At 42.2% G+C, this 120,739-nt stretch overlaps 2 protein-coding genes across 3 annotated transcripts; both read right to left on the reverse strand.

Annotated features, from left to right (window-relative positions):
- Window positions 1-4,248: 4,248 nt before the first annotated feature.
- PFDN1 (prefoldin subunit 1) lies at window positions 4,249-76,103 on the reverse strand. 2 transcript variants are annotated; one of them, XM_068980823.1, is made up of 5 exons: window positions 76,041-76,103; window positions 73,317-73,483; window positions 37,150-37,234; window positions 4,683-4,810; window positions 4,249-4,411 (listed from the first exon to the last, which is right to left on the reverse strand). In XM_068980823.1, the coding sequence occupies exons 1-4, from the start codon at window positions 76,071-76,073 to the stop codon at window positions 4,727-4,729; spliced, it is 369 nt and encodes a 122-aa protein (XP_068836924.1). In that variant the 5' UTR covers window positions 76,074-76,103; the 3' UTR covers window positions 4,249-4,411; window positions 4,683-4,726. The 2 variants fall into 2 exon arrangements, with proteins under 2 accessions (XP_068836924.1, XP_068836923.1); XM_068980822.1 differs by lacking the exon at window positions 4,249-4,411 and having other exon boundaries at window positions 4,434-4,810.
- A 23,524-nt stretch (window positions 76,104-99,627) lies between these two features.
- HBEGF (heparin binding EGF like growth factor) lies at window positions 99,628-111,900 on the reverse strand. The gene is made up of 6 exons (XM_068980521.1): window positions 111,607-111,900; window positions 111,233-111,406; window positions 108,210-108,387; window positions 102,765-102,920; window positions 101,406-101,496; window positions 99,628-101,000 (listed from the first exon to the last, which is right to left on the reverse strand). The coding sequence occupies exons 1-5, from the start codon at window positions 111,650-111,652 to the stop codon at window positions 101,424-101,426; spliced, it is 627 nt and encodes a 208-aa protein (XP_068836622.1). The 5' UTR covers window positions 111,653-111,900; the 3' UTR covers window positions 99,628-101,000; window positions 101,406-101,423.
- Window positions 111,901-120,739: the final 8,839 nt, after the last annotated feature.

Consider the following 120,739-nt stretch of genomic DNA (forward strand, 5'->3'; position numbering starts at 1 on the left):
GGGAGGCTGTCCCGGCCCAGGACTCGGGCAGCACGGCTGCATCCTGACTGCTGAGCTAGGGCAATGTGGGAGCTCTCAAGGGGAAGCGGGATTCACCACTGCAGGGCAGGGATGGGGACAGGTGGCAGAGTAGAGGATGTGAGGAGCAGAAGCCTCGAGGTGGGGTGGGCAGACCAGACCGGCAGCTCAGTGCAGCAGGCCCCTCTGGAGGTGCAGCACCTCAGACTGCGCAGGTAGGAAGGGCACCTAGGAAGACGCAGTTATAAAATACGGAGTTCCTGGGCCCCACAGTGAGCGCTGTGAGGCGTCCCTCAGAGCCTTCTCCTGTGCCCATCACCCCTGCTTTGGCGATGGGAAGAAAAGCAAGGAAATCACTTCACTCCTACCTCCAGACCTACTTTACCACACGGACTCCACCACCACCCCCCCATCTTCTCTACAGTCTGTGGGGTAGGTTCTGTCCTCAGCTAATGCGAAGGAAAAAGTCATAATAAGGGCTTTGGAAGACTCAGTGCTCCAGGAAATAACTGACCGGGTTTCTAAGGTGGGTACAGCACTAACTACCCCCATCAAGGCTGACACGGCCCTCAGGCTTGAAGTTCTGTTTTTTGTTTTTTTTTTTTTAGCCAGACTGACTATTTCTAACCCCTGTAACCACTGTCTGGGGGTAATCAGCTCCGAGTCTCCACTGCGCCAGGCTGTGGAGGACGTCATGTGAAATAAGCCCTGTCTAGGACGGGCGTGGACTAGAGGAGGAAGGTGGCAGAGGAGGCAAGACGGAGACATCTTTGTCTTCCTGATGGAGCTACCTGTGGGCCAGTGGTTCTGACAGGAGGGAGGGCTGGGAGTGGGGAAGCTGGGAGCAGACAGGTGTCCGGTGGGGCTGTGAAGGCCCTCAGCACGGGCTGAGTAGTGAGCACCTCCGTAAAGGCAGCTTGAGAGAGACTGCAGGGCCCAGCACACAGGAGCCCAGCCGTGGGCTAGGTCTCTGGCCTGGGTCCAGCAGGCTGCCTTTGCAGGGGAGGGAGCCTTTCTGTCCTCGGGGCAGCAGAGCCAGTCCACTGACAAGGAGAATGCAACCAGAGATTAGGCAAGGGAAGCAACAGCCAACTGCGTTTTGGGTTTCCCTGTCCAGCGCTACCCATGCAGGATCAGGGGAGGCTGGGAACCTGGGTCGGTCATCGGGGCAGAAATGGCAGGTCGCGCTGCCTGGGGCTTTCCTGCTCTGGTGACCCCAGAGTTGGGTGGGCGCTGCCTGGTGAGAGAGGACTGTCCTGGAGCCCACTCACTCCTGTGCTCCTCCTGGTCCCTTTGCTATCTTAGCTGGGGCCTGGGCTCACATTCCTGCTCTGGCTGTTTCTGTGCTTGCACAAGAGACCTGACCTTCGTGCCCCTCGAGTTCCTTACCTGTGAGATGGGAACATCCAGCACACAGTTACTGTTAAGACTAAACCAGGTCATGGCCTTATCAGATGGTCTTCTTTTTGACTAGGCTCCCCTGGCGGTGGGTCTTGACTCCCAGACCCTAAACAGCTTTTCCTATGTCGCTGAGTGGGGCCAAATGAGATTAGACCTGTGCCGTGAGAGAGGGGAAAGGGCTATCTCTGTGGAGGGCAGCTGATACAACAGAACTTGAACAAGCTCACACTACCCAGCGTGTTTTAGCTACTATACCAGGCTCGAGAGAGAGGAGCTGCCAAGCGAGGAGGTATAAAAACAGATATGCAAAAACAGAACTGAAGGACGACTGCCCAAGGATTGATTTAACTTAGAAGATTCATGTATTCATGAACTTGCAAAAAAATATAAGATCCTTACTGCTTTATAACCTGAGTTTGATGAGGGTAGCTGTTTTGAGATTTTCTTAAAAGTGTCTGCAGATCCTCTGAGGCCACAGTCAACCATCAGATATTCTAACAGGAAGTGAGGCTGATGTCAGCCACCAGTCAGTTGATGAGTAAAGGGCGGCTGGGGGTCCTTCTTGATCTAGGGATTGTTTAGCACTCATCTCTCCTAATAGAGCACTTAGCCCTGACAGGGCTCCAAGTTCCTACTCCATTCAGAGGAAACACAAGAGTACCAAGCTCCAGCCATACCCTCCCACTTACCCAGGTTTTCATCCTACCTTCCATTGCTGTGTGCAAAAGTTTAGAGGCTGGAGCACATTCTGCATTGGTCAGGTATGAAAAAAAAATAAGATTCTTGATTAATCTTTTAAAGCCTAAAGCCCCTTTAGATTATAGTTACCCTCTTGCTCTTGGGAGATGGCTTAGGTATATCTGAGGAAGCCCCCCCAACCCCCTGCCCCCAGTTCCCCTGTAAGATTTGGAATAGGGTGCTCCCTGGTTTATAAACCAGTAGTGTTGGCCAGCTCTGGCCAGAGCACAACAGACACTCCTTACTTAACTCAGGCTGGCCTGGTGTGAGGCCACTGTGGAGGTTCCCCTGGGCTCGCCCTCCTGCAGGGATGACTCTCCTTAGCAGGAGGGGGGACAGTCCTAAGCAACCGTTCCTGCGTTCATCACCGAGACTGCCTCAGCGGCTCTGGCTGCTGCGCGGAGCTCTCCCTTGGTCTGGGTGGTGCTGGCCCTGTAGGGCCTGGGGTTTACTATTGAGTTACTGTTAGAGTTCATTCTCACCCTGTCCCCTTCCCCATGCAGTGTACGTGGTGGAAGACCAAAGAAGGGATGACCTGGGCACATCTACCTGCCTCACAGCCTGCTGGACGGCCCTCTGTTGCTGCTGTCTCTGGGACATGCTCACCTGACCAGCCCAGCTCTCCTGTCCTGCCAGCTCTGCCGCCACCGCACACGGCTGTGCCTGCCCCGCCTCTTCTGATTGCTGAAATCAACGACTAGCTCTGCACAGACATTTCTACCTTCAACACAGTGGGATTCTAGATTAGCAGGGGTTGCTGCTGTTTAATTCAGTGACTTGATCTTTTTAATGTTCAAATCCATTCTTATTGGCCTTTCACAAATGTGCTAAATGACTTTTCTCTTTATTTTTTTGGCCAAAGGCTTAGTTATAAAATATATATTTATAATTTTAGAATTATATTCAGGTTTGATGTAATTTACCACTGAATTATTTCTCTGCTCACATCCTGTATGTTTCAATAAATTTGTCTAAGCCTCAACTGTCTCAGTTATTCCAGATAGAATCTAAGCCCTGGATTTCTCAGCCACTGACCAGTATACAAGGAAGCTGATTTACCTGTTCATCCTGGCAGCTCCTAGGAAGGCAGGGTCCAAGGCCAGGTGTCCTTCAGACAGGTCATGGGGCCCTCGCCAAGCGAGCATTCTCTCCCCAGGCCCACTGAGAGACACAGCCTCACCAAGGAGCCACACTGGCTTTTTCCCTGAGCCTAGAGCAGGGTGTCCTGGTAACCATGGCTGCCCCCAGGGCCGGACAGACCTGAGTCTTTCTTTTCCTGCTATGCCCTCCCAGAACCTACCCCCTCTGCTGCCACACAAGGAGAGAGGAGAGCTGTCACAATATTAAATACAAACTAGCCGGTCAGGCCATCCATCTCAGCTTTGGCCGCAGGGTGGCGCTGGGCCGCCATAGCAGCGAGTTTCATTTTCCTTCAGCGGCCAGTCCTGAGGCACAGCTGACAGCTCTCCCTGCCTAACTGCGGCTGCCCACTTTTCCTCTACAGTTGCTGACGAATATTTAACCATTAGCTCTCTTGCTTTAAAAATGAAAATATTTAACTACCATCTCTCTCTTTAAAAGCAAAAAGCCATGATTTTGTATCATCACCTGATTTCTGTGGAGTAAACGGTAGGTACCCCCATGGCTGATTTCAAGCTACCAATGTGGTATCTTGAACATGGAGTCGGGAAGAGAAGGGCAGGCTCACACTACTAAGTTGTATTTCCACCATCCAGACACAACAGACTGTCAACCTCAAAAACATAGATAATGGTCAAATTCAGTAAAGTAATTCAGAAAGGATAAGTTCTTAATAATTAACCTTACTTTTAATATAATAGTAAATTTACAAATGTAATTTTTAATAATGGCTATTGTTTAACTGACTCAATGGACCTGCATTTGAGCAAACTCCAGGAGACAGTGGAGAACGGAGGTGCCTGGCGTGCTGCAGTCCATGGGGGCTGCAGAGAGTCAGACACTAGGACTCCAGGCAGACTGCCACTGAGGTACCACTGTTGTGATCATGTGTTCAGCCATGCCTGCTCTCCTTTTCCCTCATCTGCATACTACTGATAATGGAGGCTCAGAAGTTGAGGGGTTTACCTAGAGGAACAGAAACGAAGAGGGCAAGGCTTCGATGTAGAAGGAGCAGGGCCACAGCCCTGGAGAGGCAACAAGGAGGAGTGAGGTGGAGACACCCTTCGCCTCTCTGGTCCTCTGTTCTCATCCATCAGCTCAAGAAAAGCAGGCTCTGTAGAGTGGGACAGATGTCTTTTATTGGTCTGACCGGCGTGACCAGCAGTAGGCCCCGGAAGAACTCCCCTGTCTGTCCTGGCTCCCATCTTCCCTTCCCTGGAGTTCATGATTTAACCACAGGGAGAAGGGTAGCAGGCAGAGCCAGGATAAAACATACAAGGATGAGATTGAAAGGGGCTCCAGGCCATGCATAAAACATAAGGTTACTAGACCATCCAGATAAAATGTCCCTCAGGCAGAGCAGTTTCCCTACACAGGCCCCTCACCAGGAATGGCAGGGCTCAGGAGGCAGAGGTTCCTGAGAGGCTGCCTACTGTGCCCTTCGCGCCATCAGCATCTCCCGGATATTGTCCTCGGCTTCCTTCACACTCCGCTCCAGATAGGATTTTTTCTGCTGCAATATGAGAAGGAAACAAGGGTTAGGATCAGGGTGAATGTGCCAAGCTGACAGATGCTGCTTTTATGCCCAAGGGTTATGGCTCCTCTGTGACTAGTGACTTCCAGGAGCCTCCTGTCTACTGAGAGCCAGGTGTACACGCCTGCCCCAGAGCATTCCCCAACCCCGACGCCTGGGCACCAGGGAGGGTGTCGCTTGGTTCCGGAAGCAGAAGTGCTCTGTGGAAAGCAACAGCACTCTTCCCCCAGAAGGAAGCAGACTCTAAAAACAGGCGGCATAGTACATGAAGTTACACCAGACAGACAAAGGCCAGGAAATTCCAGGACAAAGCTCTGGCCCCACAACAGACTGTCTCTCAAGGTTTTCCAAAGCCCAGGCCAGGCGCCTGTAGCTTTCGCTGCTGCGACCGGACAGCGTGCCCTCCGCTCTGTCCAGCGCGACGGGAGACAGGCTGCCTCGCGGACTGAGAAGCTGTATCACACGGCTCACCGAGGCAGATGAGTCAGGATGAAATCTGCTTTTCTAATGAAACCACTGCCTGCCAGGAATCCAGGACAATGACACACTGAGTAAAACAGACCTTCTGGAAGTGCACCTCCTACCCCATCTGGGTCCTAAATTCAAAATCTCGACTTAGACAAAGAACTTCACTTTCAGGAGCCACATCTGGACCAGGATTACGAAAGATTGGTCAAAGGAAATTATGCCTGTGTGTTATTTGCCCTGTGGTCACCCCAGAAGTGTGGCTTTACCACTGGCCCCTGCCCTGAGGACACACTGTGGCTCCGCCCACCGAACAGACATGACACGAAGCCTCCCTTTTCGGGGATGCCAGGGCGCATGGGATGGAGCCACACTAGAGTCAGAGGTGCAGAGCCCTGGCCCAGAGGCAGCCAGTGCCCCTCCCTCACCCCAGCAGCTGAGGGTTTTGACTGCTAAAGTGCCCAGATGACCCGGGAAAGCCAGGGGAGGGCAGCAGCAGAGGGCAGGTAAGCAGCCTGGTCTCAGGCCTTGCTTGGGACCTGATCCCCAACCTCTGAAGCAGAAAAACAGAAATGAGGGCTTCTACTGCCCAGGGCCTTCACCATGAAACCTCTCTGGCACCCCTTCTCCATAGCCCTGCCTCTAACTTCTCCCACTCTCTGTCCAGACATTTATTAAATGATACACTGGAAAGTACAGTTTCCTTTAGGTGCCGTGTGCTGAGGTAGCCACAATTTTAAGTATAGTTGATTCACAGTGCTGTGCCAATTTCCACTGCATGGCAAAGTAACTCAGTACACACATGCACGTTCTCTTTCATATCCCTCCACCGTGCCCCTCACAGGACATGGAGCACAGTTCCCGGCTCTACACGGCAGGCCCCACCATTCATCCACCCTGTGCAACGCTCTGCATCTGCTAATCCCACAAATCTTTATCACAGTTCTTATGTGAACTTCTGGTTCCTGTTTGTTTCCGAACTTCAAATTTCTTGAAGGCCAGGAAGAGCCCTGTCTCTTTACCCATCTCCCATCCCTTCAACTTGCACTCAATTCCTTACAAAAGAACAAGAGCGCCACAAAAACTCCTAGTGACCATGGTGAGTCTATGGCCCCAGGTGTGTTACTGCCAATAAAATTGTGTGCACCGCTAAACCTGGTACAGTCCTATCTACCACTGTGATATCAGAGTGGGAACTTAAACTTCCTCTGATAAACAATCGTTAGATTTACTTGTGAGTAAAAAAGGCAAATACTAGTAACTCCTGACACACTGCTGAAGAATGTACATGTACCAGCTGTTGCACGGCAGCTAGAGAGTGAGTGTCATGCGCCATCCGGGCACCTTTTTGGTCCCAGCCCAGTAAGGAATCCAAGGAAGAGGAGAGGGGAGCAAGTGGGGTTCTAGCCCTGCAGTTCAGCCAGAGTTCAGGACCCACGTCTATTGCATTTCATGTCCACCCACTTGCTGCCCCAACGAGCAAAACCATCAAACTGAACACCAGCAAGAGCCTTTCTCCCTACAGCCCCGGCCTCTGGCCAGTTGAATCCAAGTTGTAACTCTCAACTTTAAAATTCTTTATTCTGTCACATCTCTTCCTTCCATCTTCCACTTCCAATTTCATTACTTTTTCATGATTTTTACTACTGCATATCCTAAAGTCTTCAAGTTTCAAAATAATGTAAAATGAACTTGTCTATCTTTAAATCTTCAGTTTAAACAGACTTACTGTACAGTAAAGAATTTTTTTTTCATCCCAACAGATGGGGCAACTCTAGCATAGTCCTGCCTTCCAACTGTATTTCAGTTGTCTCATCCTCAAGCATACGTAAGCCCAGCAGACCCGCACAGTCAAACCTGTACCAAAGCACATGACATGGGTTGAATCGTGTCTCACCAAGAGACATGAGGCAGTCCTGACCCCTGGTATGTGTCAATGTGACCTTATTCGGAAACAGGGTCTTTGCAGATGTAACCAGGTTAAGATGTGGGCACACTACGTTAGGGCAGGCTCTATATCCAATGACTCCTGTCCTTGTAAGAAGGGCACACAAAGACTAAGGGACACATGGGGGCGACGCCGTGCAGAGTGGGGGATGCATCTCCAAGAGGAAGAAGGCTGAGGGTGGCCCAAAGCCACCGTCAGCCAGACAGCAGGAAGGAAGGAGTCTTCCCCAAAGCCTTCACACGGAGCACTGCCCACAATACCTTGATTCTGGACTTTTACCTTCTAGAATTGCAAAAAAAAAAAAAAAATTTCTGTTGTTTTAAACCACCCAGTTTCTGGTAACTTGTTATGCGGCCCTAGGATACCAACATAGCACCTGAAATGAAGGGCGCTCCCAGAGACAGAGTGTACCCCAAGGCTCTTTTGGGCCATACCTTTCACCACACTGCATCACAGAGGCTTAGTTAAGAAGCCCTGAAAGTGAGAATGCTGGGGTTGTATTTATCTCAGAAATAACTGTTGTAGAATTGACCCAAATACAAATGAGACCATCAGAGAGAATGGAGAAAATTAAGGAACCAATGATTAAGTTAAACCTTCTCTTCCTTGAATCTCCACAGTTTAAAACCATTAGTCAAACCAGAAACTGTGTGGACCTGGCTCTTCCTCATTCCTGTAAATAACTCCATTCTCGCAACTCAAGGCAAAAACTTCAGTGTCATCCTTGAATTTTCTTTCTTTCACACCTGACATCCAATCAAACAACAAATCCTGCTAGCACTGTCTCAAAATATCTCCAGACTCTGACCTTAATCTAGAGCTTCCTAAGTGGTCTCCTTTCTTCTATCCTTGACCACCCCCTTCAGTTTCTTCACAGTGGCCAGAGTCACCTTTCATTTTTAAAACCTCCCAATGGCTTCCCGTCTCTCTCAAGAGGCAAAAGCCTTTCAAAAAGCCACGTATAGTCCTGCTCTGATTCTCTGGCCTCCGCTCCCACGTCTCCCTCTCTCACTTCGGCTCCAGCCCACTGGCCTCCAAGCTGTGCCACAGATCCACCAGCCAGGCCCCTGCCTGTCCTTTGCCTTTGGTTCTCTGTGTAGGGTCCTTCTTCCCCAGATATCCGCATTACTTGTTCCTTCAGGTCCTTCAGGTCTTTCTCACATGTCACCTATGGGAAAGGCTTTCGTGACCACGTGTAGCTCCATACTCTATTCTCCTCACTCTGTGATTTTTCTCCTTAGCACCTGTGCACCTGAAGGCGTGTATGTGTCTGTCTGTCTTCCCTATGAGAAGAAATGGTCCTTGATGGCAAGACTCTGCTCATGACAGAGTCCCAGTGTCTAGAAGAATGGCTGGTTTGTAACAGCAACTCAGTAGTTGAATAAGGACATTTATCACGGGAAACGAGGCCTTTCTGATTTCCTTGTGTGCACGCTCTGTTTTAGTTTCCCTCCCAATCTGAATGAATGAGGAGTACCCACCAGAGGAAGCAAAGGCAGAAAATGGCCATTCTCCTTCAAGGTGGTTTTCCGTTTCTGGCATTGCCCTCTAACCTCTGCCTCAAGAAATGCACAGGTTTAAAACTCAGACCTCACTGATACTGACACGGACATCAAAACCTTGCTCCCATGAACAGGCCCTATGTACAGGTCAAAGCCCTTATGCTTTAACTGGTTAACTTGTGAAACCATAAAACAAACCATCCCCATTTCCCGCATCCTGGAGTCAGGAATCCTTGAGAAAGGGCTCCATGTGATGTCTGTCAGGGCTGCTGTGCACGACAAGGGCGTAATGACTGCTGTGGAAACTCTAGGAGGCATTCTGAACCCCCACCTTCCATCCCGAGTCCTGGGAAGGCATTTGCTGGCCTCAGTGCAGCACCCTTCTGCCTCCCTGAGCACTCCGAGAACCCTTTCCGTAGGAAATGCTCTAGTGGCATCAAACCACAGGGCTCTGGGCGCAGCAACATTCTTGTGGGCCTTGTCCTGACGCAAAATTCTGAGCTTTCCTGTGGGGCTCAGCACAGCCAGGGAAATGACATTGTTGGCCTTCTTGCTCATCAGCGTGAAGTTCTTTCCGGAGTCAGACTGAGGGCCTGGAGTTCATTCTCATCCTCTCACAGAGGAAAGAGGCTCAAGTCCCCTAGAACTTTTCTGACATGACACAATCTCTCAAATAGACTCCTGAGGTAATGCATCTTGTGACACTATCTCTATAGACTTTTCTTAGGAACGTTGTTTTCCTCTCTTTCTCGAAATTAATGTTTTTCCTCTCTGTCCTACCTTGAGGTATAGAAAAGTTTTTTCCTCTCTCCCTTCTTATTTTCCAACTTATCAAATGAGGATTTAGACAATACCAAATTGAAAACTCAAGAGCCTCAATGATTCTCCTGTTCTCTCAGGTTCGTGGAACTATAAAATGGTCAGAGGGGGCCGGTTGCCCATAATGGGGAAATTTAGCAAGAGGCCAGCATCTGAGGCTGAGAAGGCATGTTTTGGCAGATGGGGTAAAATGTGAGGAGGGCAGGGAAACAAGAGGAAGAAGAGAAAAACAAAGGCAATGCAAGAGCACAATGAGAGAAGTCAGAAAGGGAAATGAGACAAGGATGGGCAGAGCTCTGAAAGTGCAAGTGCGACGAGAGTCTGCGTGGGTGAGGAGCACCAGAGGCAGAGAGGGCAGGCCAAACCTGACCAGGCTCTGAAGATAAGAGACAAGTGATCCAAGGACACACAGCCACCTGTGAACTCACCTGGGTTTATCTATTTCACCATTAGGAAACAATGAGGCTGCAAGGTAACTGCTGAGCTACATATGGCCGGGAGATGAGCTCAAAGAACAAGAGAGCAATTTTAGGCATGGAGCAAGAGAATAAAAAGAAGCCTAAGAAGGGGTTACTGTCTCCTTATCTTTTAGAAACTGCTTTCAAGACACCTTTCAGAAGTTCCTCTGCTGACAGACAGGGACAAAAGACTTGGATTAGTTGAGCAATGACTTTTTTTTTCTCCCAGATGTTCTTTTACTTGCTAAATAGACTCTAACACAAATACCGTATGAGGCCAGACTCCCATATCCCACCTATGATCACACAGCTCAATCTACCCAAGGCAGAGCAAAACTCTGCTCTACTCAAGTTCCTTAGAGCAGAGATATTCCAGGGTGGAGGCAGGGGGAGGAAAGGGGTCATATTTCCTCCAAATAATAACGTTTATTAGCATTTTAGTCCACCTCAAGTTTGTGATCTCTACCTACTATTACCCTCCCTACCACATCAGTTTCATTTAAGTTTCAGAGAAAGACCCATACATTAGACAATGTGAGAAACAAAGAAAACAAGCTCACAGGTTAAGTGAAGAGCAAGGTCGGGCACCTGTTCCAATGCATGTGGCAAAGATCAGGCCTTAGCCAAAGAATCATTATGTTCACAGGCACCAAGCTTAAAGGGGGTAAGATAAGACAATGATCATGTTAAAGAGATATATAGCTAATGGAGGTAGGGAACTTGGCTCAAAGAATATTAAGCGGAGAAGGAATCCAATCACTAACTTAAATATCTAAAACAACAGCTCTTGAAGTGTGGTCCCCTGACCAGCAGCACCATCAACACCTGGGAACTTATCAGAAATCCACGTTCTTAGGTCCCAACCCAGACCTACTGAATCAGCACCTCTAGAGAGGGAGCCTGGCAATCTGTTTTCACAAGCCCTCCAGGGGATGCTGATGCACACTGAAGTTTGAGAACCTTCTTCAAAAATGGACTCCAGCAAACTCCTTCAATAAAGGGCCAGACAGTAAATATTTTAGGCTTTGTGGAACTGCCTCTGTCACAGCTACTCAACTCTGCCACTGTAGTGCAAACGCAACATAAAAAATATGTAAACAGGACTTCCCAGTGGCCCAGTGGTTAAGAATCCCTGGGCTGGGAAGATCCCACATGCTGATGGGCAACCAAGCCTGTGTGCCACAACTACGGAAGCCCACACTCTAGAGCCAGTGCCCTGCAAGGAGAGCAGCCACCACAATGAGAAGCCCACACACCGCAGCTAGAGAGCAGCTGCCACTCACCACAACTACAGAAAGTCTGAGCACAGCAACAAAGACCCAGCACAGCCCAAAATAAAAATTTTTAATGTGTAAACAGATGGGCTAGCTGTGTTCTAAAAACACAAAAACAAGAAGCAAGCCAGATTTAGCCAGCAAGGTTTGCCAACTTCTCTTCTTCAAAAAGAGGGAGCCTTACAAGGTAGAACTGAATCCAGCAAGCAGAGATTTTAACTTTCAATGAAAGCTGCCTAATAAAAGCTTAAATCTCCATCCATCCATCCTTCCATTCATTCATCAAGCCTGCTGTCAAACCATTTTCTATTTGCTCCAAAATCCCTGGTCCTTGAAGTTTGTGGCATCACAGTGTGCCATCCTCTTCTCCCCTCCTTGCTGCTGCAATCTACCAGTAGTCTGGGTGCGGCCCCTCATTCATCGATAGCTCACCGTCTCCCTCTCCACCACAGCTGCACTGCTCAAGGTGACTTCAACAAGAGTGGAGATGACCCATTCAATACGATGACCTTCTCTCCCCTCTCACAATTTTTACTTTACCCCACCTGAGTCACCCAGGCCATAGTCATACCCCAGAGATACTGACACCAGTAACTGTACCTCCTCCAGAATTTCAATTTCACCACCACCACTTCATATTTTTCCAGGTCATTTTGATCTGATAACTCTCCTTCCAGCACTTCTTCAACCTCATCACTCAACAATTTTTCATTATCCACTCTGCTTCCAGGACTTTCTCCCCTCCCACTCAGCTCAGCTTCCACAGTCAATCATTTATATTTATTCCCCTTCTGAACTCCCTTTTGTCCCCTCTCCCTCTCTGTTGCACTTCCCTGGCAAAATACTAACAACCCAAGCTAATCCAAACACCCATCTATTCCACGTTTGTAACCCACTCCAGTATTCTTGCCTGGAGAATCCCAGGGACGGGGGAGCCTGGTGGGCTGCCGTCTATGGGGTCGCACAGAGTCGGACACGACTGAAGCGACTTAGCAGCAGCAGCAGCAGCAGCAGCTGAACGCAGCTGGAGAAAAACACGAAACTGCGCTACACGTTTCACTTAAATTCAAGACCATGAATTTCAGCACTCACCAGTGTCCAGAAGCTCTATTAAATTTCCTTAACATATTAACTTCTCTACTCTCCCAAATAACTATTTCATGCTTTCCTGTCTCCTCAAATTTCCTATACTTTTTCTTCCTCTCTCATTCCCAGCTCAGAGAAAACAGAAGCAATCTGAGGAGAGTTCTCTCTTTTCACTACCAAATCCATCACCTGACTTACACCTGTACATATACTCTCTTCTTTCTCCATATTGGAGACACTCCAAAATGGACAGAGTGTCTCTGTTTTTATAAAAACACAGCAATTCCACTTGGGGGTTGAATCCATCCCTTTTTCAGAATTTTCACTCCCACAGTTATCCTTTTTCTTTCTTCTTAATCTTCAACTTCTCTTTCTCTGCAAGGTAACTATTGGTGAGGCAAGTCACACACCCAACACACATCCACACTTTTCTTGACCTCACATTCCCCTGTACGTACTGTCTCCTTTCTCTCCTCTCCGTCTTACAAAACCTCCTGAACTAACTGTTCAGCAGCTGCCTTCACTTCCTCACCTCGCATTATCTCTTCAAACCTCTCCAGTCACGCTTCCCTATTGAACTGACTGAAGTCCAGGTCGCCAATGATCTCTGTTACCCAAAGCAGTGGCTACTCTCTGTTCTCTTCTTACTCAACCTGGTCATTCTTACTCATCAACAGCATTCAACACAATTCTTGAAATAACTTCCTCTCAGCTTTCATGATACCACACTCCTATCTTTCTCCTACATTACTGGCTACTCCTTCTAAGCTATCTTTTGCTGACTACTTCTCTGCTCAACTTCAAAATGTTGGTATTTTCTGGGAAGCTGTCCTTAACTTCTCTTCTCTTCATCACTCTCTCTTAGAAACCCTCATCTACTCTCAGCTTTAAACATCATGATTCCCAAATCTGTATCTCCAACCCAGACTCCCCTTAATTCCAGATTTACACATCAAATTGCTTATAAAACGTATCTTCCTTGTTGTCAAACCCAAAATTAACATGTCTAAAATAAGCACAATTGATTTATACATTCAACTGCTCAATTTAAAAACCAGAGAAACAAAAAAATACAGAAGCCACTCTTTTCTTCTCTTTTCCTTGAACCCAATATCCCCCCTTCCATCTATCCATCAGTCTTAACTTACTTCCAAAGATATCCCCAAACCATCCTCTTCTTTCTATCCAGCACCACTGCTACCATCCTAGCTCAAGCCTCTATCATCCTCGTCTGGATGTTTGTCATGGATATATTAACAAGTAAATCAGGGTTACTTTCTGCTCAAAACCCTTGAATGTCTTCCCATTACATTTCAAATAAAATCTGAACTCTTCAACCCAGGAAATAAGGCCCTGCATCATCAGGTCCATGCTAACCACTCCAACTACTCTTTCCTTTTCTCACTTGCTTAAACAATTCGAAATGTTTTCTAACAAAACATTTGTATCATCTGTGCCCTCCACCTGGAATATTCTTCCTTTGGATACTTTTAAGTGGCTGGCTGTTTCCTCTCATGCAGACCTCAGCTGAAATTTCATCTTTTCTGAGAGGCCTGCCCAACAGCTCTAAAACATCACTTTACTATGTATTTTCTTGCTTATATTGTCATTGTCTATATCTGAATATGAGTTTCATAAAAGTAGGAATCTTCTCTGATGTAATTAATCCTTCATCCTCAGTACCAAGTGACACATAATTTAACCAATATTTGTTGGGCACTCAATACATGTTACACCCGAAGAGCACTGGGCTTACAGCAGTGAACAAGTCACACACTTATTCACAGAGATCACCCTGTTGCAGGACACACAGACATTTAATCACCATTGCAACAAGGGCTCTGAGGGGAAAGCACAGTGTCTAAGAGAGGAAGGGGCTTCCCTGATGGCTCAGCAGTGAAGAATCTGCCTGCAATGCAGGAGATGTGAGTTCTATTCCTGGGTTGGGAAGATCCCCTGAAGGAGGAAATTAGTAACCCACTCCAGTATTCTTGTCTGGGAAACCCCATGGACAGAGGAGCTTGGTGGACTAGAGTCCAAAGAGTCGCAAAGAGTCGGACACGACTGAGTGTCTGAGCATGTTAATACAGGAAACACCTGGTATAATCAAGGAAATCACAGAAGCACTTTTGAATAAGCTATGAAGGATGAATGGAAATTAAGTGGAGAGGTTAGCAGGGGGAGAGAGCAATTCCAGGCAAATGGAGCAGCATGTGCAAAGGTCAAATGAAGCAAGACACGTCTGGGAACTAAACGACAGCAAGTGAGGATGAAGTACTAAATGGGGAAGAGGAGAACAGGTAATACAGAAGGAAAGGCTGGTGAGGTTGAGTCAGATCACAGAGGGTCAAAAGCCATATTAAAGATCTTAAAGATGATGAAAAGCCACTGGGTCGTAAGACAGAGTAACAAAAATCAAATTTCCACTGGAAACAAAAACTACTCTGGCTGCAACACAGAGCATGAGCTAGAGCAAGGCTTCCTGCAGAAAGCCCGACGAGTAATGAAAGGGTAATAGATGTATCCATGATATTGATCCCTTTAGTCCCCGGAGTAGCCAAAGGGACCCCCACCTCTCCTGGGCAGTTCCTGCCACCCTGAGCACCCTCTGTCCACTTATCCCAGTGAACTATGCAAATACTATTCTCTAGGTGCTGTGATGTGAAAAGGGCTGGGAAGCACTCGGTTAGAGAATACAAGTGTGAATGCTGAGAAACCTATTAGGAAGCCATTGTAATAATCTCGGAAAGAGATGACAGTATCTTAGTGGTGGCAATGGAGCTAGAGAAGAACATATTTAAGAAATATTTAAGAGAAAAAGCTATCAGAGGACTTCACCATAACTTTCATTATTAATCAGAAGTGGGGGGAGGTGTCAAGAACACCTCCCAAGGGGATCAGGTTTGGAAGGAAAGATTTTAAGTTTAGTTTTAGACAAGCTGAGTTTAAGGTACTTGTGAAACATCTAAGTGAGATGTGAAAAGAAAACTAGATCGCATCCTTGAAGTTCACAGAAGTCTGGGCTAGAGATACAAGTTTACACATAGGTACTTGAAGCCATGAGAATGATTGGAATTCTTTGAGAAAGAACTCAAGAATACAAGGACTTAGCCTTACAGGAAGTCAACATTTAGGAAGAATGAAAGGAAGAAGAGGAACCAGCAAGTAGTATCTAAAAAGGAGGGGCACTGATTCATAAAAACCAAGAGAAAAGTGGTTCAGGAAAAAAGGATGAGATGACTAGAAATCACTGGATGTGTTCAAGTAGGAACCACGACAACACATCAGAAATGTTGAGGGCAGTAGGCAGAGTGTTCCATCAAGTGGCCTCTGGAATATCTTCCAACTTTAAAACGTCTAGGAAATTTCCTGGCAGTCCAGTGGTTAGGACTCCTTGCTCTCACTGCTGAGGGCCCGGATTCAATCCCTGGCCAAGGAACTAAGATCCCACAACCCAAGCAGCACAGCCAAAAAAACTGAAAATATAAATTAAAAGTCTATAGCTCTTTGAGACCTGATCCTAAAACTTCATGAAGGGAAACCACCTGATATTTTAATTGTCACAGATGAGCCCTAAGAATACGTTAAGTGTCAGGACAAAATAATTTTACCTCTTAACTTCAAAGGAGACACTGCGCTTCACACAGGTCTAACACAAGAGTTGTAGAGTATCAGTATACTTTACACCCAAGGAAATTATTAGAAAGGCCGAATTGCTATATTCAGGAAATAAACACACAAAGAAAATATCCTTCAGAGATCATGCAGTGCCACAACTGAGAACTGTGTGCTGTACAAATCTCCTAACAATATACTAAACATGGTAAGTGTTTGATTCAGGGCCTGCAGGAAAGAGATAACTTTCCTGCAAAGACAACTACCAATATCACAATCCTGGAGTCTCTGATTCCTTTCTAAAATAAACAAACCAAAAAACCCTAAAAATTAGATTATTCTAAGTTTCATCGTATTTGAGAAATAAATGTACACAGTACATAATAAATAAGTCTCATGAAAACAAGTTTTACAAAAGGAAATTTTCTAATATGCATTAGTTTCTTCTGCTTCTCCAGGGTCAGAAAGCCTGACCTATCAACAGGACTATCGAAACTCTACAAGTCTTCTAAATGAGCAAATAAAACAAGTTTTACTATTTCAGTTTGTCTTTAGTTTGCCCTCTTATAAGAAGAGCAAGAGGATCAAATCAACAGTGTTTACGATGGAGTTTGGCCTGTAGGCATGGTAAAGGGTTAGGTGAACAAAGGCGTGCCTTCTGAGAGCGGAAGTAAGGGCAACACCTTGCATTCTTAGAAGTGGAGGTGTAACTGACTCACCTGTGGTGGCAAGACTAACATGCAAGTGTGTGTGCCAAAAGCCAGAAGTCAGTCTGATTCTGCTCTTTGCTCCAAGCAAGTTAAGAATTTCTATTTTCTTACAACTCATATATTAGCGGGCGATTAGCACATGAAAAGATGTTCAACATCGTTATTCACTGGGGAAATGCAAACAAAACCATGATGTGATACTATTTTATACCCACTAACATGGTTACAATCAAAAATGGAAAATAAGTGTTAATGAAGACAGAGAAATCAGAACCCTCATATATGATGGTGGGAAATGTAAAATGATGCAGCTGCTATGGAAAACCATTTAGTAGCTACTCAAGAAATTGAAAAGACAAAATAACCATAAGACCCAGCAATTCCACTCCTAGGTATATATCCAAGTAAGAAAAATGAAGACAGGTGTAGTACCAGAAACTTGTGATTGTTAGCTCAAAAGTAGGAACCACCCAAATGTCTATCAGTTGATGAGCAGATAAACTAAATGTGGTATATCCATATAACTGAATATTATTCAGCCATAAAAGGAAAGAAGTACTGATACATGTTACAACACAGATGAACTTTGAAAACACTAAGCTAAGTGAAAGAAGCCAAACTCAGAAAGCCACATACTGTGTGATCCATTTATACGAACATCCGAAACAGGCAAATCTACAAAGACAGAAAATAGATGAATGATTACCAGGTGCTGGGGGAAGGGGAAATGGGAAGCAAATGCTTAATGATTAATGGGTTTCTTCTGGGGGGTGATGAACATGTTCTAGAATTAGACAGTAATAAGGCTGTAAAAACAGGCATAGCAATCCAAGTTCCGAATGAATTATTTTCAGAGCAAATTAGTCTTTACTCCACCCAGAGGCTGACAGTAACACATACACAAACCAGGCAGGATAAACTGACATATTAATTTCTGAAAATTAATGTTATCAGCAGAAGCATTAACATTTCATGAGTTTATAAGGTACTCTGGGAGAGACTATGGACAAACAAAGGCAAGGAAACTTCTATGTGATCACAATATTACTTTCCAATCAAGTAACATATTTATACAACTAAAAAAATAGAGATATGGCAACCGGAAACCCATAAAAGGACCAGGAGACAGTGAAAACAAGTAAGAGCTCAAAGCCACTACAAGCACAGAAGCATGACTCATGGGCACCTCCTCTGCTGATTTGTACAGGTCATCAGAGGGCAGAACCAGAGAACTACAAACTCAGTCTAACACCAAAGGGTTATTTTATAAAGCTTTCAAAAAACCTCAGCTTTCTTTTTACTCAGAAAGAGAAAAGGGAAACTGATAGTTACACCTGTTCATGTCACCAAGAAATCACTGCTCTCTAACTCTGAGCTAAACCTCTAGGTCGGACAAGCAGCCCAAGGCCTTGGCTCATTGCTCTGAGGGCACTGGAAAGTCAGGTCACATTGCCCAGTGACACTTCTCCATCCAGGCTGATAAAGGGGCTCGTATCATGATGAAATCACTCCATAGACCAGACGTCGCAGCTGCCACTTGTCCCAACTCCACACCCACCCAAGTTACCATGGAACTGGTACAAACAGAATGGAGTTGAGCATGCTATTAGCTCTGATCTAAGTAGCTGACATAAGACCAATTAAATTTATAATGACACTGGAGTAATAAAAGAGCACTTGGCACACTTCTCTTTGCAAACATGATTCAAGGGGTGGTTTTTCTTTTGCCCTTCCTTCAATTTCCAGACACAAGGCCACTTAGAAGCCACTTTATCTCTTTACTCAAAAAGTTGGTCTTTAGGGGTTTATAAGAAAAGGATCACTAATATTAGAGGACCCAGCTACTGGAAGTATCCAACCATGGCAGAGGAATCCTCATTTCTTTCAGAGCAAAGGTGGCTGGAAATTAGAATCTGGAATCCTGGGTTCCCACTACAGCCTGCCCTCTCTTTCTCATCAATTCTGGTTCCGGCTCTGTGAAGGACATGTGATCTCCATTTCTAAAACACTGACAGAGGCCAGCTAGTTTCAGTCAGTTCAGTCACTCAGTCGTGTCTGACTTTTGCAACCCCCAAAGACTGCAGCACGCCAGGCTTCCCTGTCAACACCAACTACCGGAAGCTACTCAAACTCACGTCCATTGCATCAGTGATGCCATCCAACCATCTCATCCTTTGTCATCGCCTTCTCCTCCCGCCTTCAATCCCACCCAGCTAGTTTAGGAGATGGCTTCACCACAGAATCCACGGCCATTAGGAAGTGAGAGCAGGAGATCTCACCAACCTGTTGGCACTTGCATCCTTGAGCCCACTGACTAGCCTTAACAATGTCTGTATTTATGCTACATGTGAAAGGAGTTATCAGGTCCCTTGCCCACATTTACATGTATACACTAAAGCTATCAACAATGGATCCTTTGAATAAAATACAGAAAGTTACATGTTCTTATAGAATACCCTGCAGTAAACTGAATAAATTACATATATTTATTAGTGTGAACAGAACTCAAAAAAAGGCAAGTTACTTAAACACATGAACAATATAATGTCATTTGTTGATTATAGGATGTTATGAAACATGGCTTGGAAAGTTATACCTAATAGCTCATTGCAGTTTCTCCTAGTTAGTGGGAATGAAACGAATGTATAGCCAGGAGGCAAGTTACAAAGCAGATTTCAATTTCATTAGTATGGTTTTATTTTTGTAAAAAAAATAAACATTACACTATGCTAACATTTGTTAGCTCTGGGTGATGAGTACACAGGTGTTTGTTGTATTAGTTTTGTACATTTGTGTATCTTTTTTTTTTTTCCCAGTTAAAAGGAAACTTTTATCTTATAAGCATGTGGTGGCAAAATGCCCCATCAGTAAATAGTTACTGAGCATCCATCATATCCAAGTAACAAACCCTGCATTTACCGAGTAGTTAATGTGTGCCAGCCACCAAGTGATTTGTATGTATCATGTTATGAGGTAGGTACTTCCTGTAAGAAGGAAGAAATACTGATTCTCTTCACCTCCAGTTTTCACCAGTTTTCACCAGCTATCCACCCTGGTCTCCCCAATCTACTCTCAGGAAGACTACTGGCTTTTCTGACTGGTGTGTTTAGAAAAAAGAACTATGGCTTGGCCCCTGCCACTCTGCCAGGATCTGCCTGCTTGCCGAAGGTACACATTTTCCTCATAAATTTGACAGATATGCTCTCCCTGCCTCTGCAGAGAGAGACCTGTGGTTGTCCCAAACTTCCAGAGATTTGCTGGGTAACTTAATTCTGGACCAGTATTAGAAATCATTATTACTGCTGCACACCTAAGACACATCCTTCAACCTAACCTTCACCAGTAATAACAGTAAAATATATCTTAAATTTTCATATCAATATGCCCAACTTTCAGTTGATTCCATACTTAAACAGGAAATAAGAGGGTTATTTACTGTCCTTATCCATCAACCCTGCTGCTGTTGCTATTTTACAGAAAAGTATATTCAGGCTTAGAAACTAAGTAATTTACCCAAGATGATAGTACGTGGCAGAGTCAGAGTTCAAATTCATATTCACTGATTCCAGAGTTCATCTTCTTAATAATTATGTCAAGGCATTATGCTGTGCTTATCAGAGCCCAGAAAAGCAGTGCCAGTTACTTGCTAAGAATTTGTAAGAGGAACTCAAAAAATATTTTAAAGGTTGAAGTATTTCTTAACATACACTGTTGCATCCTTGTATACATATGTGTTGAGTGTATGTAAACAACAGTAAACGCACTGTATTATAAAACCCTTTTAGGGAACTTTTACCCTTCAGCAGGCACGCTTGCTCCCACCCGTGCAAGCACACTCCTCCCTCAGGTCTCACCCAAGAAACCAGACATGCACAGGCAGTGTTATAATCTCCTGCGCTTTAAAGGAGCTATGGCTGCACCACTCCCTGCAGTGTAGCCCCCAGAGCCCGGTCAGCTCTGAGGTTAACTAGATGTCGGTCTCTACATTCTGCAGTCTCTCCCCAGAGAAAGCAAACTGTCCCTCAACAGACCAGGCCTGTCCAGCTCTAGGTCAGTGCTAATCAGAGAAGGCCACAAAGCCCTAGAAACTCAGGGCTAATTGGGCTGACAGTGTCTGCTGCAGCACAAAACCAGGGGCCCGCACAGCCCCCTAACCATGGAGGAAGCCGGTCTCATCCCTGCGGCTTGGCCCCTTCACAGCAGAGAGTGTTCACTCAGTTCTCTGAATTCACACTGCACACTGTCCACACCTCTGTACAGAGCTTTTACATCCTGCCCTTGGTTCAGTACATGAACCTTTTTTATACCTCCTGTAAGCAGCTACCTTTTCTCCTGAGTTGATCTAATCCAGTTCTATGACTTTAAATGCCACCTATAAACTGACAATTTATAGACAATTCTCAATTTTATTTCACTAGCCTGGAGTTCCAGATTCCTATTTCAAACTGTCTCTTCAACATTTCTACTTGGGTGTCTAACAGTATCTCAAAGGTTAACAAGGCCCAAAACAAACTTTCCATTTGCTTTTAAAATTACTTTTGAAACTTGAAAAACTGACTAAGAAATACTGATCTATGAATTATCAACAGCATATATGTTCCCATAAACACACGGAATCTCTGTGGAGCCCATCACACATGGAGTGCTGTGTGGAAACCACAGTGAATGAAGAGCATTGCACTGGGAATAACTACTCGTCCAGAACAAGGAGTACTTAACGTGAGTATACACCATACTGATTTCATTCATTTTAGCCTTCACTTCTTTCCCGTAGGCCTTTCCAGCTTCGTTTCTCACTTTAACTCTCCATTCTACCACTCTATTCTCAGACTTCTGGTCATAGCAATTTTTTTGCTTTGAAATGCTGACTCCCCTGAACCAATCCTATGTATTAATAATAAAGTTCTAATTGATCTTCAGGGCCCAGCTAAAATGCCTCCTTCTTTCATGAACCCAATCTAGATCTCTACAACAGGTGATGAGTGATATATGTGGGAGAAAGGAGGTATGATTCTTTTGTAACAGGTTCAAAACTTTCAGTCTTTCTTTCATCCCTACACTCAGTTGTTTTGGCTCTACCTTAGAATATATCCAGATTCTGATCATCTCCACTGCCACCACCATGGGCCAAGCCACCATCAATCTTAATACAACAGCCTCTTGACAAGTCTCCTTGCTCCCACACTTACTTACTCTCCATAATCCATTCTCACCAAAGCATCCAGAATGGTGAGATTTTAAATGTAAATCAGATAATATCATTCCTCTGGTTGAAAACCCTCCAAAACTCCCAACTTCAGACCATAATACAAAATTCTTAATATGGCCTACAAAGCCCTATATAATCTATTCCCTGATACCTCTCAGCTGACATGGCCTCCTTGCTGTTCCCACAACTCATCAAATATGCTGTCACCTCCAGGGCTTTTATACTCGCTGTTCCCTCTGCTTGGAACCCTCTCCTCCGAGATGTACACACAGCTTGCTCTCTTACTCTCTTCAGGTCTCTCTGCTCAAATATCACCTTAACAGAGAAACCCTCCCTGTCAGCACTACAGAAGACAGCTTATATATATCTCACCATTCTCTCTTTATTCTGTGTTGTTTTTCTAACATTTATCAATTATTTATTATCTGTCCCCTCACTCCCATTCTCCATAATATAAGTTCCATGCCATCAGGGTCTTTGCTAATTATGTCTTCTTTGCCTATAATAGGGCATGGCACACAGTATTACAATAGACTGTAGGTTCCTTGATGTAGCAAAATAAGAACAAAAAACCTCCATAGTTAGTCAAAACACCAAAGTACACTGCACAATCAAGACACCCAGCGAACATTTAATGATGCTTTTTTTTTTACATGCATACACTTCTTCTGGCCTACTTATTGGTCAGAGTCTTATCTCATGAATCTTAGTACTGTTTACCCAGGTGGCACTAGTGGTAAAGAATCTGTCTGCCAATGCAGGAGACAGAAGAGATGCAGGTTTGCTCCCTGGGTCTGGACGATCCCCTGGAAGAAGAAATGACAATCCACTCCAGCATTTTGCCTAGAAAATCTCATAGACAGAGGAACCTGGCAGGCTACAATCCATGGGGTCACAAAGAGGTAGATGGGACTGAGTGCACACACAGCCCAAAGGAAGGAAAAATCCACTGTAGGTGGGAAATTCAAACCCTGATACTGAAAGCATCAACACTTAAAAATTAAGGCAGCTGACATTTTACAATTAATTTCAAAACTTGATCCATTTTAAGGATCAACTCTAGTACCAGAAGCTCCTCTTCTTTTGTTTTCCATCATCATCTACCTTTTATTTCTCTCTCATGCCGTCTCTAAAGAGATAAAGACACTAAGCCTGCCTTAATGAAGGATCTAAATTTGAACCTCAAAAATCCAGAAGTGCAAAGTGATTTTATACAAATTTCTAGAGATGATTAAACTTGGCCATAAATGCTATCAATCTTGAGCTACTTGTAAAGGTTTTAAGTGCTGCCATACATGTCATTCCACATGAGTCACAAGACTTCATCATCAACTATATAGCACAGATAGTGCTGAAGACTGTGCTCTAAACTATGTCTCTAAGACCCTTTAGTTCAGTTTAAACGATTGTGTTTCATTAAATTAGGCAGTAAGGCAGGTTGGTGACTTAAGAAATGCCCAAAAGGAATAAGCATTCCCAAAGCTTGCAGTGTCCAACTGCTCAGATTTCAAAGCTCTAGGTAAATATCAGGATCTTCATTAAAAACAGGCTTTCCCAAGATACTCCTTAGCAAGAATCTCTAATAAAAGCAATTCATTCTTTCTTTGGCAGTAAAGTGGCCAGATTTAAACCAAAACACACACTGAAAAAACAGAAGAATTACACAAAGGATAGGACTTCAGACGCAAAAATCAATAAGCAACTTCAGAATATAAAAATCAATAAATGCTCAGGTCAGTCGACAAAGAATGTGGAACACCAGAAATATAACTGCAAATTTGCTTCCAGTTTTCACACACTCTCCTGCTGGTAAATGCATAACAGGGGACAGGAAAGACACTTAACTCATTCCTTCAGTTATCGTCAATTCCTGGGTAGGCGGACCCCCTGCAAAAGGGATAGGCTGCCCAACTCCAGTATTCTTGGGCTTCCCTTGTGACTCAGCTGGTAAAGAATCTGCCTGCAATGCGGGACACCCGAGTTTGATCCCTGGGTTGGGAAGATCCCCTGGACGAGAGGAAGGCTACCCACTCCAGTATTCTGGCCTGAAAAATTCCATGGACTGTATAGTCCACGGGGTTGCAAAGAGTCGAACACAAATGAGTGACTTTCACTTCAGTGATCTTCAATAGCTTTACTAACAAGTACTAAATTGCTTTCACTACAATCCCAAAGAAAGGCAATGCCAAAGAATGCTCAAACTACCACACAATTACACTCATCTCACACACTACTAAAGTAATGCTTCAAATTTCTTCAAGCCAGGCTTCAGCAATATGTGAACCGTGAACTTCCTGATGTTCAAGCTGGTTAGAAAAGGCAGAGGAACCAGAGATCAAATTGCCAATAAATGCTGGGTCATAGAAAAAGCAAGAGTTCCAGAAAAACATCTATTTCTGCTTTATTGATTATGCCAAAGCCTTTGACTGTATGGATCACAATAAACTGTAGAAAATTCTGAAGGAGATAGGAATACCAGACCACCTGACCTGCCTCTTGAGAAACCTGTATGCAGGTCAGGAAGCAACAGTTAGAACTGGACATGGAACAATAGGAAAAGGAGTATGTCAAGGCTGTATATTGTCACCCTGCTTATTTAACTTATACGCAGAGTACATCATGAGAAACACTGAGCTGGAGGAAACACAAGCTGAAATCAAGATTGCAGGGAGAAATATCAATAACCTCAGATATGCAGATGACACCACCCTTATGGCAGAAAGTGAAGAAAAACTAAAGAGCCTCTTGATGAAAGTGAAAGAGGAGAGTGAAAAACTTGGCTTAAAGCTCAACATTCAGAAAACTAAGATCATGGCATCCAGCCCCATCACTTCATGGCAAATAGATGGGGAAACAGTGGAAACAGTGACAGATTTTTTCTTGGGTTGCAAAATCACTGCAGATGGTGACTGCAGCCATGAAATTCAAAGACGCTTATTCCTTGGAAGGAAAGTTATGACCAACCTAGACAGCATATTGAAAAGCAGAGACATTACTTTGTCAACAAAGGTCCATCTAGTCGAGGCTATGGTTTTTCCAGTGGTCATGTATGGATGTGAGAGTTGGACTCTAAAGAAAGCTGAGTGCCGAAGAATGGATGCTTTTGAACTGTGGTGTTGGAGAAGACTCTTGAGAGTCCCTTGGACTGCAAGGAGATCCAACAAGTCCATCCTAAAGGAGATCAGTCCTTGGTGTTCATTGGTAGGACTGATGCTGAAGCTGAAACTCCAATACTTTGGCCACCTGATGCGAAGAGCTGACTCATTTGAAAAGACCCTGATGCTGGGAAAGATTGAGGGCAGGAAGAAAAGGAAACAACAGAGGATGAGATGGTTGGATGGCATCACCGACTAAGTGGACATGGGTTTGGGTGAACTCCGGGAGTTGGTGATGGACAGGGAGGCCTGGCGTCCTGCGGTTCATGGGGTTGCAAAGAGTCGGACACGACTGAGCGACTGAACTGGACTGACTAGATTGCTATCTCCACTTTATAGAAAGTTATTTCTATTACTAGAAAGAAGTTAAGGTGAAGAAAGATCAAGAGCCAAATCCACAGAAAGAGCCAAATCCAAGTCACTGGCAATGTGAGTTAAAATTATCAATACATGCAGATGTACTGAAGTCACATATGTGATTAATTTTAAACAACCTGATTCTCTGGGAACACTGAATTAGTGTAGTAGAGAGTGCTATATAGATTTCTATTCTTATAATATCCATTTCTAATCACCATCTTCTCCACCTCACCCTCTCTCACAGGCTAACTGCACATTTCTACTGTCAAAAACCACATTAAAATTATGCACAAGACCACAATCACTTGGTTAATCTCAAGCATAACCACTGATTAGAACATGCTCTTTGAGTCCCCCAGCTCTGGCTCTCCACTGTAAGTGGATGTACATATGTGAGCCCTATGGGGTTTGGGAAAAGAGAGAGCTCAAACAATGTACTTGTCAGCACTTCAAACAAAAAACCCATTCAATGAGAATGGCACCATGTTACTTTTGCCCTTTCTCCTCAGGAACTAAATTAAACAGATTACAGACAGTGGCAAGAGCTGGTCTTATAACAGCCTCCCCCTTATTTGTTATTTTTAGCAATTTAGTCCGACAACGCCCGACAACTAAACATGCCTAGAATAGCTAAAGGGAGGGGGATTATCAGATACTACCAGCAAAACACTAGTCATCACTTCCTCCAACCCTAAGAAAGAATCATTTTCCATGTCTTTATAGCATCACACAGCATTTGAGCTTTTAGAGTCTCATATAAAAACAGAGCATGTATAAAACATCAGTGGAAACTGATAATGCTTCCTGACATGAAGTATTGTTCCACCCTCATGTGTTTTCTTAAAAACAAAAGCAGAATAAAATGAACTAAACTGTTCTACACAAAAGTTAGGAGTTTAATGCATGTGTGTCCATTTTGGAAAAATTCCCTCACAAGATAATTACCTACCCAAAAAACAGCCTCATGAATAGTGATGGAATTCAAATATTTTTATTATCCTGGTGGCAAGTGAGAGATTTGTTTGAAACAAGATAAAGTGAGGGATAGGAGAAAATCCTTTAATTAATCATAATTAGCAAGACAGCATCAACCATAGACACTACTTTTAAATGAAATAATGGAGTAAAAATGCTTTGAAAAATGAATAAAATGGTAAAAATAAAAATAATAAAGTCCTAAGCGGTGTAACTATCTATATCAGCAGATTAACTAAAATTCATTAAAACATATAAAATTTGCCACTTATAAAAACCACATACACCAAGGTAATTTTTCAACATTTTCTTAATATTTTTGTCACTATTCTAAGTATCATGTATTTTACATGATCACTAAAAGATAAAGCACTACAAATGATAACATTCCTTGAGAATGCTACTTTATGAATGTAGAGCTAATAAGCTGTTACACAGCTCTATCCAAAAGTATCTCTAGAACAGGTGATACCTAATGTAAACTACCTTTAAGCCATCACACACACAATCTCTGTGACTTCAGTAACTTAAACATCTACTGCAAAGATCAAAGGAGATGCTGTCACCTTGTATTACATTTTAGCTGGCAAAGCTGCAGACAGACAACTAATTTTATTTACCTGCAAAAATATGATTACAATTCACTTTTTAAAATTAAGATAATGATCTGAATAGAAAGGAAACTGGGTTTTTTTTGTTCTGGTCTGCTTACCTCCATCTTTTCATTTTAAGGGGGCATTTTTGCTTCTCAAGTGGCAATTCAAAAAAAGAACAAGGTTCTTACAATAAATGTAATAGAAGTGACCCTAGATATCTTCTAGTCCAACCTTCTTCTTTTACAGATGAGGACACCGAGGGTTAGAATACAGCAAGGGCTAGAATCCAGAACTCATAACTCAACAGAAGGTATTTATATGAGAATTTAGTATTTAAATTAGGAATTTAGAGTAATGAATGCTCTACTACAAGTCTAGTTGACTTTGAGATCTCCATTTATGGTTCAAGTATCAGTTTGGATCTTGTGTTTTTGAGTTAACATACACAGTGTGCTCACTAATACAGGTGTGGCCTGTCCACATTAAGTACTGAACAACTCATTTCTTCTGGCCAGCATCTATTACTTCAGATTAAAGACCTATCATATAAAGACTGATCAGAGTAAGAATCTAGTATGTGCTGTGTGCGAAAAGTCACTTTAGTCACATCTGACTCTTTGCAACCCTATGGACTGCAGCATTCCACACTCCTTTGTCTGTGGGATTTTCCAGGCAAGAATACTGGAGTGGGTTGCCAAGGCCTCCTCTAAGGGATCTTCTCAACCCAGGGATCAAACCTGCATCTCATGTCTCCTGTATTGCAAGGTGGGTTCTTTACCACTGCCACCTGGGAAGTCTCAAAAATCTAGTACAAAGAAAAGTATACTGACAACCTTACCTTACCATCAAGTTACAAGAGCAAGGAGGCATACAAATAACAGAAAACAAAATTCAAATTCTAACTCATCAAAAGAAATAATTCACTAGGCAGCCTGAAAATGAATGGATGAACTCTCAGGCATGGGAGGGAGGAGGCTAAGGACAAATATTTATGGTTAGACAAAGAAAAGTACAGACCAAATAAAGCATACAGCAGCAAAGGCTGAGGTCAACAACCCTCTAAAGCATTCAAAGGAAGAGTCTGGTGTGGTCATGGACAAGTGTTCCACCCTGGGAATGTATCCTGGAAGAAAAGAATAACTGAATCAAGATGCAAAAAGCTGAATTCTGTACTAACTGGAATGCAAAACCTTTTAAAAATCTTAATCACAAAATGAAGACAAAGAAATGAACAGATCAAATCAAAGGAGTATGTGGTAAAATATCTGTAATATGCACTTCACAAACAAGAAATGGTCAATAAAGGGCAAATCTATCTGGACTGGTTACATCTAAGTTCTTACCAGAACTGAAATACTTCTACTGAGGAAATAAAATATACCACAGACAGTTTACATTTGGGCAAATATTAGCACTTGAATCATATCACATATATATTGACCAAGATACTGATAATATTGATAATAACCAATAAATATTCAACCAGAAAAAGGACCATACATGGGCTTTTTCAGATTCACTGTTCTCTGAAAGCCACAGAGGAGAATCACATAGCTAGCTACATTAAGCTACATGTCCTAAAACACCAGGACATGGAGAATGTGTGTGTGTGTATGTATAATATATATATAATATATATATATATATAATATATATATATAGTTCACTATAACTCTAGCCTTCCAACCATCAAGCCCTTTTAGACTTAAGTCTTAAGTAACTAAAATTATTTTAAAACATTCATTTTATGTATGCTGAGAATGCAAATGAACTCTACAAAGAGATAAGTATTCATCAGATACACAGATGACACTACCCTTATGGCAGAAAGCGAAGAAGAACTAAAGAGCCTCTTGATGAAAGTGAAAGAGGAGAGTGAAAAACTTGGCTTAAAACTCAACGTTCAAAAAATGAAGATAATGGCATCCAGTCCCATCATTTCATGGCAAATAGATGGAGAAACAATGGAAACCGTGACAGACTTTTCTTGGGTTCCAAAATCACTGCAGATGGTGACTGCAGCCATGAAATTCAAAGATGCTTGCTCCTTGGAAGAAAAGCTATGACCAATCTAGACAGCATATTAAGAAGCAGAGACATTACTTTGCCAACAAAGGTCCATCTGGTCAAAGCTATGGTTTTTCCAGTAGTCATGTATGGATGTGAGAGTTGGACGATAAAGAAAGCGGAGTGTCAAAGAATGGATGCTTTTGAACTGTGGTATTGGAGAAGAGTCTTGAGAGTCCCTTGGACTGCAAGGATATCCAACAGTCCATCCTAAAGGAAATCAGTCCTGAATATTCATTAGAAGGACTGATGTTGAAGCTGAAACTTCCAATCCTTTGGCCACCTGATGCAAAGGACTGATTCATGTGAAAAAACCCTGATGCTGGGCAAGACTGAAGGCAGGAAGAGAAGGGGACGACAGAGGATGAGATGGCTGGATGGCATCACTGACTTGAACATGAGTTTGAGCAAGCTCCGGGAGTTGGTGATGGACAGGGAAGCCTAGCATGCTGCAGTCCATGGAGTCGCAGAGTCAGACACAGGACTGAGTGACTGAACTGACTCATATCTGAAATCCCAACATATGGAATAATAAGAGAAGTTTCACCCAACACTCCCAAATTCAAATCAACATAGAAAGGAGATTATTTACTAAACTTGCAATTATTTCTTTTTTTAATTTTAAAGACACCAGACATGCCTAGCTATCTAGTTACTACTGAAGGTGGGTAATCACCATTTCACTTCTCTCCAGACACTCAAACTTTCCTGGGATAGAGTAGGAGATGTCTCTGGAAAACAGATCTCCTCAGCAAGAGGCTAACAGATAAACTATGCAAATATTTTATGAAAACATCTTGCCTTCTTAAGGGTAAAAATGAGCTGTCTGTATGTACACCAATGTTCACTGCAGCACTACTTGAAACAGCCAGGACGTGGAAGCAACTTCAGATGTCCATTGACAAATGAATGATGGAGGTACATATATTCAAAGGGATATAAGCCATAAAAAAGAACAAATCTGAGGATGAACCTAGAGCCTGTTATGCAGAGTGAACTAAGTCAAAAAGAAAAAGACAAATATATTAATGCATATATATATGGAATCTAGAAAAATGGTACTGATCAATCAATTTGGGGGGTCGCAACAGAGATGCAGACATACAAAATAGACTTGTGGACATAGTGGGGGAAGGAGAGGGTCGGATGAATTGACAAAGTTAGCACTGAATCAAATACATTACCATATGTAAAACAACCAGGGGGGATTTGCTGTATGACACAGGGAGCTCAGCCAAGTCCTCTGTAACAACCAAGACCAGTGGGATAGAATACAGGTGGGAAGGAGGTAAGAGGCAGGGGACATATGTATACCAATGGCTGATTCATGTTGATATATGGTAGAAACCAACACAACACTGTAAAGTTATCATCTTCCAATTAAACGTTTTAAACATGAGCTGTCTGGAAAGATAAACTGTGGCACAACTATATAATGGACTACATATAGCAATGAAAATGAACAAATCACAATCTCAACATGAACATATCGAATAGTTTACAGACACAATGTTGAGGGAAAGAAGAAAAGCAAAAAATATGGAGATTGATTTTGTTCATATAAAGTTCAAAAATTTTTGAGGGGTACCTACAGAGGTAGTAAAACTTTTTATAAAAGAAAATAAATATCCAAAAGTTAGAGTTACCTGGGGGAGTGGGAGAACAGGCAAATGGAAGCGGGTGGCACTCTGGTGTCCTGTCAATGTTTGCTTTCTTGACTTGGATGATTGTTACAGGTGACTGCTTTATCGTTACTGATTAAACTACATGAATTTTAATACATATTTCTGTAAATGCTGTATTTCACTACAAGATAAATAAATGACAAATTTTTTAATGGATTCTAAACTTTGAGGTATGCAAGCAGATGAACCATTGGGTATAATTCTTGTTTAATATATGTAAAACATTCTGCCACTGGCTTTGCTCTCACCTGCCCTTCTCTCTTCACTGAAAACACAGATAAGAATCAGTACTTAACATACAGTAGTGTCCACCTGACATCACCTCCAAAGAGGGTGTCCCATTATACACAAAAAGATACCAGCCCAAAAGTATTTAGGGCAAAAACTAGGCATCCATCCAAGTGCCTACCAGTCACCACCCATGCTGTGGAAAAAATGATCCTCCTTAGGCAGAGTGAAATATCCTTAATCATGGGAACTATTCCAAAACATTTTCTCATCAGAGTCTCAGAACTCAGCCAACTGCAGAGTGTCACAGGCACCTCCTATCTTGCCACTAGTCTTCCTAGTGGCAAGTATCTCTCCTAATTTTCTTGCCACTAGTCTTCCTACTTGTTTCAGGAACTATCATCTGACCATAATAGCCATTTTTATGGAAGAGTCAGGACTTTCACAGTTTCTCAGATTTTACTTATAGCATGGGCTGGAGAGCTATTTCACAACTCTGGGATTGAAACATTCTGCGTCAGAGTGGTATTATGCAGGACAGAATGTCTTAATTTCCTTATTCTTATTTTTATTGTGTCATTGCTGAGCTAACCCGGGTGGTGGAAGGGTGGGAACCACGTCAGAGAAAGAGGAAGGAAAGTGGTCAGCCAGTATTTGCATGTGCCTAAAATATAAGGTGAATTTTAGACTTTACGCAGATGAGCCTGAAGCAGTAATACAATGAGAGAGAACACAGGAGAATGACGGTCAAAATGTATTCAAACACATCACTGAAAGCTTACAGTTATCTCAACTATTTCAAATACTTGAGAGTCAAAAGGCAAAAGGGGTCAAAAATTCAGCTCTAGCTCATCTAAATGCTGAAACTAAGTTTTTGCAACTGTAAAAGTCCACAAGTAATTGGTTTTTTTTCACCCCCCCAAAGTAAGCAAAAATATAGGATGCATTTTTCACTCTTTAGAAGATACATATCTCTTCAATCCATCAATAAGGTTTTAGGTCAACTTTAACTAAAACTGAAATTAAAGGAAAAAAAACAACAACTCAGGTCTTCCCTGGTGGTCCAGTGGTTAGGAATGCACCTGCCAGTGCAGGGGACACAGGTTCAATCCCTGGTTCAGGAAGATGCCATATGCTGTGGACCACAACTACTGACCCCACACCCCCAGCAAGCCACCACAATGAGAAGGCCCCGCACTGCAACTACACAGTAGCCCCTACACACTGCAGCTAGAAAAAGCCTGCAAGCAGCAACAAAGACCCAGAGCAGCCATTAAAAAAATAAGATTTTTAAAAACTTTTACTTTCCCAGAGAAGGGAATGGCAATTCACTCCAGGATTCTTGCCTGGAAAATCCCACAGACAGAGGAGCCTAGCGGGCTACAGTCCATCGGGTCACAAAGAGTCGGACATAGCTGAGCAAACAACAATACACTACTACTATATTTTGTGTCTGATACCTCAAAAATGTCTGTGAGTTTAATGACAGGGTGTCTAATTAAACTCTTCAATCTCAAAAAAATAAAAACTTGTACTTTATGTAGCAATGCTGTATAGTTCAAAAATTATTTTTATACAGACAGATGAGACACATGAAGTCCTAATCAGAAATCCCAATTATATGCATGTCATTTTTAAGAAGTACAACTTTATATTTTCTAATAACATATACTGTATTATGTGTTATATTCTCAGCCAGCTTCCTTAAAGTTATTTGTTATCAGTATTTTTTTAAAAAAATAATGAATTCCCTCAATGACATAAACAACATGGTTACTCTACCATACTAAAGGCATCATTTTATTTTTTCTCTTCAATTGGAGTAGCATCATTGGTCTGCTAATCACCACGAGGATGAAACTGTGACATTTGCTCCCAGAACCTGATCAATCATCTTTATAAAGAAAAGGTAAAAATCTATATAACACTATCACATTGTGAGTCTGTTATGAAGTCACTTCCTAATCTAACCCAAGAAACTGATTATAGCCTGAAAAACCAACATAGGGGTATTAAAATGTAAAATACTGAATTTTAAAAAGAAAAAGACAGCCTATCTTCCCAAGGTTAACATGGTACTTGTTTCTACCCTTCTAGTAGGTAATGTAACTCCCTATCAAGAGGACATGAGAGCAGAGACTCCCCTGGAGGTCCAGTGGGTAAGACTCTGGGCTTCCACTGCAGGGGCCATGGGTCTAATCCCTGGCTAGGGAACTAAGGACGTGAGTGCAACATTACAGTATTCCCACTTTTGCTCCAGAAGAGGAAAGGGGCCAGAAAGTGAGATACCAGGCTAGTTGACAATGTCGGCACAGCATACTAGCATTATTAAAAGCTAAACAAATTCCAGGTAATCCTTGCACTCATAAGTTAAGGACTAGGGAAAAAAATATGGAGAGGGCAAAAAGAAACTAAGAATGGAGGTGGAGAAAGAGCAGTCTAGAAAATACTAACGAAGGTGGGCTCTCAGATCAGACCAGCACCTATGCTATGTCATGGTTGATCCATAGTGTCATTTATATAGACTACTGGTAGGGGATGCAGAGGCATACCCAGGGTAACCAGGTCAGAAACTGAACTCTTGACCCAAACCAAAAACCTTACTTCTTAAGAGATGACAGCTGCTCAACGAAGCAGCCTGGCCTTAGGCTGCAGAGTTATTGTATAAATTATGCCTCCTCAACTTAACAGTAAGGGATCTGAGGGTACAAATTAATAACAATAATGATCATTATGTTGGACTAGCAAGAAATACAAACGCTCAGAAGAAGAGACTATATTTGAAAGGCAGAGTAATAACTGGAAGACCTTGGGAAAAACTATTTAGAGCTCTGAATCTGTATTAGGCTGCCCAAGTAATAAGAAGTAATATCTGTAATGACTTCAACTGATAATAGTTTATATGCTCAAATCCTCACATTGTGCTATGAAACTAGAAAAATTAGAACAAGGGGAAAGCACTTAATTTAATACTGAGGAATCAGAAAATGCTTCTCAGAAGTAGCCCTAAACTAAAATCTTAAGGATTAACAGAGTTGGTAGGAAGAAGAGGAAATTCCCAGACAGAGAGAATTACTCTTTCTATAGTTGTTAACAAGCATTTCAAATACCAACAAGCGAGCTAATCTATTCTATCATCTGAGAGATATCAGAATACTCTTACCAGTATTTAAGAGACTCCATGAAAGGAAACTTTTGGAAAATGAATTTCCTGATATTCACCAGAGCTAAATAGAATGCTAAAATCATCATCTGTGGCAATTTTACCTTGATGTTTCTTTTTAAATATGAAAGTTAATATATACTTGTTACAATTTATCCAACACAGAGGTTATAAGAAAAAAAACAATTACAGCCACACCCCATCTAATTTCCTTAGGGAAACTAGTGTTAATTTAATATACATACTTACAACAAATCATATTCAATGTTCATATACAGATCTTGGCTTTTGTTTGTTTTCATAAAAAGAGAATTACTTATATATTACTTTGCCACTTATTCATCAGGACAATGTTCAGATATATCTATCAACAATTGCAAAAACACATTTTCTTTTTTTTTTTGGTACTCTACATGAAATAGTTTTGTTCAGTTTTTTTTTTTTTCTTTAAGGTATTTTTGTTTGGAAAACTCAACCTAGAAGAGTTGAGCTGACAAAAATTATAAAGTAGGAAATAATAAAAACCTGGTTACTACAAGGTAAGTTTTCTTTTTTCTGTCGTTTGCTTATTTGCTTTGTTTCACAATACATTTTCTAAGCTACAAAGCCATTTTCAAGTCTGCTTAAATTTTCATCAGTAGTCAAACAAAAATAAGCCTAATTAACTTAAAACACCACATGCTTGCCCAGGCCATGCCAAGTTGGTGTCCCTGAGAAATCCCCAAAAGGCTATAAGGGATGTCTCATCAATTCAGTAAAAGGCTGAGTCAGATTCTGAACCACTGCCTCAAATAGTATTCAAAGAAATTAGATAAAGTGACCTATGAAGTCACTGTATCCACCCCCATCTCAGGAAATCCTGGTCCCCAAAAATAATGACCAATTTTTTGTCCTATCCAACTTTTACTACATAGAGGATAGATCATTCACCAAAGTCCAAGAAAACTATTTCATTAAAGGTTTTAAGGACTTCCCAGGTGCCTTCCCTGGTAGCTCAGCTGGTAAAGAATCCACCTGCAATGCAGGAGACCCAAGTTCAATCCCTGTGTTGGGAAGACCTCCTGGAGAAGGAAATAGCAACCCACTCCAGTGTTCCTGGACAGAGGAGCTGGGCAGGCTACAGTTCATGGGCCCAGTCACAAACAGTCAGACACAAGTCAGACAACTAAACAGCAACAGCAAAGGTTTTAATGTGTAAGAAAATGATAATAATAAACTCCCAATTTTCCAAACACTTATAAAGTTATTATTCTTACCTATCACCTTTTTCCTTAAGATAAAAAAGATTGTTTTCTTGACTGGAGCACTATCCTTCAGATAGATAATTAGTTTTAGCTTGGTTGCCATGCCCTCCTTCAGGGAATCTTCCCAATCCAGGGACTGAACCCAGGTCTCCTGCACTGCAGGCAGATTCTTTACTGTCTGAGCCACCAGGGAAGCCCAATTACAGCTTACTACTCACTGTTCCAGAAAAACATCTATTTCTGCTTTGACTATGCCAAAGCCTTTGACTGTGTGGATCACAATAAACTGTGGAAAATTCTGAAAGAGATGGGAATACCAGACCACCTAACCTGCCTCTTGAGAAATCTGTATGCAGGTCAGGAAGCAACAGTTAGAACTGGACATGGAACAACACACTGGTTCCAGATAGGAAAAGGAGTACGTCAAGGCTGTATATTGTCACCCTGCTCATTTAACTTATATGCAGAGTACATCAAGAGAAACGCTGGGCTGGAACAAACACAAGCTGGAATCAAGATTGCCGGGAAAAATATCAATAATCTCAGATATGCAGATGACAACACCCTTATGGTAGAAAGTGAAGAGGAGCTAAAAAGCCTCCTGATGAAAGTGAAAGAGGAGAGCGAAAAAGTTGGCTTAAAGCTCAACATTCAGAAAACGAAGATCATGGCATTTGGTCCCATCACTTCATGGGAAATAGATGGGGAAACAGTAGAAACAGTGTCAGACTTTATTTTTGGGGGCTCCAAAATCACTGCAGATGGTGATTGCAGCCATGAAATTAAAAGATGCATGCTCCTTGGAAGAAAAGTTATGACCAACCTAGATAGTATATTCAAAAGCAGAGACATTACTTTGCCGACTAAGGTCCATTTAGTCAAGGCTATGGTTTTTCCTGTTGTCATGTATGGATGTGAGAGTTGGACTGTGAAGAAGGCTGAACACCGAAGAATTGATGCTTTTGAACTGTGGTGTTGGAGAAGACTCTTGAGAGTCCCTTGGACTGCAAGGAGATCCAACCATTCCATTCTGAAGGAGATCAGCCCTGGGATTTCTTTGTAAGGAATGATGCTAAAGCTGAAACTCCAGTACTTTGGCCACCTCATGCGAAGAGTTGAGTCATTGGAAAAGGCTCTGATGCTGGGAGGGATTGGGGACAGGAGGAGAAGGGGACAACCGAGGATGAGATGGCTGGATGGCATCACGGACTTGATGGACGTGAGTCTGAGTGAACTCCGGGAGTTGGTGATGGACAGGGAGGCCTGGCGTGCTGCGATTTATGGGGTTGCAGAGTCGGACACAACTGAGCAACTGAACTGAACTGAACTGAACTCACTCTGTCCTTATCTAGAATTACAACATGTAAGAGTCATATATCTAGATTCTTTAACTACTATTATCATTACCCACTCTCATGCCCATCTACCACAATATGTGGTATTTATATACACACTGTGCTTTTATTTTTTAAGAATAAACATATTCACTCAAAGGCAATGGAAGAAACACATTCAGGTTAACAATATCCTATCCTAAAGTATCAAAACTCCCTAAAGTTTTAAGAGACTAGTCTTTTCTTTTGGTCATACACTGTCATTAAAAGACTGCATCATTAGCTCTAGCACAATCGGAAAAAATAAAAACAATGTGACATGACCTTGGTAGGCATACATTTTCATTTAATGTGACAAAATGAGATCATTACTTTTCTCCTAAAAGCTGACTACAGCTATCATTATTCACTTAAAACCTACTTACTTCCAATTCTTTAATTTTTTCTTCTGCTATCTTCTGTTTCTCTAACAGCTGATTATGAATTGCCTCCTTGGATTGAAGAATAAACCTAAAAACACAGAAACGTTGAAGATTAAGCCACTTGACCACTATGTTCATCAATAACCATATGCCACAAATACTAAACAAAGAAAACCAGAAGGATCATCGCCCAACTCAGAACAAACAAAATGCATTATTATGTTAATATGACCAACTTCCTCAGGAAACGTCCTCAGGCTGAAGCCTTCTTGGCTGAGAAGGAATAAAAGTTTAAAAGTAAATTTTGCCTTCATGGCTTAAGAAGGGAATCAGGCTTCAAGGATATTCATAGACAAGAAAAAAAGAAAGGGAGATAAAAATCTGTTGCAGGCTAAAAGAAAACTGAACAAACAATAACCCCCCCCCAACTTTAATTTTTCAGTTTTCTGTATCAAATTTTATCTAGATATCTTTCAAACAATATTTGTAAGTCACAGCTCTTCCTCCAATCTTTAAAAGATTTTCTCTGTAACAGCAGTAACTCATGACCTTTTAAAGTCACAATCAAGTACTGTGTTAGGATCAATGCATTAGTGTTTATGAGTTCCTCACACAAAAAGCACTGTATAAGGCCCAGTATCTTTTACTATATCCAGAGTGTATAATACCTCTGAAAAGCTCAAAAAGCACAAGTGGAAATTTTCAACTTTTTCCATTTTACATTTGGGCACATTAGTTACAGTAGATGAGGGTAGAAATATGGGGAAGCTTTAAAAATTAATACTAAATCTGTTTTGGGACTTTATGTTCATAAGTCTTGCTGCAGGCAAAGGAAGAACGAACTATTTTTATGGCCTAAAGTAAGTAAACCGAAATATTTCCCTTCCACTGGAAGCAAGGGAAAAATCTCAATTACTCAAATCTCTTTCAGAATTGTCCAACTGAGTTATAACAAATTTTTTAAAAAATTAATTACACAGACTGTTTCTTCTCTTTGCATATAACATAAGAGTTTAGCAAAAAACTAAACATCATCTCTTAAGAAGCCCTACAAGAAAGCACATCAAGTGAGCAATAGAATGTTTCCTCTACCAGAGTCACAAAAACAACACTGTATCTAGGTAGGTTCTTACCAGGAGGGTCTGTTATCACAGACAAAAACAACAAAAAAGAACAACTCTAGCTTTGCCCAGACACCTGGGAGGAAACTTTTTTCCTCTCTTCATGAATACACCCTGTCATACATAAAATATAGTCTGGTATGATACTTTCTTTCACTCCACAAATTATTAAACACATGTCCTGAGAAGGACAGTCCAGGAAATTTAATTGATAATCCTAGTCTTCAGTACTAACTTGACCCTTTGCAAAAATCTTATTCATATATTTACTGCAAAGATAGCCCACATTCATGCAAAACAAGGATTACCATGTAATGCTTTGTGTCCAAAATACTCATATTATTAGTCCAAGAGACAGGTGTTATTTCTGATAAGACTACTATTTACAGGATATTTTTCTCAGAACTAATTATTTAGTGTAGTATTCAAGGAAAAGAGTTGTTTTGAACTGTAATAAGTCTTGGTGACAATATGTAAAAAGTATCACAAATCAAGGCCCCAGAGTTACCAAATTATGTCATTATATGCACAATTTTACTAACAAAGGCTTTTGGCCAAGGAAATAATTTTCAGAGTAAAATATACATTTTTAAATAGCACTGATTGCTGGCCAGAGAGTAGTATTCTCAAATTATAGGTCATTAAACATTATCTTTATTAGTGTCTGGGAAATTTTCAAAGGCAAGATTAGAGGTCAAGTCATTACTTATGTGGTCTTTAAAAATAAAGTGTCTGAACAGATACTAAATCCCTTGAGCAGAAAATAAAATTACTAGAAAGCAAGAACATTCAACAAAAACATGTTTTTCCATGACCACACACACCTGAGGTATCTATACTGAACTGGGCCAACTTCAAAGGCCAGAGAGATGTCATCAAAGCTCGCCAATCTACTTACAAGCCTGACGACATCTCAGCCTTGAAAATTTTAAACAGGGATGAGTATGGAGTAAATGCAAACGTCTACTTCAAAGAATACTTACATAGACAAAATTTAAAAAAAACTTACAGAAAATTTGGTTTAGTCCTCAATTTTTAAAATGCCAAAGATACACTGTATTGAGGATTGGAAGGAGTCCCCAGAAACATTTGGATTTCTGGGAAAAGTCTTTAGAAAACACCTTTATCTAGTGTCAAAAAGAAAAAAAAAACAAACATGAGTTATTAGATGTTATTTTGAAGATAGCTGTTCAAAGAAAGAGAGGAAAAGAATGGGAAAGACTAGAGATCTCTTCAAGAAAATTAGAGATACCAAGGGAACATTCCATGCAAAGATGAGCTTGATAAAGGACAGAAATGGTATGGACCTAACAGAAGCAGAAGATATTAAGAAGAGGTGGCAAGAATACACAGAAGAACTGCACAGAAAAGATCTTCATGACCAAGATAATCATGATGATGTGATCACTCACCTAGAGTGATTCACTTCATCCTGGAATGTGAAGTCAAGTGGGCATTAGAAAGCATCACTACGAACAAAGCTAGTGGAGGTGATGGAATTCCAGCTGAGCTATTTCAAATCCTGAAAGATGATGGTGTGAAAGTGCTGCACTCAATATGCCAGCACATTTGGAAAACTCAGCAGTGGCCACAGGACTGGAAAAGGTCAGTTTTCATTCCAATCCCAAAGAAAGGCAATGCCAAAGAATGCTCAAGCTACCACACAATTGCACTCATCTCACATGCTACTAAAGTAATGCTCAAAATTCTCCAAGCCAGACTTCAGCAATACATGAACCATGAACTTCCAGATGTTCAAGCTGGTTTTAAAAAAGGCACAGGAACCAGAGATCAAATTGCCAACATCCGCTGGATCATCGAAAAAGCAAGAGAGTTCCAGAAAAACATCTATTTTTGCTTTATTGACTATGCCAAAGCCTTTGACTGTGTGGATCACCACAAACTGTGGAATATTCTTCAAGAGATGGGAATACCAGACCACCTGACCTGCCTCTTGAGAAACCTATATGCAGGTCAGGAAGCAACAGTTAGAACTGGACATGGAACAACAGACTGGTTCCAAACAGGAAAAGGAGTACGTCAAGGCTGTATATCGTCACCCTGCTTATTTAACTTATATGCAAAATACATCATAAGAAACGCCGGAAGAAGCACAAGCTGGAATCAAGATTGCCGGAAGAAATATCAATAACCTCAGATATGCAGATGACACCACCCTTATGGCAGAAAGTGAAGAGGAACTAAAGAGCCTCTTGATGAAAGTGAAAGAGGAGAGTGAAAATGTTGGCTTAAAGCTCAACATTCAGAAAACAAAGATCACGGCATCTGGTTCCATCACTTCATGGGAAATAGATGGGGAAACAGTGGAAACAGTGGCTGACTTTATGTTTTTGGGCTCCAAAATCACTGCAGATGGTGGTGACTGCAGCCATGAAATTAAAAGACGCTTACTCCTTGGAAGGAAAGTTATGAGCAACCTAGATAGCATACTGAAAAGCAGAGACATTACCTTGCCAACAAAGGTCCATCTAGTCAAGGCTATAGTTTTTCCAGTGGTCATGTATGGATGTGAGAGTTGGACTATAAAGAAAGCTGAGCATGAATTGATGCTGTTGAACTGTAGAGTTGGAAAAGACTCTTGAGAGTCCCTTGGACTGCAAGGAGATGCAATCAGTCCATCCTAAAGGAGATCAGTCCTGGGTGTTCACTGGAAGGACTGATGCTGAAGCTGAAACTCCAATACTTTGGTGAAGAGTTGACTCATTGGAAAAGACTCTGATGCTGGAAGGGATTGGGGGCAGGAGGAGAAGGGGACGACAGAAGATGAGATGGCTGGATGTCTTCACTGACTCGATGGACATGAGTTTGGGTGAACTCTGGGAGTTGGTGATGGACAGGGATGCCTGGCGCCCTGCGATTCATGGGGTCTCAAAGAGTCAGACACGACTGAGCAACTGAACTGATGAGTGCTATATAATAAGTATTATATACACTATTTCTCAAAGTAGAGACTCTCATAAGCATCTTGCCTGATAATTTATGGAAAGCCAAATGGTAGATAAACTGTTCTACAGCTCAGAATTTGCCCCAAAGGAAAAATAGAGCATGAAATGAAAAGTTATTTTCATATAACAAATGATATATCCAAAACATACTTATTAATACTCAGTATTACCTAACCTACAATTGTCACTGCTTTGTAAAAAAGCCTCTACATTGGAAATCAATGCCATGTGGCTATGCACGTAATCCATCAATGATGCATAGCCTGCTGTTTCATTTCCTCATTTATTTATAACTATGCCATCTGAAAAACATAATTTTACAATGACTTCTGGTTTTATTTGAGAAACATCAGAAGCTGTGTTCTGAACTGTCCTACAGTTTGGTACATAACTTCCATTTTCTAATGATTCAGCATGTATCAAAAGTGTTGTTCACTGACAAAACACAACCTGGAATCAGTAGCAATGCTGTCTTTTGGCTACACTTGCAAAGTATGGTAACCTGGACACACACTATTCAGAAATAACAATATGTTTATGATAATGCATTTTGTCTGGGTAGGAAATTTTTAGAATTTAAAAACATATTTTAGTGGTATTTAAGGAATCCACAAATTATACAGCATAGAAAAAGCTAAATAAGAATGAGCATATCTTATTCCTTTGTCTCATTCCATGATGATGCAAAAACTGTTTGCCTGTGTGCACAAAGACCTACATGCAAAATTTTTTTATTTCATAGTTTTTTAGCAAAACAAAAACAAACAACAACCTAAATCCCTAAATCCCTAAAAAAGCAATTAAAAAATTACTCAGCCTTTCACAACTCTCCACAATGTAAAAGGCTGAGTAAGACTTCTATTATTGGCATCTTCTAGAGCAGAAATCCAGGACAAAGGAAAAAAAATGTTTTTTAACATTTTGCTGAGCAACCACAAATATTCCACAATGTGGAGAAAAGAGAACCCTTGTGCACTGTTGGTGGGGATATAAATTGGTGCAGTCACTACAGAAAACAGTATAGAGATACCTCAAAAAATTAAATATAGAACTATCCTATGATCCAGCAATTCCACTTCTGAGTATTTATCAGAAGAAAATGAAAACACAAATTAGAAAAGATATATTCACCAATATGTTCATTGCATCATTATTTGTAATAGTTAGGATATGGAAAGAACCTAAGTGTCCATCAATAGATGAATGGATTAAAGACATAAGATATATACATATATATACACACATAAATATGATGAAATATTACTCAGCCATAAAAAAAATGAAATCTTCCCATATGTGACAATATGAATAGAACCAGAGGATGTTACACTAAGTGAAATTAGTCAAAGGAAGACAAATACCATATGATTTCACTTATATGTGGAATCTAAAAAACAAATTAACAAACTAAGCAAAAAAGAAACACTGCTATAGATACAGAGAACTAATAGGCAACCATCAGAGAGGAGCGGGTAAGGAGAAGAAACAAGTGAAGGAGATAATGAGGAACAAAATTCCAGGTGCAAAATAAATGAGTCAAAGGTATAAAATGTACAGCATGGGGGTCACACTCAACATCTTTCTATGGTGACATATCATAACTAGATTTGCCACGGTGATCACTTTGAAATGTACAGAAACATCAAGTCACCATGATGTATAACAGGAACTAACATAACATTTTAGGTCAATTATACTTTAAAGACACACTAACTCATAGAAAAAGAAATCAGATTCGTAGTTATGAGAAGCAGGGAGTGAGGGAAGGGGAACTGGATAAAGGCAGTCAAAAGGTACAAACTTCCTGTAAGACAAATAAGTATTAGAGATGTAGTGTTTAACACAGTAAATATAATTAACATTACTGTATGTTATATATGAAGTTGTAGAGTAAGTCCTAAAAGTTCTCCTCACAAAGAAAAACATATTTTTCTCTAGTCTTTAATTGTGTATCTAAGAGATAAATGTTCACTAAACGAAGATCATGGCATCTGGTCCCATCACTTCATGGGAAATAGATGGGGAAACAGTGGAAATAGTGTCAGACTTTATTTTGGGGGGCTCCAAAATCACTGCAGATGGTGACTGCAGCCATGAAATTAAAAGACACTTACTCCTTGGAAGGAAAGTTATGACCAACCTAGATAGCATATTCAAAAGCAGAGACATTACTTTGCTAACATAGGTCTGTCTAGTCAAGGCTATGGTTTTTCCAGTGGTCATGTAGGGATGCACGAGTTGGACTGTGAAGAAAGTTGAGCGCTGAAGAATTGATGCTTTTGAACTGTGGTGTTGGAGAAGACTCCTGAGAGTCCCTTGGACTGCAAGGAGATCCAACCAGTCCATTCTGAAGAAAATCAGTCCTGGGTGTTCACTGGAAGGAATGATGCTAAAGCTGAAACTCCAGGACACTGGCCACTTCATGTAAAGAGATGACTCATTGGAAAACACTCTGATGCTGGGATGGACTGGGGGCAGGAGGAAAAGGGGACGACCGAGGATGAGATGGCTGGATGGCATCACGGACCCGATGGACGTGAGTTTGAGCGAACTCCGGGAACTGGTGATGGACAGGGAGGCCTGGTGTGCTGCGATTCATGGGGTCGCAAAGAGTCGGACACGACTGAGCGACTGAACTGAACTGAAATTTAGGTGACAAACATTTCATAATGTATGTAAGCCAAATCATTAAGCTGTATACCTTAAACATACACAATGCTTTTTTGTCAATTACATGTCATTAAAACTAACAATAAAAAAAGAAATACTCTACAGAGGGCCAAAATGAAGTGAATTGTGGACATGAATTTGAGCAAACTCCAGGAGATAGTGAAGGACAGGGAAGCCTGGTGTGCTGCAGTCCATGAGGTCACAAAGAGTTGAACACAACTTCGCAACTGAACAACTACATGAAGAAAGCAATAAACTGGTTTTCTCCTTGAGCGATTCTGCTGAATCCTAGAGACCATGAGCATCCAAACTGTCAAAGAAACAGGATTTAAAACAGGAGATAAAACCTAGGCACCATCCAAAGTAAGGACGTTATTTAGATAATCCTGAATTAAAGGATTCCACCTCCAGTCTAGGGAGGGGGAAAAAAAAACTTGCCTCTCAGTATGTAAAATAAAAGAAACTCGTCTATCTATACCATGATATTGAGTAAAATGAAAAAAAAAAAAAGTCCCCTAAGAATTTGTAACACTAAGCTGACTCTTCCTCATGGGTTGTGGTCCAAATTCAAGCTGATTTCCTCACGGGCTGTGGTCCAAATCCAACCTATCAGAGAATTACCTGGAAGCCAGTGGTTCCACGCTTTCACTACCAAGCATGCAGGTTCAATCCCTGGTCAGGGAACTAAGATTCCACAAGCTGTGCAGCGTGTCCAAAAATAAAACACGAAAAAAAAAAAAAAACCCTACTATATATGGTTCAGAAAATTTCACTCACAGAATTTATAATGTTCCTACTCACATAAATGGCAAAGGTCTAGTAAACGTGAAGATGGGTTAAGAAAAACTAATCAAACTGAAACACAAAGAGGAAAAAATGGTGTGAAAACCAATAAAACAAAGCAAAAACAGGATATAGTAGGCAAGAGATAATAATTAAGCTGCCTAACATATGTGTTGGAGAAGGAAATGGCAACCCACTCCAGTATTCTTGCCAGGATTCCATGGACAGAGGAGCCTGGCGGGCTACCGTCCATGGAGTCGCAAAGAGTTGGACACAACTGAGCAACTAACACACAACATATGTGTAATTAGAGACCCAAAAATAGAAGAAGAAAACTAGAGAAATATTTGAAGAAATAATGGACAAAAACTTTCTAAAACAAATGAAAAAAAAGAAGCCAAATCACAGTTCCAAGACACCCAGAGAAACCCAAACAAAAATAAATACAACGGAACAAAATTATGTGTAACATAATCAAACTATTGAGAAATAGAAAGAAAACTTTGAAGGTAGAAAATGACACATTGTATTAAAAGAAACAATGGTAAGAGTTACATCAAACTTCTTGCTACAAATTATGCAAGGAAGAAGACAATGGAATGACATTTACAGTGTACTAAAAGACAAAAGCTATTAACCAGCATTACACACACATTGAACATATCTTTCAAAAATGAAGAGGAAATTCAAACTAACACACACTGAGAGAATTTATTCTAGCAAACATAAACAAGAAATTTCCTAAGTAGTTGCTCCAGCAGGAGTATGATAACATATGTCAACTTACAAAGAAATGAAAAGCACTAAAAATATTACAAATTAAGATAAATATACTGCTCAATGTTATGTGCCAGACTGGATGGGAATGGGGTTTAGGAGAGAATGGATATGTGTATATGTATAACTGAGTCCCTTTGCTATTCACCTGAAACTACCACAACACTGTTAAAATCGGCTATACCCCAATACAAAATAAAAAGTTTAAAGTTTAGAATAACAACAAAAAAGATGTAAATATAAAACACATGTTTTCCTCATTGTTAATGATTTTAAAAATAGTTCACTGTCTAAAACATGGGTTGACAAGCTTGCTTGCAGGCTGAATTGGTCACACTCATTTGTTTACAGAATGTCTATGGTTGCTTTCTCCCAACAATGGCAGGTAAGTAAGAGAGCTGAGACAGGAATTATACAGTTGGCAAACCTATTTATATCCCATTAAAAAGCAAGCTTGTCAAATTCTGTAAAGCAATTATTCAATAAAAAATAAAAAGCTTGTTAACCCTTGATCTAAAGCAAAATAGTAACAATATACAGTGGATTTCAAAACATATCTTTAAATGTATAAAAATAAAAGAATGCAGAAATTTGAAATATAACAAGATGAAGTGATATTATTTAACAACAGGTTACAATAAACTAAAGACATATTGCAAAAAACTAAGGTAATAGCTAAATAAAAAAAAATTTTACTAAAGACTAATAAGCCAAAATGAAGATAACAGAGGATCATAAAATATACTCAATCTAAAAGAAGCCAGAAAAAAAAAAAAAAAAGGAATATAGAACAGATGAGAAAAAGACAAAGCAAGCAGCAAGGTGGTAGATTTAAATCCAATTACAGCATTAATTACTGGAAATGTAAATGATGTAAAGACCCCAATTAAAAGGCCAGATTTAATCAAAAAGCATGACCCAACTACATGCAATCACAAGAAACCCTCTTTCAATAAAAAGACACAGATTTGTCCCAAGTAAAAGCACAACCACACCCTCAAGGACGGAAATAATCAAAAGATAATAATTTTTTAAGAGCATATGCAAAAGTTGAAACCCTCATACTTTGCTGATGGATACATGAAATGCTATAGCTGCTGTAGAACATTCTGACAGTTCCTTAAAATGTTAGTTACACTTCAGCAATTCTACTTCTAGAAATATACTAAGAGAAAAGAACAAATACACACAGACACACATGCACAAAAACTTGACTATAAGTGTTCAAAGTAGATTATTCACAATAACCAAAAAGTACAATTAAAATGTGCATCAAATGATAAATGGATAAATAAAATGTGGCATACTCATACAAAGGAATATTATTTGGCAATAAAAAGGAACAAAGTACTGACACATGCTACAACGTGGATTAACCTTTAACACATAATGCTGACAAGACAGACACGATCATACACTATATGACTGTAAGGTTATATTTATGTGAAATATTCAAAATGGGCAAGTCTATACAGACAGAATGATTAGTGATTGCAAACGGTGAGGGGGAGGGCTTCCCAGGTGGTGCAGGGGTAAAGAATCCACCTGCCAATGCAGGAGACACAAGAGACATGGGTTCAATTTCTGGGTTGGAGAGATCCCTTAAAGAAGGAAATGGCAAGCCACTCCAGTATTCTGGCCTGGGAAATTCCGTGGACAGAAGAGTCTGGCAAGCTATACAGTCTATGGGGATGCAGAGAGTCAGACACAACTAAGCATGCTTGCGCACACACACACAAAACACATGGCCAGAGGAAAGGGGTATTATGGAATAACTGATAATAGGTTTAAGAATACTTTTTGTGGCTATATTTCTTTGGAGACTTCCCTAGTGGTCCAGTGGTTAAGAATCCACCTGTCAATGCAGGGACACAGGTTCGAACCCTGCTCCAGGATGATTCCATGTGTCATGGGGCAACAAACACCTTGAGCCACAACTACTGAAGCCTGCACACCCTAGAACCTGTGCTCTGCATTAAGAGAAGTCACTGCAATGAGAAGCTCACTCATGTACCCCCGCTGACCACAACTAGAAAAAAGTCTGTGCACAGCAACAAAGACCCAGTGTAGCCAAAAATATATAAAAGTCTTTTAAAATTTCATAAACATTAAAAAAAAACACTAAACTGTATACTTAAAAACTATTAAGAGTGAATTTTATTATAATTTATTTTATCTTTAAAAAAATAACCAAGGGACTTCCTTGCTGGTCCAGCGGCTAAGATTCCATGCTCCCAATGCAGAGGGCCCGGGTTTGATCCTGGTCAGGGAACTCAATCCCACATGCCGCAACAAAAGAGTTGACATGCCACAACCAATGGTGCTGCGTACCACATCAAAGATTGAAGATCCCGTGTGCCATGACTAAGACCCAATGCAGCCAAATAAATTTTTTTTAATATTTAAAAAATAAAATATAGCCAAGAGTGAACTTTCCTGGTGGCCAGGTGGCTAAGACTTTGTGTTCCCAATGCAGGGGGCCTGGGTTCAATTCCTGTTCAGGGAACCAGATCCCACCATGCTGCAACTAAGAGTTTCCATGCCACAACTAAGGGTTTGCAAGCCATGATTAAAGATCCCTCATGACACAACTAAAAGATTCTACACACTGCAAATAAGACCCAGCACAATCAAATAAATAAGCAAAAACTGTATTTTTTTTAAGCAAAAACTTAAAAAAAGAAAGCCAAAATACTTAAACTGACATTTCATCAAAGAAGAGGTAAGAATGACAAATAAATGCTCAACATCATTAGTTATTAAAGACAAAAATTAAGCCCACAAAGAGATACTGTTACAGTTATTACAACAGCTAGAATTAACAACAAAAAAAGACAATACCAAGTGTTGGTGAAGATGGAAGCAACTAGAACTCTCACATATAGATGGTGGGCATGCAAAATGGTATAGCCACTTTGGAAAAGAGTTTGGCGGTTTCTTATAAATGTAAGCAATGATTTACCCTTCAACACAGTAATCCCACTCCTAGATATTTACCTAAGAGAAACAAAACATATGTCCATGTAAAGACTGTACACAAATATTTACGGCTGGGTTATCCAGAATTGCCAAAAACTGGAAACTCAATGTCCACCAAGAATTGCATGGACAAACTGTGGTACAATTATACAACAGTATGCTATTGAGCAATAAAAACAAACAAACTACTGATATACTAAGCAACATGGAGACGTCTCAAAACCATTATGTTAAGCCAAGCAAGATAGATGCAGAAGGTTGCGTAATTATGATTCTATTTACAAAACATTCTTAAAAAAGCAAAACCTATAAGAACAAAAAGCAAATCAACAGTTGTTTGGGGGTGAGGGTAAAGAGACAACTAACTACAAATGAATATAAAGGACTGTTTTGAGGGGATGTAAATATTCTATAACTGTGGTGATGATTACACAGCAGCATGTTTCTCAAAACATACAGAACTATACAACTGAAATGGGTACATTTCACTCTATATAGATTATACATGAGAAACAAACATTACTTTCAACAAAATGGAAATAACAGACTAATCCTAAAATGTTGTTAACGCAGAAGAAATCCACCCTTACACACTGATCCCCAGCTAGCTACCTGCTTTGGACAGCATCATGTGGACCATGCAGATCCCACCTGTCTCCAAAGTTTGGGGCGTGGGGGGCCTGGGGCACATGGTGTGTAGTTATGGTTCAGCTGGGGGATCTGGAGCAGTCCTGGGAAGATGTTGCAGAAGCCTCACTGTGCGTGAAACAGCATAGAAGCCCCCTTCCTTATTATCAGTCTCTTCAAACCGTATGCCAGATATTCTCAATATTACAGTGAAATATTACATTATTTTTGGAATATTTTGAGACTGCTGAATTAAATATCAACTAAATGTAAATAATAAACCTAAGATGGCATAGTGGAAGGACGCGAGCTCACCTCTTTCTGGACACCCCAAAATCACAACTGCCGAACCATTAACAGAAAAACACTGGAACCGACCAAAAAAGATACCAAAGATAAAGAAAAATCCACAAGACAGTGCAGAAGGAGCACAATCATGATAAAATCAAATCCTATATCCACTGGGAGGGCAACCCACAAACTAGAAAATAACTGTATGGCAGAAGTTCTTGCACAACAGTTCTAAGCCATGTGTCAGGCCCTCCAGCCTGCAGATCTGGCAACAAGAGTAGATCCCAGAGAATCTAGCTTTGAAGGTCAGCAGGGTTTGATCACAGGAAGTCCACAGGACTGGGGGAAACATAAACTCCATTCCTGCAGGGGGTACACAAGGTCTCAAATGCACTAGGACCCAGGGAAAAAAGCAATGACCTCAGAAGAGCCTGGGCCAGATCTACCTGCTGGAACTGGAGAGTCTCCTGTGGAAGCAAAGAGCAGCTGGGGCCCACTGCAGGGAAAAAGACACCAGCAGCAGTAGTTCTGGGGAGTGCTCACTGGCATGAGCCCTCCTAAAGGCTGCCATTTTCTCATAAGAACTGGCCCCACCCAACAACCTGTAGGTTCCAGTGCAGGTACATTTTGGATCAAAAAACCACAGCCCCATGCATCAGTAGAAAAAGTGCTTAAATTCTTTCTAAGCATACAGCTGCCCGATAAACACAACCCTTGACACAGCCCTGCCACCAGACGGACAAGACCCAGCTCCACCACCCAGAGGGCAGGAACCAGTACCTCCGAGCAGGAAACCTGCATGAGTCTCTTAGACTCATCCACCAGGAAGAAGACAGCAGAATCAAGAACTACAATCCTGCAGCCTATGAAACAGAAACTGCAATCACAGAAAGTGAGGCAAAAGGAGACACCAAAGGAATATGTCCCAGATCGAAGAACAGGATAAAACCTCAGAAGAAGTGAACTGGAGATAGGCAATTGAGACAAAAAAGAATTTAGAATAATAACAGTAGAGATACTTAAGAATCTCAAGAGAAAAAATGGAGGCACATCAAGAGGATACAAGAAATGTTTAACAAAGACCTATAAGAACTAAGAATGAACAGAGATGAACAATACAATACCTGAAATGAAAAGTACACTAGAAGAAATCAATTGCAGAATAACTGAGGCTGAAAAACGGATAAGTGAGCTGGAAGACAGAACTGTGGAAATCACTGCCATGGAACAGAAAAAAGGCAAAAGGAATTAGGACAGTCTCAGAGACCTCTGGGACAGCATTAAACACACTAACTTGAGCATTACAGGGGTCCCAGAAGGAGACAGAGAAGGCAATGGCAACCCACTCTAGTGTTCTTGCCTGGAGAGTCCCAGGGATGGAGGAGCCTGGTGGGCTTCCATCTATGGGGTCGCACAGAGTTGGACACGACTGAAGCGACTTAGCAGCACCAGCAGAAGGAGAAGAGAGAGCAGGAAGGAACCTGATAAAATATTTTATAATAAAATTTTTATTATATAATAAAAAATTACCTGAACAGATAATGGCTGAAAACTTCTCTAACATGGGAAAGAGAAGAGTCAGCCAAGTCCATGAAGCACAGAGAGCCCCAGGCAGGATAAATCCAAGGAAGAACACACTGAGAGACAACAGCAATCAAACCGACAAAAATTAAAGACAAAGAAAAAAACATTAAAAGCAACAAGGGACTCAGCCATTAAAAAGAATACATTTGAATCAGTTCTAATGAGGTGGATGAAACTGGAGCCTATTATACAGAGTGAAGTAAGCCAGAAAGAAAAACACCAATATAATATACTAACACATATATATGGAATTTAGAAAGATGGTAACGATAATCCTGTATGTGAGACAGCAAAAGAGACACAGATGTACAGAACAGTCTTTTGGACTCTGTGGGAGAGGGAAAAGGTGGGATGATTTGGGAGAATGGCACTGAAGTTCCATGCCAAAAAAAAATAAAAGCAACAAGGGAAGAGCAATAAATAATAAACAAGAAAACTTTCACAAGATTATCAGTTGATTTCTCAGCAGACAGTCTGCAGACTGTAAGGCAGTGGCACAATATATTTAAAGGGATGAAAAGGAAGAACTTACAACCAAGAACACTGTACCTAGCAAGGCTTTCATTCAGATTTGATGGAGAAAAAGCTTTACAGGCAAGCAAAAGCTAAGACAATTCAATGCCACAAGATAACCTGCAACAATTGCTAAAGGAACTTCTCTAAATAGAAAACGCCTCTATTAGACATAAGAAAATTGCAATCACAAAAACCACCAGTAAAGGCAAGCATAAAGCAAAAGTAGTAAACATCTACACACAAATATGACATCAAAACCAGCAATACTGAGAAGAGAGCACAAATGCAGAATATTGAAAATGCATTTGAAATTAAAATACCAGTAACTAAAACAATCTTGTTTATATATAGACCGCTATAGCAAAACCTCATGGGAACCACAAACCAAAAATCTACAATAGATATGCACATAAAAAAGAAAAAGCAATCCAAACACAACACTAAAGATAGACATCAAATCACAAAAAGACAAAAGAGGAAAGGAAGGAGACCCACAAAAACAAATTTAAAACAACAATAGAAATAAACATATTGATAATTACCTTTAATATAGATGGATTAAATGCTCCAACAAAAAGACACAGATTGAATGGCCTCAAAAACAAGGCTCGCATATATGCTGTCTATAACAGACCCTCTTCAGATCTAGGGACACATACAGATCCAGAAGTGAGGGGACAGAAGGTATTCCATGCAAATGCAAATCAAAAGAAACCCAGAACAGCAATACTCACAGCAGAGAAAACAGACACTAAAATAAAGAATGTCACAAGAGAGAAAGAAGGACTCTAAGTAACGAACGAGGGATCAATCCAAGAAGAAGAGTAACAATTATAAAATACGTATGTACTGAACATAGGAAGGACAGATGCTGAAACTGAAGCACCAATACTCAGACCACCCGATGTGAAGAGCGGATTCACTGGAAAAGACCCTGACACTGGGAAAGACTGAAAGGCAAAAGGAGAAGAGGGCAGCAGAGGATGAAATAGTCAGACAGCATCACTGACTCAACACGTCTGAGTTTAAGCAAACTCCAGGACAGTGAAGGACAGGGAAGCCTAGCATGCTGCAGTCCATGTGGTCGCAGAGTCAAGATACAACAGTGACTCAACAACAACGCAACAAAGGAATACCCCAATATATAAGGCAAATTCCAACACTCGAAGAAACAGAAATGGACATTAACACAATTAATGGTGGGGGATTTTAACACTCCACTCTCACCAATGGGCAGATCATCCAGACAGAATATCAATTTTTAAAAAACACAGGCTTTAAATGACACATTAGATCAGACAGACTTAACTGGTATTTATAGGACATTCAAAACCAGCAGAATGCACTTTCTTCTCAACTGCACATGAACATTCTCTAGAGCAGACCACATCTTGGGCCACAAATCAAGATTTGGTAAATTTCAGAATACTGAAATCATACATAGCACCTTTTCCAACCACAATTTTATGAGATTAGAAGTCAATTACAGAGGAAAAAAAACTGTAAAAACACAAGCATATGGAAGCTAAACAACATGCTACTAAACAACCAATAGATTACTGATGAAATCAAAGAGGAAATTAAAAAAAATACCTAGAGACAAATGACAATGAAAATACAATCCAAAACCTGAGATATGGCAAAAGCAGTGCTAAGAAGGAAGTCCACAGCAACACAACCTTACCTCAGGAAACAAGAAAAATCTGAAACAATCTAACCTTATACCTAAAGTAACAGGGGAAGAGGAATAAACAAAACCCAAAGGTAGGAGAAGTAAGAAATCATAAAGATCAGAGTAGAAATAAACAGATGAATTAAACAATAAAAGGATCAAACTAAAAGTTGGTCCTTTGAAAGATAAATAGATCTGTTAAACCTTTAGCCAAACTTATCAAAAAAAAGAAAAAAGAGAGAGGGCTCAAATCAATAAAATTAGAAATGGAAAAGGATAAGTTTCAATGGACACCACAGAAATATAAACGATCATGAGACTACTACAATCATACGCAAAAAAACCCTGACAACTTAGAAGAAATTTTCTAAATTTTTAAAAAGTACAACATTCCAAGCCTGAACCAAGAAGAAATAGAAAATATAAATAGATCAATCACAAGTACTGAAATTGAAACTGTGATTTTAAAACTCCCAAATAAACATCATAGTCAAAAGAGTCCAAAATGCAGTAACTGGATGCAATCTCAAAAACGACAGAATGATCTCTATTCATTTCCAAGGCAATCCATTCAATATCATGGTAATGCAAGTCTATGCCCTGACTAGTAATGCTGAAGAAGCTGAAGTTGAATGGTTCTATGAAGACCGACAAGACCTTCTAGAATTAACACCCAAAAAAGATGTCCTTTTCATTATAGGGGACTGGAATGCAAAAGTAGGAAATCAAGAAACAGCTGGAGTAACAGGCAAATTTGGCCTTGGAGTACAGAATGAAGCAGGGCAAAGGCTAACAGAGTTTTGCCAAGAGAACGCACTGGTCACAGCAAACACCCTCTTCCAACAACACAAGAGAAGACTATACACATGGACATCACCAAATGGTCAACACCAAAATCAGATTGATTATATTCTTTGTAGCCAAAGATGGAGAAGCTCTATACAGTCAGCAAAAACAAGACCTGGAGCTGACTGTGGCTCAGTTCATGAACTCCTTATTGCCCAATTCAGACTTAGCTTGAAGTAGGGAAAACCACTAGACCATTCAGGTATGACCTAAATCAAATCCCTAATGATTATACAGTGGAAGTAAGAAATAGATTTATGGAACTAGATCTGATGATAGAGTGCCTGAAGAATTATGAACAGAGGTTCATGACATTGTACAGGAGACCGGGATCAAGACCATCCCCAAGAAAAAGAAATGCAAAAAAGCAAAATGGCTGTCTGGGGAGGCCTTACAAATAGCCGTGAAAAGAAAAGAAGCGAAAAGCAGGGGAGAAAAGAAAAGGTTAACATGTTTGAATGCAGAATTCCAAAGAATAGCAAGGAGAGATAGGAAAGCCTTCCTCAGTGATCAGTGCAAAGAAACAGGAAAATAACAGAATGGGAAAGGCTAGAGATCTCTTCAAGAAAATTAGGAGATACCAAGCGAACATTTCATGCAAATATGGGCTCAATAAAGGACAGAAATGGTATGGACCTAACAGAAGCAGAAGACATTAAGAAGCGGTGGCAAGAATACACAGAGGAACTATATACAAAAAAGATCTTAATGACCCAGATAAGCACAATGGTGTGATCACTCACCTAGAGCCAGACATCCTGGAAAGTGAAGTCAAGTGGGCCTTAAGAAACATCACTACAAACAAAGCTAGTGGAGGTGATAGAATTCCAGCTGAGCTATTTAAAAATCCGAAAAGATGATGCTGTGAAAGTGCTGCACTCAATATGCCAGCAAATTTGGAAAACTCAGCAGTGGCCACAGGACTGGAAAAGGTCAGTTTTCATTCCAATCCCAAAGAAAGGCAATGCCAAAGAATGCTCAAACTACCGCACAACTGCACTCATCTCACACGCTACTAAAGTAATGCTCAAAGTTCTCCAAGCCAGGCTTCAGCAATACATGAACCATGAACTTCCAGATGTTCAAGCTGGTTTGGGAAAAGCAGAGGATTGCCAACATCCACTGGACCATCAAAAAAGCAAGAGAGTTCCAGAAAAACATCTACTTCTGCTTCATTAACTATGCCAAAGCTTTTGTGTGGATCACAACAAACTGTGGAAAATTCTGAAAGAGATGGGAATACCAGGCCACCTGACCTGCCTGTTGAGAAACCTATATGCAGGTCAGGAACCAACAGTTAGAACTGGACATAGAACAACAGACTAGTTCCAAATAGGAAAAAGGGTACGTCAAGACTGTATATTGTCACCCTGCTTATTTAACTTATATGCAGAGTACATCATAAGAAATGCTGGGTGGATGAAGCACAAGCTGGAATCAAGATTGCCAGGAGAAATATCAATAACCTCAGATACGCAGATGACAATACCCTTATGGCAGAAAGTGAAGAAGAACTAAAGAGCTTCTTGATGAAAGTGAGAGAGGAGAGTGAGAAAGTTGGCTTAAAGTTCAACATTCAGAAAACGAAGATCATGGCATCTGGTCCCATTACTTCATGACAAATAGATGGAGAAACAGCGGAAACAGTAGCTGAGTTTATTTTGGGGGGCTACAAAATCACTGCAGATGGTGACTGCAGCCGTGAAATTAAAAGATGCTTACTCCTTGAGAGAAAGTTATGACCAATCTAGATAGCATATTAAAAAGCAGTGACATTATTTTGCTAACAAAGGTCCATCTCGTCAAGGCTATGGTTTTTCCAGTAGTCGTGTATGGATATGAGAGTTAAACTATAAAGAAAGCTGAACGCCAAAGAATTGATGCTTTTGAACTGTGGTGTTGGAGAAAACTCTTGAGAGTCCCTTGGACTGCAAGGAGATCCAACCAGTCCATCCAAGAGGAGATCAGTCCTGAGTGTTCATTGGAAGGACTGATGCTGAAGCTGAAACTCCAATACTTTGGCCACCTGATGCAAAGGGCTGACTCATTTGAAAAGACCCTTATGCTGGGAAAGATTGAAGGCAAGAGGAGAAGGGGACAACAGAGGATGAGATGGCTGGACGGCATCACTGACTCAATGGAGTCTGAGTAAACTCCGGGAACTGGTGATGGACAGGGAGGCCTGGCGTGCTGCGGTCCATGGGGTCGTGAAGAGTTGGACACGACTGAGCAACTAAACTGAACTAAATAAATAAAAGTCCAGGACCAGACAGCTTCACAGGGGAATTCTATAAAACTTTCAGAGAAGAATTAACATCTATCCTTCTGAAACTCTTTCAAAATATTGCATAGGAAAGAACATTTCCAAGCTCATTCTATGACACCACCATCACCCTGATACCAAAGCCAGACAAAGATACTACAAAAAATGAAAAAATTACAGGCCAGTATCAGTGATAAACACAGATGCAAAAAAAAACAAAAAACAAAAAAATCAACAAAAACTAGCAAACTGTATACAACAATACATTAAAAGGATCATATACCATGATCAAGTGGGATTTATCCCAGAAGTGCAAGGATTCTTCAACATATGCAAATCATGGGATATATCACATCAACAAACTGAAGAATAAACATCATATGACCATCTCAATACATGCAGAACAACCTTCTCACAAAATTCAACACCCATTTACGATAAAAAAAAATCTCCAGAAAGTGGGTATTAAGGGAACATGGCTCAATATAATAAAGGCCATACCTGACAAACCCACAGCTAACATCATATTCAACGGTGAAACGCTGAAAGCATTTTTCTCTAAGATCAGGAACAATGAGACAAGGATGTCCATTCCTACCACTGATATTCAAAACAGTGTTGGAACTCCTAGCCATGGCAATCAGAGAAGAAAAATAAAAAGAATCCAATTGGAAAAGAAGTGAAACTGTCACTGTTTGCAGATGATGTGATACTATATTTGATAATCCTAAGGATGCTACCAAAAGCTACTAGAGCTCATCAATGAATTAGGTAAAGCTGCATGATACAAAATATACAGTATACAGAAATCTGCTGCATTTTTAAACACTAACAATGAAAGATCAGAAAGAGATCTTAAGGAGCCAATCCCAGTTACTACTGCTAGGAAAACTTGACAGCTACGTGTAAAAGAATGAAATTAGAACAATTCCTAACACCATACGCAAAGATAAACTCAAAATGGATTAACATGTAAATGTAAGAGCAAAAACCATAAAACTCTTAGAGGTAAACATAGGTAGAACATTTGACATAAAGCAAGATCCTCTATGATCCACCTTCTAGAGTAATGGAAATAAAAACAAACAAGTGGAACCTAATTAATCTTAAAAGCTTTTGCACAGCAAAGGAAATTATAAACAAGGTGAAAAGACAACCCTCAGAATTGGAGAAAATAATACCAAATGAAACAAGTGACAAAGGGTTAATTTCCAAAATATACAAGCAGCTCATACAACTCAATACCAGAAAAACAAACAACCCAGTCAAAACGTGGGGAAAAGATCTAAACAGACATTTCCCCAAAGAAGACACACCAACAGCTAACAAACATGAAAAGATGCTCAACATTACTCATTATGAGAGAAATACAAATCGAAACTACAACGAGGTATCACCTCACACCAGTCAGAATGGTCATCATCAAAAAGTCTACAAACAATAAATGCTGAAGAGGGTATGGAAAAGGGTACCCTCTTGTACGACTGGTGGGAATATAAACAGCCACTATGGAGATTCCTTAAAAAACTAGGAATAAAACTACCACACAACCCAGCAATCCCACTACTATGCTTATACCCTGAGAAGACCAAAACTGAAAAAAGACACAGTACCCCAATGTTCACTGCAACACTATTTACAATAGCCAGAACATGGAAGCAACCTAGATGTCCACTGACAAGTGAATGGATAAAGAAGCTGTCATACATATATACAATGGAATATTCAGTTCAGTCGCTCAGTTGTGACCAACTCTTTGCGACCCCATGAATCGCAGCAAGCCAAGCCTCCCTGTCCATCACCAACTCCCGGAGTGCACTTAAACTCATGTCCATCGAGTTGGTGATGCCATCCAGCCATCTCATCCTCTGTCGTCCCTTTCTCCTCCTGCCCCCAATCCCTCCCAGCATCAGAGTCTTTTCCAATGAGTCAACTCTTCACAGGAAGTGGCCAAAGTATTGGAGTTTCAGCTTCAGCATCAGTCCTTCCAATGAACACCCAGGACTGATCTCCTTTAGGATGGACTGGTTGGATCTCCTTGCAGTCCAAGGGACTCTCAAGAGTCTTCTCCAACACCACAGTTCAAAAGCATCAATTCTTCAGTGCTCAGCTTTGTTCACAGTCCAACTCTCACATCCATACATGACCACTGGAAAAACTATAGCCTTGACTAGATGGACCTTTGTTGACAAAGTAATATCTCTGCTTTTCAATATGCTATCTAGGTTGGTCATAACTTTCCTTCCAAGGAGTAAGCGTCTTTTAATTTCATGGCTGCATTGACCATCTGCAGTGATTTTGGAGCCCAAAAAATAAAGCCTTACTCAGTCATAAAAAAGAATGCATTTGAGTCAATTCTAGTGAGGTAGATGAACCTAGAGCCTATTATACAGAGTGAAGTCAGAAAGAGAAAGAGAAATATCATATACTAACATGTATGTATGGAATCTAGAAAGATGGTACTGATTAAATTATTTGCAGGGCAGCAGTGGTGAAACAGCCTTCCCTGGTAGCTTAGCTGGTAAAGAATCTGCTTGCAAAACAGGAGACCCCAGTTCGATTCCTGGGTCGGAAGCTCCCCTGGAGAAGGGATAGGCTACCCACTCCAGCATTCTTGTGCTTCCCTGGTGGCTCAGACAGTAAAGAATTCATCTGCAATGCAGGATACCTGGGTTTGATCCCTTTGTTGGGAAGATTTCCCTGGAGGAGGGCATGACAATCCACTCCAGTATTCTTGCCTGGAGAATCCCCATGGACAGAGGCGCCTGGTGGGCTGCAGTCCATGGTATCTCAAAGAGTCAGACACAACTGAGAGACTAAGCACACACACAATGGAGAAACAGACATAGAGAACAGACTTATGGACACAGGGAAGAGAAAGAAGGTGAGATGTATGGAGAGAGTAACTACCACATGCGAACTTATATTACCACATGCAAAACAGACAGCCAATGGGAATTTGCTGTATGATTCAGGGAACTCAAACAGGGGTTCTGTAACAACCTAGAGGGGTGGGATTGGGAGGGAGATGGGAGGTAAGTTCAAGAGGGAGGGGACATATGTATACCTATGGCTGACTCATGCTGATATTTGGCAGAAAACAACAAAATTCTGTAAAGCAATTATCCTTCAATTAAAAAACAATTTTTTAAAGAAAAAAAAGTAAAATACCTAGGAATAAACCTACCTAAGAAGGCAAAAGGCCTGTACTGTAAAAACTATGACACTGATGAAAGAAACTGAAGATGACAGAACAGATGGAAAGATGTACCATGTTCTTGGATTGGATAATCAATATTATTAAAATGAACATACTACCCAAAGCAATCTATAGATTCAATGCAATCCCTGTCAAATTACCAGTGGCATTTTTCACAGAACTAGATCAAAAAATTTAATTTCTATTGAAACACAAAAGACCCTGAATAGCCAAAGCAATCTTGAGAAAGAAAAACAGAGCAAGAGGAATCAGGCTCACTAGCTGCAGAGTATACCACAAAGCTATAGTCATCGAAACAGTGGTACATATGCATTACCATAGGTAAAATAGCCCGTGGGAATTTGCTGTATGACACAGGGAGCTCAACTGGGTGCTCTATGACAAGCTAGAGGGTGGGATGGGGTGGGAGATGGGAGGGAGGTTCAAGAGGGAGGGGACATATGTATACCTAGGGCTGATTCATGTTGATGTATGGCAGAAACTAACATAACATTGTAAAGCAATTATCCCCCAATTAAAAATAAATTTAAAAAAAACAGTATGGTACAGGCACAAAAACAGAAATACAGATTAACTGAATAAGACAAAAAACCCAGAAATAAATCCAAGCACCTACGGTCAATTAATCTATGACAAAGGAGATAAAAATATACAATGGAGAAAAGAGTATCTCTTCAATAAGTGGTGCTAGGAAAACTGGACAGCTACATGTAAAAGAATGAAATAGAACTATTTTTAACACCATACACAAAAATAAACTCAAAACTGTTAGGCCAGACGCTATAAAACTCTTAAGAGTAAAACATAGGCAGAATACTCTATGATATAAATTGCAGCGATATCTTCTTTGATTCACTTCCTAGAGTGATGAAAATAAAAACAAAAACAAATGGGACCTAATAAACTCAAAAGCTTTGCACAGCAAAGGAAACCATAAGCAAAATGAAAAGACAATCCACAGAATGGGAGAAAATATTTCCAATGATGCAACCATTGATGGATTAATCTCCAAAATATACAAAAAGCTCTGGCAGCTCAATATCAAAAATCAATCAAAAACTGGATACAAGATCTAAAACAGACAATTCTCCAAAGGAAACACAGAGCATAAACAAGAAGCACACGAAAATATGCTCAGAATATATATGGCGGAAACCATGGTGTGAAAACATACATGCACTCCAGTGTTCCCTGCAGTACTATTTGCAATTTTAAGACATGGATTTCATCAACAGAAGAATGGATAAAGAAATGTGGTGTACACACACACACACACACACACAGAGGAATATTACTCAGACATAGAAAGGAACGAAATAATGCCATCTGCAGCAACATGAATGGAACTAGAGGTTATCATACTAATGGAAGTAAGTCAAAGACAAATATCAAATGATATCATTCATATGTGGAATGTCATTTTAAAGAAGTGATAGAAATGAACTTAATTACAAAACAGAAACAGACTTACAGATATCTGATTAAACAGATATCCAGATATACAAATATTTTACAAATATGGTTACCCAAAGGGAAATGTGGTGGGGAGGGATAATTAGGAGCTTGAGATTAACATACATGCAGTATTATTTATAAGACAGATAATCAACAAGAACCTACTGTATACCTTAGAACTACTCAATATTCTGTTATAACCAATATGAGAAAAGAATCTGAAAAATAATGAATATAAGTATAACTGAATGACTTTACTGTACACCCAAAACTAACACAACCTTATAAATCAACTCTACTCCAATAAAATGTTTTAAATAAACAAATAAGTACACTCAAAGATATAACAACAGAACTGACAGATGAAAGCACTGTGAGAAAAAAAGGAAATTAAAAAAGAAATGAAGGCTTCCCTGCTGGCTCAGTGAAAAAGAATCTGCCTGCCAATGCAGCAGACATGGGTCGAATCCTTGATTCCGGGAAGATCCCATATACCACAGAACAGCTAAGCCTGGGCACCACAGCTACTGAGTCTGTGCTCTGGAGCCCGAGAGCTGCGACTACTGAAGCCCTTAGGCTCTAAAGCCCATGCTCCACAATAAGAAAAGCCACAATGAGAAGCCAGCAACTGCACCTGGACAGTAGTCTCTGCTCACTGCAACTAGAGAAAAAGTCTGCACAGCAACAAAGACTCAGCACAGCCAAAAATAAATAAATAATTTTAAAAAAAAAAAGAAGAAGTGAGCTGGAATTTCCCTGGCAGTCCAGTGGCTACTCGCCACTTTCAATGCAGAGGATATGGGTTCAATCCCTGGCTGGGGAACTAAAATACTACACACATCTTCTGACTAAGCCACCAGGGAGGCCCACTGCATCTTATTAATCATAATGTATCAATATTCCTTCAACTGAAACAAATATACTACACAAATTCAAGATATAAACGGAGGAGACTGGGGAGGAAGAATGTGAGAGCTCTTGATACTTTCTGCTCAGTTTTCTTTTAAACTAAAAGTTATGCTCTAAAAAATAAGTGTCTATTAATTAAAATAAAGCAGGTTGAGGACATGTTAAAAGCATACAGGAGATCCCCTGATACAAACCTACAGAATATTATCAAAAATTAATATAAACTGAGTGACACTGCTGCATCTTAGTACTATACTATTCATGCTCCCCTTACCAACTACTATATTCATAAGTCCCTCTTTCCTTTTCTCTTCCAGTGCCCATATTAAAAGTATTATGCAAACTCTGGACTAAGCTATTTGTACCCAAAGTCCCTCTGAGAACTCTTTTAGTTTCAAGGCTTAAACTTGGCTGTCTCAGCAGTAAAGAATCCACCTGCAATGCAGTAGATGCAGGTTTAATCTCTGGGTCAGGAAGATTCCCTGGAGAAGGAAATGGCAATCCACATCAACACTTTTGCCTGAGAAATCCCATGCACAGAGGAGCCTGGTAGGCTACAGTCCATGGGGTCACAAGAGTTGGTCATGGCTTTGACTAAACCACCACCACCACCACAAACTTGGCTAATGAATCTCAAAATAGTATACAAATCCCTATCACTTGCACTATCATCTAATGGTCACTTCCACTTATATTTTCCACATTTCCTCAAATTCAACACGTCCCAAATTAAACCCATTTTATCTACCCAGGCCAACACTGCCTACAATCAGGTTTCCCCATTTCAAATGCAATCTCTATCAATAATGTCACCACTTGCCCACTCACCTAAGTCCCAAACCTACAGCTATTCTCTGTGTCCCCATATTCCCAATTTATCTCCAAGGCTCATCACTTTCTTTCACCCTCTTCCTCTCCATCCCACTTCCGCCACCTTAATTATGCCCTTATTACTATACTCCTGAATTACTTCAAGAATTTCCTACCTATATTCCCTAATTAAACTCCTTAATTCTTCTTAAATATTTTACATAATTCTCATGTAGCTAGCCCTGAACTGTTGGACACTGCAGTGATTAATGTTGATGATTTTAGCATATGCTACTGGTTGACTATCCAATATCTGTTCTTTGTTGACAGAGCCCCAGTTTTGTCTGGGTAGCCTGCACTGCTGAGTGACTCCTGTGGTAAATCTTGGTCTTACCTAATTATGGCAGTTCCAACCCACAAGATTTAAGCCAAGCATGTAGCTCAGCTCTTGTCGTGCAATGTGAGAGATGGTCCTTTTGACGACTCCAAGGAAAGATTTCTTTGCTCACAAAAAGTGACACAAAAAACATGGTAACTTTCTAACTGAGATGTTGTCACATCTGAATGAAATCCCTGGAATTCCTGCAATCAATCTCAAGATGAAGCTGGCAAACACAGCGGAGAGGGCAGAGGCAAGAATACTTTAAAAAGTGGAACTAAAGCCCAAAATACAGTCCCTGAGGAAGACTAATAGGCACAATATGGACAGATCTCAGAAGTATTAAGCTTAATCAAAGAAGCCACAAAAGGAGTATATACTATAATGATTCTACTTATATAAAGTTCTAAAATAGGCAAAATAATCTACAGAGATAGAAATCTGACTATCAGTTGCCCAGGGCAGGATTTAGGGGAGTGACTTGGCTAAAGCAAGCAAGAACATTTTACAGAGATGAAAATGTTCTATATCATGATTGGAGTGTAACCACCACTTTGTCAAAATTCACCCTACTCTACTCTTAAAATGAATGCATTTTACTATATGTAAGTTATAGCTCAATAAAGTTGATTTAAGAAAGATAGTTAGTACTATGGTATGCCACATGGTTTAAAGTGGCAGGAGAAAAATAAACCCAAGAGAAAAAAAGAGCACACAAGGCAAGTAGCTGGGAGGTGAAGTATGCATATACCAATTTTATACTGGATGGTCAATAAAAGAATGGATATACGTATATGTATAACTGATTCACTTCGCTATACCGCAGAAAATAACACAACATTGTAATTAACTATCAATTTTAAAAAATTTTAATATATAACTAGATAACTAGATTAGATATTTAATTTAGATAAATAACTAAAAGGGTAGTCACAAAAGGTCTCAATGCCTACTTAGTACAGACTGAAGGAAGGGAAGTTATAAGCCATACAGACATTTGGAAGAAAGATCTATATTTTAAAAGAATCACTCTCGGACTTTCCTGATGGTGCAGTGTTTAAGCTGGCAATGCAAGGGACATGGGTTCAATCCCTAGTTGGGGAAGACTTCACATGCCAGAGGGCAATTAAGCCCAGTGCATCGCAACTACTGAGCCTGTGTGCTCCAGTTACTGAAGCCCCGTGCCCTGGAGCCCATGCTCTGCAACAAGGGAAGCCACCACAATGAGAAGCCTGCAGACTGCAACTAGAGAAAGCCTGGAAGCAGCAATGAAGACCCAGCACAGCCTAGAAATTAATTTAAAAAAGAATGAATCACTCTGGCTACACAGTTGAGAAAAGCTATAATGTAGTCAGGATGGAAGCAGGAAGCCCATTTAAGAGAAAACTGCAATCCAATGACAGTTTAGACCAACTTGGTAACAAGTAATGTGCAGATTCTAGACAAAATTTAGACAGTCTTTGCTAATGGACTGAACTTAAGACTAAAAGGGAGGAGTCAAGGATGAGCCAAGATTTAGAAGAACTAAAAGGAAAGAAAAGGCATTTGCTGGAATGAGAAGGAAGAAGGAACTGGTTATTTTGTAAATAATGAGAATTTTGTGTGGAGTCCCATCCCAAGGTCACAGTAGCAAGGCCTTGTACCAAGGCCACAGAGGCAGAGCCCAGAACCACGGTCACCTCTGAAGTTGACTGAGCCCCTTTGTAACCATTGCCTGCCAAAAGCCCCCCTGATCATTACCAGCCAGCTTCCTGACTCCAAATTAGGCCAAAAATGCCCACTCCAGTACTCACTCTATAGCACCCTAACCAATTACCTAATGCCATCCTTCCAGTAGGATTCTTCTTTGTCCTGAGGCTATAAAAATTGGGTACTTAAACCATGGAAAGCGACAGCTCTCCCTGAGCCGGCCTGTTGTTCTCACAGCCGGCCCTCCCTGGTCTGTCAGAAAGTCGGCATTTGCAATGCCCCTCACTATCTCTGTTCTTTGTTCTCAATTCATTCCTTTCTGAAACACTCTGTGTCTGGAAATTCTTTTCCAACTCGTCAACCCTATTCAGACTGCCACAACATTTTGGACTTCCCTGGTGGCACACTGGAAAGAAATCCACCTGCGAAGGCGAGTGACAAGGGTTCAATCCCTGGTGCAGGAAGATTTCACATGCCATGGAGCAACTGAGCCTATGGGCCACAACTACTGAGCCTGTGCTCTACAACAAGAGAAGCCACCGCAGTCAGAAGCCTGCGCACCAAAACAAAGGGTGTGCACACCCCGTTCGCCACAACTAGAGAAAGCCCATGAAAATGAAGGCTCAGCGCAGCCAAAAATACACAAAATTTTAAAAAATAATAATAATATTTTTATTTTGGTCAAGTTAGTTTTGAGATGCCTGTTAGCCCATCGAACAGAGGTGTAAAGGAAGCAGGCAGATATATCCAAGTCTGGAGTTCAGGGAAGGGAAGATAAAATTCTAGAAGTTGTCAGAATACAAAAAAGCATTTAAAGAGATAAGCCTCGATGAAATCCCTAAGAAACTGACTATATATAAGAAAAGAGAAAAAAAAATCCAAAGGCTGAGATGAGCCCAAATAATATTTGGAAATTGGAAAGAAAAGGAAACAGTGAAGGAGCCTGAGAAGAAATGGCCAGTGAAATTGATGGAAAACTAAGAGGCAGTATCCTAGAAGCCATGGGAAAAAAGCACATAAAGGAAAGAAACATAAACTGGACTAAATGCTACTGATAAGTTAAATAATATGAGGACTGGGAATCCATTGGAATTATTTTTAAAAATCGGTTCCTTCAAGAACCCAATTTCACGTAAACATTCCTTGTTCTAGATGAGTAACTCACATACTGATAGGTTCAATCTGTACTAGTTAAAAATCACTGTGTATTTTTAAATCAAAGTATTACTCCAGAATTAGAAACAGTAGTATGTTAATCTATTTTAAACATGACACTTATTTTTGGTCACTACTTGGTATTCTAAGCATTCTGGTAAATAATCACCTCTGATGTTTACCACTTTTACTCTGGCCTCATCAACACCTAAACATTTCCACACATAAGCATCAAGCTATGCTATAAATTTTTCCAAGATGTGATCTTTATTTCACTCGTAGGTTAAAATATAACACTGGATAAACTAGAATCACCAGATAATAAAAAATGAGTACTGAAGAACACAAACAGAAGACTATTGATGCAAAAGCAGAAAGTCACAGAGAAACATAAATACAATTTGGTACAAGCACAAGAGTTACACACATATAGGATGCATCCTGTGGTCCAAATCTTTTTACCCTGAGCCAAACAATGTAAAAGGCTTTGCTTAGGGCAGTTATTCTCTTACCTATTTAAAGATACATTTTTCAATACTGGGGTCCTGCTGCTGTGAAATTTTGATGTAAGAATATTTCAAGTCCTCTTCAAAGCCAAAGGGTAGTGTTTTCCAAGTAATCTGGTTCATTTCAAGGTAACTGATCTTAGAACAAGAGTTGGTAATGAGCATCTCTGGTCAGAACAACGAGATAACATTCTCCCACAATGTCTATTCAAACCTAAATTCTAAAAATAAAGTGGGCATGCATTCTTCACAAAACCACAGGCACTAATGGTACATGCAACACGATGCAATCCTAATTATTCTATCTGGGCAAAAGACATTTGCAATCCACAGCAATTCCTAATAAAACTAATAAATTAAAAAACACCAATAAGTCATTACTGGTGTCTTCAAATATATGGACTGGCTCTTACCTTTTAAGCCAGTTTTTTTTTTTTTTTTTTCTAGTTCCTTTTTGGATGTTTCATTAAGCAGATTATGTTCCTTGACCTGACCATATCAGTCGTCTCTCAAACAGATTAGATAGCAAGTTGTTCCTAAATTTGCCACTATGAGATAAGTGGCAGCTAAAATCAGAAAATCCTTGGTACAGCTTAAAATTGATTGTTTTTTACTTCAGAGAAATTCAACCTGATTTAAGTCAGTTATAGCACCCAAATCCCCAAGGACAAAGTAACAAAGTTCAAGATTACTGCTAGCTTTATTTTTATTTACATAGGAATAACAAGGTAATTTTTTTCACCCTTCCCTCAGTTAACTACATTAATTTCTTGTTTATCACCAACTGGAATACACTGTACCACTATCCTCTCGTGTTGCTGATTAATTACTTTCATGCAACAACAGCAGATGGAGGGAAAAAAGGCAGGCTTTTTGATGTCAGGAGATGGCAGAAGCAAACTCCTCCAAGTAATGGTAACAAAATGAATCAATTACATTTAGCTTTTCTCAACAAGTTCTAGCATAAATGAACCAACCCTACAACAAAGACACATTAAATAAAATTCTTATTTCAGTATGTTTGTACATCCCAAGGTAAGTATACAAACTCTCTCTCTTTTTTTTTTTACAATAAACTCCTAATTAACACAACATTTTGGAAATTAATTTCCAGTGTTTCAGTAAGATTGTTTGGATCTTGGAGGACATGGGAGGGGAAGAAGGGAAAGAATTATTAAAACTACTCTTTCTGCAGAAGAAACATAGCTATGTCATTCCTACGCAAATGTTTGTTAACTTCTCCTGGCATAAAAACAGTGATGTCATTCTGCACAGCAGTCAGAGAGTTATAATGAACACCAAGTTTTTAAATCACTGACAGTTTAAGGAAATTAAGACTATGACTCAGAAATCTCCTCTCCCTAGAGTATCACATCTGTGGAAGAGGAGACTATGCCCAGCTGGGGTTATATACATACTCAACATCAACAAAACTGAAGTCATTTTCCCCTGCACAACAGGAAGAGTTGTTTTTTCACCGTTAGAACTCTGAGCAATGAAAGCCATGACTTTATACTGCTCTGTATAAAAACACAAGAAGGGTGGTTCATATTCTATTAGGAAAAGCATCTCAACATCAAAACTCCTCTCCCTTCAAAATAAAATCTAAAAAATGATTAAATTTCTTCCTACCTCTGAAAATTATTTTATCTTTGCTTCATTTTCTCTGCTCTAAAATACAGACTAACACCTTTAAAGACAGTATAAAGGAGCTTATAAGTAGACTGCATTTTTTCTCTCCAACAGTAAGCATAAAATATCTAAACTTGGTTCTAGAGAGAACAATAACATAAACTATTATAACTATAATGTCAATAATACTTAACAATGTCCATTACACCAAGATTTGTGGTTTGTCTCCTAATGTATTAGGAATAAAATATAATGCAACTTATCTTCAGCTTTAAAATTACCTCAAATTGACTGGAATATCAACTCTTCATGAACACGAAGTAAAACGGCTGCAAAACTTAAGACAGCCTGATTATATCCCTTTTGACTAATATTTAATATATCTAAACTGAGAGCAACTGCAGATGTTTCATCTTGACTTTTCTAAATGTTACAATCCAAATTACAAGTCAACATTCAAGCTAACAATTAAAATCAAAACAAAACGTAACATTCTAAACAAAGGGCAGTTCAATCAAACTGTCACAGTTCAAATTTCTACATAATTAGTTGAAAATCTGTTCAATTATTTAGATTTTTTTTTAATTTTGTTACCCATCAGAATATACCTACTGTTTTCATTTTCTACCTGTGCCTCTTAAGTTTTATTCTTCTGGATTTTTCAACCACCAGAGATCAACCATCAAATTACTTCAACAAGTAGAAATAGCAACACCGCTCCCAAACAGCAATTTCTGCATTGCTAGACACTTATCTAGTTGGTAGATTTATACCATTGTTCATTCTTAGTTCCTTAAATGTAAAAAATATCCACAGAATGGTGGCATACCTCTAAATCAGTTTAAATATGGTACAAAGTTATTTTTAGTTAGGTTCAAGTTTTAGAAAGGCACTAATCAGTCTTCTCAAAGGCTAATCTACTCAAGTTCCTCTCATTAAAGAAATATAAAGCTTAATTTATCTCTTTTGGAAAGAAGAAATGTTATTAATGTAATGCTCAAGCACAAGGATATTAGAATAATGGACCTAATATCAAATCAGAGTCTGGATCATACCTATTGTTAATAAAAACAAATTTGACCTTTATTCTAATGATGGTCCTTTCAAACATTAGTATGACTGTCATTTATGTGCACTTTCAAATGTAATACTAACTTTGAAAAATATTCTTATTTCTACTATGCAAAGGAAAATGGAAGAAAACTACCATAAATAATTACAAGCTGGTTTTTATTCATATACACACAAAAAAACTACAAGAAACATTCATGTAATATTTATTTGAGATCTGTGTCTATTCCTTCCTTGCATGCTAGAAAGATGAAAAGACAAACACGTCCAACTATTCAGACACATCATTCCACAGTTGTAACTTTCATCATAGTTCTCAAAGCAGTATGGTGAGGTCAGCTCACAAACAGCTTAAGTAGCAAAACTAGAAATTGGTGGTAGTAGTATCAGGCTACATAACAGCCCCTCCAAAGAATATGAAGTAAGAGAACTAAAATGTGCTGGCAACATGCCAAGAGACTAGATGGACTATAGCTTTGAGCAACGAATATGCAGAGTTTACAGTATACAGCAATGTATCATCTCTTACCCTGTAGTTTGATTTTCTTTGTTTTAACCCGAACACAGCCATATACAAAAGATATTTAACACTACCAGTTTTCTCCATACTCATGACTGGGAAAGGCATCTGGGCTTGAAATGACTTTGTAAACTAAATGCACACCCTAAAATGAAAAATATGACTTCCATCCTACGTAAGCATAAGCAAGGTAAAATATACAATTATACCAGTAATACTCTGCACAGAACAGCCTTTACTCTCCAAGGATTATACTGCCCTCAGCATAATCCTAAAGGCTTGGGGTTTTCCTATATTGTCAATGCTGACTATCTCTGCAACTGGTTGGCATTTAGAATTAGTCAACCTTCTCAACAGGTTTAATAAAGAATTAATTCTGTCAGATTAGAGGACATAATTTTGGTCCAAAACAATTCCTTTGACCTTACTCAAAATATGTTACTTTTAAAATTTCTTCTTTATTGAATCATATATTTAAAAAGCATAATAAACTTCAATTCTTAAGTCTCTGACACTTACTAAACATTTTATTTCTAAAGGACCAAAAGAAAATGCAGTTATTTTAGCCAACAGAATTATATTCAAACCAACACACGTTTAACATGTGTGTGCCAGACATTATACTGAGGACTGAGGAAACAAAGATAAATATGTATATGGTCTTTGACAATCTATTTAGGGAGGGCAGACCATTTCAAACTCAGTCAAGTTCTGCCCGCTACCCTCATCCCACTACTCACGTACTCTACTAGCTACAGGAACAAAAGCTCTGGTATCATTCAGGAACGTGTTAGTAAATCTGCCAGGGAAGATGGAAAACTCTTCAGAGAAGATAAACTCTGTCTTAAAGGATGTGAGTTTCAGGAGGCAAAGTGGGATACTGCAGGCCAAGGACAGAAGGAGCAAAACCAAGAAAACACAAAGACACGGCATGTGTGAGGAAGCCCATGTGATGAGAGTAGGGTAACAATTTTGGGTACATGAGCTATTCCCCTTCTACCTTCAGCCCATGGCAGACCTCACTGATCAATTAAAGCATGTTTAAGCCCACAGGAGACTCAAACTCAACAGATAACTCAAAACCAATGAAAAGAAGTAAGTCCATGAAATGAAATTTATGTGCTATCCTCAGCCCGGGAATAGAAAGTGGTGGGATTTGAGGCTAGAAGGGTAAATTAAGGACAGATTATGAATGACCATGAATGCTAGGCTAACGAAGTTTAGATTTTATCCCATGGGCAACCAAGGATGAACAAAAGATTTTATGAAAAATAATGACATAATCATATCTTGCAGATGTGTGATGAAAGCATTTAAACCAACACAATAAGGGCAGAAAGAACAGTTCAGAAGCTATTGCTTCTTAGTCCAGGCAAGAGGGCCTAAATTTCAGCAATGGTAAAACTGCAGGTAATGTTTTAGATTTTATAATTCTTGGTTTTAAAACAACAGTTTGAGAAAAACTAGCATTCTAATTAGAATTCCCTAGCAATTTTCAAAAAGGAAAAGAAAAGACAAATTAAGGTAAAGACTAGAATTAAAGAAGTGAATCACAATGATACTCAAGATTACTCAAGACTATAAATTCAGAAATAGCTATTTCAGGCTTAGCATCAAGAAAGAGAACATCCTCATGACCAGACTAATACTCAGCAAGTCTTTTCCTCCTGAGTGCACTAACACTCTAGCCAAACAACAAACACAACTTACCTTACATGCCCCTACAAACTCCAGTTAGATGCACAAAGTACAAAAGACAAATTTAAAACCAAAGTTTAAAACCATGTAGATATTCCACATTATCTAAACACTTAAAGCTACTTATTTCTTTTAAGAAACATAATTCACATGAAATAAATCTTTTGGAAATACTACTGTTCTACCATTAACTAATTCATAGCCCAGCCTTTAAACTCTAAAATTCTTTGAGTGGAATACAACCAATAAGTAGCACTTTGGGCAATAAGCAAAAAAAGCAACTTGCCTACCATCTCTGCAGAATGTTTAGTAAATGAAATTATTCTATTAAAAATTAAAACTTCACCATAGATTGGGCTTCTCTGGTGGCTCACTGGTAGAATCCATCTGCCAGTGCAGAAGACACAGGTTCAATCCCTGGTCCCAGAAGATCCCATATGCCGTGGAGCAGCTAAGCCTGTGAGCCACAACTATTGGGCCTGTACTCTATAGAGCCCGGGAACCACAACTACGGAAGACTGTGCACCCTAGAGCCTGTGCTCTGCAACAAGAGAAGCCACCACAGCAAGAAGCCAGAGCGCTGCAACCAGAGTAGCCCCTGCTCCCCAAAACTAGAGCACACCAGAGTGTAGAAACAAAGACCCAGCAAAGCCAAAACAAATAAAGAAACAAAATTATTTTTTTAAAAAAATTCACTATAGATCAAAAGACCAAAGAGTTTTTCTTTTCAGGAGAGAGAAATTCTTTAACTGCAGCAAGCAAAGGCTAATGTAATGATGTGAAACCGAAGCACAACATGTTAACAAGCATGCTATAAAAGCTACCATTACTGTTTTAAGACCTAAGGATATTCATAACAAAGATAAAATTATCCTGCAGTGAATGCCAACAATGCACTTCATGCTACACAGACACATATTCAAGGGTTCTACTTTGTTTTCATCCCAATTCTTTTGCGCCCCAGTAACAAACTCTCAAATTGGAATTTTCTTCCTTTTAAAACAAGCTAAAATGAAAAAATAGACTCCATCAGTAAGTTTTTATTTACTTATCCATGCTGTTTATTCTCAGAAAGCAAATCAGATGAACAGTTTATCATAACCTATCTCTGTTTCAAACCAATATGGATTAACTAGTCATGAGCAGGGTCTATTTCTCATGATGTCATTCTAAAGCCATCAGTAAATGTTACACATGCTGTGCTTCCTTCAAATCAATCACAAAACAAATCATCCCAGACTGAGGTCAAATTCCTTTCCAACTAAAGGAGCTTCAAACTTAAGTAATGGTCCACTTACTAAGTAATATTCAAAGACCAAATTCCAGAAAAACCCTTCTCTTGTACCTCCTCCACTTAAAAAAAAATCAGTCTGCTTTTAGCTCAGTGTAATGGAATGTGACCTGCAGTTAAGGGCTTTTCCATTCCTATTTACTGCTTAGAGAACATGAAGCAGATGTATTCTCCCTCAGAACGGCAATATAGTTTAAAAAAAAAAAAAGTGAACTGCAGGTGGTTAATCATATAATAAGAATTAGAACAAACAAGGTAAGTTGACTTACTAGATTTCTCATGTTTGACAGAATGAGTATATTTAAATAGACAACTGAATATTTATTTTTGTTTTACAACCTGATCAGACGTCTAAGATTCATGACTTGTGTGACTACTAATAATTAGGTTGGGAAGAGGAGGTTAAAACTATAACTACTTAAAAAAATCTTCACACACAAAACTACTATAAACATCTTTTCACAACAAATCATATTTTTACCATTCAAGTTACACACATAAGTACCTAAGTATGGCGAGAAGAACGTGGAATAAATATTTTTTAAATGTACTTCAAAGTTTAAGATTAAACACATTTACCTAGAATTCAGTTTCTCATTTAAAAGAAAAAAGATATTTGACCTAGTGTTCTTTAAAGCTACTATGATACTTTAACCCAAGTTGTAAAGTGAACAAATTCTATGACTTAATTCAGATAAACTTCTTTCAGGATAACCCCCTTAAGGATATACTTTACTTACATTCTTCCTACACCTTCATACATGTTAGTCTCATCTACCAAAGTCATAATCTCTGTATCTGTAAGATGTGCATGCTTTTTCGTTCTGTTCAGCTGTTCAATCTGTACATCTGCAAGCTTCACCTTCTGCTGAGTGTCAATAACTTTGGCTTGAAGCTCTGTGAAGGCCTAAAAAGAAATAAGTCCTTGATTTATTAGGTGCAACATTTTACAGTAAATGTTTATATCAAATCTATTAAAATGAAGCCTGCTAAACAGACAAAGCCGTGAAATTTACCACAGCAAACATCTCGAAGCCAGTCTGCTAAAAACTTGAGCCCTGAACAATTCAGTGATTAGAAGCACTGACCCTCTGTGCAGTTGAAAATCCAAGTATAATTTATAGTTGACTCTCCATATAGCAGTTCCTCTGTATCCCTGGTTCTACATTTGTTGATTCAACCAACTACATATCATGTAGTACTCTAGTATTTACTATTTTAAAAATCTGTGTACAACTGGATCCCTGAAGTTTAAACCAATGCTGTTCAAGAGTCAACTGTACTGAACTTACCCGGTCCTCAGAAGATGCAACCTATCTGAAGAAGCTGAACAAAGGCACAGTAAATAATAACCATATCAAGTAGCAGGTACCCAAGGAGTAATAAAAGCTCTAAAGGCAACAATCACAAACCCAGAGACCCAAATCAAGAACCATTAATGTAACAACTCACCACATCTGTACTACTCAAGATTATTTAAAGCACTTTCCCACACTTGTTTGAAATATTAACATGTGAATATTAATATGAGAATACTGACATATAATAAATGTCTCATTTTCTCTTTTCAATAATCCTGAGTTAAGGATGGCAGATTCATCAGCACAGTTTACAAATTAACTAATGTTTTAAAGAGATATAAATGACTTTCACAGGGCTGAACAACTACTAGGTCAAAAACCAAGTACTTAATTAACTTCTTCTGACCGCTAGTTACTGAATCTTTCTACTCTACTATCCACAGTAATATTCAGAAAATGAATATTTTAAGAGAAAGACACACAAAAAAATTCAAAGCATTGATAAAAGAATTGCATCATGATCTTCATATGCATACGATAAGCCAAACTTGACCTCTGAGTACTCTTAAAAGGTTTTCGATACTTCTGAAGTGCCTAGAATGATTTTCACATGCTGTCAAATTCTGACTTAATAATAACATCTGTGGCTGCAATACATGGCAAAAAGCTACTAAACTTTTATTCTGACTTTGTTCTCACCTACTAGTAAGGTTTCAAAAGATTTATCTAGAGGGGAGAGGAGGTACCTAAAGTTTCCTATTAGTCTCCATCCCTTCCCCTCCCCCCAAAATTATAAACATTAAAAGACCTTTAAACAAGTTTCTTCTGTAATTTTATTGGTTGACAAAACTAGCCAATTTAAGTCTGTAATTATCTTCTTAGTTTGCATTCACTGTCCACAGGTTTCCCAGCAACAGATTGAAATAATACTGAGGGGTAAGTCCATTCACAGCTGTATTCTATTGTTAGCTCTCACTAAACCCTAACTTAAATTTGAACTTATAACAGAAAAAAAAAAAGGTAAACTTTTAAAACACTTTAAGACACAGTTTGGTAAGGAAGCTAGTATATTGTTAAAGCTGAGATAATACAGCACTAGAGAGCACCATAAGGAGTAAAGGTACAAGTTCCAAACAAAAAGCAATACACACACACAAATCCTCAGAGCAATAATACACTGCTTCATCTATTACGTGGAAGAGCTACTTCAACTGTCTTATTTCTCATGCAAAGATAGATTACAAGACAGTCTTAAAATTTGCTCTTCTAACCTCAAGTAGTGGTCAAAAGGTGGAAAGTGAGGCAGAGAATGCAATATTCTAGAACCAAGCTTGGGCTGACTCTTCTGTTAAACTGTTTCCTTTTCTAGAAAAGTATCGGTTTAAAGTAGATGAAGTCTAGGCTCCTTTCCAATCCCCATTCTCCTTCCCTTCGCAAAAAAAAAAAAAAAAAGGATATGCTTTTGAGTCGGTAGTGGTGTTAGAATCCTGACAACTCTTAGGTGGTGAAAACATTTGTGTAACAACACATTTCTAGGCAATCGTTTGAAGAGAGAAACTCAATTTCTTCTGATACCAATTTTATCTGGAAAACTTTTACTTGTTTCTTCTTTGACAAGTCTTTAAAAACGAGGGTGGGGAGGGGGCGGTTGTTGGCAAAGCCCTAAGATGAACACTGCTATGAGGATACCTGACTGAACTGTATGAAGCGACCTTACAAGGTATAGGATTAAAGAACTGACCTAAAAACAGACTGGACTTGGAGTTTTTCAAAGCAAATTAGGATACAGAATTACAGATGCTACAGCTCGGTCAAGCAGGCTAAGAGGCTCCAACTGGAAGCGCTCACTTCAGGCCTCACTATGGAACTGAAGGCACCAAGAGCAACGAAAGGTCTCTGGAGCTCGGAACAAGGGAACAAAACAGCTATAGGCCCGCCAAACTTAACCAGGCCCAGCCCAACCGGCTCTTACCCGGCAAGGAGCCGCTCGCCCTCGACTCCCGCCTAAGGAGGCCCGGTCCCACCTTTGCACTCTGAGAAACCACTCCCCATTTCCCTGGGGCCTCTTTCCTTCCGCAGCACTCGAGACTCACTCGGCATTGTTGTCCACAGTCCCCTTAGCTTCCAAAGAAAAGCTTCTGCCTGCTCAAGACCCTCTTTTACCTTCTTCAACTCCAGATCCACGGGGGCCGCCATCTTGCTTCACTACTGCGCCTGCGCAGTGGGAGAAGCCCGGAGAGAGCGTGGGGGAAGGGTGCGCCCTGAAGGTTTGATAGGGCCTCTTCCTTCTGCGCCTGCGCATGAGTGGGGCTGCTTGGTTTTCCTGCCTTCCCCGTCGTTATTAACTCCTGAAATAACCGGGATTCCGATTCAGAGTACGTCTTCCCCACGTGACCTATGGGCCTGCCGTGATTCTCCACATTCTTCCAAACACAGCACAATGCGCAGATTTCGTGTGTGTTTTTTTAATATAAATTTATTTATTTTAATTGGAGGCGAATTACTTTACAATATTGTATTGGTTTTGCTATACATCAACATGAATCCGCCACAGGTGTACACATGTTCCCATACTGAACCCCCGTGTCGCTAAATTAAGATGTATGTAGATCAGGCTAAAACCTTTAAAGTCATTCATGCCTTCAGCGAGTCCTGTGCTGTCAGGGAGGGATGAGAAAGAATCAGCCTGAGTTTCAGACATGGCAGCATGGAGAAGACCAGAAGGCTTCAGTTCAGTTCAATCGCTCAGTCGTGTCCAGAAGGCTTAGTTGAAGCGTTTTCCCAAAGAGCTTATTTATACTGAATGCTCTCAGAAGACCTTGTAGACACAGGAGTTCTCACGAGAGACCAAATTTCTTTTTAAAAGAAAAAAAAAATGCAGATTCTCTGATCCTCTTCCCAAACTTACTTAGAATCTTTGATATGGGGCACAGAAACATGTACTTTTGCAAACTCCTTTTATGATCTGGTCTAAGTGGACTGCAAACCACATTTTGAGAATCTGCTGTAAAATAGCTGGCATTTGAACCAGAAGGATAACTAGAAGGATGGACATGAAAGAAATGGATATTTTCCTTACTCTAAAAACCTGTCAGGCAGGGGAAAGGGCAGGGAGTTTGGAACTAAACAAATCTGTATTCAAGGTTTGGTCTACACGGAGCGTAGGTATGTCTGCTTCCATTTACTAGTTGTGTATCAATAGAGTTTGTCTCCTCATTTAATATGAGAATAACAGTATTGACCTAACAGAGTTATTCTGAGGAGTAAACAAGATCAGGATGGAAAGCTCCAAGCATAGCACAATGCACACAGTAGGCACACAATAAAAAGGTGTAATTAAGTTCATGTAGTTAGCATTGTTATATTTGTCTTTCAAGGTCCAGCAAGCAGATACATAATATGTATCCTTTATGTATTTTTTTATTTTTTACATCACACAGACCATAAATAATCTCTCCTTGGAATTTCAAGACTCCTTCTGTTCCTTTTTCAAGACACATGACACTTTCTGTCTCAAAAAAATTTTTTTATTAGACTTATTAGCTGTTCAAATGTCCATCATTGGACAAATGGATAAACAAAATGTGAGGACATTATGCTAAGTGAAATAAACCAGTCACAAAAAGACAAATACTGTATGATTCCATTGTACAAGGGACTTGTGGTGGTGGTGGTGGTGGTGGTGGTGGTTTAGTCACTAGATTGTGTCTGACTCTTGTAACCCCATGGACTATAGCTAACCAGTCATCTCTGTCCATGGGATTTCCCAGGCAAGAATACTGAAGTGGTTGCCATGTCCTTCTCCAATATGAGGGACTCAGAGTAGACAAAATCATAAAGACAGAAAGTAGAATGGTGTTGCCAGGGGCCAGGAGGAAGGGATAGGAAGGAAAAAATTTTTAATGTATTTATTTTTGGCCATATTGGGTCTTCATTGCTGCACTCTCTAGTTGTGGTGCATGGACTTCTCATTGTGGTGGCTTCTCTCGTTGTGGACCACAGACTCTAGGGTGCAAGGGAGTCAGCAGTTCAGCCACATAACTCAGTAGTTGTGGCTCCTGGGCTCTAGAGCACAGGCTTAATAGTGTGGTGCATGGGCTTAGTCTCTCCATGGGCATGTGGAATCTTCCCGGATCAGGGATCGAACCGGTGTCTCCTGCATTGGCAGGTGGATTCTTTACCACTGAGCTACCAGGTAAGCCCAGGAATTCTTGTTTAATAGGTGTAGAGTTTCAGTTTTATAAGATAAAAAGAGTTCTGGAGATGGATGGTAGTGATAGTAACACAATAATGTCAATGTATTTAATACCACTGAACTGTACACTTAAAAATGATTATAATAGTAAATGTTATGTATATTTTATCACATTTTAAAAAATGAAAAAATATATTTGTTCTTTTTTCAAATCTACATGTTCTTTTCTTTTCCATAATGATATGCAGTGATATGTTCTTACCTAATGGTGAAAATAATTAAAACATAATTAACATAACTATTTTTTAATTTATTTCTGTCTTATCAGTTGAAATCTTTGGGGTATGAATTCTTCCACTGTTGGGCATCTGCTGGTCTTTCTTATGAGAGCTGATTTTCTCATTTGACTCATAAATTTTTTATTAGAACCTATCTTCAGTGTCCAGCATGTCCATGGACTTTAGAAACATCTCACATTTACTTTTTTTTTGCTGCACCTTGTGGCTTTTGGGATTTTAGTTCCCTAGCCAGGGACTGAACCCAGACCCTTGGCATGAAAATACCAAGTCCTAACCACTGGACTGGCAGGGAATTCCTCCACATTCACTTCTACCAGAGCCCTGAGAGAGTCATAGGTTCCAGACCAATTTTTATGCTAATTCTTGACACTACATGAATGAAGCAAACTTAGGGGAAAAGAAACTTTGCCCAGAGCATAAAGTTGGCAGAATGTGATTACATTTATGTATGGGCAGCCACTATATTATCACCCTTTTATTTTGGACTTCAAAATAAATGTTATTGCCTTTCCCTCTTTAGAGTTTCTAAAATGACAGGAAGACACTGTCTATGAAAGCCCGAAAAAGTTTTCAGTTCTTGGACACTTGTCTAGAGAATAACCATGCTGAGCTTGCTTCTATTATTTTCATTAAAAAAAAAAAAACAGATTTCACACTGAAAACTTCACTAGTACAGGGATATACTCCTGAGGTGCAAACAGACCACAGTTGTGGAACTTAAAAAGTGATCCCCTATTACCGTTCAGCTCTGCCAACCCATGCACAATACCCTAATTTATTCATTCAACAAATATTTATTGAATATCTATTAGGTCTTTGGGGTATAATAATAACAAGAGACAAATCCCCTGTCCCCATGGAACACACATTCCAGTGGGAAAAGAGAAACAATAAACATGCCAACAAATAATTTAATAAACTAATAAGTGTTATTAAGAAGAAAACAGCAATGTGGTTAGAAGCTGCTGGGTGGACACCACTTAGGTGTGGGAAGCTCTCTGAAAGGCCATAACATTTGAAATCAGACCTGGAAAATGAGAATTAGATAGCTGTGCAAAGAGCTGGGGAAACAGCCTTCCAGACAGAAGAAACAGCAAGAAGTTTAGGATGGGAGCAGTCTTGGCATATTTGAAGAACAAAAGGAAGATGCCAGCATGGCTGGATGCGGAGAATAGTAGAAGGCAGTGACATCAGAGAGTTGCACTGGAGGCCGGACCATGAAAGACCTTTAAGCTATAGTCAGGGGATCAGAATGTTATTCTGAGTGTGTTTATAAGCCAATGAATAATTTCAAGCAGAGGACTGATATGATCTGAAGAGATTGATATGATTCTATTTTAAGGAGACCATTGTGGGTTCAAGGTGGAGAATGGATTGGAAGGAGCAAGGTTGGAAGCAAAGAGACCAGTCAGGAGACTATTGCAGTGGTACACGAGACAGACGCTAATGATTTGAGGATGATGACGATGGAGACAGAGAGAAGTAGATGGATTCGGGTAGAGGTTACTAAACTTAATGAAAGAATGGATTGGGGGCAGAGAGGGTGGCAATGAAACAAAGAGAGGAATCAAAGATGATCTGTAATCTCAAAATAAATATGCTGAGTGAGAAAAACCAGATGAGAAAGAGTAACATGCTGAATGATTGATTCCATGTCTAAAGTTCTAGAATATGCAAACAAATCTAAAGTGACAGAAAGAAGATCAGTAGTTACCAGATAGATTGGGGGTAGTGAAACCTAAGGAAGAGGCAGAAGGAAGTGATTACAAAGGAGCATTAGATAATTTTTGTGGTGATGGATATACTTATTATCTTAATTCTGAAGATGGTTTCCTAGGTGGAAACTTATCAAAGTGTACACTTAAATATATTCAGTTTATCATATGTCAATTATATCTCAATCAAGTTGTTTTAAAAGAAAAGCAAAGACTCCAAGGTTTTTGACCTAAGCAAACTATTAATAGTTGAATGATAATGTCTTTTACAGAGAAGAGAAAGTTAATTCTTATGATACAGTCTATAAGCATCTCAAAGCAGCTCTATAGGAATAGTAAAAATAATCTTTCTCCCTATGAACAGACTATATTAGTTAGAGATACGTTCAGCTGCTATAATAGAGATCCAAAACAACAATGGCTAAAACAAGATAGAAGTCTATTTCTCTCCATCTCAATCATCCAGGCAAAAGCAATGTAGGGTAAGTATGTGAGTTCTACAACGCCACAGTTCCCAGGCCCCTTCTATCTTATCCCTGTGATCCAAGATGACTCATCACCACCATGTTCATAAACTAGCTACAAGGAAGGGGAAAGGACCCAGGGGTGGGGGGGGTGGGGGAGGGGGACACTCACTCTGTCCCTTTAAAGGCATATCCCAGAAATAAAAATGTGCTCTGTTCATATCACATTAGCCCAGACAGAATCACATGACCATTCCTGGAGACCAAAAAAACTAGGAAATGTAGTTATTATTGCAGGCAATTATATGACCAGCTAAACACTAGGAATTATATTATTATGAAAGAGAAATCAAAGAGAGATTTGGGTTAAAATTAGCAGTTTCTGACATCAGAGCTTTTCAGCTTACAAAGCCATTTCTTATTTATCAAGTTATTTGATCTTAACAACTTTGTAAGATGGATAGACTCTGAAGGGTTCACTCCATCTGAAAGTTTAGCAGAGTAGTTAAGAGTATAGACTTTGAAATCTGACCTTCTAGTTTCAAATTCTGTCTCTACTATTTACCAGCTGCAAGATTCAAGGAAAAGGACTTAACTTCTGTCCCCTTCTCTTCAACTATAAAACAGAGATAGTAATAGTATCCATCCCATAGGTTGTTATAAGGATTAAGTGAGATAATGCATGCAAAGTTCTTGATATACTCTTACACCTAATCTACACTAGCTACTGTTATGTGTCAAGTATTACAAACCTACAGATAAATAAAAGAGCAGTTCACAGTACAGCAGGGGTCACAGATAAACAGAAAGTTATGAAAGAATCTGAAAATTTAGCTGTAGAGAATGTAACACCAGGAGTTGGAAGAACAGAGAAGAGGGACTCCTAATCCAGGAATCTTGCAGGAAAATTAAGAGTTTGCAGCAAAGAAAGGAGAAACGATATTCCTAGAAGAGACTAAGACACCAAGGCAAGAGCCTAGCGTCTTTGGGGGAATACAAATTGTTTGGTATGGGTGAAGCACAGAGCATGCTAAACACTGAGAGAGAAAGGGACAGAGAGGTGAGGGCCAACAGTGGAGGGCCTTCCAAGTCAAGCTCATTGAGTGTAATGGTCATTGAATGCAATGGAGTGTTGTAAGCAAGGGAGTGACTGGTCACATTTATTTACACTCCAGAAAATTGTGATGGCTGCTTTAGCAGGAGTGATTCCTAGAAGGCAAAAGATGAGAAACCAGATCAGAACAGAGCAGCCATCCAGATAGCAAGGGCACAAAACTAAGGCAGTGGGAGAGAGGAGAGCCCTAGGGTTCCTCTGCTTTTCAAAATTCCTGTTTTGAGCAAGTTCTCTCTTAACGCTGCCTTATCTCAGCTGCTTTTGCATCACTTAATTTACTACAGAAACATCTTCTTTGATAATATTTCTATATTCTGGTGATCATCATGATTTACCCAAGACTATGGAGATCCAACCAATCCATTCTGAAGATCAGCCCTGGGATTTCTTTGGAAGGAATGATGCTAAAGCTGAAACTCCAGTACTTTGGCCACCTCATGCAAAGAATTGACTCATTGGAAAAGACTCTGATGCTGGGAGGGATTGGGCGCAGGAGGAGAAAGGGATGACAGAGGATGAGATGGCTGGATGACATCACGGACTCAATGGATGTGAGTCTGAGTGAACTCCGGGAGTTGGTGATGGACAGGGAGGCCTGGCATGCTGCGATCCATGGGGTCGCAAAGAGTCGGACACGACTGAGTGACTGAACTGAACTGATACCAGTTTTTGTGCTGAAAGCCCTGTGATCTGAGAAACCCCTTAATCCTGGGCAGGCCAGGACACCCATTCAGCTTACAGAGAGGCTGTGTACTGGATAAAAGAAAAATTCTGGACCCAGATTGCCTGGATTCAAATCCTAGCCCAATCATGAATCAAGTGTAGGACCTTGAGAAAGTTACTTTACCTCTCTGTAGCTCAATTTCCCCACATGAAAACTGGAGATGATGCAATGTAGTAACTACAGGGTTATTGTGAAGATTAACTGAGTGAATAATATAGAGCTGGCCTTTTGTATCTGTCGATGCAATTTCAAAATAAGGGCTGACTCTAAAGGACTCAGACATCCTGAGATTTTGATATCAGAAGAATCAATCCCTGGTAAATACTGAGGGACAACTATACGATTTAAAATTTAGACTGATACCCAGAAAATTGTATTTGCCATGACCATTCTGAAATTATAGCTGTTATAAACCTACCTGGGCTTCCCAGCTGGCACTAGTGGTAAAGAAACTGCCTGCCAATGCAGGAAACATAGGAGTCACAGGTTTGATCACTGGGTTGAGAAGATCCTATGGAGGAGGAAATGGCAACCCACTGCAGTATTCTTGCCTGGAAAATTCCATGGACAGAGGAGTCTGATGGGCTACAGTCCATCAGGTCGCAAAGAATCAGACACAACTGAGTGACTGAACACACATAAACCTACTGCCTTCTGGTTGATTTCACTTCTGTCCCACACATCCTCTTGCTCTGTCATTATTTCTTGGATGTCTCCAGATCTTTCACTTCAAGCTCCCAGTCACCTCACCCAAGGATGGTGAGAAAAAGTAGTTCTGTGATCCTGGGGACTCTTGTTATCTGTGGGTAGCCTCTGGGAGCATTAAATTGAATTTAATAGTGTTGAAGGCCTTTAAGATTCTCTTCCAAGTGGGCTACTTCCGGATATCCTCAGGAATAGGGAATTTGCACGTTTCCTCTGAAAATGAATTATGCACGGGTCTGCCTAGGAGTAGGGTAGGATCAGGTGGGGCATTTGTACAGCTTATATGGTTCTTATATGTGAGGGCTTTAGGGACAAGAATACGGAGTGGTCCTTCCCAAGTGACACATTTGCAAAGAAACTGAAGTAGCTCTTCTGGCTGACAAAGTAAGATTTGGGGCTGGGACATTCCTAGGAGGGAACCTTAGCTGTGCCTAGCAAATGAAACAGTCATTGTGAACTGCAAAGAGAGGAAGTGAGTTGTCCTAAGGAGGAACAGTCAGCAGCTTTTCCCAGGCACCTGGCCACATTTGATTCAAACTGTTTACGAAAAGTCCAAAGAAAGTGGGTACTTTCAATCAATCTGATGATTTAACCTTGCCTTAGAGATGAAACTGGGTAACAGAGCATAACAAAGACTGGGATATTTATCCCATTGCTCACCAGAGAAAGTGAGGGTGTGGGGCCTGGCAGAGATGAGAGCCAAGAATAGGAGACTCAAGAATAGGGAAGCAATAAAATCAGAAAATCAAAAGCTTAGTGGAGAATCCATGTCTCTATCGCCCAGCTCACCCTAAATGGAAAATATTCATTGTCCTGTAAAACAGGAAGAAGAATACAATGGAGTTGGGTTGAGATCTGGACAAAACTCCACATGCAATTTTTAAATAGGCTCCAAAAAAGCATCAACATGGAAGAATGTTTTTCTGTCCTCAGAGCTGTTCCTAGGACATGGTGACTAAAGCTTTTCCCCAGAGCACTCACATAGAGCAGCTCCAAATTTTTTAAACAAAGGTTTCTAAATTGTAATAAGCTTTAAAACTTACTATTTTTCCTTTCAGAAATTAGAACATGAGTAAGTGTAACACCTAATAAGCAGAAAACTTAGCTGAAACAAGAAGCCACACATTGCCCACCTTGTTATTAACTCTCATCTGTAGTCACAAGCAACTCCAGGCTTCCATTTGACCACTTTAGCCTCCAAGCAGAGAGAGACCTCTTTCCTTTATGTTTCCAGAAAGAGTGCCAGAATTGGATTTTCCAGGCCTAGGTTGTATCATATGCCCATCTTTGAAACAACCACAATAGCTAGTGGCATGGCTCTTGATCGGCCAGGAACAGGTCATACAGCCATTTCTGGAAGGTTAGGGGTACAGCCCCACCCAAAAAGCACATGGACTGAGAATGAGGGGAAAGTGTCTTCTTTACCAAAGGATAAAGTGTAACTATCAAAGAAAGAGGTGATGGATGTCACAAATAGGAAAAAAAATGTGTCCACTACACCTTAGTGTCCAAAATTTCAATTTTCTCACTCCTCTCTCCTAATGACTAGGTCAATTCCATTTCAATCAATACATGAACTTCATGATAGTGAACCTCTATTCTGCCTGAGATGGCAGAGGTCAGGGACTTCAAGGAAACAGTCTTGTTTTGCAATGGAGTCCTTGGATCATTGGATATGGAGGGTCCCACCCAAGGGCACTGAATTTAAGTTTTAGTATAGTTTGGCTTTTCTAGCTCAGGGACACTAAGGACTATCTCTTTGTTTCATTAACAACAAATTGTAGCAGGCATTGTTGAGGGGATGTGGAAGTTACCACTTCCTTTTGTCCCCTCAGCTAAGGTCAAATGCTAAGGTCAGCTTGGGCTTGGGAAGATGGCAAAGGGTAGCTGGCTGTGGGTGAGTGACCTCATAAGTCTTGGTCTTTCTAACCACAGGGATTAGAAGAACACATAAGAAGTCCCTAGCAGAAATACTTATCCTGAAACATCAGCTTCTGAGGACAGAAAGCCACATAGAATCAGGGGGCAAACTGCAACGGATCCTAATTAGTCCATCCGTTTGTCACATTCCCTCTCATTTTATAGTTGAAAATATAGAAAAGACACAGAAATATATAGGACAGTATAATATATAAATATAGAAAATGAACCTCACAAAAGAGAAGTAGTTTGTCTGGTATCCAAGCTGAGACTAGAGCCCAGGAGTCTTCGATTTCCTTCCAGATTCCTTCCACGCCACCCTATGGCCTCTTTTGAGTGGATCCTGGCAAAACTATGCTGAATCTCAAACAGAATTTAGAATCAAAAGGTTCCATTTGTCTTGGGAATATGGGACTCCTTTTTGTACCCACTTACCCTTGACTAGACTTGAACATGCAGATCTTGGAAAAGGGCCTCAGTCCCAGGGCACAAAGAGAAGTTGAGATAGAATAAGCTCTAGGCTTCTGCTTGCTAGAAGAAACATGAACCTGATGTTATTTCAGATTTGGACTACACGTGAATTCTGGGTACACCATAAGCACGACTGTGCTTCATGACTTGTGGGATCTTAGTTCCCCAACTAGTGATCACATCCGGGCCCTTGACAGTGAAAGCACAGTCCTGACCACTGGACCATCAAGGAGTTCCCCAGGAAATCTTCAAAAGCACGATATCTGGGCCCCTCCTTCTGGGGAGATAGATTCAGTGGATCTGTGTGCTGGAGCCCAGAGAACCTGCATGTTACCAGGAACTTACGAGGAAGGAAATATTAATGAAATGCTTTTCTGAAAGAGAGAAAGAAAAATTAGCTCAGAACTTTAAAGCCATTCTGATATAAATGCTTCAGGTGCTTAGACAAAGAGAAAATGAGAATTCCTGGAAAGGGAAGGAAGTTGAAACCCAAGAAGCCGTAGAGAGAACAGTGGAATTAAGCAGGTGCCGAGTTTCTGTCGTACTGCACTGTGACCACAGCTCATACCCAGCAGATCAGCTCCTAGCCCAGACTTTGTTTCCCTGACTCTACCCACCAGTGACTGTGTGATTCTGTGAATTCCCAGTCCTCAGGGCAGTAAAGCATTAGTGCAAATCAATCCCTTCTTGTTATTTTTATAGTTTCTGAACAAAAACTACTCACACGTTGGCTTTGTGCATCTGCTAACCCTGTTAGATTCTAACTCTCAACCCAGCCCCTACACCCCTCTCCCTCGGCAACTGCAAGTCTGTTCTCAGTTCTCAGGCTGTGCTGACTCCAAAAAATGTAAAGTAGATGCCTCTGTTACCTTCTCAAAGAATCCTATACTTCTTTTTCATGGCACTTATCACAGTTTTTAACATATTTATTTGCATGATTTTCAAAAAATATTTATTTATTTGCTGCACTGGCTCTTCACTACCGAATATGGAGTCTTAGTTGCGGCACGTAAGATCTAGTTCCCCTACCAGGAATCAAACCTGTATCCTCTGCATTGCGAATGTGGAGTCTTAGCCACTGGACCGCCAGGTAAGTCCCAAATCACTAAAAAAAAAAAAGGTAACTCATGCAATAACCACATATTAAATAAAAACTGTATAAATTATATATAGCAGGAAAAGAAAATTAGCTTCATGCTCGTGACCCCCTGATTCTCAGCTCTTCTTCCCACAGCCAAATCCCATTATATTCTATAAAAATTCTATATAGTTTTGTGGGTCCATGTAATTATTTGTTAAATGGCTATCTCCTATATTAGACTGAGAGTATGTACTGTGTGTATTTGTTCACTGCCTTATCCCTAGTGTTTGGCACATACTTAAAAATTCATCGATGTTTGCGGGGTAAAAGAAAGGATCTCAAAAAAAGAGAGAGACTGGGTCAGTATCAGAACTGCCAGCTTTTGCACATCTTCCCTGCCCCCTCAGCTCGGAGCACACGGTAAACTTGACCAAAGTTCCTGTGCTCTCCCAGCTCTCCATCAACACCTTCTTGAGAGTAGCTGCTTACATGATGCTGAAACTATAGTTCCCTCATCTGTCTGTCTCTCAGTTGTCAGTGAGCTCCTTCAGGGCTGGGACCATGTTTAACTCTAGAAATGCCATGTTAAGCATCTCAGACATTATTGAACACTTTCTGAGTGGCTGCTTAAAGTAACCTGACTCACTGGACTGTTGGCTCCTTTGCAATTCTGTTCTCAGCCTGTTGGAGCAGCTCAGAGTTATTATTTTTCTGAGAAAGACTAGCATTTACTTCAACATTTCTAGTTTAGAGAGATGCACTTTACCTGAGCCTTCCTGCTTTGGGACTCAGTTTCCTCATCTATAAAATGGGGATGGTCGTGCCAACCTTCCAGGGTTGTTGTGATAATTAAATGAGGTCTTATGTAAAAGCACTGAGCACATCAAGGCGATTGTTCAATTCTCAACATCCTTTCAGCAAGAAGAAGAATCTAGGCGTCTGTTTTGCTGAAAAGAAGAGAAGCTCTCTCTGTGTAGGAAGGAGGGCAAGCAGACAGGAGCTTTCATTCCGACACATGTTCAAACACTATTGAGACAGTGATGTGCAAATCACTAGTGAAGTGAAAACTGCCCACTTTGGACATTGACTTGAAATATAATGGTTGCATGTCAAAGATGCTACTGAGTGATGCACCCTCAGGACAGAATACAGAGACTTAAGAGGTTCCTCAAGGCTATATGTGGGGCTTCCTAGGTGATTCAGTGGTAAAGAATCTGCCTGCCAATGCAGGAGACAGAAGAGATGCGGATTTGATCCTGGGTCGGGAAGATCCCCTGGACTAGGAAAAGGCAACCCACTCCAGTATTCTTGCCTGGGAAATTTCCATGGACAGAGAGAGGAGCCTGGCACGCTGCAGTCCACGGGGTTGCAAAGAGTTGGACACGACTGAGCACACACGCAAGGCCAAAGGCAGTCTGGTCCCGCCTGCCCACTGCCTCATCTTGTAGCACTTCCTCCATCCTCCCCTCTAGGGTCCAGACACACTGAACTTCCTTCGTTCTTCCACACACCCTTTTGATGCCAGGCTTTTGCACATTCTTCCATCTGCTGATCACCCACGTATTTTAAGCTTAAAAATTTCTTTTCCAGGAAGAGCTCTCTTGACCTCCTGAACCAGAACAGGTCACTGTTGTGGGCTACCCCATAGAAACCTGTCCTTCTCCTTTCCTAGCGCTCATTACATATGTAAATTCCCAAAGGGCCTTATTCAACCATCTGTGTATTCGACAATCATTTCTAGAATTCCTACTATGTGCTAAGTCTTGTTTGGGAGCCTGAGGATACAGCGGGAGGCAAAATAAGCCATAGACCCTACTCATGACACTAACATTCTAGTGAGAGAGGTGGACAATAAGCAAATAAGCCTGCTCTTTTCATTGCTGCATTTGCAGAACTGGACATTGTATACCCCCATACAGTAGATACTCAATAAATGCTTGTTGAGGTGAAGGAACGTAAGGAAGGGTGAGTGGCAGCCAGCCTCAGGGAAGAGGCAAGGGTGGTCAGTGTCAGAATCAACGTGCCTCACTACTGCAGGATCACTTCACCCTGAAGATCTGTTGAACTTACAGGAGGGATCAAAATGGGTTGGAGTCTACCCTCTCCTGTTGGTCTCCAAGAACATGAGCCTGGGGAGGGGAAGAAGTGGCTTACCTTCACTTCTGTCTGGCCTGGGCCTGTGTAGGCATATAAAAAATAGGGATAAATGAATAGGCACAAGCCCCAGGCTTGCCAGATGATCTTATCCTCTCCTGTGCCTTCCTGTGCCAGGCACTGGCTAGCTGGTTGCCAAACCCATTTCCTCTTTCTCATAGACACCCACCTAGACTATGCTTTCCCACTTCTCTTATAGCTAGATGTGACCACATGATGAGCTTTTGTCACTGGGATGCGGACAGAAGTGATAGAAACTCCCATGCACAATCCTTCATGCTCTTGCTACATCACAGTGACCTCAGAAGTCGAGTCATGTATTAAAGATGGCAAAGATCCAAGATGAAAGGACTTAGGTCCCTGAACTAATATTTGGAGAAGAGCCTCCCATTTATTAAGAACACCCTATTTTTTTTCCTTTTTTTTTTTTTTGGCTGTGCTGCATTGCATTCAGAATCTTAGTTCTCCAGCCACAGATCAAACCTGTGCCCCTTGCAGTGGAAGTATGGTGTCTTAACCACTGGACCACCAGGGAAGCCCTAATAATACACATTTTAGACTTGATCTGAGAAATAAACCACTGTGGTGGACCACTGAGCTGGGCATTTACCTGTTAAGAGCTGCTAGCATTATCTTAATCATATAGTTCCTTACTCTGTCCAGGATGATGATACCTCTCCAGCCCAGAGCCTCTCCTGGGCTCCAAACTCAGCTCTACAACTAAGCACCAGACATCCTACTGATAGGGTACGATGTCAAATGTGGTCAAAACTGGGCTTGCTCTCTTTATCCCCAACCAGCTTCTCCTTCTCTAGTATGGCCCATCTCAGTGGATGGCACCACAGTCCATCTAGGCATATAAGCCTAAAACTCAGAGTCTTCCTTGACTCTTTTCCCTTTCTCTCATCCTCCACATACCTCATAAACATCTCTTGCATTCATGTACTTCTCTTCTTCTTCACTGCTACCACCATCAGATACTGCTATCTGGTTACTACACTAGCCATCACTAACCAGTCTCACTACTCTACCATTGCTACCCTTCTAGCTCGCTCTCCATACTATAGCCTGAGTCATCTACTCAAAAACAGATCCAGTCACAGCATCCCCTACCCACACTTACTATTTTTTAATTAATCAAATTTTAATTGACATATAGTTGATTTACATTGTTTCAGGTATATAGTAAAGTGGTTATATAAAACCTTTTTCAGAATCTTTTCCATTATAGGTGGTTATAAGATATTGAATACAGTTCCCTGAGCTACACAACAGATCCCTGTTGTTTTTCTATTTATATTTTATTTATAGTAGTATGTATCTGTTAATCCCAAACTTCTGATTCATCCCTCCCCCACCCCTATTCCACTTTGGTAACCATAAGTTTCTATATCTTCTTTGTCCATTCACCTGTTGATGGACATTTAGGTGGTTTCCATGTCTTGGCAACTGTGAAGAGTGCTGCTCTGAACATTGGAGTACCACACTTACTTTATACCCTAGGCTGGCTCCCCATCACCCTGCAGATCCAGGATAAACTCCTTGGCAGTGTCTTGAAGGCCCTGCATGATCTGAGCCAGCTTCCCTCTACCTCCTCGTCCCTCTGCTGACCCCAGCCCAGCTGTCTACCCTCCTGTCACAGCAAACTCAGTTCCTCATTCACATCATCCTCCCTTCCCCCACTGACTGTTCTTCAGCTTAGAATAAGCTTAACCCCTTTCTTCCCCTGGGCCACATCTGCACATCTTTTAGGACTCAGCTTGAATTTCACTTCCTCAAGAGGTGGCCTCCTTGACCCCTGGAGCAGGCTCACCCACCTGGCACTGCCTACTGCCCATCACAAGTCTCTTGACACTTGATTGGTGTGACTTGTTAAGTTGTCTATCTTTCCTGTTAGAGTGCAAATTCCGAGAGGGCAGAGCCTGAGTCCTGTTCACTCTTGTTTTCTTAGCTTCTAGAACAAAATAGGAATCACTGTATGACGGTAAATGAACACATGCTCTCAGTAAACTAGATCAGTAACTATTAACTAAAAGTTGCAATATGGCCTCACTCAGCAGCCTCTTAGGAATATCAGTGCTCTTTCATGATAGCAGTTAATTCTCAGAGTTTCTCTGTGATCTGAGTCAGCGGTGATGTGCTCTGATTTCTTAATGAGGAAACAGAGCTCCAAGGGAACAGGTGATCTGCCCCAGGGAAGCAGAGAGGTGAGGCAGTCACAGGGATCCAACTATGACCATACCACCTCCACCTCCCCGCACCCCACTTTTCTTGTTTCTGAGCACCAGGCGGAAATGTAATGTCATGACACACTGGGGGATTTCTTCTTCCACTGCATTTTTCTGATGTGACTCCAGCCTGGGGGGTTGGGGGAGCACAGGCCACAGCGGGAGGGAGGCGGTGGCGGGGAGGTTCGCTGCCACCACATTCCTCAGCGGCCTCCGTTTGCATAGCTCTGAGAGAGAAGAAAGAAGTTAGCAAGCTTTGGCAGACGCACTGGGCATTCAGCTCCTGTTCTGGCAGCTGCGGAGCCTGGGCCCAAACACATACTCTGCCAAGGCCAGGGAGGCCAGCCCTCTCCCGGCTCAGGCTGCCAGAATGAGGTAGAGGAGGTCAGGGCCTCTGCCTAAGATGGGGGATCACAGAAAGAGTCCCCTTCTTTCTGCCTGGTCTGGCAGCCAGTTGGCCAGGAGCCAGTAAGTGTGCATGCATGGGGTGGGGAAGTAATGTCAGGGCTTCAAGGCAAATCCTTCCAGGTTAGAGGGCTGGTGTGGACACTGGAGAGCCTGGGGGGCTATCTCTGCCCTTGCAACACCCTGGAGATATTGGAGGGGAAGCCTCTGGACAGATGTCCCCACCCAGTTGCTGGGGCCACTGCCACCACATTCCAGAGAGGACCACAAGTCACAGACCGTAGCTTGAGAAAGAACACGCCTTGCTCACCATGGAAACCAGGCTTCCTAGGAAAAGGTCACATAGTTGATGTGGCTGTCATCCAGACACCTTAAAAGAAGTCCTGTTCCTGCTTTTTCTAAGGATGCCTGCCCATAGAGAAGGCCTGAGATAATGGGGATAGCCGCTGACCTGTTGCACCCGGCTCAAGGAAGGCCCCTGTCAGAGCTTCCACCTCTCAGGAAAACCCAGTGCTTATGCACATCCATAGCCTGACTCTGACTTGTACCTGCACAGCCATGAGTCTGGCAAGAAGACTGCCAACAAGATCCACAGTGGTAAAAACCAGCAGAGGGCTAGAAGTCAGAGCTTGTCAATAGCTATCCTGGATTGAGTACATACTTCACACTGGGTATTATGATAAACGCTTTACATGCATCATAATCCTCACAAAAATCTTAATAGGAAAAGTGAAGCTTTATACAACTAGAGATTATCATACCAAGTGAAATAAGTCAGAAAGAGAAAGATAACATATGATATCACTCATAACTGGAATCTAAAATAACACAGATGAACCTATCTATGAAACAGAAACAGAATCACAGACGTAGAGAACAGACTGGCAGTTCCCAAGGGGGAGCGGGTTGGGGGAGGGATGGAGTGGAGATTGGGGTTAACAAAGCTAAGCTTTTATATAGAACAGATAAACAAGATCCTACTGGTTAGCACAGAGAACTATATTCAATATCCTATGATGAACCATAACAGAAAAGAATTTTTAAAAAGTAAAGCTTCGAGAGGTCAAATAACTTGTCTACGATTATTATACAACCAGAAATTGGCCTGGTCAGGATTTGAGGACTTCCCAGATGGCTCAGCGGTAAAGAATCCACCTGCAATGCAGGAGCCACAGGAGCTGTGGTTTCAATCCCTGGGTTGGGAAGATCCCCTGAAGGAGGAAATGGCAACCCACTCCAGTGTTCTTGCCTGGAAAATCCCATGGACCCAGCTTTGTCTAATGCAGAGCCTAAACTCTTAACTTGTACCCTATTTTCACTCATTTCTATTCATGCATTCATTCATTTACTCAATTGTCCATTCATGTATGCATCAAACATTTAGTGAAAGCCTCCGATGAGCTAGGAACTGTGTCAGGTACAGGCAGAGAGAACTGCAAAAGAACACTCTCCATGACCTCCATGAGCTCACAGTGGGAAAAACAGATGGGCAATGACCATACACAGTGCAATGGGAGCCACGGGAGAGGAAAACCAAAGCTGCTATGAGAAGAGGACCAATTTTCCTTGCATTGTCCAGGCCCAGGTGATGTGAAAGCACAAAGGAGGAGTGACAAACACAACTGGGACCGGTAGACTTTCTCCAGGTGTCCAAACTAGTAAAGGATATTTGTACCTGCAGGGTGGAACTTGCATCAGGCTTCTCTCACCTTAAATCTTGGGGTGTGGAGTTACATCCACTGGGCAGACATGCAGATGGACCTGATCAGGCCCTCCTTACCAAGCACAGGGCTTCCCAGGGCCACTGATCCACTCAGTACCACCGAAGAAATAGAAATCAAGCCTTCCTAGAGAGTCTTGGGGAAGAGTGTGGTATACATAACCAGGCTTAACCCAGACACTAATGGCATAAGGAAGAACAAGCTGGTAGCTTCTTCCTTTTTTCACACTCTCAGTGAAGCATGCCTGCTATTGAAATCTGGAGGACAACAAAAATAAAACCAGTCTCTCATCATAGGGAAACCAACCCAATGACTTCTAGGTTACAAGGAAATAAGGGTTGGGGAAAAGGGTGACTTAATTCCTCCCGTCTGTCTGGTTGCTGCACCCACATCATACATCTTTGGGGAAGCCTCCCACACAGGCTATGAGCCACTAACTACAGCACTCCAGCCCTGAAAGGAGCCCTTTTCCTTAGATGCCCTGTTGTTTAGTAATGGCCAAGATGCTGGGAGGAAAGAAAGAAGGGAGGGGGGATGTTCTCTGAAGAGCAAGAACGCTGGCTTCCTTTACAGCTGTGTGGGTGGCAGTGAGCTAAGAGGTCCCATTTTCTTCTCCATCAGTCAAGGGGGCAATCAAGAAAAAATGTGCAATTTTAAAAATTCAAAAAGAAAATCCAAACCACAACAACCTCCAAATTACATTAACATGGTGGTGGCCTGACACTCCAGAAACCAACCATCAAAGGGGCAATTCTAACTTCCCTCTCCTGCTCTCAGACAAGTTTAGCCTTTTCCTTTTTTCCAGGAATGACACTGCCTGGTGTCCTGTTCCCAGAGGCCTGTCTCAGCTTGGGCACCTCACCACAGCAAGGAGGAAAACACAGAGCCTTTTTCTCTCTTTGGAGAACAGGGGTTAAGATAGAAGCTCGAGGTCAGTGAGGAGCCTGGGCCCTGCCAGACTAGGCAGCATCCACCAAATTACATTAGGTAGTAGTCACCTTCGTTCCTCTGAGTTTCAGGGCCTTCTTCCATTAAACTGGAGATAATACTACCCATCTCCCCCAGGAACCATAAGGATTAAATAAGATACTCTAACAGAAGAGTTGTGAAATACTACCATATGTCAAGTGTCTTTTTATTTTTTTCCTTTTTCTATCTTCAAGTCCTTCTTATTTACCCTTTTGGTTCCATTTTTCTCCTTCTTGCATCTTTTTCCTACACATCACTCTCACTTGTAGTGCCTTTCTTTACCTCATTTGGACTTAATATGTCCATGAAAGAATTCTTCATTTCTGTGGGCCCTGTGAACATGCTCCCCTATTCCTTCCCATCCTGATGAACAAAACATGATGCAGCCAGTTTCTCAGGCTACAATCCAAGAAATCAACCTTGATTCTTCTCTCTCCCATAGTGCCCGCCTTTGATCCATCAGCCTATCTTACAGGTGGTTCCTCCAATATGCATCCTGTATCTGACCACCACCTCCTCTACTCCCACCCTAATCCTGGCCACCATCATGTCTTGCCTGGATGACTCCAAAGGTCTCCTAACTTTTGTCCCCTAAGATTCCTTCTCTGTATATCAAAGTCATATGTGTTAAATGTACATCAAATCATATCACTCCTCTGCTCAGAACACTCCACTGGCTTCCAGATTGTTCACCACAGCCTACAAGGCCCCACATGATCTGGTCCTTACCTCCTTTTTAAGTCTCCAATGACTATGCTGCAGCTCAGAGGTTCTTTTTTGTCACACACACATGCTAAGCTTATTCTTTGTGTGCCTGAATTGTCTTGTCCCAGTTCAGATGTTATATCCTCAGAGAGACCTTTTTTGAGCCACCTATATAAATTAATTCTATACCCACTGACTCTCTAGCTGTGTGTATTTCTGAAATTATTCTACTTCTTTATTTACACATGTATTGTTGATCCACGTGTCATTATTGTTCACTGTTCTCCAGAAACAAGGATAGTACTTGGCACATTATAAGTGGTAGATTTTTTTGAATGAGTAAATGAATGTACTTGCTGCAAGACAACTTCTTCTCCCTCCCCTGCCTTCCACAACTCCATCAAAATGCCCTCCCTCTTCTTCAGAGCATGGATTTCATTGGAAGCTGACAGAGAGGCCTCTACAAATATTCACTGAATGAATGAAGCTAAAATGAATTATGTCAACTAAGAATGATAGCCTCTTAACACATGGCTATTCCCAGGAGTATCAGCATTCTCAAACAGGAAGCTTGAATTTCAGGCACCGCTGACAGAGGGAAAAATTTCAGGCCAGCCAAGTTGAAGTGATATGTTTGGACTGAGTTGCTGTTCCATGGTTTCTTAAATCCACATATATTTGTTAAAAACCAAAACTGACGGCAGAATGTAAGACAATTGAAAAGTATTGCTTGTTTCTAAGGAAAAGAACTGTGGACTGAGAATCAGAAGCCTGGGTTTCAATCCTGGATGTGCCACTAATTAGCTTCTTGGACAGGTTGCTGATGATAATTAACATTTACTGAGCATCTAACATTTGGCTGGCCCTGAGTGAGGCACTTTACTCACACATATCATTTCTGCAACTCTTCCAGGTGGGTATTTTTAGTATGTCTAGTTTATAGGTAGGGAGAAAGGTTCAGAGCAGTCAAATATCGTGCATGAAACAGTGGGGCCTAGACTCGGGCTCAATTGTGTATCAGGCTGCACTCCTGCTCCTCCCCTGGCACCCTAATAAGGCACCTTGGGGCAGGAGAAGAAACTCTGAGGAGCTACTCTCTCAGATTCCTTTGATGGGATTTCTTCACTATATTGTTTTTGGATTTGGGAGGAAGAGAAGATAAATATGGCCCCAAGAACTCATTTGAGAATGTAGTTAGTGGTTAAAGGATTAGGTTAACAGTCTGACTTTACCCCTTAACTTAAGCAACTACAACACAGGAGAGTCAGAGCACTTCTCTCCTAACCCAGCGGACCCTGTTCAGTGAACACTCAATGACTGTTAAATCTTTATTAACCTGATAACAATGATTATGAACATCATAAAATAAAGTCTCTCCAAGGCTGCTGAAAGGGAAGTTCATAGACAAGAGGTAGATGCTTCTCTTACTCACGAGGGCCCAATCTCTTCTGCTGACCAATCGTGAAAAGTGGCTGATGGTTCAGAGGCTCCCAGAGTTATTGTATCAGCCAGGTAGATGCCTCAGGGACCTCCTCTGAGGATGCTGAGGAGAGCTTTCAGCAGCAGCAGGGGCAGGAGGAGAAAGCAGCTGAAAGGCGGGAAGCCCAGAGCCCACAGGAAACATTAGCTGTGCTCAGAAAAGCCCAGCCCTGTGTGAGGACTAGAGGCTTGAAGCTTAGAAGCAGGAAAGGGAGCCCCATGAAGAGTTCAAAGTAACTCATACTCCAATTACTTCTGACATCTGTACCATTTTTTCTGACTACTACAGTAATACATTGGTATTTTACAGAGCTTTGCATAATGCAAACAGCAAAAGAGTTCCCTACCCAAGTTTTAAGAATCTTTGAAGTTTAAACAAAAAAAGAAGAATCTTTGAAGTTTAGTACCTATAAAAAATTGCACAAATCACACTCAATAAGTTTTCTCAAAGTGAGGGGCACCTAGGTAGTCAGTACCTAAATCTTGGAATATAACATTATCAGAACACCAGGAGTATCACTATCTGTCCCCTTCCAGTCACTACAGATCCTAATAGCAATCCTTTTCCTGATTTCTTTCCCTATATATTAGTTTTAAAATTTTAAATAAATGGAATCACACAGAATCTTTTCGTGTCTGATTTCTTTGATTCAGCAGTATGTGGTGCTGTGTGCTCAGTTATGTCTGACTCTCTGCGACCCCATGGATTGTGACCCACCAGGCTCCCCTGTCCTTGGGATTTTCTAGGCAAAAATACTGGAGTATGTTGAGATTCATCCATATTGCTATTTAATATTTCATTGTATAGCTATACCACAATGTATTTATTCATCATCAAATACTGATGAGCAATGGGGTAGTTTTCAGTTTTAAGTTATTGTAAATAATGCTAAGGTCATTCTTGCACGTACCTTTCAATGAGCATACATACTCATTTGTCTCGTGTATATTCCTGGAAGTGCTTGGTTACAGGTGTGCATGTGTTCAGTTCTGGATATTCAGAGAGATAAAATCTCTGTGTGGGCTCCTGGAGAAACTTCAGTGTCACAACTCTCTAAGAGAAGAGGATGAGGAGGGGGCATTCATTAGCTCTTGTTCCATGGCCTCCCAATGGATCTCTGCCTCCAGTCTATCCAGGGCACCATGACCTGCCCCAAATTCCATTCACCCTGTCATCCCCATCCATCCTCCCCAACAAAGACCCTTCTTTAAACCCAACCACACTTCCAGGGCAGTTCTGCATCCCATTTCTGTCCATTTGCTGGCCTTGGATTTTAGTCATCTCTTGTGTTCACTTATCCACATAACAAATATTGTGTGTCTACAACTCATGGCATCTGGTCCCATCACTTCAGGGGAAATAGATGGGGAAACAATGGAAACAGTGTCAGACTTTATTTTTTTGGCCTCCAAAATCACTGCAGATGGTGACTGCAGCCATGAAATTAAAAGACGCTTACTCCTTGGAAGAAAAGTTATGACCAATCTAGATAGCATATTGAAAAGCAGAGACATTACTTTGCCAACAAAGGTCTGTCTAGTCAAGGCTATGGGTTTTCCAGTGATCATGTATGGATGTGAGAGTTGGACTGTGAAGAAAGCTGAGTGCCAAAGAATTGATGCTTTTGAACTGTGGTGTTGGAGAAGACTCCTGAGAGTCTGCCAGGAGATCCAACTAGTCCGTTCTAAAGGAGATCAGTCCTGGGTGTTCTTTGGAAGGAATGATGCTAAAGCTGAAACTCTAGTACTTTGGCCACCTCATGCAAAGAGTTGACTCATTAGAAAAGACTCTGATGCTGGGAGGGATTGGGGGCAGGAGGAGAAGGGGATGACAGAGGATGAGATGGCTGGATGGCATCATTGACTCAATGGACGTGAGTCTGAGTGAACTCCGGGAGGTGGTGATGGACAGGGAGGCCTGGTGTGCTGTGATTCATGGGGTCGAAAAGAGTCGGACATGACTGAGCGACTGAACTGAACAACTCAATTACACTGCTTTACAATCTGGGATTGGAGCAATGTCCACACTGCAATCTACATGGAGCTAGCATTCTAGTAGGAAGAGATAGACAAAAACAAATAAGAATATGTTAGTGGTGATGAGGGCAGTGGAGAAAAAAAATAAGGCAGAATAACAAGGAGAGCAAGAGTGGGCTGGAAGGAATGTGCTATTGTGTAACAGGGTGGTCGAGAAAGGCCTGCAAGGCAAACAAGATCTGGATTATGTTTTAAATGATCACTGCGTTTTACATTGGAAATGGGCTATATGGGAGTAAGGAGGAAGAAAGGAGCCATCACAAGAGTCTGGGTAAGAGAATTCCCTGGTGGTTCAATAGTTAGGACTCCACACTTTCACTGCTGAGGGCACAGGTTCAACTCCTGGTCAGGGAACTAAGATCCCCACAAGTGGTGAGACAAAATCAAAAGTTAAAAAAAAAGTCAAAAAGTCTGGGTGAGAGATGATGGTGAAATTTGACTGAGGTGATGATGGTGGCAGTGATAAGAAATGGCTGGACTCAGCATATATCCAAAAGGTAGGTCTGATGAGATCGGCTGATGGATGATAGACGGAATGTAGAGCACGAGAGATGGAGAAGGCGATGGCACCCCACTCCAGTACTCTTGCCTGGAAAATCCCATGGACAGAGGAGCCTGGTAGGCTGCAGTCCATGGGGTCACGAAGAGTTGGACATGACTGAGCGACTTCCCTTTCACTTTTCACTTTCATGCATTGGAGAAGGAAATGGCAACCCACTCCAGTGTCCTTGCCTGGAGAATCCCAGGGACGGCGGAGCCTGGTGGGCTGCCGTCTATGGGGTCGCACAGAGTCGGACACGACTGAAGTGACTTAGCAGCAGCAGAGCATGAGAGAGGAGTCAAACGTGCCTGTTTCCACCAGGAGCAAGGCCTGCTTGCACAGACAGCATAGCAGGTCAGGCCCTGAGGCCAAGGTCTGCTGACTGAACCGGTAGATGTCTTTCTTGGTTACAACCTTTCCTTTGTGAAAGTCTGTTCTCTCTTGCCTCAGATATGCTATCATGTAAGTATTAAGACAAATAAAAGTCAGATTACTAGTTGCAGCTCTGTCGCTTACCAACTAGGTATCCTCAGGCGAGTTACATAGACTTTCCAAGCCTCAGTTTCTGATTTTGGAAAAATGGGACAACAGTAGCTCCTACACAGGATTGTTGGGGATACTGAGATAGTATACATAAACAGACCGGGTGCAGAGCCCACCAGAGAGTCAGGGCTTAGCAAATACCTACATTAAACCACTTCCCAGTTAAAACAAGCAGACAGAAGGCTACAGAGTAAGGGTTATCTTTATTTGAATTGCAAAGTATAAATATGAACCAAGTTTGGAAATACAGTTTTAGAAATACAAGTTTGGAAATACAGGTTTGTAACAGTTCAGTAATGGCACCAGAAACTTCCAGAAGGGACCATGACAGCATACCTTTGTAGTTTGGGTGAGGTGGGTGGGATTACACAAAAGCCCTCCTCACCTCCATCCTTCTCTGTAGCAATTGGTAGGTTATCAATTACTAAGAACAGTCAGCTCCACTGTTTCCTGTTCCTCCTCAGCCTTTTTCTTTGCGAATACCTTCTCTAGGTTACGCCCTGCTGCATTGACCCCTGCATGGAGTAGCACCAGAAGAACGCCAGGAGTAAGAGAAATGTCTTGACACAAGGGACAGTGAGTTCCCACTCTGTGGACCTGGGCCCACGGAGAGTGAGGGGCCAGGAAAGCTGGAGGCATGGAAGCCCAACCTCTTCTGGGATCGGGCAGGGAGAGGACACAGGATAACACTGATATCTGTTACATCTTGACATCAGCACCGGCGGGCTTTCAAAACACAAACGGTAGACACAATCGCCTAGGCAAGACTGCAGTCCAACTCACAGAGTGGATCTGACAAAGTTAATTCCTACATCCTGACCATACAGAACTCCCCCTGTGGCACTCTGATCATGGAAGATCTTCAGAAATGTGGACAGACAATGGATGACTACAGATGGATCACAGAGCCATCTCATGTTTGCGGCAGAAGAGTCTAATGTTGAGCCAGATGGTGGGGGATGTGGGGTGGAGGGCCAGGAAATTGCCAAAGTAACAGTCTAGGCACTTGAAAAATTGTTGTTAGATTGTTAAAAACTAAATAAATTAACATACATAGAATAAAATAAATATATAATTTAAGAGGCATTTTACAAACAAACAAACAAACAAAAATAGTTGTTATTTTTCCATCTGGGTAGAAGTCCCAAAATTCAGAGTTCTCAGGTCTATGGTATTTCACAGTTAACCCATCAAATCCAGCGCTGGAGGGTCCAAATGGCAGATCCCTTGGTGGCGACTTGAGTACATGGCTTCTCAATCTTTGTTACTTTCTTCCAGTCCCCAAATCTTTCTTTCTTCCTCTCCTTCTGTTTTTTCAGTCAAAGATCCTGGAGCATATGGAATTTAACTGGCATTTTTAATCCAGAAGAGAAGTGTTCAAACAAACGTATGGGGGTAAGTAGGGCTTGGTGCAGGAGAATCAGGAGGACACGAAGGTCCCTCACTTTTGCTTTCTTCTGACCCAGATCCCACTGGACATATTCTGTTTGGCACTTGAAAGCTCTGGTATTTTGGCAAAGCAATTATGGGAGGCCCAATCTAGATGGCAACTGGGGATGAAGGAATCTTCATGGCTAGTTGTGAAGTCCTTCCCCTCTGTAGAATCTGTGATCAACTTGTATCTTCTCAGAGGTAGCAGTCCCCAGCTGATTCCTAAAGTACAAGAAGAAGGTATTTAAAGCTGGATCCAGCTTAAGAGGTCTTAAGAGTCTCCTAGGTCCAGCTTTAAGAAGTGGAAAATCTAAAAACAAACAACAACAAGAAGTGGAAAGATCTTCTGGGAAGGGGTGGGAAGGAGAGGAGAAGAGGATGGGAGAAGCTGTCTTCTCAGGCATCTCTCTTGGGTATCTCTCTGGCAACTTTCACCCTAAGTAGAGATGTAGCACTGACAACCTTTTTGAAAACAATTCCGCAATGGGTCCCTCACTCCACGGTAGCCTGCCCCCTAACTTCTAGGTCAAGAGAAGAATGCCTAGAAAAGAATCCAGCATGCCTGGATCACTTCCTAGATCCAGGAAAGGCGGTGATGGTACCATGAGGCAAATGATGGATCATTACCTTGAGCGCAGGTTCCTCTCAGTGGGATGTAGTCATGCCCAACTTCACTTTCTCTTCATTTTCCACGTCATAACCTCCTCTCCTGTGGTACCTGAGGAAGGTAAGTTTTGTGAGCAAGTTCTGCCTGCTGTAACAGGGTGTGAGTCCCAGAGCTGGCCCTCCTAAAAGATTCTGGCCGAGTGGGTCTCTTCACACTTGGAAAAACCCAGAGGACATGGTGGGTCAACAGACCTCTGCCCAAAGGTCCAAAGGCCCATATCCAAAGGATGCCTGTCTCTTAATTGCAGGCCACAATTTGCCAAGAGCTTTCATCTCATTTATACAATCCTCACAACATCTTTATGAAGTAGGGGAACAGAGATTATAATCCCTGGAAGATTACAATTCTTATAAAGACAGGTAACTAGATCCAGGTCTCACAACAGATGAGCTGCACTGCTTATAAATGGGCACAGAGTGCTTAGTAGGTCCCTCCGATCTAGAACAGAAGCAGGATCAGAAGTGTGGCCTGAGGTCCAGATGCCTCAGATTTAGAAAAATATAACAATAGCACCACTCATGCTCTGTTGACCAAATCACATCCTGATGCCAACAGAAAATAGAGTCAGGAAAAAGAACTGTGTGAAGATGTGGCTTCATGGGAGAGCTTCAGAGCCTGCCAGCACAGGACCTCCTATGACCTGGCGACTTTGGCCCTGGGCTCTAGACACTGGACATATGTCATACCAAAGAAGCCAGGCTCTTGGAGAGCCTGTACCCAGGATTACAATCCTCACAACATCTTTATGAAGTAGGGGAACAGAGATTATAATCCCTGGAAGATTACAATTCTTATAAAGACAGGTAACTAGATCCAGGTCTCACAACAGATGAGCTGCACTGCTTATAAATGGGCACAGAGTGCTTAGTAGGTCCCTCCGATCTAGAACAGAAGCAGGATCAGAAGTGTGGCCTGAGGTCCAGATGCCTCAGATTTAGAAAAATATAACAATAGCACCACTCATGCTCTGTTGACCAAATCACATCCTGATGCCAACAGAAAATAGAGTCAGGAAAAAGAACTGTGTGAAGATGTGGCTTCATGGGAGAGCTTCAGAGCCTGCCAGCACAGGACCTCCTATGACCTGGCGACTTTGGCCCTGGGCTCTAGACACTGGACATATGTCATACCAAAGAAGCCAGGCTCTTGGAGAGCCTGTACCCAGGATTGTCAGTCAGGCTTTTAGCCCAAGATTTGGCAGAGGGTACGGAGAGTAGGGGGTAGGGTTGGAGGTTTGGAGGGCTCATGTGACCATCAGATAAAAGATCCTAAAGGAGGAGAAATACAAGTGATTTGCAGAAACAGCCTGTAACACTCACCAAAACATGAGAAGCCCCATGATGACCAGCAGACAGACGGATGACAGCACCACAGCCACCACAACCAGGATGGTTGTGTGATCATACGTATATAAGCGATTTTTCACCGGGAGGCTCAGCCCATGGCACCTCTCTCCGTGATAACCTGGGTGACAGCTGGTCCAAAACAGAACAAAGCAGAGATGAAGTTAGTGGTCTGGTTTCACTCCTGGTGATGAGCTGCCTACATAAGCTAAACCCCACTCCTCACAGCTTCAGCCTCTCTGTCTCTGTGATCCCTGTTGCTCCTCTATCCTTCTCTAGTACAAGACTCTTGGGAAGCCCCTCTGAAGGCTCTGTGGCCTTCCTCCTTCGCTCCAAGCCCTCCCCTTCTTCATTCCCTTTGGTTTTCTGGCCCCAGATTCCTGCTCCAGGCAGGGAAAAAGAAAGGACTGCAGGTTTTGGCTAGACAGGTTCCATGTATGGCTGATTAACTACATATGTGTAAAGATGTTGTTTCAGTCAGTTCAGAGGAGTTAGGCACAAGAGCTGGTGGGTTGAACTGAGGGGATTCAGTATCACTCCCTCTAGTGAGGCCCCTCATCACTCTGACCCAGAAATAAACCCAGTCTTCCCCATCGATGCTCCCAGCAGCCAGTCCCTCTCTGCCACTGCCCAGCCTATTAATAGGCCTTGTTCCTTTGCCAGGAGTCGTTTTTCTCAAGTTTCCTTCATTTAACTCCCAGCTCCCCCTGGGTGCAAGGCCCAACTTGAAAGCTGAATTCTGGTCTTTGGCCTCTGAACATCCAGCTATCATTCCAAGACAAAGCAACAAAGGAAGAAAAATATCTTGCCCAGCTGTCCTGCCAGTGCATTTTAGACCATCAGAAACAACCCCCTCAGCTTTTTTCACTCGAGAAATAAATCAGGGGCTTCCCTGGCGGTCCAGTGGCTAAGACTCTGTGCTTCCAAGGCAGGGGATGCGGATTTGATCCCTGGTCAGGGAACTAGGATCCTTGCCACAGGGCATGGCCAGAAAGAAAAAGAAAGAAATCACAGGCAACAGCCTCTTCTAACACAAAACTTTTCCTGGAAGCTCTTGTGAAGACTGAGAAATGCCCACAGTTGATCAGGCACATTCAAGTCCCTTTCTTTATCTGAGCAGCCCACGGATCCTTTGATGTAGGTGGGAGCCCATGTCACAGAAAGGCAGAGCAATTTTCCCCATGGTCACACAGCAGGGCAGAAACACATATGCAGATAGTCTGACGCTGAGCTCAACGTGGTGCTCATTTGCACCCACGAATGCCTGGTCAGGCTGCAGTGGCACTGCCTGCCCATGGCCTCTAGGCCATTTGCTACAAAAGGGAGCACCAAGAAGGTGGGGCCCTGTATTCTGAACTGCACGTCCTCTAGGGAGAAGGTGAGGCACCTGGTTCCTCAGAGCAAAGCATCTCTTTTTCCTGTGGAGAGGTAGCAGGCAGTTCCAAGGAACAGACCGATGCAGACCCAGGGGCTGGGTTGCCCCTGCCATCCTGCCCAGCACCTCTTCCTCTCCCAGCTCCTGCACGTTTCAGGGAACCATCTCATTGCAAGATAAAGGTAGGTCAGGCCCACAGCACAGCACACAGTTCCTTGCCCAACCTCTCCACACAATTGTCCCATCGACCCAGGTGGGCAAGACAATGACCCCTATTCCTGCTGGGACATACAGGATGCTCTCAGGAGCACCCCTGGAACATCACCTGTGCACCACACTTGACAGTTTACAAGACACTACTCTTATCAACTAGCTTAACTAAGACAACACCCTGGTAGGCAGGGATAGCCTCTGTGACATCTTGAAAGACTAAGATTAAGGTCAGAAGACAGTAAACAATTTGCCAAATGTTTCAAAACTAGAGAGCAGAAGGGCCAAATTCCAAATTTGTAATTCTTTCCATTCTGAACAGTGTTACCCCAAGGAAACACGCATCTGATGGGCTTGATGGATTTTGGGTGTTGCCTGACTCTGATTTCTCAATTATTAGTATCTTGAATGATAAATAAATAATAATTAATAGCACACATTATAGGTTTACTATGAGCCAAGTACTGTGCTAATGGCTTTACAAGGATCATTTCTTCTTAAAAATATCCCTCTGAAATAGGAGTTACTATCTCCATTTCAAAGATGAAAGGACTGAGGTTGGACTTCTGTTAGATAACCTGCCTAAGACTACACAGTGTGTGAGTGGTAGAGTCGAGTCAGGATTCAACCCAGCAATCTGGCTGACTTCAGAGATTGTGCTTTCCCAGGGGGAGGAGAGCTGAAGTTGAGTCTGTTTTTCACTTCAAGCCCATCATTCAAACCCCACAGGTACTTACTCAGATGATAGAAATAAAGCTTGGCCTCAGAGTCCCGCAATTCAGTTACATAATCCCTCCACCCCCTCCGCCACCCTGAGTCAAAAGGATAATAATGTAAACATCCTAATATTACCCACCTCCCCCTCCCTTTGTAGACAACTCCTGGCTCCCGTAGGGGAGGGGCATTCCAAGCATCCCAGGGTGGTGACAAGATCGTGTCTATTGCCCAGAGCCGGCGACCCATCAAATCGGGACGTGTTCCTCCTACCCACGTCTGTGGCCCATTTCAGAACGTGTATTATAACAGAACCCTCTAGAGTCCAGAGACATCTTCCAAGTTGGATTTCTCCATGCCTGTCCCAGGAGGTGGAGGGGCACAATTTGGCAGAGGGGACTCCGCATATATGAGTTCCAGACTGGCTCTGCTACTATTTCTAGCCAGGTGATCTGGAGCAAGGGAGGGTCACATTTCCAAGCTTTGATTTTCTCATGTGAAAGACAGGAATAATAAGTGCCTACCTCACTAGAGCTTTGTAAAGATCAAATGAGATAATAAGGATAAAAGCAATGAATAAAGGCCAAATCCCACTTGTGTGGAAGTTAATCAGATTCCAGAGGATACTGCCCATATCCTTAGGAAAAGGGTACCAGAGTCAGAGTCAAGGGGAAGGGGGCTCGCTATTGCTCCTTGGCATCTGGGCAGTGAGGCCAAGTAGAGCCCTCTTTCAGCCCTGAGTCCTCCTCAGGCTAACTGCCCCTAGGCTTCCTCCAGCCACAGGAAATCTTGCAGTCAGTTTCTGGGTCAGCAGCTTGTCAGGAGCCCCAGGAAACTGCTCTTTGAGGGTAACTTTTGGCTGGTGACACAAAAGGGTTTTCCTGTGGATGATGGCTGCGGAGGGCTGGTTTAGGAAGCCGGCCAGCCTCAAGCTTACCACGGCAGCCCAGACACACCCTGGCTGGCGGTTGCTGCATCTGGAGGCTAGAAGGAGCCACAAAGGACCCCAGATTTAGCTGCCCAGATGTCACATTCTCCCAAACCAGGAGCTCTGTGTCTTCTTGCTGCCTGCTTCCCTGAGTACCAAGGGCTGGAGGCAGAAAAACAAGACACAGAATCCAGCCCCTTGAAAATCTCCCTTGGAAGCAGACATAAAGTCATCACATCAGACTTCAACATGCTCTTCAACTAGTAAAAGCCTTAAGAGACCTCTAGTATAATAGCTGCGCTCTATAAAACTGTGCTCCAACTCTGTAAGAACAGATGGGGAAGAAGGAAGCAAGCCAACACCTAGTGTAGCCTGGGGGCATGAAAAGCATGTTGGACTGGAAGTCAGGCACCTGAGTGCCTGTCCTATTTCCACCCACTTTATTTAGCTGCTGATCTCAAACCAAATCATTTCCTACTTCCGGGCTCCAGTTTCCTTATCTTTCAAGTAGAGACAGCAAGCCCTGCCTAACCAGCAGAGTGTTTTTGAGAATACAGGGCTATATTTTCCCATCCCCTAGAATAACTGGCACCAAGTGGGTGGTCAACATAAACCTGTTGGGCTCAATTCATATTAAATATAAACTGTTATGCTCCAGGAAAAAGGAGAGAAGGCATCATCACAGTCTTCATCACCATCCCTAGGGGCACTTTGGTCCTGGACACCATTACCTAGGCTCTTTGGGCTTAGGTGGTGGGTTGACCCCAGGTCTCCAGGAGAGCAGCCTTACAAGGGTTCTCAGCTGAGCAATGGAAGTCCATCCACCAGAGCCCTGGCCAGTTCAGCCCAGACAGATTCCTGGCCTGAATCCATCTTGACAACCCTCAGAGTCACTGCCTCCACCCTGTGTTAATGAGGCCATTTTACAAATTTAAGACAAACATTCCCTGCCCTGTCCCCAGACCTCTAGAAGAATAATATGGGGACTGTTTAGGTTACTCTTAAGCACCCTCATCCAATACCAAGTTCCTGATACAGATATTAAAGGAGAGGACCCACAAGTGACTGTGGATGTGGAGAGGGGAGATGGATCCTATTGCCAAATACAGGGCAACTCTGCTATATGAGATCAGATGGCAAAAGCAAGCTTTAAAAAAAAAAGTCAAAGGATCTGTACCAATCACAGCAGCAGAAGTGCCAGGCAGCCAAGCCTTCCCGCCACGCTGGGAGGCAGTGTGCACACAGTAGTTTCCTGATCTGCCCAGAGTCTCCTAGGTCACAGAGGCTGCCTCCCCATAGCAACTCCAGCCCAACAGAAGAGAGGGCATGATTGCAGCCTGATGTGGGTGTGGGTCTCGGGCACAGTGGCGACATTATGCCTGCCGCAGAGCATGGCAGTGTCGTCATCCCTGAGGGACTGCCAAGGCAGCCGTTTGCTGGGCTCAGCCTAGCAGAGTAGCTGGGGAACCCATGGCCCCTCCACCCACACCCCTGCCCAGGGAAGGGGTGGTGCCGTCTGACCGGGGGGTGATGCCTACTGAGACGGGTTCTATTTTCCGTTAATCCTGCACAAAGGAAGTGTTCTCCCACCCCCATGGCCAAAGGTCAATACCCACCACGTCCCCCACATCCTGGCCCTCGCTGGGGTGAGGAAGAAGGGTTTCTCCCTGCTCCCACAGTGATTGCTTTCTGTACAATCCTGCCATGCCTTACAATTAACCCACATCTGCTCACTCACATGCACATTTGCCTGAGCACACCTGCACAGCACACGTCCAAAGGCACCTCGTACCCGCCTGCAGGACTTAGGAAAGGAGGCCACAGGAGCTGCACTCCACCCAGGAGCCCCACTCTGCCGTGTTTCCTACTCGCTTCTCCCATCAGGAGTAGGGCATGAGGCAGAGATGAAGAACCTGCCTTCAGGTGTCAACTCTCCTAGTCACATGCTCATTTCTGAGCAAGCAGGAAATGCCCCCAAAGATGAAAGAGCGTCACAAACCCACGCCACAGGAAATTGCATCCTATGTTGGAGGGAGCCCCTTCCGCTGACTAAAAATATTTCCCCTCCTCCCAACTTCCTCCCAGAGGGTGAGAAGAAACTGAGTGGATTTATGAATTCAAGGAACAGTGATAACAGAACAGCCACTAGGCTGACAGAGTGAGCTGATAACAGCCCCAGGGAAGGGACACTTACATGCAGGTTGGAACCCGGAGCTCCTTCACGTATTTGCATTCTCCGTGGATGCAGAAGTCCTTGTATCTCCGAAGACATGGGTTTCTCTTCTTCCCTAACCCTTTGCCTTTCTTCTTTCTTTTCCCACGCTCCTCCTTGCTTGGTGTGGCCAGGGCTTGTGGCTTGGAGGAAAAAGCAGCTGCAATAGAAAAGTACCCTGTTAAGTCTTTGACTCCCTCAAGGGAAAAAAAAATCAGAACAGCAGTGTTTGGAAGGACACTTTGATTCTACCTAAAGTCAGTCTGGGCAGACCACCCAAAAGTGGTAGAGGAAGTAGAGGCTGGTGGCGGGGTCCCAACAAAGGCATTTCACAACCTCATTTTAAGAACCTCATTCTAAGAATGCTAGCTTCAGTTGAGTAATTGCAGCTGATTGGGCAATTCCACTGACCTCACTCCTACCCCTGTCTGTCCTCAGCTCCTACTCCCCCATACCCACTTGGTTCTATTTTGGCCTTAAATCAGCCTCATTTCCTGATGTTGCACTCAGTGACCCACTTGCAGGAAGACAGTGTCCAGAGATAAAAACTGCTTCTGGAGAAGGCACTTGGATGGTATTTTAGAGGAAGGAGGTTTCTAAAATAATAATAATGCCCAGGCAGTACCCTCTGGGGTACCCTTTAGCACCAGGGTACCATAAGCCCAGACCAGAACCCGGCTCAGGGACAGCAAGCAGGCCATCCCTGGTCAGACACTTGCTGCTTAACTTTAAAAAATTTTTTTTAATTTTTAAAAATATTTTTATTGATATATAATTGATTTATAATATTGTGCTAATTTCAAAGAGCCTTGTTTTTTTAACATCAAGCAAAATATTTACCCTGCTCGGTGCTCTTTGCAGTTCACTTCTTCTCGAAGGCCCATTTACATTTATCCCCAGATGTCCTGTTTATTGCTTTCTAGGATGGGGTGCCCAAGAGGCAGAAAGACGGAGAGCAAAGAACTATCAAAAGGAACTAGAACAATGACGGCTCTCTCCATTCTTTCCATGCTTCAAAGGGGAAAAACAATCTCACACAGACATCCAGCTGGGACTGACCTTGGGCTATGCCCATCAGCCCAGGGGTCTGACGCCAGTCTTCCCTCCCCTGTCCCAGCAGAAGAAAAGGTGCCTGCTGTCTATGGCTATAGGCACATGTCTGGCAGAGGGATGACCATCATACATTATTAGACTGAAGGCTTAGGATTCTGGAAGTAGAATTTACTTCAAAATATATGGCTTTTCATTTTCAGATGAAAAACCTGAGGTCCCAAAAGGTAGTGACTTGACCAAGATCATGCAGGTTTGAGATCTGAAATGTGGTCTCTGGACTCCATATCCAGCGCTCTTCTCCAACACACTAAGCTGCCTCATACACCCCGGCAGTGTCCTCCTCCAGACAAGCCCAGAGCACCTGGGATGCTGAGCCAGGAACCAGACAATGAATGGGCTCTGAAGTCAGCAGAATGGTGCTCGAATTACAGTCATGTGATCCTGGGCAAGTCCCTTAATCTCTCTGAACCTTGGGGTTCCTGGTGAAAAGTGAACAGGCTTTCCTATTTCAGAGGGTTGCAGCAGGATTAATTAATTCACAATAACATAAGTGACTAGAAGACAGGAGACACTTAGTAAATGGTAACAGTTACTTATTTCAGGTGACAGGATCCCTAGACTTGAAAAATAGTCTTTGCCCAGCAAACCTGAGGAAAGAGAAGAGACAGGTGCCAATAGTCCCATAGTCCCCTGTTCCTACAGTGCAGACCCAGGCCCCTTCAGAACTCAGAAGAGGCACATGCTCCGAGGAAATTAGTGACCACAGTTGTGGTGAAACTGAGGCAGGAAGAACAAGCCAATCAGAAAAGGGAGGGAGAGAGTGACAGGGTGACAGCCAGGCTCCTGCTGGGGAGAGGGAGCAGTGAGTCAGGTCTGCGAGGTATGAGGAGCAGCTGTGTGGGTGGAGAGTGAGTCACAGCCCAGCTCTGCCCTGCCTAGGAGAGGGCCAGGAGAATCCAGGTTGTTCAGGCCGGGGTGACCCCCGCCCCCTGGAGGGCTACTGTGAGAGGATGGAAGGTGAGAGCCCAGCCTCAGCTTTGGCGTGGACAGCACCTAAGGGAATCCCTGGGTAAGGAAAAAGAAGCGTGGCAGAGAAGCAGGCAGAGTTAGAACAGGTGGGTATCTTTCCAACCAAATATAGTCATTCCGGGGCTCCAGGGCTCAGTCCCAGCTCCACCCTCAAGAATCTCTGCAGGTGACTGGGGGCAGGAAAGCAGGCAATACTGGAGCCTCTGGACTCTGCCCTGTGCTTGTATGTACTTGGCCACAGCACCTTTGCTGGTTGAAGGATCCCACCTGGCCCTTCCTCCTCTGGAGCCCTTCTCAGGATCTCCAAGTGGTCAGGAAGTATCCAGGCTTGTGAAGGACTTGTGGACACCCAGCATATCAAAACAGCTCTCTAGGGTCCCAGTGCTCACCATTCACAGCCTCCCGAAGAGTGCTGGCCTCACCTGGCAGGACCAAGTGTTCCTCATTCCCCACTGTTTCCCCAACCTGGAGACAGGTGGATGGAGACTAATCCTGCACACCTGGTATGTGCCTAGCATCTCCACATCTGTGATTTTATACATAATCGTCAATTAATGTGGAAATTAGATCTTGTGCACATTTTTACATAGAAACTCTAGGGAAAGCATCTCAACCAGTCCTTGTTCCTGTCACCCAGCTTACCTCAGAGAAGAACACACAAAACCCAAGCACCTTGCCTGTCTCAATTTGCCCCCAAGTATGCAGAAGGGCAGCAATGTGGCATGTGAGACCCGAGGACAAGAAAGACAACAGGACCTACGTTCTAGGATCCCCCAGGGAGCTTGTCAGGCCAAGAGGCTTTTCCTTGAAGTCCTCTCTTGAAAAGCCCCAAACCACAGGTGTGCCCAATCGGCATAAATACCAGATTCTATGATAGTTCAACTGATCACCAGGGTCCGAGGATGGGCAGCCCCCACACCCACCTCTGAAAAGGTCCAGGTTTGCCTCTTCCAAGTCCAGGACTTCCCGGCCTTGGCCACCTCCCGCGGGCAGCAGCTGGTCCGTAGACTGAGTAGGGGAGTCCAGATTGCTGGTTCCAGCAGCCAGGCCTCTCCGAAGCCGCTCCAGGCTCTCGCCAGTCACCAACGCCGAAAGCACTGCGGGAAAGGGGCGAGGCCGCCTCAGACCCCCAGCTCAGACCCCCATAGCCATGCACCGCGGCCGGCTCCCGCCAGTCAGGAAGCACGGGCCCCACCAAGTGGCTCACGCCGGGGACGCTGCAGCGATCTTCCCCCGTGCCCCCAGCAGAGAGTTCCCATCCCCCCCAGACCCCCGGGAGCGGCGGCAGCCCGCTTACCTGCAGCAAGAAAGAGCTTCAGCACCACCGACGGCAGCAGCTTCATGGTCCTGGGCTCGGCGGAGGAGGCGAGGCAGCAATCACTTTGGGGGGCGGCGGCCACCGGACGCTGGCACGGGAGCCGGGCGAGAGAATCTCTGGAGATCCCGGCGGGCACGGTCGGCTGCTGGCCTCTGGGTGCAAGCCTGCCTGGGATTTGCGCGGAGCTCGCGGCCGCTGGGCGTCTCTCTATTCACTCCGTCTGTCCGACCGCCCGAGCCCTGGTGCCTCAAGCAACAGAGCCAGCTGCTTGCCGCGCGCAGCTCCCTGGGTCGACTGAGCGCTTCTCGGCGTGCAGCCTGGAATAAGGCTCCGGGAGGCGCCGAGGCTCCGCCCCGCCCCCCGCGGCCCCTTCCCCCCTCCCGCTCTGGGATGCTGGCCGGGCTCCAGGCGCCGACCGCTCAGCCCCCGACCCCGCGGGCGCGGCGGGGAAAGGGGGCGGGAGAAAGGGGCGGCGCTCACATATTTTGGGACTAGGCCAGTGTAGCCGCGGCCTGACTGTGGGTAGGGCTGCTGACCGGCAGGTGGCGGGGACCAGTTCCTACCTTTCCTCAAATGCTGGTCCGCCGCGGCAGCCTTGTGACCGCTGAGCTGCGCTTCGCCCTTGGACACCCCTCGTTCTTTCTTCTCTTCCAGGCCTGGTCCCTCTGGTTATCCGTGCTCTAAACCAGAGATCTCCGCCCATGTCTTCTTCTGAGTTTCAGAAACCTGCTTCTTTGCCTACGCACAAATCAAGGAGCAAATAATAATTAATTCATTTATCATTTAAAAATTAAACACATGAATGCCAGCAAGTGTCGTAAGCCTAAGGTTACCAGAGTTGCAGCTGCAGGCATCTGGTATCAACCCAGAAAAAGCAAAGAAAGTTAGTATTCTTTCATCCACCGGAGTGGCTTCTTTCCATCTTTGTCCCAGATGACATAGTCTCCTTTAGGATTTTTGAACTCTGGATTATAATTCCCAGGCTTCTGGGATTGAAGAAACACAGGCTGTGAAAAAGCCTCATACTTTTCTTTGTCTTTGAATGCCATCTTCTTCAACAGAAAAGCTGAGCCCCCTCCCACAGGACCCAGCTGGCTGGCCTAGGTTGCCACCTTCAACAGGTGCCAGGAGGTTGATGTGTTCTCTTCCAATCTATGTATTTTTACAGAAGTCCTCTGGAGTCAATGTCCTGACCCAAAGAAATAACTCTCTCAGTAGGCATTTCAGCTCCCAGGGACATGCTGGGGCGGGAGTTATATGACACAAGGCTGGGTTGGCATTCAGAGCCCTCAAATTGTGCCAGATAGAGCTGCTTGCCTGCTTCAGCCCATGTGTAGGGATAAAAACAGGCCTGCTATTTATACACAGCCTGTTCCACTCTCCCTCCCCATCCATAATTCTGCAGGAGTCCATGGGGCTCTGCCTTCTTAACTTGCCCATAGCAACTCTCCCCAGGTTTAGGTTTCCACAATGCCCTGGAATCACTATAGACTTAAGCTGGAATCCTGACTTGGCTTCTTACTGTGTGACCTTGGACAAGATGTTTAATCTCACTGAGTCTCAGTTTCCACGTCTCTCAAATGGGAATAACAAAAATAATAATGCCTACTTTATAGAGAGCTTCTTGAAGATTGATCAAGGGAACAGACATGTTCTAGTAAATGTGCCGTATTATTATCGTTATTATTACTAAGCATTCTACATTGACCATTGCATTTCCTTAGAGACTTCTTTTCTCTCCCTTCTCCACAGGTCTGAGGCTTCATGTGTGGTTGGGCTGGTTTTAGAAGGAAGCTTACCTATTGCCTATTTGGCCAAGTGCCACTGTGGGATTGTTCCTTTGGGTGATCAGTATCGGGCCTCGGACCTCAGTAGACAGTCACCACCCAGGCCACACCTTTGTTCTCCCTCAACAGCTGCCTGACAACCTGCTTCCCCACAACATAACTACCCCAGGGTTAGGGCTCTCCCCAGGGAAGGGTGGGGGGAAACACTTCCTGACACACAGCCAGGTCACCCCTCCCCCTGCCCCTGCCAGGGCCACACCCTGCTCTCCTGTCTCAGCCTGCCTCTCACACGCTCTGTCCTTCCGCCTTCTCACCCTCGCATCAGTCGTAGCCCATTCATGGGGCAACTCCAAGTTTTCATCACACCTGTGAGCCTCACCCCAGCTACATTCGTGTGTCAGCCAGTTTTTACAGGAAGGACCTGGAGAAAGAATTCAAAAGGCCTGGAATGGTTTGGCGATAGTCACTTCTCTCAGAACTTTGAGTGTCCTCTAATCTGAAAAAGAAATCATGGACTTACCTGGTGGTCCAGTGGTTAAGAATCCACCCGCCAATGCAAGGGACACAGGTTCGGTCCCTGGTCCCAGAAGACCCCACACGCTGTGGAGCAACTAAGCCTGTGTGCCACAACTATTGAGCCCCCGAGACCCAACTACTGAAGCTTGCGGGCTAGAGCCTATGCTACCCAACAAGACAGTAGCCTCCACTCATCACAATCAGAGAAAGCCCCCACGCAGCAAAGACCCAGCTCAGCCAATAAATGAATTAATTTTCAAAAATAGAAAAAGGAGGGGCTTCCCTGGTGACTCAGTGGTAAAGAATCTGCCTGCCAACGCAGGAGATGCAGGTTCAATCCCTGGTTCGGGAAGATCCCACATGCCACAAAGCAACCAAGCCCAAGATCCACAACTCTTGAGCCTGTGCTTTAGAGCCTGGGAGTTGCAACTACTGAAGTCCAGGTACATAGCGCCTATGCTCCTCAACAAGAGAAGCCCGCAGTGAAAAGCCTGCACAACAGCGAACCCAGCAGAGCCAAAAATAAATTATATTATATTAAAAAAATAGAAAAAGGAGTCACAGTTCATTCTGGGGCAATATCATTAACTCATTTATTCCACAAACAATCACTGAACACTTTTCAGGCACTAAGAGACAGCAGTAAATAAGACAGCCAAGGATGTGCTATTATGGAGCTCACATTCTACAGCAGGGGGAGACGGGCAACACATTAAATCAATTAAAAAGGAAAATAGATCCTATGATGACAAACACGAAGATGAAAGTTAGCTTTTAATGATATACTCTAGGATGCTATGTCCCAGTGCTCGGAACAACACTTTAGATTTGGTGACTGATTAGCAAAGGTCTTTCTGAGCCTGTGACCTGGAAGCTGATGCTTGAATAACAGAAGGAACCAGACTTGTGATGATCCACTGCTGAAAGTGAAAGTGAAGTTGCTCAGTCGAGTCCGACTCTTTGCGACCCCCATGGACTGCAGCCTATCAGGCTCCTCAGTCCATGGAATTTTCCAGGCAAGAGTACTGGAGTGGGTTGCCATTTTCCTTCTCCAGGGGATCTTCCGACTCAGGGATCAAACCCCGGTCTCCTGCATTGCGGGCAGACGCTTTACCATCTGAGCTACTGCTGAAGTATTCTAAGCAGAGCAACTCGGGCAAAGACTTTGAGGTAGAAACAAGCCTGGAGCACTCAGGGGAACAGCAAGAAGGCCAGAAAGGAGGGAGGGTTAGATAACATTAAAGCAAAGACCAAGGACAGATAACAGAGGATGTTATAGGCCCCAGGTTGTTGTTATTATTTGCTAAGTCATGTCTGACTCTCTTTGAAAGCCTTTAAACTGTAGCCCACCATAATACTCCTCTGTCCAGGCAAGAATACTGAAGTAGGTTTCCATTTCCTTCTCCAGGGGTCCTCTCCTGCATTGGCAGGCAAATTCTTTACCACTGAGCCACCAGGGAAGCCCCCAAGCCCCAGGTAGATCCTGGATTTTATTCCCTATCTCTGTGAGCATCAAAGGCGATGTCAGTGGGAAAGCACAGTTATAAAAGATTCTTTCACCTCCTCCCCTTTCTCCACCCAGGCCTCCTCATGCTCTCTGGCGTTCAAGCACCAAGGACACACTCCTGAGGAAGCAGACAGGCCACTCTGCATTCCCTGACTATCTAGTGATGGACAATGGGCAACTGAGGCTTGGAAACCTGCTGGCCCTGGGCCACCAGTGAGTCCCAAGGGGGCAAATCCACAGCAGAAACCCTGGCATCCTGCTTCCCAGCTCTGTGCTGGCTTACCAGGCCACTGAAAAGGCAGGCTTCATGGGATCCTCTGTGTCACTGACTCTCTGCTAGGCCACACAGACCTCCATTTGGGAAGAGCACTTGTGAGCCAGTGGGGAGGAGGTACTGGTGGTGACAAGAAAGGGGAGAAGGGGACTTGGGGAAGGGACCCACCTGAGTCCCTTCCCCAAATGTGGCTGAGATGTCTATGCAGGTCAGCTGTTGCTCCCACACCTGACTGTGCATCAGAATTATCCGAGAATTTATTTAAGATAAAGAGGTCCAAGCCTCATCCCAGTCCTCCTAATTCAAAACTTCCTGGGGTGGGGCCCGAATATTTACATTTTGAGCATGTAATTCTAACATCAACTAGGGTTTGAAGCACTGGTCTACATAATTAACTAGGGTAACGAATTAAGCATCTGAGCAAAATCTGAACCTCTGAGGCAGAGACAGTCGAGCTTTAAGTAATGACAATTTCCATGCGCTCATAATCTTGCATGATCTTCACAACGGCCCTAAGAATAGAAAATCCCCCCTATTTTAAAGGGGTAAAGCTAAAAACAGGTGAGTAACACCCCAAGGCCAGCCAGTTATCAAGAATCTCAGACTCAGTTAGAATTCCTCTCTTTCTTCTGGGCCTGTGCTCTTAAGGTTCAACGCTACTCTGAACAAACAAATGCATGAGACGATGGCCGCCCTCCCTCTGCCTCTACGGACAGTAACATCCTCAGCTTTGCTGAGGCTCAGTGCTCCATCTGTCCTGGGGGAGGTGGTAAGAATCTCTGCCTCACAGACTGGAAGGAGGCCTAGGTAAGAGCAGCAGGGCAGTTAACGAAATGGTACACTCTCGGGAGTCAGACTGCCATGGATTCAAATTTGGGTTCTGCTATTTTTCTAGCTTTCTAACTTTGGACATGTTAGTCAATTTTTCTGATCTACAGTTTGTTCATCTGAAAAATGGGGGCAATAATAATAGAAGAATATGATGCCTGGGCCATTGTAGGTGCTGACTTGGTGACAGCTGTAGTTAAGAGCAGGTACTTTCTTCCTTCCTCCCTTCCTTCCTTTCTTCCTTCATTCTTCCCTCCCTTCCTTCCAGTGGGAGTTTAGTAAGGTGCTGCTTTAATCTGGACCACTCATCCTCAGCCGAAGTGGTCCCTCTCTGCTGGGAGATGCCATAATTACCAATGAGACAGTGGCTCTGCAAGGCCACTCAGAGTTTCAGAAATCTCCACCCAAGAAAGCAGTCCTGACTCACAACATGTGTCCCGTGGGGAAGGAATACAGCTGCCTTCTCCTTCTATTCTGACCCAGAGAAGTGAGTGCTAAGTGGACCCAGTGTTCAGCTGGCTGGGGAAACTGATAAGGGAGGGGTTCCTCCACGGAGGATACTTCTATCACCAGGTGGCCATGAGCCCAGTTACCCACATTTGGAAGCTCAGGGTAAGGGGTCACTGCTCCTATCCCAGTATGATTTCTCTCATCCATATCTCTTTCCCCATCAGAGCCAGTTGATCCAGCAGTTTTGGGGGTGCAACTGGATTTGAACTCAGACCCACCCTTTGGAGTCCCCTTGCACCTCCTATGTTGACTGGGGGCCCCTAGAGGAAGTGCCAGATGATGCTTCCTGCATCCCCAGGGGGTGGAGAGGCTCTGCTGTCTGATGGCCTGGAGTCAAGATCCTTTGAATAGGATGAAAGAAGGGATGGATGAAGGGGGAGGTTAGAGGATGTCTGGAACCCCTGTCATCCACAGAAGATGTTGAGGAAAGGGATTTATGATGTGCTTGGCGAAGGCCTGGATTCCAGGCCATCCTCCTCCATTTCTGGGCCCATTTCTGTGACTTCAAGAGATTTAAATTTCCAGTCTCAGGACTTTACCCCTTCAGTCATCCCCTAGCATAGACGGCTATGTGATTCTTGTGCATCACACAACCTGCCTCCCTACTCAAGCCTCAGGTTCCTCTATGTAAAATGAAACTTTGAAACAATTGTTCTGTATTCAGGCACTGGCCAGTGATGTCCACTGTGGACTGTTTGCAGTCATGTTGCTGTGAAAAGGCTTGCCGTGACAGTTCTATGACGATATACAGTGCCTGATCTACAAGGTGTGATAACCTTTCTATGTGATAACCTTTCTCTTTGTGCCTCAACTTTGTCTTCTGATGGGGAAAGAATAACAGTCTTCTTAGGGGGCTCTTGACAGTTGAAGGAGATAGCATCTCTGAAAGTGCTTGGCAAAAGGGAAAGCACTATATGAATAGGTCAGAACTACTATTAACATCTCCGGAGCTCAGTCTTGGAACAAGGTCACATCACATCCTGTACCAGGAATGTGTAAGTTTCATTCCCTTTAGAAATGTGGTCAGGGGTTCCCTAGTGGCTCAAGAGTAAAGAATCTGCCTGTCAATGCAGGGGACATGGGTTCTAATCTCTGATCCAGGAAATTCCCACATGCCTCGGAGCAACTAAGTTCGTGCACCACAGCTATTGAGCCTGTGCTCTAGAGCCCATGAGCTACAACTACTGAAGCCCATGTGCCCTAAAGCCCATGCTCCTCAACAAGGGAAACCACAGCAGTGAGAAACCTAAGCACTGAAACTAGAGAGTAGCCGTTGCTCGCTATATTTAGAGAAAAGCCCCTGTGGCAGTGAAGACCCAGCACAGCCAAAAATAAATAATAATTTTAAAAAAAGAAAGAAAGAAATTTGGTCACAGAGAGCTGCAATCTAACAACATCCATTTGCCTTTTTATTTTATTATTTTATTTCATTTTGGGGGCTGTACCTAGTGGCTTGCAGGATCTTAGTTCCTTAACCAGGGATCGGGCCCACGCCCCCTGAAGTGGAAGCGCAGAGTCCTAACCACTGGACCACCAAGGAAGTCCCATTTGTTCTTTTTTATGACTTAGAACTGATCTAAGACAATGATTCACAAAGGAAGAGGTACTAACTCCTAGGGGACATTTTAGAAATCTGTGGGAAAGTTTTCATTGTCACCAACTGAGGAATCCTCAGGCATTTATTGGCAGAAGGCAATGGCAACCCACTCCAGTACTCTTGCCTGGAAAATCCCATGGACGGAGGAGCCTGGTAGGCTGCAGTCCATGGGGTCACTAGGAGTTGGACACAACTGAGCAACTTCACTTTCACTTTATACTTTCATGCATTGGAGAAGGAAATGGCAACCCACTCCAGTGTTCTTGCCTGGAGAATCCCAGGGACTGGGGAGCCTGGTAGGCTGCTATCTATGGGGTTGCACAGAGTCGGACACGACTGAAGCGACTTAGCAGCAGCAGCAGGCATTTATTTGTCAGGGAAAGCTGTTGGGCTCACACTATTAAGAACTGCCTGTTGTGGAGAAGACAATGGCACCCCACTCCAGTACTCTTGCCTGGAAAATCCCATGGATGGAGGAGCCTGGTGGGCTGCAGTCCATGCGGTCGCTGAGGGTCGGACACAACTGAGCAACTTCACTTTCACTTGTCACTTTTATGCATTGGTGAAGGAAATGGCAACCCACTCCAGTGTTCTTGCCTGGAGAATCCCAGGGACGGGACGGGGGAGCCTGGTGGGCTGCCATCTATGGGGTCGCACAGAGTCGGATACAACTGAAGCTTAGCAGCAGCAGCAGCAAACCATATAGTATACTATGATTACTTTGTCTTTTCCAGTGCATTTTGTTTTCCCTGGAGTGAAATTATTTTCTGGCATTTTTATATTGGTTTAATTTTCTATGTATTTAGTAGTAATTCAAATCCAAACACTTCCTCAGTTATGTAAATCTTTTCTCAAAATCTTCAGGTTCATTGAGTGTTGTGTTAAGTTTGTCTTCTTGAAGAAATCACTCCTAAAGTTCTCTAACAATGTGGGTTCAGTGTTCTCTTAGCCTGGTTCCCTGTTACTGTCACCCTCAGGATTCCTTCTGATCCTGTCTTGTGTTGGATCTTCTGAACCCTGGACCCCCACATCTGTACGTATTTGATTCAAACCCCTATTTTTTGGTAGAGGACATTCTCCAGTAGTTTTCTAATAAAAGGAGTTTGGGAGATGGAAAAAAAAAGAATTGCCCCTGGGAATTGGAGGATGCTTCAGTGACATTTAAGATTCTTGATGGGTTGTTTGTAAAGGTGACTTGGCCGGACGTGTCAATAAACAATTTATGGAGGAAAAAATTGCCGCACATTCCACACTGCTGTTGAGTGTCCCACCAGACACTCATATGGGTAAAACTCTTGATTACAATTACTTGAACCTAGATCCCTAATTCATAAACACAAAAAGAGGGACTTCCCTGGTGGTGTTGTGGCTGGAACTCTGTGCTCGCAATGCAAGAGGCTTGAGTCTGATCCCTGGTTGGAGAACTTCTGCAGCTAAGAGGTCACACACTGCAACTGAAGATCTAACTTGCTGCAGCTAGGACCTGCAGCAAGGCCAAATAAATAAGTAAATATTTTTTAAAACACAAAAATGGTTTTTGCACTGCTTTCCAGGAATGAAATTAAGCGTGAATTATTAATTTTGGTGGTATTTGAGTTACCGAACAACAAACCTATATTCATATTTCTAGTTGTCACATTCAAGACAAGTCTATGTAGGTGCAAGTAACGGCCTACTTTACTGAGATTTCTAGAGCAGTTGTGGCCAAGCATTTGATATTCAAATATCATATTTTTAATCACCACTTTTATATTAATTAGGGTATTGACTATATATATATATATACACACATATACACATACGCACACATATATATTTTAATGCTTTAGAGCACACCACATGGCACACCACATGGGATCTTAGTTCCTCAACAAGGGATGGAACCCATACAACCTGTATTGAGAGTGTGGAGTTATAGCTGCTGGACAGCCAGAGATGTCCTGGGTATTGACTTTCTTTAAAGAGAAAAGTGTGCAGATAGGATATTATTGTTAACTTCATTTCAGAATATTAAAGTGTTGTTAATATATTTGTAATAAAAAAAGGAAATACTGATTCAGAAAGGGTTGAGAACCACTAACATAAGACATATT

Source organism: Capricornis sumatraensis, chromosome 9 (assembly GCF_032405125.1).
Source record: "Capricornis sumatraensis isolate serow.1 chromosome 9, serow.2, whole genome shotgun sequence".
In the NCBI taxonomy this organism is placed as follows: Eukaryota; Metazoa; Chordata; class Mammalia; order Artiodactyla; family Bovidae; genus Capricornis; species Capricornis sumatraensis.

What these genes read in the sequence shown, in the direction of transcription:
- HBEGF (XM_068980521.1), bottom strand. Translation starts at nt 111,652, where the DNA reads ATGAAGCTGCTGCCGTCGGTGGTGCTGAAGCTCTTTCTTGCTGCAG. An exon ending in AAACCTGGACCTTTTCAGAG is followed by an intron (nt 108,388 to 111,232) that starts GTGGGTGTGGGG and finishes TTTCTATTGCAG; the next exon opens with CTGCTTTTTCCTCCAAGCCA. An exon ending in CTCCGGGTTCCAACCTGCAT is followed by an intron (nt 102,921 to 108,209) that starts GTAAGTGTCCCT and finishes GTTTTGGACCAG; the next exon opens with CTGTCACCCAGGTTATCACG.
- PFDN1 (XM_068980823.1), bottom strand. Translation starts at nt 76,073, where the DNA reads ATGGCGGCCCCCGTGGATCTGGAGTTGAAGAAG. An exon ending in TATGAAGGTGTAGGAAGAAT is followed by an intron (nt 37,235 to 73,316) that starts GTAAGTAAAGTA and finishes CTGTGTTTTTAG; the next exon opens with GTTTATTCTTCAATCCAAGG. An exon ending in AAAAAATTAAAGAATTGGAA is followed by an intron (nt 4,811 to 37,149) that starts GTAAGTAGGTTT and finishes CTCATATTGCAG; the next exon opens with CAGAAAAAATCCTATCTGGA.